The 144,179-nt window shown below is 42.6% G+C and overlaps 2 protein-coding genes and 2 pseudogenes across 6 annotated transcripts; 2 read left to right on the top strand and 2 right to left on the bottom strand.

Moving 5' to 3' along the window:
- Positions 1–34,079: 34,079 nt before the first annotated feature.
- tmem263 (transmembrane protein 263) lies at positions 34,080–41,248 on the bottom strand. 4 transcript variants are annotated; one of them, XM_020481014.2, is made up of 3 exons: positions 40,483–41,248; positions 37,271–37,338; positions 34,080–36,652 (listed from the first exon to the last, which is right to left on the bottom strand). In XM_020481014.2, exons 1-3 carry the CDS (start codon positions 40,506–40,508, stop codon positions 36,354–36,356), a joined length of 393 nt encoding a protein of 130 aa, XP_020336603.1. In that variant the 5' UTR covers positions 40,509–41,248; the 3' UTR covers positions 34,080–36,353. The 4 variants fall into 4 exon arrangements, with proteins under 4 accessions (XP_020336603.1, XP_020336604.1, XP_031678802.1 ...); XM_020481015.2 differs by lacking the exon at positions 40,483–41,248 and adding an exon at positions 39,433–39,708; XM_031822942.1 differs by lacking the exon at positions 40,483–41,248 and adding an exon at positions 39,433–39,668 and having other exon boundaries at positions 37,271–37,426.
- Positions 41,249–41,473: 225 nt separating this feature from the next.
- LOC109888889 (tubulin alpha-8 chain-like) lies at positions 41,474–44,177 on the bottom strand (annotated as a pseudogene).
- A 15,396-nt stretch (positions 44,178–59,573) lies between these two features.
- LOC109888887 (DNA-directed RNA polymerase III subunit RPC2-like) lies at positions 59,574–97,414 on the top strand (annotated as a pseudogene).
- A 5,277-nt stretch (positions 97,415–102,691) lies between these two features.
- Positions 102,692–140,641, top strand: LOC109889528 (transcription factor RFX4). 2 transcript variants are annotated; one of them, XM_031822939.1, is made up of 18 exons: positions 102,692–102,997; positions 105,309–105,395; positions 105,930–105,990; positions 109,675–109,798; positions 112,552–112,613; positions 113,032–113,245; positions 115,372–115,449; positions 120,401–120,564; positions 121,145–121,245; positions 121,418–121,476; positions 121,606–121,750; positions 122,590–122,684; positions 123,311–123,428; positions 126,072–126,191; positions 132,975–133,136; positions 133,521–133,647; positions 133,971–134,109; positions 138,905–140,641. In XM_031822939.1, the coding sequence occupies exons 1-18, from the start codon at positions 102,955–102,957 to the stop codon at positions 139,175–139,177; spliced, it is 2,172 nt and encodes a 723-aa protein (XP_031678799.1). In that variant the 5' UTR covers positions 102,692–102,954; the 3' UTR covers positions 139,178–140,641. The 2 variants fall into 2 exon arrangements, with proteins under 2 accessions (XP_031678799.1, XP_020336602.2); XM_020481013.2 differs by having other exon boundaries at positions 102,778–102,997; positions 133,482–133,647.
- Positions 140,642–144,179: the final 3,538 nt, after the last annotated feature.

Here is a 144,179-nt window from a genome sequence, read left to right as displayed (position 1 = left end):
TGTTTCCAGTGGTTATGTCAAGGTTTTGTGTGTGGTGGTGCTTCGTGCCTGCAGATTTCCCCTTCAACACTGATTCAAGATCTATGACCCAGCTCTACCTCACGTCACCACTCCTGCACGGCTGGGCTCCACTGCTAGTGCGCATGTACTAATGGACTCCTGAAACTCGAACGAGCAAAATGTTAACAAGCCTTAGAAAGTTGGTTGCAATTTCAGTTTAATCCACCTGAAAAGACAGAACAAATAAATACAACAAATATTGTGGTTAAACTCAAATATACTAATTGATTTTTTTTTAAACATATTTTTCGAATACATTTTTAAAAAAGGTATAATTTTAGTGAATGATATCATAAATAGGACTGGTGGAGTTATGTCAAACATACAGCTAACACAGACATATGGAAATGTCTGCTCAACCCAACATTACAACCAATTAATTGCAGCATTACCACAAAAATTGAAGAGGAAAGTAGAAGGGGAAAAGGTAAGGAACTTGTATGTCGGCCCTGTATTAAAGAACATACATGGTTAAAGAAAATTGCAAAATATTTGGGAAGAGATTTTCGATGTACCCATTCCATGGCACATGGTATATAAATTGATACGCAAAACAACGCCGGATTCAAAACATAGAATTGTTCAATTTAAATTACTATACAAAATTCTTGCAACCAATATAATGTATATATGTTATATATATATATATATATATATATATATATATATATATAGAATAACGCTGCAGATAGCAATACTGTGTGATTTGAAAAGCCATAGTCAATCAATCAATAATATAATAATTATTTTAGCTAAATGTTCATATTGAATTTACAATCTGTAGAAGCTATGAGAATAGAAAGGTACAATACTTTTGTGAAGCATCACTGCACAGTCGAAAATATACAAATAGAAATCCAAAATGGATGATGTTGAGAGATAGATGGGAGGGGTTGAATGGAGCTGAAGGGTGGGACTAATTACAAAACCAATGTAAAACATACGGGGTCTGTAAAATGTATATAGGTTCAGAACGTTTGTGAAATAGCACAGTTACAAATAGAAATCAAACTGGATGGACATCAGAAATAGAGGAAGGACTAAAAACAAACAAAATATAACTATTGTAAAATAGATTGTGCCTGTAAAATGCATATAAGATGTATAAACTGAAGGTAGAAGCCTAAGTGTTTATTAGTTTACCCCAATTGGGGGAAAGGTGGTAGGGTTTGCAGGGAATAATAAAGGTATATTCAAAAAAAAGTATGTATGTCTATATAGGTATGTGTATGTATATATGTGTATGGTATGCATGCAAAAAAAGATATGGGGGATTGGAAATGATGCAGACAAATACATTGATGGAAGCAACATTCTTTCCGCAATATTAAGATGATCCACCCCTTACATTTTTTTTTTAATACAAAAAAAAATACCCCCTAAAATTCAGACCCCACAAATCATTGAAAACAACGGTCGGCCATCTTGGAGGCTGTCTCTAATTCGTATTATAGCTCAGTGAAATATACTCTTGCCCTTAAAAACAAATGCAGCATGTCAGTCCAACAGGAAGACAAAAGGACATGATTGGACATCAAGAAGTATTTATTTATTCCTCCTTTATTGCTTTTTCAACCTTATTATGAGCTTTGGATAACAGTGGTGCTTTGAGGATGATCTCTTTGCCTAGTTCTCGCTCTCTCTTTGATAAAGACAGAAGGAGGAGTGTATCTTCAAGGGATGTTTTCGAGTTTACCATTGTGCAGTACTCCGTTCCTCAGAAGTATGTTTTAATTGGAATATTTGCGTAGAGCCGATACAATAACACTGATGCTCAACTCAATGTTAGTGATACAGAGTAACCAGGGACACAATTGATGATTTGTTATCAATTTCCTGTGGGAAACGAAGTGTATCACTCTCAGAGTGATCCTTTGGCAAAAATCGTCATATGCCCTTTCCAAGATCAAAGCCAAGTGCATCCTTTGATTGTTTTACAGTTCCCTCTATCGAATATAGCAATAATTAAAAAGGAAGGAAATCAATTCAGTGCAGCTCATTGTTTTGGAGTGCATTAATCAAAGTGTATGCACACTCTCTAAATAAATTATGCTCCCCCCCAATTTCCTGGCAAGTATTCCTCCCCGCTGTGTGATTTGTCTTATGAAACCAAACATGTTCAGATGCAAACTGAAATCTCTGATCTGGAACCCAGAAGGGGAATATGCCATTGTATATTCAGGGGTATTTTTTTCTTCATTTTATGCCTTCTTACTTTAAGCGTTTCAAACGTTTTTTTCATTAAAAATTATTATAGCATCAAGTGACTTTCTTCACTGGGTTCCTCTATCATTTCAAGTGATGGAGTTTAATCAAACCCACGTTGTGCCAAACCACGGCTTGTGCCATGACATTGATCCTACATTGTGAGGATGTAGGTAGGCCTGTTGTCTTCTCTACTGCACTAGGTCTACCTGTTCTCCAAAGTCATCTCAATGTCAGTATGATGCTCTTTGTCTCAGCCTGGAATACAATGAGTTTGTCATGTCTCTGTGAAGTCACAGTCTGCCAGAGCAATTAGAATGAGCCATGTAACTCATGGCAGAGCGGCAGCAGGACACAGAGTGAGAGTCTAATGCTATTTGAGGTGATCTGATTATCATAGGCCTGTCAATTAATCCCAGAGATGGAGAGGCACTTGGCACTTCACCTGTATGGTCAGGAGTACGAGTGCTGATCTAGGCTCAGTTTAGCCTTTTAGACCATAATGAATAAGATCATATGGACAGATCCTAGATTAGGATTTATACTCTGAGATGCTATGTGGATACAGGCCCACATTTCACTGAAGCTTCAGACTCATTGGTAAGTAGTGGGTTGACTTGGCTCTGTGAAATACTTATGACATTTAATGTCAAATACAAGTGCAGGATCCTCTGTCACCAAACATTTAATTCTGGCTTTACTGAACAACCACTTTGGAGAAGTGTTATTCCTTGAACCACATCTGTGTCTAGGGAATTGAATAGCCTTATGGCATAGATCTCCCCTATTCTCTAGCTAGTTCTTTACTGAATTATATTCATGCTGTGGTATCTGTGGTAAAAGACAACTAAAAAATATATTTTTTTAAATATATTAAAAAAAGACCACTTCATCATCTATTATTCTTGGGCCGAAACAAGCTTCCAAGTCTGGTCAATTAAAAATAATACGGCATTGTCTTGGACTCAGAGCATATCTTAATCACACATAAATAATCAACCGCTAGTTACAGTGATCCATATAGGCCTACTTAGATTCGGTTTATATGATTGGCATCGCTAATACCTGTTGACCGTGTCAAGCTGAGCAGTGAAGTAAAAAGACCAAGTGATTTATTTCTGCTCCAATCTCTGGGTACAGTCACCTCAGCCTTGCTCTCAACAGCCAGGCTGCCCACTACTTAAATTGGGTCTTTGAAGTGCAAAATCTCCGGCTCCTGGACTTGGCACCAATGGGCCTCATTATTGATTCCTCCAAAAGGTTGCCTGAATCACAACCTTGTTAGCAGCTGAGGAAAAGGCTGGGGCATTTCATCTCCTTTATCTGCCGAGTGTGAAAGGTTACACTCCCTGTGTGAAGCCGCCACACGTCAATTCCTTCCAGGCACTGATAGGCAGTAGACACACAGGCCATCTATAAGAAGAACAGCCCCCAGTTACACATTGATCGAGGTGGGGGAATTCTAGACTGTCTAGAGGAAGATCAACTCTGAGTTTCCACAACCTCTTTATAATCACTTGTAATAAGTGAGAAACAGAGACAATCATTTTTAAGACATTAAAGGTTGATTGAGAACATTAATTTGGAGATTCTATGAGAAATCTAGTGCTATTTCACAGTTGTACTTTCCTACCATAATACATGTTTCGTCAATTAAAAAAACAGCTCAACCTGAAGTCTTTTGACTGTTCATTCTCCCGGAGTCATTTGTTTGTCTTTGAATGATGATCAGGGTTGGGGAGTAACGGATTACATGTAATCTGTAATCTGTTACGCTACCAGCTAAAATATTGTAATCAGATACTTTTGAAATCTAGATGATTACTTCGAGGATTAATTTTAAATTCAGAAATAATGTTTGTGAAAAGTATATATAAAGTATATCTCTGTTTTTCCAATGACATTCAAATCAGCATTGAAAAAAGGCGCAATTTTTATTTTTATATTTTACCCCTTTTTTCTCCCCAATTTCGTGGTATCCAATTGTTTTTAGTAGCTACTATCTTGTCTCATCGCTACAACTTGAGTATGGGCTCGGGAGAGACGAAGGTCGAAAGCCATGCATCCTCCAAAACACAACCAAGCTGCTTCTTAACACAGCGCGCCTCCAACCCGGAAGCCAGCCGCACCAATGTGTCGGAGGAAACACTGTCCCCCTTGGCTAGCGAGCACTGCACCCGGCACGCCACAGGAGTCGCTGGTGCGTGATGAGACAAGGATATCCCTACCGGCCAAACCCTCGCTAACCCGGGCGATGCTAGGCCATTTGTGCGTCACCCCACGGACTTCCCGGTCGCGGCCGGCTGCGACAGAGCCTGGGCGCGAACCCAGAGACTCTGGTGGCACAGCTAGCGCAGCGATGCAGTGCCCTAGACCACTGCGCCATCTGGGAGGCCCTCAAAAGGCGCAAATGTAAGTTTGTCCCACCTGAGTGAGTCCGACCACAAGTCAGAGACCACTATGATGACACACCAAATGTGTTTGATTGTTCGTGGGAAAAGAGCAGGAATAGGCTTTTGTAGGCTACAGTCCATGTCTTGCAATGGTGTGACTGCTGTCGGCATCCAAAGATTATCCAATTTTAATAAATGCTTGGAGGTAAGGATCACAGCAGTGGTGTAGTCTACGGTGATACGAATATCACTTATTATTGACAATTCAACCAATCAATTCAAGAAGTTCAAGAAGTTTAAGCTGCCAATCAATGTTTTTGAAACCAGTGGACAGCCAGTGAAAAATGTGCTCTTACAACAGCTGCATAGTGCGGATCCCAGCCTATGGAATAAAAGTGGGGCTTTTATTGCTCAATCTAATTCATGCTGACACATGCTCAAACTTGCACACTTTTGATAGACTTAAAAGGAGCAATCTGTAGTTGCTACATCCATTTTTAGACTTACAGTATAAATTATACATATATCCATTGATTCTTGAAGAATAGAACTTATAAATTACTCATGAGCTTAGTTCAACTGTCACACTCCATGAGAACCCAAAATATTAGCTTGTTTTACTCCAATGTTTGTAAACATTGTAAATGTAAACAAACGTTTTATAGCGTCATAATATGGTTAAAACAATCATTTGTATATCGTGGATGGTCAGTCCTTGCATCCATAGCTCTGTCTATTAAAAATGTCTTATGGCTTAGATCCCGCTAACGGGATCGATATGACAACAGCCAGTGAAAGTGCAGCGCGCCAAATTCAAAACAACAGAAATAATTAAAATTCCTCAAACATACAAGTATTTTACACCATTTTAATGATAAACTTGTTGTTAATCCCACCACAGTGTCCGATTTCAAAAAGGCTTTACGACGAAAGCACACCAAACGATTATGATAGGTCTGCACCTAGTCACAGAAAAACACAGCCATTTTTCCAGCCAAAGAGAGGAGTCACAAAAAGCAGAAATACAGATAAAATTAATCACTAACCTTTGATGATCTTTATCAGATGCCACTCATAGGACTTTATGGTACACAATACATGTATGTTTTGTTCGATTAAGTTCATATTTGTATCCAAAAATCTCAGTTTACATTGGAGCGTTACGTTCAGTAATGTTTTGCTTCCAAAACATCCAGTGATTTTGCAGAGAGCCACATCAATTTACAGAAATACTCATCATAAATGTTGATGAAAATACAAGTTTTATGCATGGGACTTTAGATAAACTCCTCCTTAATGCACACCATGCAATAATCTGAGTGTAGCGCTCAGACAACAAAACAAGCCATACAGATATCCGCCATGTTGTCCTATTCTTGAAGATCAAGGGGTATAACATTTATTGGAATGACTGGAATTCTGATAGACTTTGTTTTTTAATGTAAAGATACAATTAAATTATATTATTATATGTAGTAGAAAGCGATGGGTTAGAAGAAGCCTACATAACCAACCCATAAAGTAAAATGTAATATCCATATATGGCCAGCTATGTAAACTTTAACATTGATTTATCCTGCAATAGGTGTCGTTCAATTGGCAACATACATTTTTATCTTCTTCTAATGCCTCGTAAGGGGAAAGTAATCTAAAAGTAACAGAGTGTAATCAGATTACGTTACCGAGTTAAGGTAATCCAAAAGTTACATGACTGATTAAACATTTTGGACAGGTAACTAGTAACTGTAACAGATTACATTTAGAAAGTAACTTACCCAACCATGCATATGATACAGTATATCAAACACTACAGTAAATACAACTGCTTTGGAAAGGTGCAAAAGGTCTGTATTACCACAACTGTTTTCCTATGTCTATGTAGCGGGGTGACAAATTAGTTCATTCCAGAGTGTGACAGCCTGAGACACTGGCTTTGCCTCTTCCTGACAGTAGACTCTAGCAGACAGTAGACTGATATTACAGCTGGCCTCAGGAACGGTGCTGCAAGTTAAGGAGTCAACACACTCATTTACTACTCTGTTGCTGAAACACCTCAAGATGAAACGCCTCACCAGTTTGTCTCTGAAAGTACCAAATACTACTATCGGTCATTGTTATCATCATAGAACCAATGCCATTTCGGACCCTACCCACTGGGCAGACGCTGGTTGAATCAATGTTGTTTCAAAGTCATTTGTCAACCTATTGTGACGTGGAATTTATACTACCTGCCGGTCAAAAGTTTTAGAACACCTACTCATTCAAGGGTTTTTGTTCATTTTTATATTTTCTACATTGTAGAATAATAATGAATACATCATAATGATGAAATAACACATATGGAATCAGGCAGTAACCAAAAAAGTGTTAAACAAATCAAAATATATTTTATATTTGAGATTCTTCAAATAGCCACCCTTCGCCTTGATGACAGCTTTGCACACTCTTGGCAATGTATGTACTGTAACAGTATTGCTTCCGTCCCTCTCCTTGCCCCAACTTGGGCTGGAACCAGGGACCCTCTGAACATATTGAAAATTGTCACCCACGAAGCATAATTACCTATCGCTCTGCAAAACTACTACTTCTAAGTTTCAGAGCGGGTGAAGTGGGTGAAGTCACTGATTGAACACGTGTCTTCGCTCGTGACGGTTTGTGAGCTTATTTGTGTGTAAAATGTAGATTCAGGCATTGTGTGTGTGCGTGTGCGTGTGCCCGTGCATTGCTGTGTGTGTCCACCAGTGGAGGCTCCTGGTCCACCAGTGGAGGCTCCTCAGAGGAGGAAGGGGAAGACCATCCACCCCAGTGAATTTCATAAAAATATACATTCTAAATATATATTTTAAAACATTAAAAAAGTTCTATTTTTTTTTTGAAAACTATACTAAATATATTCACATCACCAAATAATTGATTAAACACACTATTTTGCAATGAAGGTCTAAAGTAGCCTCAACAGCACTCTGTAGGGTGGTGTAGCCGGAGGACAGCTAGCTTCCGTCCTCCTCTGGGTACATTGACATCAATATGAAACCTAGGAGGCGCATGGTTCTCACCCCCTTCCATAGACTTACACAGTAATAATGACAACTTCAGGAGGACATCCTACAACCCATCGCAGGATGAACTGACAAGTTGTTCACCCAATCAAAGGATCAGCTAATTCATATAGCACTGAAAGCCTAAGATACAGCTAGCACATACATTTATTAATTTTTTATTAACCTTCATTTAATTAGGCAAGTCAGTTAAGAACAAATTCTTATTTACAATGACTGACTACACCGACCAAACTCAGACGACACTGGGCCAATTGTGCACCGCCCTATGGGACACCCAATCACGGCCGGTTGTGATACAGCCTGGATTCAAACCAGGTTGTCTGTAGTGACACCTCTAGCACTGAGATGCAGTGTCTTAGACCACTGCGCAACTTTGGAGGCCAATAGTTGAACAGTTTTGAACAAAAATGTGGGGAGTTGTTGACTCAGAGAGAAAAACAATATCTGAACATTTTATATATATATATATATATAGATATATATATTTACTTTTCACCCCTTTTCATGATATCCAATTGGTAGTTACAGTCTTGCTCCATCGCTGCAACTCCCGTACGGACTCAGTAGAGGCGAAGGTCAAGAGCCATGTGTCCTCTGAAACGCGACCCTGCCAAGCCGCACTGCTTCTTGGCACACTGCTCGCTTAACCCGGAAGCCAGGAAACAATATATCAACTGGTGACTGCGTGCATGCGCCCAGCCCACCACAAGGAGTCGCTAGAGTGTGATGGGACAAGGAAATCCCGGCGGGCCAAACCCTCCCCTAACTTGACGACACTGGGCCAATTGTGTGCCGTCTCATGGGTCTGCCGGTCATGGCCGGCTGCAACACAGCCTTGAATCAAACCCGGGTCTGTAGTGATGCCCCTAGCACTGTTATAAAGTGCTTAGATCGCAGCGCCACTTGGGAGGCCAATAGTTGAAGAGTTTTGAACAAATTAATTTATTCATAAATGAAGGAGAAGCAGAGAGAGAGATTTCTTCATTTTTTTCACTTACAGTTTCACTCACTAAGCTAGCAAATGCAGCTAGCTAGTTTAGCCTACTCAAACACCCTGCTCAACCGGGGGATGTCATGTTAGCAAGCTGGCTATGACTATCCAACACAACACTAGAACTCTTCCAAGTCAAGGTAAGCTTTATTAATTTATTGCTCATGGCGGTGTAACTGCTAAACTGCTTACTGACTGACTGTACACTGTAACGTTACTGCATGATACATGTTAGTTCTATTAGCTATATTGACTATGACGTTACTTTAGCTAATATATTGACAACGATGTAGGCTGTGTGTAGCTGCTATGATATGGTTTGGCTTGGAAAGGTTTTTTCACCTGGTCTCCTACAGCTGATGTTTTGTGCATTTATGTCCACAAGTGAAGGAAGGGGTGAGAGGAGAAAAGCGCATAGATGTGAGAAGGAATACAACGGGGCTGCTATGAAAGTGAATTGTGTTTACGCGTGGTCAGGGGTATATTTATTCTGCAGATTCTGTTGAAATACATTTCTTAAATGGAAGCAAATGGAACGAAACGGGGATAAACATACCTGTCCAATAGAAACTCTCACTTGGAACTGTTGGACTAAGGATTTACACCCTAGATCAGCTAGATGCAGGCAAGAGTGTGTGAGGCGGTATTGAATGTGTCACTGTCTGTCACCTCAATTTTTCTCTCAACCTGTGTGCACCTACGTTGTAAAGTTCAATACATAGATTGGTTGTAGTATCATGTAGTAGCCTAAACCTATCTATGTTATATTGAACTGGGTGAATGGAATATGAATGACAATCATGCAATATGCTGTAATAGAAATCATCTTAAACGGCACCGAAAGCCACGGATGTCCACAGTACAGCACAGCACAAACATGGTTCTCTCATTTATATACAGTGGGGAGAACAAGTATTTGATACACTGCCAATTTTGCAGGTTTTCCTACTTACAAAGCATGTAGAGGTCTTTAAATAATTCATGCAAATTAATTACTTAAAAATACGATTTTCTGGATTTGTGTTTTAGATTCCGTCTCTCACAGTTGAAGTGTACCTATGATAAAAATTACAGACCTCTACATGCTTTGTAAGTAGGAAATCCTGCAAAATCGGCAGTGTATCAAATACTTGTTCTCCCCACTGTATCTGACTGATTATGTGTTCCAGTGTGGAGATGCAGGGACATCCAGAGCTATCATTATAGTTATTAAAGACAAACAAGTTTGAGCTGTGCAGAAAGATCAGCTTACACTCGCTCACCCTTCCACAGTCCAACATCACAGGCTGGCTGCACAAGGCTCTGCAGACGGACAAGACTAACGGACAGGAAGATAAGGAGACAGGCTGATTAAGATGGGTACCACCAGACCACCGTCACAGCCATAGTCTTCCAGGTATCATATAGATCAGGGATGGGCCATCATGAGGGGCCGCAGTTGCTTGTGGGTCTGCGTACACACGTGCGTACCCCTCCCCCACCTTGCGAGCAAAACAAATGTGCAGCCCCCATCTGGACAGCGGAGATTAAAAAATATATACATTTTAGAGTTAATTTTCATGCAATTCTACACATTTTGCCATGGGTTGTGGAGAAAATGTTGAAGTTTTAAAGCAAGTTTGCTGGAATTCTATACATTCTGCCATGGGACGGAGAGGAACATTTGCTGTTTTACAGCTAATTTCCTGCAATTCTACACATTTTGTCACAGGGTGGAGAGAAATGTTTGCAGTTTGATATCTGAGTGAGACTGACTAACAAAATCAATGGGGGCCCCCCGGCAGGTAATTTGACCAAGATTACTAAGTTAAAATAGCTGGCCGCTAGACTAATTCACCAATCAAATTTTTTTTTGCTGACATGGGCTAATTGAGTGACAATCAGTGACTGACATAAGAGAAAAACTGATGATGCACAACCACATTTTGTAATTGCACCTTGTGCATTCTACTATTCTAACTTGCTACATTAAGTCGAGACCCTGAATGAGTTTTGCAAAAAAATTACATTGTTCCGAGGGCCTTCAAAAGGTGGGCCGCCAGTTGCCCATCCCTGATATAGATATACCGTATCACTGTATGTTGCATCAGTCTGAAATTCTTTCATTTTTGATGGCCTGAGATAGAGATTGAAAAACAGCTTCTCTGTCCCCGCTTTGATGCACCAGTACCGACTTCGCCTTCTGGATGGAAGCAGGGTGAACAGGCAGTGGCTCAGGTGGTTATTGTCCTTGTTTATCTTTTTTGCCTTCCTGTGACATCGGGTGTTTTAGGTGTCCTGGAGGGCAGGTAGTTTGCCCCCGGTGATGCGTTGGGCAGACCGCACCACCCTCTGGAGAGCCCTGCAGTTGTGGGAGGTGCAGTTGCCGTACCAGGCGGTGATACAGCCCGACAGGATGCTCTCAATTGTACACCTGTAAACGTTAGTGAGGGTTTTCGGGGACAAGCCACATTTTGTCAGCCTCCTGAGGTTGAAGAAGAGCAGTTGAGCCTTCTTCACCACACTGTCTGTGTGCGTGGACCATGCATATACTGTATTTTATACCATCTATTGCATCTTGCCTATGCCACTCGGTCATCCATTTATTTATATATTCTTATTCCATCTGTTTACTTAGATTTGTATGTATTAGGTAGTTGCTGTGGAAGTGTTAGATTACTTGTTTGATATTACTGCACTGTCGGAACTAGAAGCACACGCATTTCGCTACACTCGCAATAACATCTGCTAACCATGTGTATGTGACCAATAAAATTTGATGTAAAGATAGCTGCCCGTTTCTACTGGATTAAGCCTTTCTGGATATTGTGTGACAGTCATTTGTTGTATCTTGTATTTATCTAATGTGTTTATGAGATGACCAGCAAGGCCCATCGCAGATAATTGGTTGAGTGTGTCAAAGCCGTGATGTAGAAAAGAGACTTCTTTGAAAAACTCAAACGAGAGAAAAGAGGGAGTGCTTGCTCTTCAGGAAACTCAGTGCTGTAATTTGAATACATACAGTGCCTTTAGAAAGTCTACACCTCCCTTGTTGTTACAAAGTGGGATTCAAATGGACCTGCCATTTTTTGTCAACGATCTACACAAAATACTCTTTAATGTCAAAGTGGAAGAAAAAAATGGACATATTTTTTTTTATTAAAGCCCTTTAGAACAGCGGCCTTTATTTAAATTACTATAGCGATCAGCCTTTTTTCCCAAACAATAATATCTGTGTCAATGCAAAATTAACTTGGTAACCTGTTGTCCTATTTGCGTGGCTGTTGTCATCAACCAGAAACAGGGTATGCTGTCATTTGACATTACTCAAAATGACAGCTTTTAAGCAGACATTACTTTTCACTGTAAAAGAGTCTGTATCTATGTTGGCTGGTGATACGGATTTGCACACGTCCTTGCACTCTGAAAAGTGATGATGTCGAGGTGAGGGAAATAAGTAAACAGCAGTTATATGTTTGGTGTTGTATATGTTTGATGCTGTGAAATGGCTCACAGATTAGCAAACTCTGTCATGTCATGATAACTTGGTTGGTACAGGCGAGCACATTCGCAGTGGAGCTCAAATGATTGCTTTCTGTCTCATGGAAATAGTGGCAGTGTTTGTCTGTATATAGTCACCCAACTAGTTGGTTGTTAACTCTTTAGACCCCAATATAATTATAGAATGCTGCTGTAGATTACTGAGAATTTTCAAGTTAAAGCTAATTTTCTCACACATTTCAAACATGCATGGCTCAAAAACCAAGGACACTCTCCTCTCCCCCTCCACTCTACTCTCACTCCACATCTCTATCCCTCCAATCATCTGTAACTCCTCTTACTCGCTGCCTTTTGTTGCTGAGCTCTGATTCTCCATATCACTTCCCTCACTTTCACTGACCTAGAGGAACAGAGTAACAGAGGGAGAAGATACAATTGTGGTACATAATCAGGTACATAATCTCTCTCACACAACTTTATTAAATAGTACACGCAAAACACCAGTCTCAAAGTCAACAGTGAAGCGGCAACTCCGGGATGCTGGCCTTCTAGGCAGAGTTGCAAAGAAAAAGCCATATCTCAGACTCGTCAATAAAAAGAAAGGATTAAGACAAGCAAAATAACATAGACACTAGAAGGCCAGCATCCCAGAATTGCCTCTTCACTGTTGACGTTGAGACTGGTGTTCTGCGGGTACTATTTACTGAAGCTGCCAGTTGCGGACTTGAGAGGCGTGTTTCTCAAACTAGACACTCTAATGTACTTGTCCTCTTGCTCAGTTGTGCACTGGGGCCTCCCACACCTCTTTCTATTCTGGTTAGAGCCAGTTTGAGCTGTTCTGTGAAGGGAGTAGTACATAGCGTTGTATGAGATCTTCAGTTTCTTGGTCATTTCTCGCATGGAATAGCCTCCATTTCTCAGAACAAGAATAGACTGACGAGTTTCAGAAGAAAGTGCTTTGCTTCTGGCCATTTTGAGCTTGTAATCAAACCCACAAATGCTGATGCTCCAGATACTCAACTAGTCTAAAGAAGGCCAGTTTTATTGCTTCTTTAATCAGAACTACAGTTTCCAGTTGTGCTAACATAATTGCAAAAGGCTTTTCTAATGATCAATTAGCCTTTTAAAATGATAAACTTGGATTAGCTAACACAACGTGCCATTGGAACACAGGAGTGATGGTTGCTGATAATGGGCCTATGTACGCCTATATAGATATTCATTTTATATCATCCGTTTCCAGCTACAATAGTAATTTACAACATTAACAATGTCTACACTGTATTTCTGATCAATTTGATGTTATTTTAATGGACAAAAAAGGTGCTTTTCTTTTCAAAACAAGGACATTTCTAAGTGACCCCAAACTTTGGAATGGTAGTATATATCTGCTGTTTACTTATTTCACTCACCTCGACATCATTGCTTTTTCAAAGTGCAAGGACGTTGCCGAATACGTAGATACAGCCTCTTTCACAGTGAAAAGTAATGTCCGTTTCGGCTCTGTCATTTTTAGTAATGAAGCAAAAAAAAACTTTGAAAAGTCAAATGACAGCATACCCTGTTTCTGGTTTCTGGTTGATGACAACAACCATGTGAATACGACTACAGGTTGTTAGTAAGTTCATTTTGCGATTTTGACACAGATATTATTGTTAGAAAAACAAGGCCGTTCGCAGTCGCTATAGTAATTTAAAGAAAGGCCGTCGATGGCCGCTATGGGTACTAAAGGTTTAATGGAAAATAAAACATGAAGGAAATGAATGTTATTCATAACAAGGCTTACATGGAGAGAATCAGACCTCTCTGAAATGAAAATAGATGGCATCCCCTTCATTGAAATATATTTTACATGAACCCAACCTGAACAGAAAAACAAGAAGTGACCCTCCCCTGTACCCAAAATAATAATTAAACATAAAGTGGATAGCAGAGAACATCCTTATCATTTGCTCTAACTTCTTGGACAGACCAAAGTGATGTGTGTTTATTACATGGCAATGCATACATTTAACATTTTGATAGCGCACAGGGCTGCAGGCCAAAAGGTTGTGTGTTCACAGACCACTGTGGACAAGAGTAGGGGTGGAAAGATCTCCTTTATAGTAAAAGCATTGAATGAACCGACTGCATCATCGTATTTGCAGGTCCGAGAAAAAATGTTGTGTTTTATATTTCATGCAATTCTACTTCATTTGACATATTAGTGGAATATTCTTTAATACCACAAAAATTACCAAAATTACAGGCTAAGAATGAACAGAGAGATATGCCTGTGTTCATCTTATCACATTTCTCCAATGCCAAATCTGTGTGTCTTGTTCGCAAAGAAACTGTCCATTTTTTGCAAATAATTAAATCTGAGACATCATTAGAAATCTGATCATGGTACTTTCAAAGATTTGCCCTATTTTTCCACCCCAGATAGTAGGCCTACCCACGCAGAAAAATGTAAGCTTTAACTGCTGGCTACCCTTCCACAGTGGCCACAAGTGTTTCCCTAAAAGCTGTCTGGGTTTAAACACCTTCTATTGTACAGAAAGTGAATAGCTTAATCAATTGATATTGACAGAATTAGATTACATGTTTTGTGTCCTTGGTATAGAAGGTTGTAGCTCAGCCTCTGAATGTCAAAGAAAGTAAACAATGATATCTCTATATGCATCAGTCACATCTTTCCCGGGTATTTCACAGCTTGTTTATACCATAAAGCATCACGGACCAATCAGATGAGGGAAGGCATCGGGCACACATTGATATATAACCCAATAAGCAACTAATTCGAAAACACTGAGAAATATTGAAATGTCATCAATTACATGACCCCCCCCCACACACACACATTTTCCTCCAGGGGCCTGTTGCACAAAACTAGGATAAGGGATTAAGCCAGGATATCTTGGTGATCCTGGCTCAATTGATCCGTAATCCGGTTGCACTAAAGATGGATAGGGGGCAGGAGGATATGTTATGGTATAAATTACCATGGAGATTTATTCTGTGGAGCTAGCCTGCTCCAGACCAGGCTAAATTCCAGGATCTATTTAATCTCATCCCTAATGTCAGTCAGCAGTCACCACAAATGGAAACCAATAGTTATTTCACTGCTCACTATACATTGTTATCACATATAACTAGACCCACTTATTAAACGTTTGTGATCATTAATTTCAATGATTTTGGATAAAAAATGATTTTTAGATGATGTTGCTATCATTAGATAATTTACAGTTTCCCATAGACTATAAGGCTATATATAAAATGAGGGGAAAAAAAACACAAGTCATAATATTGTAACCAGTTGTTTTAAAGGAGGACAGTTGTTAAAATGACAGATGTGGGGCATTTCGTGAAATTGTACTTCAGTATGGTTTCATAAACAAAGACATGCTGATGTGCCAGAATATTAAGTATCACATTGTCATAAGTATTAAAACTGTAAAAACAATATGTAGCTTTTCTGCAGAAAGAACCAGCCTCATAAATTTATGACTTTATCCTTTTTCTTCAGTGTGGCCCTAGTACTCTGTCATATAAACAAATACACATTCCATATGAATATAAAAACACAATGTGTAACATTATGTTCCTTTATTGAATAAGGACAAAACAAAGCAGGTAAACCATCAGCTCCTTTCGAAACTGAAGTCACAGTGACTCTACAAGATGGAAAGCACAGAATCCAAGCATATTACACAAAATGATACATACACATTCAAAGGTCTGTATATAACACACCCTGCATGTCTGCACACTAAAATAAATGCAGGACAAATCCACACATCAACTGAACAGACAAATGAATGGAGGCAGTAGCCTCCCTGCAGCCTTGTATTACACACAGTATACCGCACAAACATCATAAGAGGCCAAATTCGTCAAAAAACGAACCCAAAAAAACCCAAATTCCTCTGCCACCGCAGGACATATTTAACCAAAATTGAAAGCACACATACTAACTAAAATAATTCAACACATATTGGTCCCTCAGCAGCCGACCACTGTCGTCATCAGGGAAGATTGCCGGATTGTCCCAGTCCATGGCTGGTGGCACTCTGGGGGCCCTCTCCTTCCTCAGGCAGGCCACATTGTGGAGGACAGCACAAGCCACAGTAATATCACATGCCCTAACAGGGCTGACCCTTAATTTGTGAAGGCAGTGAAAGCGTGCCTTCAGGAGGCCAAAGGTCATTTCAACTCTGGCCCTGGTCCTGGCATGGGCATGGTTGTAGGCCTGCTGTGCTTCCTGGGGGTCTGTGAAAGGTGTCAGGAGAAAAGGCTGGCAGCCATACCCCCTGTCTCCCAGCAACACACCAGAGAATTCACCTGTCAACACAAAATATCATCATTACTACCTCATAAACACAGTGATATTCTTGACACAGCCATGATGGTTATAAATAGGGGTTGTGTGGCTTACCTTGTGATAGGCACTGATAGATTTCAGAGGCCCGAAAGATTCTGGAGTCATGGACTGAGCCAGGCCATTTTGCCACAACATTGCTGATCACACAGTCAGCATTGCAGACCATCTGAAATCATAAGATGAGGAATATTACACCAATCAATGCACATCACTGGCAATGCAGAGTGTTCGTCAATATCAAAAAGTTATGTTCACCTGAACATTAATGCTGTGAAAGGATTTCCTATTCACAAAATCGGCCTCATGGGCACCTGAGGGGGCTTTTATCCTTATGTGTGTGCAGTCCACTGCACCAATGACATTGGGGAAACCTGTCACACAAAGTAATGAGTATCCTACTATGTGTCAACAGTTGTCCTGTAATTTGTAGATCCTCTTACCTGCAATCCTATAGAACTCCTCTTTGATGTCACAGAGTCTTCTGTGGCCAGGGAAGGAGATGAAGACATCTGCTAATGCTTTGATAGCCAGACACACACTCCTTATTGTGCGGCAAATTGTGGCCTTGTTCAGCTGTTCTGCATCCCCCACTGAGTACAGGAAGGCTCCACTAGCAAAAATGCGCAAGGCCACACAAACCATTTGCTCCACACTCAGTGCATGGCTCCGTGCAGTGCGGTGCTTAATCCTGGGACCCAGTAGTCTGCATAGATACCTGATGCCATCTGCAGAAAACCTGTATCTTTCATATAGATGGTCATCAGGGAAGGCCAGTGGGTCCAACCGGTCCCTGAAGACCCTTTCTCGCCTGAAGGCTCTCCTCAGCACAAGTGCTTCTTCATCCACCACATCTCGCACGAATGGGCATGCCATTGTCAGAGCAGAAAGGAACACACAATTTTGGGCCTTCATATAGGCTAGTGGCCACACCTGGTGCTGGGGGGGTGGGCAAAAGAGGGCGATGCCTTATAACGATGACTTGGTTGTACTGATTGCTGGGAAAATAAATAAAAAACTTAGAAAGATGCCACCGTCCTGTGTGCTCACAATAAGAGCTCATATGTCATGGCTCACTTGACTTTACGAGAATATACCTAATTTTTATTTTGAGCTGTGTCATCTTCTTGGAGCTGGGGGAGGAAAGAAAAATAATGATTAATACATTTGTGTTACAGTTAGCATACAGTGTACATTGAAGGCATATCTCACCTCCCTCTCAAGTTTTTTTATTTCAAGGTCCAGTTTCCTAATTGTCCTCTTTTTTATTTCGAACTCCAGTGCAAGATTTTCCATCTTTTTCTTCTTGTACTGAATGTCTATGTCTGCCAGTTCTATTTGGCGCCGGAGGTGGTTGCCATACAACTTTCTGATAGCTTGTGAGCTCTGTGAACACAATACAATTAGCGCAGCTGGAATTTGGCAGGATGTGGTGTCCTTTTATTAATACGCACTATGTTGCCAGGCTGGTTTTCCCACTGTATAGCATCTGGGTCCTGTAAAAGAAATTAGATTTTTTGATTTTGATGAGGACTCCTCACCATTGTAGAGTAAATAGTACTTTCACAGTCTTAACATGATACCTCATGCCTTCTGGAATCCAGAGAGATGGTCTCCTCCTCATCATCGTCTCCATCATGTGCTGTTGCTGCTGCACTGGGGCCTTCACCCTATCACATTTAATCGGATTCATATTGAAGCTAGTAGACAAGACATGCCAGGCCTACAGTATGCCTTTGATGGAGTACTCACTGGATCAGCATCGTCTGGTGCTTGTGCTGGTGGCTCTAACAGGAACACAGTGCTGCCAGACACTGCAAGGCAATAGGTAAACCAAAGTCAGACAGTCCAAATTGATGTTCTTGTATTTGATTTTGACCTGCTGCCATGTCCGTTTTGGCCCGTTCATGTTTAATCTACACACACACACACACACACACACACACTTAATGGAGTCACACTGCAAAAAATTACTTGGTATTTTTGTCTTGTTTTCAGTAAAAATATCAAAAAATTTATCATAGCTTTATACAGTGTGATGGAGTTACTTTACACAATTTCACTCATATCTGCAGTGCATTTCAATAAAAAATTTAACCGTTTCATAATTACAGTACAACTGCATTTTTGGAGATGTGAATTAAATATTTGAATTGTAATTGTGATGTTTCAGCGGAGCGGTGAGTGTGTAATTGTGCACTACTTACGCATTCAGGCGGTCTGCAATACTTTGCCACGCTTTTTCTCTTTGCTTTATCACTGTGGCGGTGTTGCCTTTCTTCTTAATTATATCTTTTACCTCCTCGTATGCCTCCATGAGGATTTGTGCTTCCGACGGGGAAAAGTACGCGGCTCTAGTTGCCATGGTAAATCAGTTAACCTGTGATCTGTGGCGGGGTCTATTTGAGTGAGCCGTGAGCGCGCACCTATCCAGGATTGGTTTCACCTGGCTTAATGAATCCGTGTCTGCTCATCCTGGCTTGGTCTTTGTGCAACCAATTAAGCCTGGACGCACATGTTTTGGCTTCATTGAGCTCAGCTGAGTCATTTATCCCGGATGTCTTAATTCTACTTTTGTGCAACAGGCCCCAGGTAAGCATTCTGTATATGTTGATCCATCACTAATAACTTGATTAGATAAGTATTCACCCCCCTGAGAAACACCTTTGCAGTGATTACAGCTGTGAGTCTTCTTGGGTAAGTCTCATAAGAGCTTTGCACACCTGTATTGTGCAACATTTGCCCATTATTTTCTAAATTATTCAAGCTAGACAGCAATTTTAAAGTCTTGCCATAGATTTTCAAGCAGATTTACAGTAAGTCAAAACTGTAACTTGGCCACTCAGGAACATTCACTGTTTTCTTGGTAAGCAACTCAAGTGTAGATTTGGCTTTGTGTTGTAGATTATTGTCCTGCTGGAAGGTGAATTCCTCTCTTAGTGCCTGGTGTAAAGCAGACTGAAGCAGATTTTCCTCTAGGATTTTGCCTCTGCTTAGCTCCATCCTGTATATTTTCATCCTGACAAACTCCCAAGTCTTTGCCGATGTCAAGCATACCCTTAGCATGATGCAGCCAGCACCATGCTTGAAAATAAGAAGGCAGTTACTCAGTGATGTGTTCCAACATTCACTTGTAACTAATCTTCATTGACACCTGCTGTATACCATGAGAATTTGACCATTTTGACCCTTTCGCTTGAGAAGTATTTTTTCTTTTCCTTTATTTAACCAGGTAGGCTAGTTGAGAACAAGTTCTCATTTGCAACTGCGACCTGGCCAAGATAAAGCAAAGCAGTTTGACACAACACAGAGTTACACATGGAATAAACATACATACAATCAATAATACAGTAAAAAAAATCTATATACATCATGTGCAAATGAGGTAGGATAAGAGAAGTAAGGCAATAAATAGGCCATGGTGGTGAAGTAATTACAATATAGCAATTAAACACTGGAATGGTAGAATGTGCAGAAGATGAATGTGCAAATAGAGATACTGGGGTGCAAAGGAGCAAGATAAATAAATAAATAAATACAGTATGGGGATGAGATAGATTGGATGGGCTATTTACAGATGAGCTATGTACAGGTGCAGTGATCTGTGAGCTGCTCTGACAGCTGGAGCTTAAAGCTAGTGAGGGAGGTATGGGTCTCCAGCTTTAGTGATTTTTTTCAGTTCGTTCCAGTCACGTTAGGTGTGCTGTCATTATAATAAGCTTAAAATGGGTTCATTACTATCTTTGGGTGAAGATTGGAATTGGTGAGTCGAACATGAAATCTAAACACTAATCCTAACCTGAGCTCTGTGTAATTGCTCTGTTTCAAGCCATTTGTCTATGGGTTTTCGTACCATAATGTTTGAAAAGTGCACCTTCCTACCATCAGGGTGCAGGACACAGTCTTTGCCCGTGAGAACCAAGAGGGGCCTAGCTTGGTTCCTGTCTCCAGAAGGCTACTTAGAGAGAAGGGCTGCATTCTGTTCTACTAGGCCCTCTGTACCACCAACTCCCCTGAAGTACTACCACCATATCCTACACCCAACTCAGTAGTGGTCTTCACTGAGGTGAACGGCTGCCAATTTTGTCCTGCATGACTGGGAAAGGCCCAGATCATCCTACATCAGGTCCCAGAGTTGAGTCCTAGGACCTTGCCTCAGGACTACCTGGCCTGATGACTCATGGCTGTCCCCATCCCCATTCCACCTGGTCGTGCTGTTGATCAAGTACCTGCTGTTTTGCCTGTGGCTATGGCAACCCTGACCAGTTCACCAGACATGCTACCTTGTAGTGCTGCTGCTCCAGTTTCAACTGTTCTGCCTGTGGCTATGGAACACTGACCTGTTCACCAGACATGCTACCTTGTCCCGGACCTGCAGTTTTCAATCCTCTCCCTCGACCTCTGAATGCTCGGCTATGAAAAGCCAACTGACATTTACTCCCGCGGTCCTGACCTGTTGCACCGTCTACAACCAGTGATTATTATTTGACCCTGCTGGTCATCTATGAATGTTTGAACATCTTGAAGAACATTCAGGCCTTAATGGCCATGTACTCTTATAATCTCTACCTGGCACAGCCAGAAGAGGACTGGCCACCCCTCAGCGCCTGGTTCCTCTAGATTTTTTCCTAGGTTCCGGCCTTTCTAGGGAATTTTTCCTAGCCACCGTGCTTCTACTTCGCTTGCTGTTTGGGATTTTAAGCTAGGTTTCTGTATAGCACTTTGTGACATCTGCTGATGTAAAAAGGTCTTTATAAATACATTTGGTTGATGCACCTGGCTTGCATCTCAATATTGTGTGCATTGTTTTCACAGCCCTTTAAGTAATGAGACTTAGACCGTGACGATACAATTAGGAGTAAAAGGACTATGCATGTGTGGGCTATTATGCTATCTGGACTAGAGGTCGACCGATTATGATTTTTCAACGCCGATACCGATTATTGGTGGACCAAAATGCCCGATACCAATTTTATTTTTTTTACATTTGTAATAATGACAATTACAACAATACTGAATTAACACTTATTTTAACTTAATATAAAACATCAATAAAATCAATTTACCCTCAAATAAATAATGAAACATGTTCAATTTGGTTTAAATAATGCTGAAACAAAGTGTTGGAGAAGAAAGTAATATGTGCCATGTAAAAATGTGTGCCATGTAAAATATGTGCCATGTCGTTTAAGTTCCTTGCTCAGAACATGAGACTTCAATATTCCAAGGTAAGAGGTTTTAGGTTGTAGTTAATGTAGTATTTATAGGACTATTTCTCTCTATACCATTTGTATTTCATACACCTTTGACTATTGGATGCTCTTATAGGCACTATAGTATTACCAGTGTAACAGTATAGCTTCCGTACCCCTCCTCGTCCCTACCTGGGCTCGAACCAGGAACACATCGACAACAGCCACACTCAAAGCATCGTTACCCATCGCTCCACAAAAGCCGCGGCCCTTGCAGCGCAAGGGGAATAACTACTCCAAATCTAAAAGCGAGTGACGTTTGAAACAGTATTAGCACACACCCAGCTAACTAGCTAGCCATTTCACATTGGTAACACCAGCCATTAGGCTGATAGGCTTGAAGTCATAAACAGCGCTGTGCTTGCGAAGAGCTGCTGGCAAAACGCACAAAAGTGCTGTTTGAATGAATGATTACGGGCCTGCTGCTGCTCAGTCAGACTGCTCTATCAAATCAGACTTAATTATAACATAATAACACAGATATACGAGCCTTTGGTCATTAATGTGATCGAATCCGGAAACTATAATTTCCAAAACAAAACGTTTATTATTTCAGTGAAATACGGAACCGTTCGGTATTTTATATAACGGGTGGCATCCCTAAGTCTAAATATCCTTGTTACATTGCACAACCTTCAATGTATGTCATAATTACGTAAAATTCTGGCAAATTAGTTCGCAATGAGCCAGGCAGCCCAAACTGTTGCATGTACCCTGACTCTGCGTGCAATGAACGCAAGAGAAATGACACAATTTCACCTGGTTATTATTGCCTGCTAAACTGGATTAGTAGTTATAACTAGTGATTATGATTGTTTTTTATAAGATAAGTTTAATGCTAGCTAGCAATTTACCTTGGCTTCTACTGCATTCGCGTAACAGGCAGGCTACTCGTGGAGTGCAATGGTTAGAGCATTGGACTAGTTAACTGTATGGTTGCAAGATTGGAACCCCTGAGCTGACAAGGTGAAAATCTGTCGTTCTGCCCCTGAACAAGGCAGTTAACCCACAGTTCCTAGGCAGTCATTGAAAATAAGAATGTGTTCTTAACTTACCTGCCTAGTTAAATAAAAGCTATAAAAAAATTAATCGGAAATCGGCGCCCAAAAATACCGATTTCAGATTGTTATGAAAACTTGAAATCGGCCCTAATTAATCGGCCATTTTGATTAATCGGTCGACCTCAAATCTGGACTATGTATGCAAAGACAGACAGTTCTACACATGTGGCTCATTTGGTACAAACAATACAAAGACTTACATGACAACAAAAGCATAATGGGTTCAAATGTTTTATTTGGAGTTACAGTACCAGTTTGGACACACCTACTCATTCATGGGTTTTTCTTTATTTTGACTATTTTATACATTGTATAATAATAGTGAAGATATCAAAACTATGAAATAACACATATGGAATCATGAAGTAAACAAAAAAAGTGTTAAACAAATCAAAATATATTTGATAGTTGAGATTCTTCAAAGTAGTCACCCTTTGCCTTGACAGCTTTGCACACTCTTGGCATTCTCTCAACCAGCTTCATGAGGTAGTCACCCTTCATGTTGGCCCATTCAACCCCTTGCCTTTTATAATGTCAGTGTGCTGCTGTAACTAAAATCGTAGGTTTTCTCCTACTGTGATTTCACCTTCAAACAAGTTGTTTGAGGGTAGCTGCTTAGCGAAACTGTCAACCAAAACACAGGGCCCTAATACATGAGTCACCAAGAGCAGTACAGACATACTTTTGTAAGTATTAATTGAGGACCCAGTTGAGGGACAATACACTAATACAATGTAGCAGTACAGTCTCACATCAAATGCAATGCAAGCCAACAATAATAGTTCCCAACCAAGTGGCATGTAATGGGTGCAGCAGAACATACCTGAAAATATATTCTTCCAAGTTCTCCATGGCTGAGGTTAGCTGACTGTGTTGCATCCCAGCATATTTTACATACTGCAAGTTCAATGGTGTTGATGCCTTGCCTCCAGTCATTGCTGACTTCTGCCAGAGAGTTCTGGATGTCCTTTATGTCCCCCAGGGCATTGTGGAGCTGACAGAGGCCTGAACAGACCCTGTCTAACTGGGAGTGGATTGCAGCCTGGAGAGTGGGGACAGCCAATTGTATAAGGTTTAGATAGAGTTTACAAAAGTCAAACCAAGGTGGCATAGCAGTTCAGACGTCTTTTGTCCTCGTCTTGTCGTGTCCTGTATATATATATATATTTACAACTTTTTCACATTTTATTTTTATTTTCCATCAACTCATCTTCAAAACACTCTCCTGCAACCCGCCTCACCAATGTATATTTATAAAAAAGTATTATTTACCTCAGATCTGTAATCCTCCAAGAAGCTAGCCAGAAACTCCAAGAAGCTAGCCTGAAACTAGCCAGAAGCTAATCCAGAAGCTAGTTCAGAAGCTAGTTAGCTCCTTTACTGGCAAATCGTTAATATTCAGCTAACCACGGTTTGTGGTCATCAGCTATCCTTTAGCTCGAAAATCTATCGCCAGTTCTGTACGGCGCAGCGCGGCTCGGAACGGAACATACCGGACCAATTTTTCTCTCCATGTCCCTGGATTTCGACTGCTCTCTGGACATTCATACCCGGATCTCACAGCTAGCTAGCTGCTCTCCGTGTGACTATCGGCCTTCGTCGATTCCGGAGCAAACATCAATTATTCCGGAGCTAGCAAGCTCCGTCAATCACTCCTGAGTTCCATCAATCACACCTGGGCTGCAGTCACCTATCCGGACCCGTTTTACTGCCTTCGCGGAGCCCCACCGGGCCTTCACAACTGGACTGCCGACGTTATCTACCCGAAGGAGTTATTCGGCTGGCTCCTCCGTCGCGACGTTACCTGAACGCCCATCTGCGGCCTGCTAACCGTTAGCTGTCTTACCGGCTGCTATCTGAATAGACAATCGGACAATTTTTTTATTATTTTTTATTATTATTATTATGTTTTCTTCTTGGGCCTCTATAACTATATCTATTGTTTTTATTTTTGTTGTTGTTGTGTGATTTGGATTAACCCCCTCTACCACACGGAACCCCACTAATCTACTGACGGAACGTAAGGGGTGGCTAACAACAGACCTCCATCCTATGCTAGCTTGCTACCGATGCCCTGGCTAGCTGTCTAAATCACCAACCAACCTCTCCACTCACCGGACCCTTTTGATCACTCGACTAAGCATGCCTATCCTTAATGTCAATATGTCTTGTCCATTTCTGTTCTGGTTAGTGTTTATTGGCTTATTTCACTGTAGAGCCTCTAGTCCTGCTCACTATACCTTATCCAACCTATTAGTTCCACCACCCACACATGCAATGACATCTCCTGGTTTCAACGATGTTTCTAGAGACAATATCTCTCTCTTCATCACTCAATACCTAGGTTTACCTCCACTGTATTCACATCCTACCATACATTTGTCTGTACATTATACCTTGATGCTATTTTATCGCCCCCAGAAACCTCCTTTTACTCTATGTTCCAGACGTTCTAGACGACCAATTCTCATAGCTTTTAGCCGTACCCTTATTCTACTCCTCCTATGTTCCTCTGGCGATGTAGAGGTGAATCCAGGCCCTGCAGTGCCTAGCTCCACTCCTATTCCCCAGGCGCTCTCTTTTGACGACTTCTGTAACCGTAATAGCCTTGGTTTCATGCATGTTAACATTAGAAGCCTCCTCCCTAAGTTTGTTCTATTCACTGCTTTAGCACACTCTGCCAACCCGGATGTTCTAGCTGTGTCTGAATCCTGGCTTAGGAAGACCACCAAAAACTCAGACATTTTAATTCCAAACTACAACATTTTCAGACAAGATAGAACTGCCAAAGGGGGCGGTGTTGCAATCTACTGCAAAGATAGCCTGCAGAGTTCTGTCCTACTATCCAGGTCTGTACCCAAACAATTTGAACTTCTACTTTTAAAAATCCACCTCTCTAAAAACAAGTCTCTCACCGTTGCCGCCTGCTATAGACCACCCTCTGCCCCCAGCTGTGCTCTGGACACCATATGTGAACTGATTGCCCCCCATCTATCTTCAGAGTTCGTGCTGCTAGGCGACCTAAACTGGAACATGCTTAACACCCCAGCCATCCTACAATCTAAACTTGATGCCCTCAATCTCACACAAATAATCAATGAACCTACCAGGTACCTCCCCAAAACCTTAAACACGGGCACCCTCATAGATATCATCCTAACCAACTTCCCCTCTAAATACACCTCTGCTGTCTTCAACCAAGATCTCAGCGATCACTGCCTCATTGCCTGCATCCGTAATGGGTCAGCGGTCAAACGACCTCCACTCATCACTGTAAAACGCTCCCTGAAACACTTCTGCGAGCAGGCCTTTCTAATCGACCTGGCCGGGGTATCCTGGAAGGATATTGATCTCATCCCGTCAGTAGAGGATGCCTGGATATTTTTTTTAAATGCCTTCCTAACCATCTTAAATAAACATGCCCCACTCAAGAAATTTAGAACCAGGAACAGATATAGCCCTTGGTTCTCCCCAGACCTGACTGCCCTTAACCAACACAAAAACATCCTATGGCGTTCTGCATTAGCATCGAACAGCCCCCGTGATATGCAGCTGTTCAGGGAAGCTAGAAATCATTATACACAGGCAGTTAGAAAAGCCAAGGCTAGCTTTTTCAAGCAGAAATTTGCTTCCTGCAACACTAACTCAAAGTTCTGGGACACTGTAAAGTCCATGGAGAATAAGAACACCTCCTCCCAGCTGCCCACTGCACTGAAGATAGGAAACACTGTCACCACTGATAAATCCACCATAATTGAGAATTTCAATAAGCATTTTTCTACGGCTGGCCATGCTTTCCACCTGGCTACTCCTACCCCGGACAACAGCACTGCACCCCCAACAGCAACTCGCCCAAGCCTTCCCCATTTCTCCTTCTCCCAAATCCATTCAGCTGATGTTCTGAAAGAGCTGCAAAATCTGGACCCCTACAAATCAGCCGGGCTAGACAATCTGGACCCTTTCTTTCTAAAATTATCTGCCGAAATTGTTGCCACCCCTATTACTAGCCTGTTCAACCTCTCTTTCGTGTCGTCTGAGATTCCCAAAGATTGGAAAGCAGCTGCGGTCATCCCCCTCTTCAAAGGGGGGGACACTCTTGACCCAAACTGCTACAGACCTATATCTATCCTACCGTGCCTTTCTAAGGTCTTCGAAAGCCAAGTCAACAAACAGATTACCGACCATTTCGAATCTCACCATACCTTCTCTGCTATGCAATCTGGTTTCAGAGCTGGTCATGGGTGCACCTCAGCCACGCTCAAGGTCCTAAACGATATCTTAACCGCCATCGATAAGAAACATTACTGTGCAGCCGTATTCATTGATCTGGCCAAGGCTTTCGACTCTGTCAATCACCATATCCTCATCGGCAGACTCGACAGCCTTGGTTTCTCAAATGATTGCCTCGCCTGGTTCACCAACTACTTCTCTGATAGAGTTCAGTGTGTCAAATCGGAGGGTCTGCTGTCCGGACCTCTGGCAGTCTCTATGGGGGTGCCACAGGGTTCAATTCTTGGACCGACTCTCTTCTCTGTATACATCAATGAGGTCGCTCTTGCTGCTGGTGAGTCCCTGATCCACCTCTACGCAGACGACACCATTCTGTATACTTCCGGCCCTTCTTTGGACACTGTGTTAACAACCCTCCAGGCAAGCTTCAATGCCATACAACTCTCCTTCCGTGGCCTCCAATTGCTCTTAAATACAAGTAAAACTAAATGCATGCTCTTCAACCGATCGCTACCTGCACCTACCCGCCTGTCCAACATCACTACTCTGGACGGCTCTGACTTAGAATACGTGGACAACTACAAATACTTAGGTGTCTGGTTAGACTGTAAACTCTCCTTCCAGACCCATATCAAACATCTCCAATCCAAAGTTAAATCTAGTTTTGTACAGTCACCTTAATAAATACTTTACAATTATATTATGTGAGCTAAACAAAATAATAAAATAAAAAAATACATACAATAAATTGTTTTTATGTACCATTTTGGGAAATTACTAATGTTACTGTCCCCACTACAACAAATACATGTCATTTTGTACTTGCAACATTTAACTGAAATACTGTAGAATACCATTGATTCCTATGAAGGATTGCTTCTACTGGGGATTGGAGTCGCATTTCAATGGCTCAGACATGAGCCATATGTGGCAAGGACTCCAGACAATCATTACAAAGGGAAAAGCCGTCACATTAATTAAGGACACCAACGTCTTGCCATCGGACAAGCTAAACACCTTGTCCCCTTTTGAAGATAACAATGCCGCTCCCGAGAACTGTGGGCTCACATTCTCTGTGGCCAACCTAAAACATTTAAGCGTGTTAACACTCGCTAGGCTGCCGGCCCAGACAGCATCCTTAGCCACATCCTCAGAGCATGCGCAGACCAGCTGGCTGGAGTGTTCACGGACATAAACTCCAAAAGGAAGGAGCTGATCGTGGACTTCAGGAGACGAAAGAGTGAGCACGACCCCATCCACATCGACGGGCCTGCAGTGGAGAAAGTGAAAAGAGATTTTCTTGGCTCCAGCGACACAATCCCTCTATTGACTGGGCTACTGGTGCCATTTTGGGCTGGAGCCCGTCCTGCCACACTCGTTGCCTGAAGTTAGCTCTGCCTGCCCTGGGACGTCTTCCAGGGGGCTTGGAAATTGCCCCGGACCTTTCCAACAGCCCCTGCGGTGTACCAGGACCTCCGGGAGGTGTTCAGTAAGGCCCGGGCCACTTCGCTTCTGCAGCACTGACCGGTATCCAGATGCACTGGCTTGACCTGTCTTACAGCTCTTTTTCTCCTTTTTCCAGAAGGTTCGACCTTGGGGCAGGGGATTCCAGTACCTGGTTGACTGGGAGGGTTGGGTCTTACCTTAAACGTGATAATACCAGGCAGTGTCAGAGGAAGGTCCTAAAAATTGTCAAAGACTCCAGCTACCCTAGTCATAGACCGTCCTCTCTGCTACCACACAGCAACCAGTACCGGAGCGCCAAGTCTAGGTCCAAGAGGCTTCTAAACAGCTTCTACCCCCAAGCCATGAGACTCCTGAACATCTAATCAAATGGCTACCCGGACTATTTGCATTTCCTCCCCACCTTTTACACTGCTACTACTCTGTTATTATCTATGCATAGTCACTTTAATAACTCTACCTACATCAAATCAAACTTTATTTGCGACATGCGCTTAATACAAGTGTAGACTTTACTGTGAAATGCTTACTCACAAGCCCTTAACCAACAGTGTATGTAGTTCAAGAAAAATTTTATATTTACGAAGTAGGCTAAATTTAAAAGTAATAATAAAAAGTAACACAATAAGAATAACGAGGCTATATACAGGGGGCACCAGAACCGAGTCAGTGTGCAGGGGTACAGGCAAGTTTAGGTGATCTGTACATGTAGGTGGGGACGAAGTGACTATGCATAGATAAACAAACAGCGAGTAGCAGCAGTGTACAAGATGCGGTTGCAGAGAAAACAGTCTATAACTTGGGTGACTGGAGTCTCTGACAATTTTATGGGCTTTCCTGACACCACCCATTATATAGGTCCTGGATGGCAGGAAGCTTGGCCACAGTGATGTACTGGGCCGTATGCACTACCCTCTGTAGCGCCTTACGGTCAGATGCCGAGCAGTTGCCATACCAGGCCTGGATGAAACCGGTCAGGATGCTCTCAATGGTGCAGCTGTAGAACCTTTTGAGGATCTGGGGGCCCATACCAAATCTTTTGAGTCTCCTGAGGGGGAAAAAGGTTTTGTTGTGCCCTCTTCACGACTGTCTTGGTATGTTTGGACCATGTTAGTTTGTTGGTGATGTGTAGACCATGTACACCAAGGAACTTGAGACTCTCAACCTGCTCCACTACAGCCCCGTCGATGTTAATGGGGGCCTGTTCGGCCCGCCTTTTCCTGTAGTCCACGATCAGCTCCTTTGTCTTGCTCACATTGAGGGAGAGGTTGTTGTCCTGGCACTACACTGCCAGTTCTCTGACCTCCCTATAGGCCGTCTCATCGTTGTCGGGGTACATATTACCTCGACTAACCGGAGCCCCCTCACATTGACTCTGTACCGGTACTCCCTGTATATAGCCTCACTATTGTTATTTTACTGTTTAATTATTTGTTACTTTTATTTCTTATTTTCTAGTTATTTTTCTTAACTGCATTGTTGGTTTAGGGCTTGAAGGTAAGCATTTCACTGTCAGGTTTACACCTATTGTATTCGGCGCATGTGACAAATCAAATTTGATGATACCGGTATGGTAGACCCCAGTCAGTGAGGTTGACCTATATCTGATATGTTTTTGTAAACTCAACCAAGTTAAGCCAGATGGTACGCTTTTTGGGGAGGTAAGTGCTAGCAACAACATTGAGTGAAGATTTTGAAGAATGCCTATTGAGCCTTCAACCTTTCTAATCTTGGACACCCAGAGGATCTGTCCACAAGAGATTACCAACCTTTTGTGACAGTTAGTACTTAAATCGGATGTAGCTGAGAAGAAACTAAACACTAAATTGGTCAGTTCAGTGGAGACTTTCCCATTTGAAACAAGCATGGTAACAAGCATTTGTTGTTACACCTCTGTAATTACAGACTGCAATTAACACCAGTTACATGTTATTACAGTGTAAATATGAGTCATTACAATTAACTCCAATACTTTACAATGTAATTACACAGTAATAAGGACCCCTTAAAATGAAGTGTTACCCATTTTTATACGTCACCCTTTTGCATCAATTGCAAAGTGTATTTGTAGTCTACTTTGTTTTGAAGTTATAGCCAGTCACAGAGAGGCCCACGGGAGGGCAAAAGAGCATCCAACGACGCACTTAGCTGTTCTACGAGTGGTCTGAGGCAGGCGTTAGATTACGAGCATTTTCAAGTGCAACCTTAATAAATATGGTTTTGGGAAACAGCTCAGAGATTTAACGATGCTCCTACAAAGATCCTTTTGGGAAACTGGGCCCAGTACCGTTTTCATCTCATTTGATGAAACAACCTGTTAGTCAGGTTAAGTCATTGTATTTAAATTGAAGTTTTACACTCATTCCAATGTTTACAACACTGGTGGAAATGAGATAAACAGTACTGATTGATATATCTTTGCAAATCCAAATGTGTTTTCCACATAGATTCCACATCACAATAAGTTGAAAAATTACGTTCAAACAACGCTGATTCACTTAGCCTATACTCATTAGGTGTTTACAGATCAGAGAAGACTAGAATCTCACCAGATACAAAGTAAGTGATAGATATGGTAGAGGGTGGTTCGCCTATTGTGATGCGGAAAACACATTTAGATTTGATAAAAATGTATCAATCAGTACTGTTTCTCATTTCACTCTTACGAAAAAGATTGCATTCAGAGTGCAGTATAGCTGCAGTATGCTGCAAATACTGCATCCAAAATACCATAGTCAAATGCAGTTACTGCACTTTTAATGCAGTTTCAAAACGGCAATCTTTTTTTGTAAGTGCAACCAGTGTTGTAAACACAGAAATTAGCATAAAACTTAAACTATTCCAATCGACCCTTGCCCCAACCCCCTAGGCATTTGTGTAGACCTGAAAGCGTAGACCAGAGTGAATTACACCCTGGCATTTGGGGGGGGGGGGGGGGGGGGGGGGGAGGTCTCTATTGGGTGCATGCACTTGCACAAAAACCTTTTATTGGCCTAATAAGAAATGTCATGTAACGGTAAAAATGAATATCCTTTTAATGTGGCATAAACACAAACAGTCATGTTTTCATCTGATTGTCATACAAATTACTTTAAAAAGTAGGCTACCTGTGTTAATCCACTCCAAAACAATTCCAGCATCCAAACAGTGCACTGCATTTATACTCGTGCCATTTGATGAATGGAAATAGACATCTGTTTACAAAACACCAAACAGTGTGCCTGTTTCAGTGATTGCCATTGATTAGGCCTAGATTAATTGACATCATGTCTGACAAATGTACCTTTTTATTTGCAGCATGAAAAGCCGGGACACGTGAAATGGGTCTGAAACTGTCGTGGGTAAAACGGGATGGTCAGCCTAACACACACAGTCAATTTACTAGGCTAAGCTACAATGTGGTATTACCATGAACTTCCAATAGGCAGTGATGTGGTGGTAAAACAAACAAACAGGTAGGCTACATTGAATATAATAGGCCTACATGAGTTTAATCAAGACACGCTTACACCCTAGTTCATGAGTTGTCCATGATTCATGAGTTAAATACTTGGGAGTCTTCACAGATCATGTGACATAAAACACTACCTTTACTTACATTAATAACATGTATGACAGCGCCATGTCATTATAAAGCGTTTAACAATTGAATTTGAACATTGAACTTAAACCCTGTAGGAATCATGGATATCTCTGGAAGTGCACTGTAAGTGTAACTATGCCTATGTATTCATTATGTCTCGCTGTAGAGGTCAACACAGCCCCCAAAAGGACTATTCTTATCAACTGTATGCAAGTATTCCTTTGTGTTGTCTTCGGAATGCTTAATTATCTTGCCAAACCACATTGTCACATCTCTGCTTCTCAGAGGTTCTGTTGTGATTGCATCAAATAGGTCTGATATCTGATTGGAGGTTAACTTTACAGTAATACTATTGGTCAACAAAGATGCTTATAAAAGTGTCTTAGATGCATTGTTCTTTTTCTCTCTATTGTTCCTCAACTCCTGTGGTGAGATTCTCTCTCCACCACATGGACATCTGGGGCATAGCCTTTCAGGCTATGATATCTCTCTCACTCTCTCTCTGAGTGTCGCAGCGGTGTAAGGCACTGCATCTCAGTGCAAGAGGCGTCACTACAGTCCCTGGTTCGAATCCAGGCTGTATCACATCTGGCTGTGATTTGGACTCCCATAGGGCGGTGCACAATTGGCCCAGCGTTGTCTGGGTTTGGCCGCCATTGTAAATAAGAATTTGTTCTTAACTGGCTTACCTAGTTAAATAAAGAATAATGCTCTGTTAATGTTAGTATTGCCTTGTAACTTAAGCTTTATGCCTTATGTGAATCCATACATTTAACAAAGTAATTAAATACACTTGTATTTGGAATTACATTATCAGATATTTCATCATTGCCTATTACTGTAATGCAACTATAATCTCCTGCATATTGCTATTTATCATTTGGAATCAGATAAACATTTTAATACACTAATTGCTTGGTCTTATTACTGTGAGGTATACTGTATATACACACACACGTCAAAAATTACTACATCGCTGTGAAAACTGTTCTCATGGGCACACAAATGCAAAATAATGTTGGCCTATGCCATTGCAAAAACAAATTCTAACCAAGAGTGAACTATATGCTTACTGTTATTAATGTATACTTGGATCGATTGGATGGGCATTGGTGACTAGCTGTAGGCTAGTGATGGTTGACCATCAGCTGATCCAGGAGAAGAGAAGAAAAACAAAACTACTTCTGGCCACGGACGCAACGGAGAACAGCAATACACCTGAAAAACAATGAGCACTCTAAACAGCTGATTGACAAAAGCGAACAATGATAAATCAATGGGATAAATCTAATGTATTGGAATATTAGGCCATTTTTTATCAAGATGCAAGGCCAACAAATTGTAAAGATGAAGTAAAAAGGAAAATCTATGCGTTTAAAAGCTCAGCTGAGGCTTAAATTCAGCACTACTGAGTGGACAGTGCTGCTATAGAATTCTACAGTACCATTCGTAGACAGCGAGACTTTGTGCAGCCACATAGTAAAATTGTTTAAACCATTATTTTTCATATTTACCACTATAAAAACACATGTACCACTGCATTTTAAACAAAGAATGGTTCAATTAGCGTTATGTAGAACCCCACCCAAAGCGTTACTTTTGTTGCATGTAGGAGAGCTAATGTCTCATTCAAGGAAGTTGAGCACTCCCCCCTCCCTGTAATTTGTAGCCTGCTTGAAAGGATTGGATAGCTGTATCAAGGAAAGTTGGCACTACTTCCAATTTAGGCATGATCTTATTTGCAGGCTAGGTGGGCCCACTGCTGTATTGGCTAAACACACACATTTTAGAGTAGTGAATGGAGGGGTAGGAGCTAGAGGAGGCTACTAAAATTAATCTCTGCAGTGCCGACTAGCCAAATAGGAACCACAATTGAGTAGCTTAGTTCTTATTCATGTCGTCAAAATTGTAATGACAAACGAGCAAACCAATAGATCTGATGAAAAAGGCTGATTTATTATAAAATGATATTGAAATACAAGTTCAATTCCACCTTCAGCACATTGACAGGAAACGCAAGAGGAAATCCCTTAAATTGTAGAAGGATCAGTCTGAAATCCCTCAGCCTTAACTCTTGTATCCAACAGTCAACGCGTGGAATGAATGAAAGGTTCATGAAATATTGAGGTGAAAACTGGAAAGGCGATTTATGATGGAGACAAATCCTGAACAAAATAAATATCCATGTGATGTTAAAGGTGTAGCCTACACACCAATGTTGTGGCACAGTGCACTCCACTTTTAAAGAATCCACTGATTAATAGTGAAATCCTTTGATCGAGCACTATATTAAAAATATGAATACATTGTATTTCTAATAGCTATAACATTAGGCAACGCCTTAAATGTATTCAAAAATGTATAATGCTAAAATAGCCTAGTTATTTTTTTTGCCAGTAGTACAATACACTGTGTAGACAAAACATTAAGGACACCTTCCTAATATTGAGTTGCGCACCCCCCTTTGCCCTAAAAACAACCTCGTAGGGGCATGGACACTACAAGGTGTCGAAAGTGCTCTACAGGGATGCAGGCCCATGTTGACTCTAATGCTTCCCACAGGTGTGTCAAGTTGGCTGGATGTCCTTTGCATTTCTTGACAAACCGGTACACATTGCACCTACTACCATACCCTGTTCAAATGCACTTAAAATAGGTCTTGCCCATTCACCCTCTGAGTGGCACACATACACTATCCAAGTCTCAATTGTCTCAAGGCTTAAAAAAAAAAAAAATACTTCTTTAACCTGTCTCCTCCCCTTCCTCTACATTGATTGAAGTGGATTTAACAGGTGACATCAATAAGGGATCATAGCTTTCACCTGGTCAGGCTATGTCAAGGAAAGGGCAGGTGTCCTTAATGTATTGTACACGCAGTGTATGTGGACTACAATCTGGTAGGATCAAAAAGGAATATGTTACTGTAGTTCAGGCTATCGTGTTGGAATAAGGCACCTTGATCCTACCAGATTGTAGTCCACAAACACTGTGTACAATAGTGAAAGAACAAAAGAAAGCAACAGAAAGGGCAGTGACAGAGCACTGTGATTCAGCGCATCATCAGTGAAAACATGAATTCCATACCTTTAAAGGGTAAACGCATCCTAAAACTACTGTCATTGAAAAACATGAGTACATTACTCGCACCAGAGAGAACTCTCAGAAGAAACATTTTAATGGAACATGTCCCCTTTAGAGAATTTCCCTGGTGGATGAAAAAAATCCCCATCACATCAGGAACGGGGAGTTTGAGATTCAAATCATATACTTAACAGCAGAAGGGAAAAATGAAAACAATTTCCACAAGCATAAACATATAGCCAGGAACATTGACTTCCTGAGCAGAGTGTTTAGTCCCCCATAGCCCTGGCAGGCAGCATTAAAATCCCAGAGTGCCACAGTAATTCTCAGGGAGCAGAGGGAGAGTGATGAGTGTTGTTGTGGGAGAGGGCACCAAAGCTAGGCTGCTGGGCCCCAGAAGCAGTCAGTAATCTCAGAAACAGAATCAATCAGAGAGATGGAGTGGAGCCATCAACTCCCCGCCATTACCGACGCTTTTTGCAACAAGGCGCTGCCTCGGTTGTTGGAACAACCCGTGCTGGCTTCTTCAATCTGAACCCCGCCACAGCCCAGGGATCACGGTGGTAAACCCCCTGTGCAGGCCCAGTACCAACCCCCCCATGAGATCCTCTTTATTTTCTGTCAGAGGTGCCGGGATAGTCATTGATCACGGATTGTCTGACTGCCAGGTGACGTTCAAGTTTTCAACAAACACAGCAATGAACATGAATAGCGCCTAAACATGGTATATGTTCACGGCATGTTTCTTCAACGGTGGCCGAGAGATGGAACAAATATTACGCAATAAAATAGGCTTAATGTTTTCTTGGTTGGCTTCTATCTACAGTAAATACAACATTCCGTCAGTCATTTCATATTTCAGTTTGAGGCACTGGTTTATATTACAGACAAAGATGGGTGGGGTGGCCCCTGCACTGCTGAACAGAAAACCCCTTATTTAATCTCACCCTCAGTGGCCAGGCCATATAATATGGGAGTGGTCCATAGACACTCGCGAATCAGAGTGTCGAGCCCTCCATGAAAAGTGAATACACACGACATTGTTGGATTGCTCCGTAGCCCTCCAGAGTGTAGGCGGATCAGACACGACATGCACGATACCCAAAATGCACCGTCTTCTGCCACTCCTCAATCAGACTTGTCCTTTTTCTTGCCCCCTCCAATAGGAACTTTACTGGCTACTGCTGAGCCTACTGCAGAAACGCCTCCTGCTACAGCACACACCCCTCCTTTCACCAGTCCCACCCCGATGCCGGGTACAGCGGCCACAGAGGTCACAGCGGTCTTGGTCAAGTCGAAGCTCTTCCCTCCTATCCAGGCAACCCCACCCACAGTGGCTCCCACGGCACCTTTAGTGACACTGAAGAGGCCGCCGGTCACTCTGGAGAACATGCCTGGCTGGGGCGCTGGGTGATCCTTGTTGCTGTCTGATGAGAGATATAATAGGGTTTTAGTGTTGAGAGAAGTTAAGCAGAGGAACACCAAGTAACTTCCCAACTTATGGTAAATGTTCTCTGTTCCATACAGCACAGAATGATGAATAGGCTACTACATGAAAGTTTGTGTCAAACCATGACTTCTGCTTAGAATTGGCCATTATGACCACATTATAGAGTAGTAGCCCCAGTATAAAGGCAAAACTAAAAATAGTAATGACGGCCCTCAATAGCCCGCATTGCTTTGAATGACAAAATAATCAGTGTATGGGCTAGACAGAAACTGTAGAACCACTAACAGTGTAGAAAATGGAACGGTAATGCCACCTAGTGGTACACAAATACAAACACTTCAGACACTTCTAATTTGTGAGGAAATTAAAAATCCGACGCTGATGATGTGGACGTCGATTAAGGTAGCCCCCGCACCTCTCTGATTCAGAGGGGTTAGGGTAAATGTGGAAGACACATTTTGGTTGAATGCAATCAGTTGCGCAACTGACTAAGTATCCCCTTTACATTACTGAGTGTCAGTGAATATTTTTTTTTAATCAATGTCCATTTAATGTTCAGCAGCATGTGAGTGGCCACTAAGGAGACTGAACTGACCTGCTGGAGGCTCATCTTTGAGGTATGCTGGGACTTTATCCTGCTGCTCACGTTGACTCATCTTCCCTCTAGGCAGGAGGGAAAACAGGTAAAGTCAACCAATTCCTCAATATTATCTCTTCAGAATACCCAAATGAAGCTCCAGTCTCTGAAGGACTGTAGAGGGAAAAAAAATCCTCTGGCAGTTAGTGGCTAGTTCTTGAAAAACAAGATGGAGAATGATTGCACATAGGCCTAACCATCATGTTTTCCCCCTGGCTGTCTCAGCTATGTTCAACTCAACAAGATAAAAAAAATTAAAGAACATTTAAATAAATTGATAGCAGGTGTGAGACATGGCTTGGAAAATGTACCTCAATCTAGTGATGGGAAATGGGGTGTACTCAGAACTGTCCCATTATCCCAACTTTTACACTGAGAATACTGAACAACTGCTAGTTAAGTAAACTGCCTTTTTCATCTTCATGCTAGCTAGCAGTAGCCATTGGCTGACAATGCCATTCCAAAATTGCTGCTGCAGCTTCTGCTACCTAGCATGAGGACTAAATAGTTTTTTCCCCCAGAAATTAGCAATCTTCTCTGTGTAACAGTTGGGATAATGGGCCAATTCAGAGTACAACGCATTTCTCATCCGTGGATTAAGGTACGCTTTCCGAGCCATATCTCGTGCCGGCTCCACGTTGTCTTGGGGTGCTTTCGTAAATTCACCCTGGCTACTCCAATTTCAGAGCACTTTCATCTGAGTGTACCAGAGTGCAGAATAACTGACGAATTTACGAACCCTCAACACCCATTGAATATGGCTGGTGTCAGTAAACGTCGGCAAATAAAGCGCAAATAAATTGTTGCAAACAGCAGTTAGTCATCAAAACTCTGGATAACATGAAAACAGCCTAACCAGCTCCAATAAGGCGAGTAAAATGGTCAGAGTGAGGTGTTCTCTAATTTGAGTCAGGAAATAGCTAGCCAATGTTAGCTTGGGTGCTTGATTGATGTGAGGTTAGAGCGCTCAGATAGGCCAGAATTGACAAACAGTCTGACAACGCCCTGAATTAATAACGCCTCTCTGGCACTCCAGGTTAAATTTGAGAAGCACTTCACTACACCCGCAATAACATCTGGTAAATGTGTGTATGTGACCCATAAAATTTCATTTAATTTACAAACACTTTTAATCTACACAGGAAGGCTCTACTACCATAGTGCTTGCTTAGCTGTAAGCAAGTGGGTTAAATCTTCTGGTTAACACTACAGTAAACTATGCTAGTCTACCTTAGTCTATAAGCAAACTTTGCTCTCCATGTCCCCGCATTGCACACGCACAGATACATCATTGTGTAAAAGCTTTCATTAGACTATCCTTAGACAAAGTACTAGAATGGAAATTAGAAATGGACATGCTGGCTAAAGTATATTCATTTCACAATAAAAGGGTTTGTCAATTGTATTCAGTAAGCGACAATCGAAAACAGTTTATATGGCCACCCAGTAGGCATATAACGTTAGATAGCCATGCGGTCATTAATCTAGATTCAGTAGACCCAATTTGTGGAAAATCAATTGATATGGCTCTTGAAGTTGAAGGTGTGGAGCTGGAGTTAATTTAGTTATATTAGCTAAATATCAAACTTGTAGTACTCACGTTAGCTAAGTAGTTAAAATGGCTGTGCCCATGAAAAACATACAAAAGTTGTTCAATTTAAAGTTGTTCGAGTTATCTAACGTTTACCGAGTGACGACGTGGCAACAGGCTACCAGTCCAACTGAGTTGACGTTTGGCAACTAGCTGTGTAGCTAGGATAGCACCCACTAGCATAGACTGTTAGCTAAATTAGCTACATGTTTTAGCAAAATATGCTCACTTCGATTTTAAACTCCACTTGCTACGTGAAACACTTTTCTTTATGAGTGCAAGAGCGAAAAACAACAACCAACTTTTAGCTAGCTAAATCACTCATCTTGACTGAAGCTGCATGGCTAGCTAACGTTAGCTAGTTACTAGATCATTAGAACACTAGTAGCTAACTAACGTTAATTTGTTAGTTGATGACTTAATGTAGTGTAGAATGCCTTTCTATTTGAATTGTGCGATAACACAAAATAGTTGGAGTTTACATAAATCGATATAATTGTTTTAGCTAAATAATATAGCTACAACGTACCTTGCTGTTTGTGTGTCTGTTATCTCTGACACCGCAGCTACCCAGCTCCCATCAGCAACTTTTTTTTAGAGTAACGTTAGCTACAGTAGCCAGGCATTAGCCAGTAAACTACAAGCTTTGCTTCCACCCCCAGCCAGAAAAGTCACAATACCTGCATGTATACTGAACAACACCACAAACGCAACATTTTCTAAAATGTTAATGAGTTACAGTTCATAGAAGGAAATTAGTCAATTTAAAATTCATTATGCCCTAATCTATGGATTTCACATGACTGGACAGGGGAGCAGCCATACGCCCACCCACTGGGGAGCCTGGCCCAGCCAATCAGAAGGAGTTTTTTCCACAAAAAAAAAAGGGCTCTATTAGAAACAAAAAAATACTCCTCAGCACCCCTCAGATGATCCCGCAGGTAAAGAAGCCGGATGTGGAGGTCCTGGGGATGGATTCACGAAACCTTCTTAAAAGAATACATTTCTTCTTAACTGCCATTTTTCCTTAACTTTAGAAGTTATTAAGCAAAGTTGCTATTCCTCAATGAAGTTATTGGAAATGTTTTTCCTAAGTTTCTTCCTAAAAAGAAGTTAAGAAGAAATGGGATTCTTGAAAATAATGCGTCAGGGTTACTTATTGGAAATGTAGTTAACTTTAGAATAGCTAAACCCTTGTCTTGAGATGAATGGATACTTTTCTTGCGCCACAGACATGTTGGCTACCGGATATTTAAATACAGCAACAATACAAATTAAACACGCATTATCTAGCTAGCTAGTAACTAGCAATAGTGTAATGAAACAGCGGTGAGCAGGTCTCGAACCCTCGACCTTCTAGCCCGAGGTCCGGCGCGCTAACGACTGTGCTGCAAAGGAATGCTCGTGCGGAAGGTTCGATTGCCGCATTTATAGACCCAGGGTCGTTAGAATATATTACAATATTCTAGAAGTGTTAAATAGCTAGTGCTATCTCAATTTGCAAATAAGAACTTGGCGAATGTTAATGTCATTAGTTATTTTGGCTTTAATGTCTTTACACGTTAGCTAACTAACTTACCGGTCGTGCGGTCCCTCTACCACCATCTTTATGATGGACAACACCTTCTCCTCCAGCTGGTCCACATGAATGGTCTCTCAGCACCCTTCTTAGCAGCCTACTTGATGTCGGACCACTTATTTTTTTACGGCGTCACTGTCCCTTGCCATACCCCCGACGGCAGAGACAGACTCCGCCACTCGCCCATCCTTTCTTTTTGGTCTCTTCAGTGACGCCGCAGTTATCAATTCTCCAACAGCAACCTTTTCCTGGCTGCTATTTCACCCAATCTCTTTTCGTGGTTATCCATTTTTGATTTTGATATAGCTAGTCTGATGGCTATAATGTGTGAAAAATTATGAAATAACCAAAGCCGATCATCCCTGTCACATAGGCTTTTTTGTATTGGTTTCAAGCACGTCACTAATGTCAATGCCTAAGAGAACTACGAATTCCTAAGAACATTGAGGAATTGCATTTACGAACTATCTTATGAACTTCCTATTTTTTTTCGAAACTTCTTGCGTTTTTTCGTAAATAAAGTTAGGTGAATCCGGCCCCTGGGCTGCGGTGGTTAAATGTGGTCTGCGGTTGTGAAGCTGTTTGGATGTTCTGCCAAATTCGCTAAAATTACATTGGAGGCAGTTTATGGTAGAGAAATGAACAATCAGTTGTCTGGCAACAGCTGTGTTGAACATTCCTGCAGTCAGTATGTCAATTGTACGCACTCTCAACACTTGAGACATCTGTGGCATTGTTTGTGTGACAAAACTGCACATTGTAGAGTGGTCTTTTGTCCCCAGCACCTGTGTAATTATCATGCTGTTTAATCAGCTACTTGATATGCCACACCTGTCAGATGGAGGGATTATCTTGGCAAAGGAGAAATGCTCACTAACTGGGATGTAAACAAATTTGTGCACAATTGGAGATGTATTTTTGTGCATATGGAATATTTCTGGGATCTTTTTTCAGCTCATGAAAATTAGGACCAAGACTTTACGTAGAAGGCTGGTGTGACCCAGAATCTGGGTTTACAGGAGACGTTGACTATTGCAATCCTTGATTCAACCCTTTTGAAAACCCATATTCTGGTTGACAGTTTTCTACATTGTGTCATGACAAGCATTTCGCTACACCATCAAGAGCTGCGAAATGCATATGTGACAAAAATTTGACATGCTCAGTCTGGTGGCACAATTTTCCAGCATAGGCCTATTAGTCATAAATTGTATTGGTCTTTGAGAAAGGTTTGCTTATTTATGTAGCTCTACAAAGAACTGGGAAATGTATCAGTTATATACTGACACTTCAGACGGCACATCTCGAATAATGTTAATCAGTCAAATATTGGACAATGTAACGCCTACTCCATGTACAGGTTGTGTTCCCATTGACAACAATGCTAGATTTACACTAGTCAGATATGAAGTTGATCCTCCCCATTTACAGTTTAGATCCACCATTTGTCTTAAATACAGTCAGGTACAGTCTGAATGTTACTTGCAGATGTACCAACAATTCTTGTTGCCATGTCAATTGCTAATCTTCTTTGAGTATGTAAATTAGCCTACCACCCCCAAAGTTGAGACACCATGCTAGGACCTTATTGCAATTATACACAGCCACACCTGCCAAGTTCCAAACCATCATACATGTATCAATAAAAAAAATCATGAATTCAAATGCTTGGAGTTATAATTACACAAGGGGCTGAACAAGTATGAAAATGAATTGGAGGCAAATTTAGTATTCATCTTCCTCCTCACAACCAATACCAGAGTCTGCCCCCACCTCCTCATAGTCCTTCTCCAGAGCAGCCATGTCCTCTCTGGCCTCAGAGAACTCCCCTCCTCCATGCCTTCACCCACATACCAGTGCACAAAGGCCCGCTTGGCATACATCAGGTCAAACTTGTGGTCCAGATGACTCCAAGCCTCTGCAATAGCTGTGGTGTTACTCAGCATGCACACAGCTCTCTGCACCTTGGCCAGATCACCCCCAGGCACAACAGTAGGTGGCTTGTAGTTGATGCCCACCTTGAATCCTGTGGGACACCAATCCACATATTGAATGGATTTGCAGGTCTTGATGAGGGCGATGGATGCGTTGATATCTTTGGGCACCACATCACCACGGTACAGCAAGCAGCAAGCCATGTACTTTCCAAGCCTGGGATCACACTTTACCATCTGGTTAGCCGGCTCAAAGCAGGCATTTGATCTCAGGAGTTGCTCGAGATAGGCACTTTCTGCTGAGATAATGGGAGCATATCTCAGCAGGGGGAAGTGGGGGACCCGGGGGAAGTGGATACAGGGGTAAGGTATCAGGTTGGTCTGAAACTCTGTCAGGTCCACATTGAGTGCACCATCAAAGCACAGGGAGGCAGTGATTGAGGAGACAATCTGGGCAATGAGGCGATTCAGATAGGTATAAGATGGACGCTCCACACAAAGATTACACTTGCATGTCAAAGATGGCCTCATTATCCAACATGAAAGAGCAATCTGAGTGCTCCAGAGTTGTGTGTGTGGTCAGGATGGAGTTGTAGGTCTCCACAACTGCTGTAGACACCTGGGGCACAGGGTAGACAGAGAACTCCAGTTTGGACTTCTTGTCGTAATCTACAGACATATGCTCCATCAACAGCGAAGCCTGAGCCAGTCCCACCCCCAAAACTATGGAAGATTAGGAAGCCTTGTAGTCCAGTGCATTGGTCTGCCTGAGAAAACTCACACATTAAGCCATTTATCCAAATATCACCATACAGGGACTTGCAATTAGACATTCAGAGCCACTCATCATTTTACACATTATGTCCAGTACGGACTCGACAATCTCCTTTCCAAAAGTGTAATGGCCACGTGCATAGTTATTGGCAGCATCCTCTTTGCCACTGATGAGTTGTTCAGGGTGATACAACTGACGGTAGTGTCCGTTCCTTATCTCATCTAGAATAAATTATGTTGACACATGCAGAAAGGCACAAAATAAAACTACACAGCATAAAATTCAAGATATTACATGCCGATGAACACCATGACATTTGATGTTGTGGATCATGCTATTCAAATACATCTTCCATACCCCATAACTGTAGGCTCAAATCTATGAAGACAGCCATGGGAACATGTTTCCCACCTCCAGTCTCACTGAAGAAGGTACCAAATGAGGAGTCAGCCAGGGATGCAGTTCTGGACTCATGTATTTTTCCATCTGGATGGAAACCATGCTCCAGGAAATATAACTCCCAACATGCATTGCCCATCTGGATACCTGCTTGGCCGATGTGTACACAAATGCACTCCCTCTGTCAACAATAAATAATTGGATGCCATGTCCATATCAGTTACTATTTTCAAATTTGATATACTGCGTCTTGTAGCCAAACTATTGAGGTTCAATTACAGGGAAAGTAGGGCTCATAAAACATTTTTCAGGAGATTACTAAATACTAGTGCAAACATAACTCCAGAGAAAAGCTCCAGAGGTACCATTAGAGAAGGCCATTTTATATTTATTTTGTTATGAAACACTTCAGCTTACCATTGTTCAGCAGCTACAAATGGAATGTGATTTCAAGATGGGACACTTGACCAAAAACTGAAACAGTTTAACAGAGTCAACATTTAAACTACAAGTGCAAACAAAACAAATAATACGTTCTCATGTCAACCTGGTAGTACTACACACCTCAGTCTAAAGCATACCACAACAGTACACTCACCTTGCACATTGTTAATGGGCATGGCTTATAAATTATTCAGCAATCAAGTGTGGGGGTGTGGCTTTCAATTGACATTGATTTAAAGAGGTCATTTTATTTTTAGCTACCAAATTATATCCAACAATAGAGTGATATCAGGCTGTACCAAAGATGGTGGATAAATGAAGAAAGTTCACTCAGGCTGTTTACCATTGGAAAAAATGGTCAGTTCCTGTCTACTTAGGTGGGTGGCTCTCCCGTAGACACCAATGCGATAGCAGCTTGGTCTGGCTACTTAGTTAATTGACTTCCATTGAAACAGAAAAATTAGTGAGTGGGATATCTCGCTTCCTCTTCTGTTTCTGGCTGTACTATAGGGTTTTGTCTAGAAGGGATACAGCTTTTGTCAAAATGGACTTTTCGTAACAGGTTTAGGAGAACTTACTTTTGCAACAGTATTTTTATTGGAATTTCACAATTTTCACCCATATTAAGAGATACAACAACAGAGACAAAGCACACAACAAAAAGACACAAAAAAACAGCACTCACTTACACATATCTACGCATATATATATATATACACACATACACACACATACATATACATACACTCATGCATATATACATATATACGCGTACGCACACACATACACACACATACATACATACCACACACACCCATACATACGTACACCATTTTCCTCTTCCCACTCGGTGCTTCTCTCACCCCATCACCATCATTGCGTCTCTCAATACATACATTTTAAACAAACTTACGAACAGAAATTAAACAAAAAAGCTCAGTTTAAACCAAGAGGTTAGGTTCCACACATTGAACGTACAGTGTAGTTCTGAAATACATAGATCCCCGCCATTCTAAGAGAATCCTTGCAGCATAATAGCTGATACCTCATGTTCTAGGTAATTTAGATAAGGTTCCCATACTTTGTAGAACTGGTCTGTTTTAGAATGCAATGTACATGTCAAATATTCCAGAGGCACCCATTCAAATAGTATCTTATGCCAATCTTTAATAGAAGGAACCTTATCACTAATCCACTGTAAAAGGATGTTTTTCCTCGCTGCGAAGGTAAGGATGTTGTAAAGCCTCCTTTTACCCACAGAAGTAACATGCCTACTAGGGAGACCTAACAGTAAAGAAACTGGGTCCAATTCTAGATCAACCCCTAGGATCTTTTCAATTTCTTGCAGAACACCAGACCAGTATCTTTGTATTTTGGTACATGACCATAAACAATGTGTTAGGGTGCCTGTATCAGTTTTGCATTTAAGACACTGAGGGGAAGAGGAAGTGGGGCTAAAAGCATGTCTGCGATTTGGGGATATATGCAATCTGTGTATTATTCTTAATTGGATTGCTCTAGTACGATTACATATAGATATTGTTTTTGCATATCTCCAAATAAACTCCCACATCTCTTCGTCAATAGTAACAGACAATTCTTTCTCCCACACTTGTTTCACCCTCTGTGTGTTGACAGCAGAAAAGGACCTTAAAGTATCATAAAACAGACTTACAGACATTTTCCTTTGTGGGAAAAAAAACATTATTTCAATGACAGACACATCAGGGTTACCAATTAAGGTGGTGCTCTTCAGAATATAATGTCTTACTTGGAGGAAGCGGAAAAAGTCCTGCTTTGGGAGTCAATATTTCTCGACCATCTGCTCAAATGACAATAAAATCTTATCAGCAAATAAGTAATTTAACCTGCGCATGCCCTTATTAAGCCAAAAGTTAAAGCCAGCATCCAGCAATCCTGGACTGAAATCTGGGTTGTTAAGAATTGGGGTAAGAGCAGAGGTTAGTTTGGACCTTCACAGGAAGCGTTGAACTGACCTCCATACTTTGAGTGTGTTAAGTGTAACGGGATTATTGCAGTGATCTTCTACAGACTTGAAACTTCTGAAAAATAAGAGATCCTGTAAGGGGTATTTTGAAAGAGAAGTCTCAATGTCTAACCAAATAGAGGAGTCATCATTTGTGATCCAGTCAGAAATATAACAAAGGTGGGCACACCATTGATAGAACCTGATATTGGGCAGATCCAAGCCACCCATAGAACTTGGCAGCTGCAATATTGCCATCTTAAGTCTTGGCTTGCGTTTACTCCATATAAAGGAACTTAGCCATCCATTTACATCCTTTATTACCTTATTGGAGAGTAATACTGGGATCATTTGGATTGGGTAAAGTAGTCTAGGTTAAATGTTCATTTTCAAGAGGGATATTCTACCCAACCAAGAAATCAGGAGAGAGTTCCAGCGCTCCAGATCCTGTCTTATTGTTTCAAACAAGGGAACAAAATTGGCTTTGTACATTTGCTGGAATTTTGGAGTTACAAATATATCCAGATACATGAAACCTGAGGGAGACCATTTAAAAGGGAAGGGGGGAGAAGTATTAGGTACAGAGTGTAGGCTACCAAGTGGCATAGCCTCTGACTTAGTTAGGTTAATCTTGTAGCCTGAGAATTTGCTGAATAATTCAATAATATTAATAAGAGATGTAATTGAAGTCTCGGGACTAGAGATGAATATCAGGACATCATCAGCATACAAGCTTATTTTATGGTGAACATCACCAATGAGCAGCCCCTGTATAGCAGGCGTTACCCTGATGGCCTCGGCCAGTGGTTCCATAACGAGTGCAAAGAGGAGATGGGATAAAGGACAGCCCTGTCTGGTACCTCTGTGTATAGAGAAGCAATTTGACCGTAGCCCATTAGTAAGGACAGCAGCCTGAGGTTCATCATATAAAACTTTCACCCATTTTATAAAGTTGTCCCCTAGACCAAATTTATTTAGAGCAAATAATAGGTAAGACCACTCCACACGATCAAATGCTTTCTCAGCATCTAGGGAGAGCACAAGACCATCCATAGCACTTTGTTGGTAGGCTTGAATTACATTAAGAAGCCGCCTGACATTGTTGCATGACTTACGGCCCTTAATGAAGCCAGTTTGGTCTCCTTTCACAATTAGTGGCAGTGAGTCCTCTAATCCTGTGGCTAGAATTTTAGAAAGCAATTTTCTATCCACATTCAGAAGGGAAATTGGTCTGTACGAAGAACAAGACTCTGGACATTTTCCCTTTTTGAGAATAAGTGAAATGTTGGCTTCTCTCAGCATTTGAGGGAGCTGGTCATTTGAAAATGATTGGTTAAACATATCACGCAATGGCTCAAGGATCAGTCCATGGAACTCTTTATAGAACTCACTACAAAACCCGTCTGGTCCTGGGGTCTTACCATTTTGCAGATTCTTAATTGCGAACATTATCTCTTCCTTGGTAATAGGGGCAGTAAGGAGAGACCTCTGTTCTTCGGAGATAGTAGGGAGCTCAATCTTACAAAAGAAGTTATCCATTAATTTGGGTGCATCCTTTGGCAGTTCTGAGGCATAAAGGTTTGTATAACATTTCTTAAATGAGTCACTTATCAATTTATTTTCATATAAATGATTACCATCAGAATCAGTAATAGTAGCAATTGACTGAGAGTCAGCTCTCTTTTTAGCTAGGTATGCCAAGTACTTTCCTGGCTTATCGCCATGTTCATATAACTTTTGCCTGACAAATCTCATTTTCTTTTCAGCGTCCTGTGTTAGGAGAGAGTCTAATGTTGATCTAATGACTGATATTTCCTTTAATAGGGCAGGAGTGGGAGTTTTAATGTAGTCCTTCTCTTTAGTTCCTAATTCTTAGGAGAACTTACACAGCAGGTTAGGAGAATTAACCAAGCATGTTTGGATAATGAGCTAAAAGTTTAGGAAAGGGTTAGGACTAGCTAAAAATAAACTACTTTTGACATCAATTAGACAAAAGCTGTTTCCCATCCAGACATGGCTGTACTATAGCCCAGGGGTGTTCAAATCTTACCCTACGAGGTCTGGAGCCTGCTGGTTTTCTGTTCTACCTGATCTTTAATTGCACCCACCTGGTGTCCCAGGTCTAAATCAGTCCCTGATTTAGAGGGGAAGAATGAAAAAAGCAGTGTAAATGGCTTCAAGCGAGGTCTAGATTTGAATTTGTGTGATCTAGCCTATCTATTTAATGATTCATTAATGGAAATGCCCTTCTGATCACAGGAGGCTGCTGAGGGGAGAACGGCTCTACGAGTGCCTTCTGGGTAGTGTATTTATTTCAGCTTGAGCGCATGAAGAGCACATCTATAAAGAGCACATGTTTTACCATCTCAAGTGATTAAATAAAAATAACTATAAAAGTGACAAGGTTGACTGTAACAGGATTGACAATTGCATCTTAAATCAGCCAAACTCTCCTTGTAGCAAGGGGAATGGAAGATTGGGAAGGGTAATTTAATGCAAGCTTAACAATGTTACTTTTTAACAAATGTTTAAACATGAACAGTTTTACCATATTAAAATAAGAGTTCAGTTCATGTTACAAGGTTGACCTTAATGGCGGACTGCAATAGCATCGAATAGTCCCTGTGATATGCAACTGTTCAGGGAAGTCCGGAACCAATACACGCAGTCAGTCAGGAAAGCTAAGGCCAGCTTCATCAGGCAGAAGTTTGCATCCTGTAGCTCCAACTCCAAAAAGTTATTGGACACTGTGAAGTCCATGGAGAACAAGAGCACCTCCTCCCAGCTGCCCACTGCACTGAGGCTAGGTAACACGGTCACCACTGATAAATCCATGATTATCGAAAACTTCAATAAGCATTTCTCAACGGCTGGCCATGCCTTCCGCCTGGCTACTTCAACCTCGGCCAACAGCTCCGCCCCCCCCGCAGCTCCTTGCCCAAGCCTCTCCAGGTTCTCCTTTACCCAAATCCAGATAGCAGATGTTCTGAAAGAGCTGCAAAACCTGAACCCGTACAAATCAGCTGGGCTTGACAATCTGGACCCTCTATTTCTGAAACTATCTGCCACCATTGTCGCAACCCCTATTACCAGCCTGTTCAACCTCTCTTTCATCTCGTCTGAGATCCCCAAGGATTGGAAAGCTGCCGCAGTCATCCCCCTCTTCAAAGGGGGAGACACCCTGGACCCAAACTGTTACAGACCTATATCCATCCTGCCCTGCCTATCTAAGGTCTTCGAAAGCCAAGTTAACAAACAGGTCACTGACCATCTCGAATCCCACCGTACCTTCTCCGCTGTGCAATCCGGTTTCCGAGCCGGCCATGGGTGCACCTCAGCCACACTCAAGGTACTAAACGATATCATAACCGCCATCGATAAAAGACAGTACTGTGCAGCCGTCTTCATCGACCTTGCCAAGGCTTTCGACTCTGTCAATCACCATATTCTTATCGGCAGACTCAGTAGCCTCGGTTTTTCGGATGACTGCCTTGCCTGGTTCACCAATGACTTTGCAGACAGAGTTCAGTGTGTCAAATCGGAGGGCATGCTGTCCGGTCCTCTGGCAGTCTCTATGGGGGTGCCACAGGGTTCAATTCTCGGGCCGACTCTTTTCTCTGTGTATATCAATGATGTTGCTCTTGCTGCGGGCGATTCCCTGATCCACCTCTACGCAGACGACACCATTCTATATACTTTCGGCCCGTCTTTGGACACTGTGCTATCTAACCTCCAAACAAGCTTCAATGCCATACAACACTCCTTCCGTGGCCTCCAACTGCTCTTAAACGCTAGTAAAACCAAATGCATGCTTTTCAACCGGTCGCTGCCTGCCCCCGCATGCCCGACTAGCATCACCACCCTGGATGGTTCCGACCTAGAATATGTGGACGTCTATAAGTACCTAGGTGTCTGGCTAGACTGCAAACTCTCCTTCCAGACTCATATCAAACATCTCCAATCGAAAATCAAATCAAGAGTCGGCTTTCTATTCCGCAACAAAGCCTCCTTCACTCACGCCGCCAAGCTTACCCTAGTAAAACTGACTATCCTACCGATCCTCGACTTCGGCGATGTCATCTGCAAAATGGCTTCCAACACTCTACACAGCAAACTGGATGCAGTCTATCACAGTGCCATCCGTTTTGTCACTAAAGCACCTTATACCACCCACCACTGCGACTTGTATGCTCTAGTCGGCTGGCCCTCGCTACATATTCGTCGCCAGACCCACTGGCTCCAGGTCATCTACAAGTCCATGCTAGGTAAAGCTCCGCCTTATCTCAGCTCACTGGTCACGATGGCAACACCCATCCGTAGCACGCGCTCCAGCAGGTGTATCTCACTGATCATCCCTAAAGCCAACACCTCATTTGGCCGCCTTTCGTTCCAGTACTCTGCTGCCTGTGACTGGAACGAATTGCAAAAATTGCTGTAGTTGGAGACTTTTATCTCCCTCACCAACTTCAAACATCAGCTGAGCTAACCGATCGCTAACCGATCGCTGCAGCTGTACATAGTCTATTGGTAAATAGCCCACCCATTTTCACCTACCTCATCCCCATACTGTTTTTATTTATTTACTTTTCTGCTCTTTTGCACACCAATATCTCTACCTGTACATGACCATCTGATCATTTATCACTCCAGTGTTAATCTGCAAAATTGTAATTATTTGCCTACCTCCTCATGCCTTTTGCACACATTGTATATAGACCCCCCCTTTGTTTTCTACTGTGTTATTGACTTGTTAATTGTTTACTCCATGTGTAACTCTTTGTTGTATGCTCACACTGCTATGCTTTATCTTGGCCAGGTCGCAGTTGCAAATGAGAACTTGTTCTCAACTAGCCTACCTGGTTAAATAAAGGTGAAATAAATAAATAAAAATAAATAAACCGCAGGGACAAGTAAAGTAATCACCAATCACATAGAAACAAGTGGTTTAAAATGCCATTCATTGAGGACAACCCATTTAATTTAATGAAAACACACCACTGATGAACATTTTAATGTGGTTTAGTTTGTACAGTAGATGTGCAGTATTTTATCCAACTGTTGAATTGAGTGTTTTTTCAACAATTGCACACATAAAATGCACTCTATTGGTGGAAAAACCATGCGACTCTCCACTGAAAATAATTTTTAGTTCAGGACAAGGTTTACTCATTGTCTGGGAAACCGGCCCATCATTTTACATAACAGGCCCTTACCTAACCTCCTGTCAATCTGCCAGTAATTCAAGTGGGAAATTCAAACATTGCAGATTGTCAAATTAGTTTTCGGTATAACAGAATACTAATCAGCTAACATTTGATTTTAATTTTTTAAATATACAGCTGTCTTGTATAGGCTACCTAAACCTGGATGACAGGAGCCATCTTGCCGCTCTCTCCCAGCTTGGATAGAAAGTTGTTGATCGCAAAACTAGTCTATTAATGCCAAATAATACAGTCACTCTACCCTCAAACTACTAGGAATTGTTTTATTATGGAGTGTACTATCTATAGCTATACCGTCTTTAGCAGGGAGTTAGGTGTTACCTATAAACTTTTTATACAAATTTGACTACACATCAAATAACCTAACAATGAGGAAAAGGTAATTGGCTTGAAGATAAATTCAGCCTCTATTTATTGTTGAACTCAGCGGGTTTTGTCTGGCTAATAGCCTACACAAATGGGCTGCAATATTCAAGGTAAAATAAATTAGGCCTAAATCAAATTAAGTCTAATTTGAGACACCCTTGGTGTTACAAAAAGCTGTGAAGTATTTGTAGTTAATCATATCAGTAATGTTAGTTCATCATATCAGAGCTGTATCTCCGAACACCGGTGAAGTGGAGCAGAGCATGCTGGGCGATTTCCAGCTCAGAGAAGATCAGCTCGAGAGAAGTAAAGCGAGAGAAAGTTCCAGCCATCCTTGTGCTTTCATTGTGTTGGCCAAGGCCAGTGTGCGTCCGTTGATATGTAAGTACATCTCAAACTGGCTCTAACCAGAATAGAAAGAGGAGTGGGAGTCCCCGGTGCACAACTGAGCAAGAGGACAAGTACATTAGTGTCTAGTTTGAGAAACAGACGCATCACAAGTCCTCAACTGGCAGCTTCATTAAATAGTCCCTGCAAAACACCAGTCTCAACGTCAACAGTGAAGAGGTGACTCCGGGTTGCTGGCCTTCTAGGCAGAGTTACAAAAAAAAAAGCCATATCAGACTGGCCAATAAAAATAAAAGATTAAGATGGGTAAAAGAAAACAGACACTGGACAGAGGAATATACAGTGCCTTGCGAAAGTATTCGGCCCCCTTGAAATTTGCGACCTTTTGCCACATTTCAGGCTTCAACCATAAAGATATAAAACTGTATTTTTTTGTGAAGAATCAACAACAAGTGGGACACAATCATGAAGTGGAACGACATTTATTGGATATTTCTAACTTTTTTAACAAATCAAAAACAGAAAAATTGGGCGTGCAAAATTATTCAGCCCCCTTAAGTTAATACTTTGTAGCGCCACCTTTTGCTGCGATTACAACTGTAAGTCGCTTGGGGTATGTCTCTATCAGTTTTGCACATCGAGAGACTGAATTTTTTCCCCATTCCTCCTTGCAAAACAGCTCGAACTCAGTGAGGTTGGATGGAGAGCATTTGTGAACAGCAGTTTTCAGTTCTTTCCACAGATTCTCGATTGGATTCAGGTCTGGACTTTGACTTGGCCATTCTAACACCTGGATATGTTTATTTTTGAACCATTCCATTGTAGATTTTGCTTTATGTTTTGAATCATTGTCTTGTTGGAAGACAAATCTCTGTCCCAGTCTCAGGTCTTTTGCAGACTCCATCAGGTTTTCTTCCAGAATGGTCCTGTATTTGGCTCCATCCATCTTCCCATCAATTTTAACCATCTTCCCTGTCCCTGCTGAAGAAAAGCAGGCCCAAACCATGATACTGCCACCACCATGTTTGACAGTGGGGATGTTGTGTTCAGGGTGATGAGCTGTGTTGCTTTTACGCCAAACATAACGTTTTGCATTGTTGCCAAAAAGTTCAATTTTGGTTTCATCTGACCAGAGCACCTTCTTCCACATGTTTGGTGTGTCTCCCAGGTGGCTTGTGGCAAAATGGATATCTTTAAGAAATGGCTTTCTTCTTGCCACTCTTCCATAAAGGCCAGATTTGTGCAATATACGACTGATTGTTGTCCTATGGACATAGTCTCCCACCTCAGCTGTAGATCTCTGCAGTTCATCCAGAGTGATCATGGGCCTCTTGGCTGCATCTCTGATCAGTCTTCTCCTTGTATGAGCTGAAAGTTTAGAGGGACGGCCAGGTCTTGGTAGATTTGCAGTGGTCTGATACTCCTTCCATTTCAATATTATCGCTTGCACAGTGCTCCTTGGGATGTTTAAAGCTTGGGAAATCTTTTTGTTTCCAAATCCGGCTTTAAACTTCTTCACAACAGTATCTCGGACCTGCCTGGTGTGTTCCTTGTTCTTCATGATGCTCTCTGTGCTTTTAACGGACCTCTGAGACTATCACAGTGCAGGTGCATTTATACGGAGACTTGATTACACACAGGTGGATTGTATTTATCATCATTAGTCATTTAGGTCAACATTGGATCATTCAGAGATCCTCACTGAACTTCTGGAGAGAGTTTGCTGCACTGAAAGTAAAGGGGCTGAATAATTTTGCACACCCAATTTTTCAGTTTTTGATTTGTTAAAAAAGTTAGAAATATCCAATAAATGTCGTTCCACTTCATGATTGTGTCCCACATGTTGTTGATTCTTCACAAAAAAATACAGTTTTATATCTTTATGTTTGAAGCCTGAAATGTGGCAAAAGGTCGCAAAGTTCAAGGGGGCCGAATACTTTCGCAAGGCACTGTACATGGGCCTCCCGAGAGGCGCTGTAGTCTAAAGCACTGCACCGCAGTGCTACAGTAGCTGTGTCACTAGAGATTCTGGGTTCGAGACCAGGCTCTGTGGCAGCTGGCCACGACCGGGAGACCCATGGTGCGGCGCACAATTGGCCCAGCGTCGTCCGAGTTAGGGGAGGGTTTGGCCGTCAGGGATGTCCTTGTCCCATCGTGCACTAGCGACTCCTGCGGTGGGCCGGGCGCAGTGCACGTTGACACGGTCGCCAAGTGCACTGTGTTTTCTCCGACACATTGGTGCGGTTGGCTTTCAGGTTAAGTGGGCACTGTGTCAAGAAGCAGTGCAGCTTGGTTGGGTTGTGTTTCGGAGGATGCACGGATCTCAACCTTCACCTCTCCCAAGTCCGTACGGGAGTTGCAGGGATGAGACAAGACTGTAACCTCCAATTGGATACCATGAAATTTGGGAGTTAAAGAGTAAAAATTAATTAATTAAAAAATAACAACAACAAACAAAAATATATATATATATGCAGTGCCTTTGGAAAATATTCAGACCCCTTGACTTTTTACACCTTTTGTTTGGTGAGGGTGGATTTGGTGCCTATGAGGAGTACCATTTTATCACTGTTGAGCTTGAGGAAGCTTTGTTGCATCCATGTTTTTATTGCAGAGAGGCAGGATTCAATGTAGGTCATAGGTGTTTTGAGGAGGGATTTTGTGCTGAGTTAGATCTGGGTGTCATCAGCATACCAGTAGATGTCGAAGTAATGGCGGATCTGACCAAGGGGGAGGATGTAGATGATAAAGAATAAGGGACCCATTACAGAGCGCTGGAGGACACCATGTATAACTACAGTTGAGTCTGAGGTGTGGCCATTGAGGGAGATGTAGTCAGTCCGGTTTTTGAGGTATAATTATGGCAAGGAGAGTGTGGTGCCCTTAACACACCCTCAAGCCTGGTGAGGAGGATCTGATGGCTCACTGTGTCAAAAGCCGGCACTCAGCTCAAGGAGAATCAGAATGTTGAGGGCACCAGCATCAGCAGAGGTCAGGAGGTAATCAACAACTTTGAGAAGTTCAGTTTCAGTACTGGGGCTCTAACAGGTATGTAATTGGGAGGCAACAGTACGTTCCATAATCTTGGTTTAAATGAAGATATGGATTTACAAACTACAGGCCACTAAATACCCTGGTTTAAATGAAGATATGGATTTACAAACTACAGGCCACTATATACCCTGGTTTAAATGAAGATATGGATTTACAAACTACAGGCCACTATATACCCTGGTTTAAATGAAGATATGGATTTACAAACTACAGGCCACTCATTTGTTACAGTCTCTCTCTTCTTATAGAATTACCCTGACAAAATTGGCGACGAGGATGGGATGGCTAACTGCGCTTGCTGATTGCTCCCGAGGAGACCAAGGTTACCTACGCACAGGGCTGCGTTAGATGTGACTCGGGAGCCCACACTCCGACTAAAACGGAGCAGAAATGGACCCGCCTCGGACTGACTGTCCCGACCTGGACATAGAGACGCTTTTTATTCTCTATTTTGGTTAGGCCAGGGTGTGACTAGGTTGGGCATTCTAGGTCCTTTTTTCTAAGTTTTGTATTTCTATGTCTTGGCCTGGTATGGTTCTCAATCAGGGACAGCTGTCTATCGTTGTCTCTGATTGAGAACCATACTTAGGTACCCTTTTCCCCCACCTGTTTTGTGGGAAGTTAACTTTGTAGTTGTTCAGGGCACATAGCCCAAAGCTTCACGGTTGGGTTTTTGTTCTTTGTTTTGTTCGGCGTCATTTTTAAATAAAGTAAAAATGTACGCTTACAATGCTGCACCTTGGTCCAGTCCTTCAGCCAGCCGTGACACTGACTGGGAGTGTTAGTGAGTGGATACGCCATTCCAGACAGACGAAATAGATTAAGGGTGAGACTGATTTTCTTTAAAACACCATAGACAATCCTGTTCTGGGACAGGTTGTGCACATGATGTCTTTGTTGTAGCAAAGACACCCATAGTTAGAATCTTTGTAGCAGAGTTATTTCTGAATGGGGGAAGTCCTGGAAGTAATTCTAGGGCAAGCATCCTGTTGAAGCAGGGTGATCTCCAAATTGAATCTTTTTGTTCAAGCAGAAATAGAGACAGGGGTTAGAGACAGGGGTTGTGTTTCTCTGTTGAAGCAGAGTGACAGCCATGGGATGATATGACACGGTAACAAGTTATGTGATCCTAGGGCATAATCCTGAGATAGAAATAAATACATTGTAATAATTCAAATGAATTAGTGTACTGGTAAAACATTTGGTTATGATTGGGAAACCAGCTATACATTTGAAAACCTACATGGGAATTTGCATAGGAGGAACTACCATGTGGGTATAAAATGACATAGACTAATTCTATTTAAAAAAATGTAAAAGGAAGGAAGACGTTCCTAATTAAACACTGTTGTTTGTGTTTGAGTGTGTGTGTGTATAGCGGAGTTTCACAATGGGAGCCATGAGCAGCAAGAGAGAACCTTGCCTGCCCGATCCAGTAGTCAGACCAGTGACGGTCATGGCGGATAAATGGGGCAGGGATATTCTGGAACAGGCACCACTGTGGCACAAAGTAGCAGATTTCACATTGAGTGAAATTGTATTAGCAGAATATAGAAAGAAATTAGAAACGTTTGAGGAAACCAAGAAAGGCATGACATGTCTAATAGACTGAGAGTAAGTTTAGAAAGTGGGAGAGGGAAGCCAAAAGACAGTCAGACAGGAAAGTTAAAGGAATAATAGTGAAAGAAAGTTAGAAGGAGAAACAGGGATGATGATGACTTTCCACTCCCCTATTATACCCCTGTATCCACTGTACCAGCACCAGCCCTGGTTGTCCGAGAGCAGCTCGCTCAGCCGTCTCCCCTACCGCAGCTCTACAAGCAGACCCCTCGGAGGTGGCCCATGAGCAGTGGAAATCCGTTCCATGCACCGCCCACATTGAGTCCCGTCTCTGGTGTTAATGGACTCTGGGAATATAGTCCACCATCGACGTCGACCCCTACCACACAGCTAAGTCCCTCACCCGCAACAGTCACGAGCAGAATAGGTGAAAAAGGGGACCCAAACGCAACCTTTCTCCAGGCACCTCTGGTAATGTTCCCTAATCCACAACCGCAGCCTGCGGACGGTGAGGAGGGCCTTCACGAATGGCACCCACTTGCCAACATCCAGAAAACTTGGAGACAGGACGAAATGAAGGACATTCCTAAAGAACGTCCAGATTCTACAAAGGACGCTGGTGATTTTACCACACAGCTACTTAAAATGGCCCGGCTGAACAAGCCATCTGCAGCTGAGATCGCGCACATTTGCCGTGTCAAGATGAGGCTGCGATGGGCGGACGAGGAGGGAGGCTTTGATGAAAACTATCAATGGGAAGAGGGTAAAGCCTATCAGACCCAACTGGCTATGCTGTGTGATCGCATAAAAGAACATTACCCACCCATGACCGATTGGGCAGCTATCCATAGTTGCATGCAGAAAGCTAAGGAGTCATTGGAAGTCTAAAGACAGACTGGGGACCTGCTACCGTAAACATAGCGGACTCAAACCAATGACTGATGGCTGCCACAATGATGACGACGACAACCTTTTTAAAGCGGCCCTAATGAATGGACTTTTGCCAGCCCTTGATAAACAGTTTAAAAATGACTTGCATTAGCTGGTCATTAGCAGTCTACAAGCGGTTAATGAACACTGTGAACATGCTGAGAGGCAGCAATTATCTCAAGAAGACAAGACAAAACAGAGAATAGAAAAAGGAGTGAAGTTACAAGCTGCACAGCTGGCTTTTATCAAGGACAGGGCCAGCATCGGCAGGCTCAGGAAAGATCTCAAAATGATGGACAGAGGGGAAGAGGTAGAGGATGAGGAGGGGGAGCCAGTGCTGAAGGGTGGGCCAGACAGCAGCAACAACAGGACAGGAACTTTGTTTGTTATATCTGTGGAAAATAAGATTTTTCTAGAAAGTGTCGAAACACAAGTGGGCAGGGAGCAGCAGGGGGTGGTTGGAAAACCGGACCTCTATCGAACACCTTCCTCACCTATGCCATGAAATCCTCCAGATGATGACAAATGGTGGATTGTTGCTCCCAAACTGCCGTAGCCCAGGAGAGCGCCCTTCCTGAAAATTAGCATAATAATATACACTATCTTTGATCGGTCCGAAGGAAACGAAGATGGCTGTAGCTCAAAAATAAGGGAGCATTGAGAAAGAACCCCAGCAGGTACCAGGATCCCCAGAGTATCGCTCCAGAGGAGGTAAGTGGGATTCTTGGAGAGCCGGGGTAGCCTGTACAAACTCACCACTCATAGGGAAAAAGTTACTGGGTGGTTGGGGCTTCTCAGAGGTGGCAGGCTGCCTATAAACTCCCTGATTTGCTCCAAAATAGCCTTAAACCCTTGGTCATGGCGTTCAGTCAGGGAACGAAGCCCTTACAGAAGGTCCTGTAGTAGCTCCTCATGTCTCTCAATGGTGGTTCTCTGCAGGGAGACCGCGTGGCTGAGCTGGTCCAGGTCTGCTGGGTCTGTTATAGCCAGTTCGTACTATAAGGATACACGACCAGACCCAGATGCAGACACGGGAGGCAGGTGGTTTGAGTCTTTGATATTTATTGTATTCCAAAAGGGTAGGCAAGGGAATGGTTGTGGACAGGCAAAAGGTCAAAACCAATTCAGAGTCCAGGAGGTAGTGTGGGAGGCAGGCTCGAGTTCAGGCCATCAGAATGGTCAGGCAGGTGGGTACAGAGTCCAGAACCATGCAATGGTCAAAACCAGGAGGACTAGACAAGACGAACTGGCACAGAGAAACAGGAACTGGGAAAACTGGGAAAATAAGCGACACCTGGAGGCGGTGGAGACAATCACAAGAAAAGGTGAAACAGATCAAGGCATGACATAAATAGGGTTCTGAGGCGTCTCCTTCGGGGGACAGTAATGGCATGGCAAGAATAGTCTCAATGTCTTTGCTGTACAATTTCTTAACACAAGTTATAATAAACACTATAGTAAAAAAAAAGAAAATGCCATAAATCAACCAATGAAATATATTGTAGCTCCCATAACACCAAATAATGACAATCCAATCATTGTCTAGTTGGTGTTTGTTTGCAAGATCACCACTGAGCTCTTTCAGATGTTCCACTACCATAGTCAAGTTACCCTCACCCCTGGGTGTGAATGTATAGCAATGGTCACCTATCATTTTGCACGCTTCCCCCCTCCCGTGCTAGCAACATGTCAAGCGCTACCCTAATCTGTATGGCCGTGTGGCTTGCTATTCTGTTTTATTATCGAAAATCCTCAAGTGGTTAAATTTACCAGTGATTCTAAATGATATCCTAATCGATCTAAACCATGGGCATTTTCCGATGCTCCATACCAAGGAATTAATATGCGGGTATCTGGAAACCACAGTGAGTCAATTCAGCTCCTCCTCATTAAGTCCTCCCACATACCTGATGTTTTGGGTTTTTCTTGGCTCCAAAAACACGACCCAGATATTGACTGGACTACAGGTTCCATTCTGGGTTGGAGCTCATTTTGCCATTCACACTGCCTAAAGGCGGCACAGCCATCTCCGAAACGTCTATCTCCAGGATTAAGTATGGCCTCGGATCTCTATGCCGTGCCCGCAGAGTATCATGACCTCCTGGAGGTTTTCAGCAATACTCGTGCTACCTCCCTTCCTCCACACCGTCCTTACGATTGTGCTACTGATCACCACACCGCCTCGAGGCCGGCTATATTCCCTGTCCGGTCCTGAGACCAAGGCCATGGAGGAGTACATCGAGGACTCACTGGCTGTTGGGAGCATTTGCCCCTTTGCCGGCGCAGGATTCATCTTTGTGGGGAAGAAGGACAAGACCCTGCGTCCATGTATTGATTACCGGGTCCTCAATGATATTACAATTAAAAATCGGTACCCTCTACCACTCCTCTCCTCAGCTTTTGAACCTCTCCAGGGGGCTACTATCTTTTCAAAATTGGACCTTCGGAATGCCTACCACCTTGTGCAGATACGGGAAGGAGACAAGTGGATGACAGCTTTCAACACTGCCAGTGGACACAATGAGTACCTGGTTATGCCATTTGGACTCACGCGCCTGTTGTCTTCCAGGCACTGGTCAACGATGTACTCCGGGACATGTTGAATTGTTATGTTTTTGTCTACCTCGACGACATTCTTAATTTTCTCTCGTTCTGCCCAGGAACACGTTCTCCATGTTCGACAGGTCATTCAGCGCCTCTTGGAGAGGCTGCGAAGTGCGAGTTCCACCACTCAACTATCTCCTTTCTGGGATACATTATTGCTGAGGGGAATGTACAGATGGATTCGGAGAAGGAGTGGTGGTGGATTGGCCCCAGCCCACGTCCAAGGTGCAGCTCCAATGGTTTCTGGGTTTTGCAAACTTCTACTGCTGTTTCATTCAGGGATCAGCAACCTGGCGGCTCCCCTCTCTGCACTCACCTCTCCCAAGGTACTGTTCACATGGTCCCCAGCAGAGGACAAGGCTTTTGGGGATCCAAAGCAGAGATTTACTACTGCTCCCATCCTAATCCATCCGGACCCAACTCGTCAGTTTGTGGTGGAGGTTGATGCTTCCGACGTGGGAGTAGGGTAACCAGCTGTTCGTTCCTGATTCGGTCCGGCCTCAGGTCCTGGAATTGGCTCACTCTTCCAGGCTTACCTCTCATCCTGGCACTCGTCGAACTCTCTGGCTTTCCTTCGTCAATGCTTCTGGTGGCCCACCATGGTTCCTGACATCTCGGCCTTCGTCGCAGCATGCATGGTGTGCGCACAAAGCAAGACTCCGCGGCAAGCTCCGTCTGGCCTCCTACAGCCACTCCCTGTCCCTCATCGCCCCTGGTCCCATATTTCCCTGGATTCTGTCACTGGGCTTCCTCCGTCAGATGGCAACACCACCATCCTGACGGTGGTAGATCGGTTCACCAGGCCGCCCATTTCATCCCTCTTCTGAAGTTACCTTCAGCCAAGGAGAAGGCCCAGCTTATGGGGCAGCACGTCTTCCGAATCCATGGACTCCCGGTTGACATTGTCTTGGATCGGGGTCCTCCAGTTCTCGTCCCAATTCTGGAAGACTTTCTGCACTCTTATCGGGTGATCAGCCAGCCTGTCATCTGGGTTTCATCCCCAATTTAACTGCCAGTTGGTGCAAGCCAATCAAGATATGGAGACGGCACTCCGGTGTCTTGTTGCTAGTAACCCCAACACCTGGAGTCAGCAACTGGTCTGGGTGGAATATGCCAGGAACACTCTCCCCTGCTCAGCTACTGAACTATCCCCCTTTGAATGCTCCATCAGCCCCCACACTTCCCAGAGCAAGAAGTTGAGGTCAACATACCTTCAATCCAGATGTTTGTCCGCCGCTGTCGGCATAACTGGAAAATAGTGTCTACTCTTTCTGAGATTGTCCTACTAACGGTGCGTTGAACTGTATTCGACCCAGGATGCCCACGATGCTGCACAGCTCTGTGTCCTCACAGGGAAGATGGTCATGGAGTACTCCAAACCCAATGAGTGCCCTCTGGACCCTGGTAGACAAAACCTAGCTGAACACCTTACATGGTGGCCACTCTGCTCCTGGAGGTCTGCCTGCAGTATGTGCTGCCTGCAGGTAGGCTAGAACAAAAAACATGCACACACGGTGGCCCATCCCTAGTACCCTAGAACGACTGCAGTAATGCCTAGCATCAGAATGCATGTGTGTGTGTGTGTGTGTGTGTGAACTTGCGTCCTTCTCTCTACATCCACAGGGGGCCACTTCATTGTCAAAGGTCAGGAGAAGGTCATTCTGGTCCAGGAGCAGCTGTCAAAGAACCACATCATCGTGGGGCAGGACAGGAAGGGAGCAGTGGGAGCCTCACTCATATCTAGAATGACTCGACCAGAATGTGAGTCTCCCTAGTTAGACTCTAGCTGCAGTTTGGTGTAGATGATTTGCTCCTATTGATATTTCCATACCTACTTTCTTTCATGATTGATTCATTATATGAATGTTTTCTGATTTGTTGCTTACTTTAGTGCTTTATTGCTGTAAGACTGTATTGGCATGTTTGTTTATCAAAACGTCAGTTCACTTGCCACCACACTCAACTCAAACTGCTGTGTAATGTGGTTACACCTGAGTCCACATGAGGGCGCTGTCTGACTAAAATATGCCAACAGAATACAGATAATGCCAAGCTCTTCCACCTCTCTACCCTGTTCAGCCTTGTTGTTCAATGCGTTGGTAGTGGAACCCACTTGTGCTACTCATTAAGACCTCATTTGATTATGTAATATAAAAATGAGCTAATCTAATGTTTTAGCTAATTTCAGTATGTGAACATGCTGCATCTATTACCATTATATAACAATTGCTACTAATTTTTGAGCTGAAAATTTGATTGGATTCATTCAAGCAACAGCAGAACACATTTTTTTTTAAATCCCTACTTTCAGTGAGTTGTCTTCGCTTTCAGTCATCCTCTTCTGTTAAACATTTGGGCATCTTTATCACTCAATAAGGTTCATATCCGTGACACCTAGATTAAAATAGCTCTATTAACCTGTTGGCAGCAGTAACATCGTTGATTTCCTCTTGGCCAGCCCTCTCCAAACATGTCCAATGTGGCTAGTAGAAAGAGGAGGAAGGGAAGCGCTACTAAGGTACACAATAGTACATTTTGGTAGATAGAAGGTGCTCTTTGGTAAAAGGGGTAAATTGGTCATCAAAAAGAAAGAAGGACCAAGGCACTCTTCATATAATTGATTAAAATGCCTTTATTAGTATGGCATGTTCAATAGAAACAACGTTTTTTTTAAACCGGCTGCATGGTCTTCATCAGGGAGTACAAAAAAAGGAATACAAGTTCTCTCTTTTTAACAGCTTTACAATTAGCCCTAATTGGAAGAAGGAGTGGTTACACAATTGATTGGACACACCTAGTAAGCAATACTATACACATTAAAAGGTGAAATAATGTAGCTAAGTTATCCTAAAAATACAACTCCAAGCTAGAAGTATCAGAAGACTAAAAGGTAGTTCTAACCTTAAATATGGCTGGGAGAGGTGTCAAGAATAAGAAAGCAATATATTCCATAGTACACTAGAACACAGCAAAACATTAACAACAACAGTCTAACCGTAGCTGAGGGCATATTAAGCAAAATGTCCACTGGATGACAACAAATGGACCCATGACGACCCTACAGGAAGGGTGAGAAATCCATATCTTCATTTAAACCAGGGTATTTAGTGGCCTGTAGTTTGTAAATCCATATCTTCATTTAAACCAGGGTATTTAGTGGCCTGTAGTTTGTAAATCCATATCTTCATTTAAACCAGGGTATTTAGTGGCCTGTAGTTTGTAAATCCATATCTTCATTTAAACCAGGGTACTTAGTGGCCTGTAGTTTGTAAATCCCATATCTTCATTTAAACCAGGGTACTTAGTGGCCTGTAGTTTGTAAATCCCATATCTTCATTTAAACCAGGGTACTTAGTGGCCTGTAGTTTGTAAATCCCATATCTTCATTTAAACCAGGGTACTTAGTGGCCTGTAGTTTGTAAATCCATTCCTTCATTTAAACCAGGGTACTTAGTGGCCTGTAGTTTGTAAATCGATTCCTTCATTTAAACCAGGGTATATAGTGGCCTGTAGTTTGTAAATCCATTCCTTCATTTAAACCAGGGTATTTAGTGGCCTGTAGTTTGTAAATCCAAAAACGGGTTGCCATGGTGTAGGGACTTGTAGTGCCTTGCCATGGGGTAGTCTTCATTGCCTACCCGTATGGCGTATTTGTGTTCCGCTAAGCGGTCTTGAAGGCGTCTCTTTGTCCGTCCAATGTAGAACACCTTGGACTGTGGACATTCCAATCTATTGATGACATGAGTGGTTTTACAGTTAATGAAATGCTTGACGTAATACTCCATTTTGGAAGCTGTTTCAACAAAATACTTCTTCTGTGCAATATTACTGCAATAGTTGCAATGGTTCCATTTAAAGGAGCCCTTGGGATTGTGGTCAAGCCAAGTTTTTTGAGAGTCACCCGGAAGATAACTGTGTCCAATGTGGCCTTGTAACATTTAGAGTAATCACCAGTGTGGAGTGTTGGCCTGCCTGGTTTGTTTGCTCTGCCTTCATGCATCCTGGGTGAATTCCTCCTGGCCCTCGCCGCACTCTGCAATGCTGCCAAGCAGCACGGCCCCAGATGCATTGTGGGCCAGCCAGCCCTGTTCCCACAGCTTCGCAATAGCATAAGCAAATGTCAGAGATCCTGCCTCACCTCTCCCTGACTTCTCTTGTCTGTACCTCTCCCTTTATCTTTTTTCTACCTTTCACTCTGTGTACACCCACACTGCCCCTTCCTCCACCCACTTCCTCACTTCTCCATCTCCTGCCAACCTCTCTTTTCTTCCGCCATCCACCTCTCCCATCCTCTTTGTCACATCACATCCTTTATACCTCTTTCTCCTCCACTTCATCATCATCCATTCACTTATACATCTCCACCATATGTCCTCACCCCTCCAAACTTCCCTGATACCTCTGTCATCCACCTCAATCCCTGCCCTTAACCTCCTCCACGTTTCTCCTCTATTTTGCCCTTATACCTTCCCTCCATCCCTCACACTCACGCGTAATCTCGTTCATACCGCACCCTCTAATAATGTCTTCCTGAGGACTAGGACTTTGACTGAAGAATAGAATGTATTCTAGCAAGAGGAGATGAGTCTTGCGTTTGGGACACAGCCTTTGTCTTGCCTAGTAATTAAAGAATAATCCTCCTCAAGTCATTTCTCAATAGGCCAACATGTCCTTTTTTGATATGTGTTGATGAATGCAATGCCCCAATTTGTCTGAATAAAGACCCTTATTCAGTAGGAGGAACCAGCAATGCATTGACGAGGGCCATATTAGCATCCTAGCAACAGCCGTTGGATCAGATTTGAATGCATGTTGTTGATGCCTTTTCAGTGTTGTTCTCATTATACCTTTGATGTTTGATACGTCAAACTATGCCTCAGTAGACATAAAGCCTTAAATAGATATTAGACCAGGGGTGGGCTCCTGGGTGGCGCAGCCGTCTATGGCACTGCATCTCAGAGCTAGAGGTGTCACTACAGACCAATAGAGAGTCGCACAATTGGCCCAGCGCCGTCCAGGTTAGGGTTTGGCCAGGGTAGACCGTCATTGTAAATAAGAATTTGTTCTTAATTGACTTAACAGATAGCGGACGGCCGCACAGATTTTTTTGGGACTAATTTGTTGGGCCAGGAAAAGGGCATTTATTAAAACATACATAGGTCCATTAGAATTGGTACATAGTGCATTCAGAAAGTATTTACACCCCTTGACATTTGTTGTGACAAAATAGGATTAAAATGTATTTAATTGTCATTTTCTTGTCTACGAGCTACACAAAATACTCTAATGTTGAAGTGGAAGATTTTTGTTTGTTTACATCCCTGTTAGTGAGCATTTCTGCTGTGCAAAGATAATCCATCCACCTGACAGGTGTGACATATCAAGAAACTGATTAAACAGCATGGACATTACACAGGTGCACCTTGTGCTGGGGACAGTTAAAGGCCATTGTGCAGTTTTGTCACACAACACTGCCACAGATGTCTCAAGTTTTGAGGGAGCATGCAATTGGCATGCTGAGTGCAGGAATGTCCACCAAAGCTGTTGCCAGAGAATTGAATGTTAATTTCTCTACCATAAGCTGCCTCATCGTTGTTTTAGAGAATTTGGCAGTACGTTCAACTGGCCTCACAACTGCAAAGCGCAGACCTACTGCAGCGCAAGCTACGAACAGCGAACACAGTTGCATTTTATCGATGGAAATGTGAATGCACAAAGATACTATGACAAGATCCTGAGGCCCATTGTCATGCCATTCATCCGCCTCCATCTGCCATCCATCATCTTTCAGCATGATAATGCCGCAAGGGTCTGTACACAATTCCTGGAAGCTGAAAATGTCCCAGTTCTTCAATGGCCTGCATACTCATCAGCCATGTCACCCATTGAGCCCGTTTGGAATGCTCTGGATCGACGTGTACAACCGCATCCAGCAACTTCGCACAGAAATTCAAGAGGAGTGGGACAACATTCCACAGGCCACAATCAACAGCCTGATCAACTCTATGCGACGGAAATGTGTCGTGCTGCACGAGGAAAATAATATGAAATCCATAGATTAGGGCCCAATGAATTTAGTTAAATTGACTGATTTGAACAATAACTCATTAAAATCTTAGGAATTGTTGCATGTTGCGTTTATATTTTTTGTTTAGTTTCTGAAAAATAAAACCCTAATATATCTTGATTAGATAAATATTCAACCTGCTGAGTCAATACATGTTAGAATCATCTTTGGCAGCGATTACAGCTGTGAGCTTTCAGGGTAAGTCTATGGATTGTGCAACATTTGCCCATTATTCTTTAAAAAATTATTCAAGCTCTGTCAAATTGGTAGTTGATCATTGCTAGACAACTATTTTCAGGTCTTGCCATAGATATTCAAGCAGATATAATTCAAAACTGTAACCTAGCCACCACTTTCTTCTTGGTAATTTTTTAATTTAACCTTTATTTAACTAGGCAAGTCAGTTAAGAACAAATTCTTATTGACAATGACGGCCTACCGGGGAACAGTGGGCAAACTGCTTTTTTCCGGGGCAGGACAATAGATTTTTAACCTTGTAAGCTCAGGGATTCAATCTGGCAAACCTTTCGGTTACTGACCTAACGCTCTAACCACTACGCTACCTGCCGCCCCAAAGTAAGCAACTCCAGTGTAGATTTGGAGTTGTGTTTAAGGTTATTGTGCTGCTGAAAGGTAAATTAATCCTCCAGTCTCTGGTGGAAAGCAAACTGAACCAGGTATTTTGCTTCCATTCAGTTTGTTTCTTTATCCTGAAAAACTCCCCAGTCCTTAATGATTACAAGAATATCCATAACGTGATGCAGCCACCACAATGCTTGAAAATATGGAGAGTGGTAGTCCGTAATCAAACCAAATCCAGCTTTATTTATACAGCACATTTCAGACATGGAATGCAACGAAATGTGCTTCACAGGAGAAAACAAATAAACAATGAAAATAAAAGCTGAAATATTTACTACACAACAGACATACGACAAAAAAACTAAAGAATGACCAAAACTTAACGACATAATACATAAGTAATGTGTTGTATTGGATTTGTCCCAAACATAACACTTTGTATTCAGGACAAAAAGTTAATTGCTTTGCCACATTTTTTGCAGTATTACTTTAGTACTGTGTTGCAAACAGAATGCATGTTTTGGAATAGTTTTTATTCTGTTCAAGCTTACTACTTTTTACTCTGTCAATTAGGTTAGTATTGTGGAGTAACAATATGCTTTTTGATCCATCCTCAGTTTTCTCCTGTCACAGCCATTAACTCTGTAACTGTTTCAAAGTCACCATTGGCCTCATGGTGAATTCCCTGAGTGGTTTCCTTCCTCTACGGCAACTGAGTTAGGAAGGACGCCTGCATCTCTGTAGTGTCTGGGCGTATTGATACACCATCCAAAGGGTAATTAATAACTTGATATTCAATGTCTTTTTGTTGTTGTTACCATCTACCAATAGGTGCCCTTCATTGCGAGGCATTGGAAAACTTCCCTGGTTTTTGTGGTTGAATCTGTGTTTGAAATACACTGCTCACAAAGTTGAGTCATTGTAAAATCATGTAAAACACTATTATTGTACACAGAGTGAGTCCATACAACTTATGTGACTTGTTAAGCACATTTTTACTCCTGAACTTATTTGGACTTGCCATAATAAAAGAGTTGAATACTTATTGACTCTAGCTTTTCATCTTTTATTATTTTGTAAAAAAAAACGTAATTCCACTTTGACATTACGGGATATTGTGTGTGACAAAACATCTCTCAATGCAATCATTTTCAATTCAGGCTGTAACAACAAAATGTGGAAAAAGTCGAGGGGTGTTAATACTTTCTGAAGTATGAAGAACATTGACTAAACAAAACATTATGAACACCTGCTCTTTCCATGACAGACTGACCAGGTGAATCCAGTTGGAAGCTATGATCCCTTATTGATGTCACTTGTTAAATCCACTTCAATCAGTGTAGGTGAAGGGGAGGAGACAGGTTAAAGAAGGATTATTAAGCTTAGAGACAATTGAGACATGGATAGTATATGCGTGCCATTCAGAAGGTGAATGGGAAAGAGAAAAGATTTAACTGCCTTTTGAACAGGGTATGGTAGTAGGTACCAGGTGCACCGGTTTATGTCAAGAACTGCAACGCTGCTGGGTTTTTCACACTCAACAGTTTCCCGTGTGTATCAAGAATGGTCCACCACCCAACGTACATTCAGCCAACTTGAAACAACGATGGGAAGCATTGGAGTCAACATGGGCCAGCATCCCTGTGGAACGCATTTGACACCTTGCAGAGTCCATGCCCTGATGAATTGAGGCTGTTCCGAGGGCAAAAAAAGGGGGGTGCAACTCAATATTAGAAATGTGTTCCTAATGTTTGGTATACTCCGTGTATATCGAAGGCTACTCACGTAACCTTGGGTCTATGAACCAAGCGGCGCATTTAGTTAACTACAATTTGTTTTGATTAAATTGTTTATGCTAAATCCACTGCAGGCCGCTTTTAATCGGCCGTAGTTTGCCCCCCCCCCCCTACTATATACTGTAAGTATGTCTATTTAAATGGCAAAGATGTTGTTTGTTGAAGCAAATAAGCTTTAGAAATGCCCATGTTCCATTGTACATGCATTTCATAAAGCTTACAAATGGACTTCACATTTACTGTTTTTACATTTGCCATTATTGTAGTGTAAAACACAGGACAGGACGTAGTTGAATAGGCTGGCATGGTTGACTGGTCGTCCTCAGTAGCCAATGGTTATAGCCTGCAGGGTGGGTGGTCTGAGAGGACATGCTCAGTCTCACTGGCCATCTCTCTAGAGCTCGACACAGACTATTGCTGACTCAGTGTGACGGTGGTGTGTTTGTGTAGTGTGGGTGTCGGTCGGGGGGGGGGGCATAAGGGCTGACACATCTCTGGTCGTGGCTTTTGTGAGTCACTTGACCTGCTGCAACTTTGATCCCTCAGAATGTTAACTTGTGTCCTTCTTTTCTTATCGTGATAGTAAACGTGCATCTCACATTTTCATTACTTTAGAATTACGCCTCCGGTTCTTTCTTTTAAAGTTTGTCACTTTGTGATCTGAGATACAGCTTGCCTGTTTTATATTGCTGGGCAGTTTCAGAGTTCGTACTCATATCCCTCTGCATGTGCGTGTTACCTAGGCTCTGAAATCCATTGGGAATAAAGTGCGGTGACAGCGCGTGTGAGGAGGGCCCAAGAAGACCAAGATGGAGGACGCTAGAGAGCTTCCCTCATCCTCCCTCATGTACCTGTAAGTGCTATCAGATTGACCACACCAACAACAGCTTTATACACACCTGCCCTGCCCAGTGTGGCATGGGATTTACTATGGACTATCAGCAGTATCAATGAGAGAGGTGTTGGTTAAAGCACTGTGCTCACCACACCATCATATGATTTGGTTTTGTCACCTGTACCCTTACCTATTCTTTATTAATATGGCTATAAGTGTGTTAACATAGAACCGATTCCATATCATTTAGCTAGCTGGATCAACCCTCATTATTTTGTATATTGCAGTCAAAAACGTTCCTCATTGGTCCACTTAGGTTTGATCGAGTGACTCCCTACTACTACCAGGGTTGGGGTCAATTCCATGCCAATTCAGGAAGTAAACTGAAGTACAAATTCCAATTTTCCCCATTGCTTATCTGAGAAATTGTCATTTCAGTTTACTTGCTGAATTGAATTTGAAATGGAATCCCCCCCCCCCCCCAAACCTGTCTTTTATTCCACTTCCAGGGGAAGGAGTTTAAATTCCGGGCCAAGTATATTTAGATGGCGGTGATGGTGTGCAGGGTGATCCTGGCCCAAGGAGAGAACAAGGTAGACAACAGAGACTACTATGGCAACAAGTGTCAGTTGCCAACCCAGACAGGAAGATCACGTCAGTGACTCAACCCACTCAAGTGACGCACCCCTCCTAGGGACGGCATGAAAGAGCACCAGTAAGCCAGTGACTCAGCCCCTGTAATAGGGTTAGAGGCAGAGAATCCCAGTGGAAAGAGGGGAACCGGCCAGGCAGAGACAGCAAGGGAGGTTCGTTGCTCCAGAGCCTTTCCGTTCACCTTCACACTCCTGGGCCAGACTACACTCAATCATATGACCCACTGAAGAGATGAGTCTTCAGTAAAGACTTAAGGGTTGAGACCGAGTCTGCGTCTCTCACATGGGTAGGCAGACCATTCCATAAAAATGGAGGTCTATAGGAGAAAGCCCTGCCTACAGCTGTTTGCTTAGAAATTCTAGGGACAATTAGGAGGCCTGCGTCTTGTGACCGTAGCGTACATGTAGGTATGGACGGCAGGACCAAATCAGAAAGATAGGTAGGAGCAAGCCCATGTAATGCTTTGTAGGTTAGCAGTAAAACCTTGAAATCAGCCCTTGCCTTAACAGGAAGCCAGTGTAGGGAGGCTAGCAGTAATATGATCACATGTTTTGGTTCTAGTCAGGATTCTAGCAGCCGTATTTAGCACTAACTGAAGTTTATTTAGTGCTTTATCCGGGTAGGCGGAAAGTAAAGCATTGCAGTAGTCTAACCTAGAAGGGGCCACAGTGTCTCCTGACCCCTCCTGTCTCAGCCTCCAGTATTTATGCTGCAGTAGTTTGTGTCGGGGGGCTAGGGTCAGTTTGTTATATCTGGAGTACTTCTCCTGTCTTATCCGGTGTCCTGTGTGAATTTAAGTATGCTCTCTCTAATTTTCTCTTTCTTTCTCTCTCTTGGAGGACCTGAGCCCTAGGACCATGCCTCAGGACTACCTGACATGATGACTCCTTGCTGCCCCCAGTCCACCTGGCCATGCTGCTGCTCCAGTTTCAACTGTTCTGCCTGCGGCTATGGAACCCTGACCTGTTCACCGGCCGTGCTACCTGTCCCAGACCTGCTGTTTTCAACTCTCTAGAGATAGCAGGAGTGGTAGAGATACTCTTAATGATCGGCTATGAAAAGCCAACTGACATTTACTCCTGAGGTGCTGACTTGCTGCACCCTCGATAACCACTGTGATTATCATTATTTGACCATTTATGAACATTTGAACATCTTGGCCGTGTTCTGCTATAATCTCCACCTGGCACAGCCAGAAGAGGACTGGCCACCCCTCATAGCCTGGTTGCTCTCTAGGTTTCTTCCTAGGTTTTGGCCTTTCTACTGAGTTTTTCCTAGCCACCGTGCTTCTACACCTTCATTGCTTGCTGTTTGGGGTTTTAGGCAGGGTTTCTGTACAGCACTTTGAGATATCAGCTGATGTAAGAAGGGCTATATATACAGTGGGGCAAAAAAGTATTTAGTCAGCCACCAATTGTGCAAGCTCTCCCACTTAAAAAGATGAGAGAGGCCTGTAATTTTCATCATTGGTACACTTCAACTATGACAGACAAAATTAGAAAAAAAATACAGAATCACATTGTAGGATTTTTTATGAATTTATTTGCAAATTTATGGTGGAAAATAAGTATTTGGTCACCTACAAACAAGCAAGATTTCTGGCTCTCACAGACCTGTAACTTCTTCTTTAAGAGGCTCCTCTGTCCTCCACTCGTTACCTGTATTAATGGCTCCTGTTTATCAGTATAAAAGACACCTGTCCACAACCTCAAACAGTCACACTCCAAACTCCACTATGGCCAAGACCAAAGAGCTGTCAAAGGACACCAGAAACAATATTGTAGACCTGCACCAGGCTGGGAAGACAGAATCTGCAATAGGTAAGCAGCTTGGTTTGAAGAAATCAACTGTGGGAGCAATTATTAGGAAATGGAAGACATACAGGACCACTGATAATCTCCCTCGATCTGGGGCTCCACGCAAGATCTCACCCCGTGGGGTCAAAATGATCACAAGAACGGTGAGCAAAAATCTCAGAACCACACGGGGGGACCTAGTGAATGACCTGCAGAGAGCTGGGACCAAAGTAACAAAGCCTACCATTATTAACACACTATGCCGCCAGGGACTCAAATCCTGCAGTGCCAGATGTGTCCCCCTGCTTAAGTACATGTCCAGGCCCATCTGAAGTTTGCTAGAGAGCATTTGGATGATCCAGAAGTAGATTGGGAGAATGTCATATGGTCAGATGAAACCAAAATAGAACATTTTGGTAAAAACTCAACTCGTCGTGTTTGGAGGACAAAGAATGCTGAGTTGCATCCAAAGAACACCATACCTACTGTGAAGCATGGGGGTGGACACATCATGCTTTGGGGCTGTTTCTCTGCAAGGGGACCAGGACGACTGTAAAGGAAAGAATGAATGGGGCCATGTATCGTGAGATTTTGAGTGAAAACCTCCTTCCATCAGCAAGGACATTGAAGATGAAATGTGCCTGGGTCTTTCAGCATGACAATGATCCCAAACACACCGCCCGAGCAACGAAGGATTGGCTTCGTAAGAACAACCCCATAGAAAATCTTTGGAGGGAGTTGAAAGTCCGTGTTGCCCAGCAACAGCCCCAAAACATCACTGCTCTAGAGGAGATCTGCATGGAGGAATGGGCCAAAATACCAGCAACAGTGTGTGAAAACCTTGTGAAGACGTACAGAAAACATTTGACCTCTGTCATTGCCAACAAAGGGTATATAACAAAGTATTGAGAAACTTTTGTTATTGACCAAATACTTATTTTCCACCATAATTTGCAAATAAATTCATAAAAAATCCTACAATGTGATTTTCTGGATTTTTTTTCTCATTTTGTTCTGTCATAGTTGAAGTGTACCTATAATAAAAAATTACAGGCCTCTCTCATCTTTTTAAGTGGGAGAACTTGCACAATTGGTGGCTGACTAAATACTTTTTTGCCCCACTGTATAAATACATTTGATTTGAAGTGTCTGGAGTTGGCTGGACAGGTAGCTCCATCTATGGAATCAGGGTCTGTTTTTCTCTATCCTAACATAACCTCTCTATCCTAATATAACTTATCTATAAAATATTACTCTTGTGAACCTCCTCTGTGTATGTTTAGTTTACCCCCTCAGTTAGTAGACTCCAGCACATTGTATATGCAGACTGCACATTGGCCTATAGAGATGCACTTTAACACATTGGGATGCACAGACGTACACTATATATACACCCCTTCAAATGAGTGGATTTGGCTATTTCAGCCACACCTGTTGCTGACAGGTGCATACAATCGAGCACACCACCATGCAATCTCCATAGACAAACATTAGCAGTATAATGGCCTTACTGAAGAGTTTAGTGACATTCAACGTGGCACCCATCATAGGATGCCACCTTTCCAACAAGTCAGTTCGTCAAATTTCTGCCCTGTCAACTTTAAGTGCTGTTTATTGTGAAGTGGAAACAACTAGGAGCAACAACGGCTCAGCCGCGAAGTGGTAGGCCACACAAGCTCACAGAATGGGACCTGCGAGTGCTGAAGCGCTCAGTGTGTAACAATCTTCTGTCAGTTGCAACACTCATTACCAAGTTCCAACCTGCCTCTGGAAGCAACGTCAGCACAATAACTGTTGGTCAGGAGCTTCATGAAATGGGTTTCCATGGCCAAGCAGCCACACACAAGCCTAAGATCACCATGTGCAATGCCAAGCGTCGGTTGGAGGGGTGTAAAACTTGCCGCCATTGGACTCTGGAGCAGTGGAAACGCGTTCTCTGTAGTGATGAATCAAACTACACAATCTGGGTTTGGCAGATGCCAGGAGAACGCTACCTGCCCAAAAAGCATAGTGCCAACTGTAAAGTTTGGTGGAGAAGGAATAATGGTTTGGGCTGTTTTTTATGGTTCGGGCAGGACCAATTAGTTCCAGTGAAGGGAAATCTTAATGCTACAGCATATAAATACATGCCCGACCTCCCTAATACCCTTGCGGCTGAATGGAAGCAAGTCCCCACAGCAGTGTTCCAACATCTAGTGGAAAGCGTTCCCAGAAGAGTGGAGTAGCAAAGGTGGGACCAGCTCCATATTAATGCGCATGATTTTGGAATGAGATGTTCGACTAGCAGGTGTCCACATACTTTTGGTCATGTAGTGTACCAGAGTACATTGGGCAGTGCAAACTTCCTTTTACACATTTCAATCAATCAATTAATCAAATGTATATATAACGCCCTTTTTACATCAGCCGATGTCACAAAGTCCAAAACAGAAACCCACCCTAAAACCCCAAACAGCAAGCAATGCAGATGTAGAGCACGGTGCCTAGGAAAAACTCCCTAGAAAGGCAGGAACCTAGGAAGAAACCTAAAGAGGAACAAGGCTCTGAGGGGTGGCCAGTCCTCTTCTAACGGTGTATGGTGAAGATTATAACAGTACATGGCCAAGATGTTCAAACATTCATAGATGACCAGCAGGGTCAAATAATACAAATCACACTGGTTGTAGAGGGTGCAACAGGTCAGCACCTCAGGAGTAAATGTAAATGTCAGGGTTAGAGACAGCAGGTGCGGTGGAAAGAGAGTTCTAAACAGCAGGTCTGGGACAGGTAGCACGTTTGGTGAACAGGTCAGGGTTCCATAGCAGCAGGCAGAACAGTTGAAGCTGGAGCAGCAGCACGAGCAGGTGGACTGGGCACAGCAAGGAGTCATCAGGTCATGTAGTCCTGAGGCATGGTCCCAGGGCTCAGGTCCTCTGGGAGGGGAGGGAGAGGGTGAGAGAAAGAATTAGAGGGAGCATACTTAAATTTGCCTGTACAGACTTCCTTTAACACATTTTCCTGTACAGCCTTCCTCCAGCACAGTGGCCTATAGTGTGCTGCTCCACAGTGTAGATAAGCAGAGCCTGCATGCTCTGGGTCTATCTGCGCAGCATGACTCACTCACTCTGTATTTCAATTAAGATGACTGTCAGCATTTAATGCTAATGTTTTAAAGGGGCTGGTTGTGTGACAGTGCTGTACAGGCTCACTGCTGGTGCCCATGGGATGAATGGGTTTAAACTCCCAGGTAGAAGTTGCCTGTATTCACAGATCTTGGTTATTTTACCATCCTCTAATCCCAACCTTAATCTTTAGCGGTGAAACCCCAAATTGACTTTAGATCATGACTTTTAATCCGCTCCTCCTCCCCAGTCAAAACGATGGTCTCTATACGCAGTGCTAAATCTCTACGTACTTTGTACTTATCTAAGAACTGATCCCAGGCCGCTGGTAGTTGAGACAGACTCTACACCTGCCTCCCCATGCCCTGATCCCAGGCCTGCGCTAGTGGATGCAGACTTTACACCAGCCTCCCCATGCCCTGATCCCAGGCCTGCGCTAGTGGATACAGACTCTACACCAGCCTCCCCATGCCCTGATCCTAGGCCTGAGCTAGTGGATACAGACTCTACACCAGCCTCCCCATGCCCTGATCCCAGGCCTGCGCTAGTGGATACAGACTCTACACCAGCCTCCCCATGCCCTGATCCCAGGCCTGTGCTAGTGGATACAGACTCTACACCAGCCTCCCCATGCCCTGATCCTAGGCCTGCGCTAGTGGATACAGACTCTACACCAGCCTCCCCATGCCCTGATCCCAGGCCTGCGCTAGTGGATACAGACTCTACACCAGCCTCCCCATGCCCTGATCCCAGGCCTGCGCTAGTGGATACAGACTCTACACCAGCCTCCCCATGCCCTCACCTGCGTCTTTATTCTCTCCCTCCTTTATTAATACCTTCATTATTTTCCTCCCGCTTTGTTGTTGCTGTTTTGTTTTCCTCATCCTCCCCCCACCCTCATCCCTCCTTCCCCGCCTCGCTCCGTATTCCCGCCTTGACTGGCTTTGTCAGGGGGAGAGATACGCAGCAGCCGCACCAAAATCCCAGGGCCGGGGAAGCGGAGGGATTTTTTCCACGCTATGACAAAAGAATGGCCGCCTTGACTGGAGCGATTGAGCTAATCCTGCAGGCCCCAGGTCTGATAATGTAATTATGGCTGTCTTAAGGCCTTTAATTTCCCCCCATCCCGACCTGCTCTGGCTGAGGAGTGGGGGCGAGGTGGGGGTGGAGGGGGGTACAGGGCCTCCTTTCAATAGGGGGCTTATGCACTTAGAACGCCCAGCAATCTCCTCTCTCTCCAATTATGATTCCCTGACATTCAACTAATTGGCCCGGCTGTGCAACGGAAGCTTAATTTCTTTATTATTAATTTTGCCGGTGCTGCTTGTTTGTTTTGATGTATGCAAATGTGTCGGGAGGGTTGGTGGGGGGTTGAGCGAAAGAGAAAGAGAAGAGAGAGGTTCCCCAGTGAAAGCCTTACTGGGTAGAGGAAAGGAGAGAAGAGAGACCTGGGAGAGAGGCCAGGTCAGGCTTATCTCAGGGTTGGCACACCTGGTTATTAAATCTGTCTCTTTGGTCATTTTCTCTGAGCTGATAACGGAGAGGAACAGAACAACTGGCAGCAGAAGCCAAGAGAACTGGGAGAACAGAGGGTTTGATATGACTATCTCTTGGAGTATTGTTGTTTCACATCTAGTTCGTTGCATCAGATACTCGGTCTGTAACTTCCAGTATTGAGTTTTGATGTTTCCAATGTGTCAGTTTGCTTTTTAGATCATAATTAATCGGATTGTTATGGACAGGGAGGACCTGATCCTAGATCAGCACTCTTTCTCGGAGACACTTAATACATTTGGGCCCATAGGTTCTGACTGTACTAAGAGCTCAGACACAACAATAGCGTTTGCTGGCCGAGAGTATATAGTAACTTTGAGTGTAATTTGCGAACCAAGCATGCACCGATTTTACATGTAGAATCACATGAAAAATGTTGCCAGTCAGACATCGACAGTGGGTGGTCCCTGAAACATCGTGCTGAATGATCGGCAGACAAACGCTTGAACTACATTTGGTGCAAGCCTTAACACTCTCTCTCCCCCTCTGTTCATTTCAGAGCTGAAGAAGATATCAGACCAGATCATCCCCAAGCAGCCCAGTTCGACATAGTCAAATGCATGCGGAAGGACCAGATCACCAACGGCATGGTCAATGCCATCTCCGCCGTGAGTGCTGCCCCTGTATCAAGATCTGGTCCCTTATACCAGACAGAGGATGTGGTATCCAATTGGTTTGACATATGGCAAAAGGGGATTTGAACTGTCCCTCTCTCTGTGCCCCCATGGGAACTGGTCCCTGAAGAGGTTTAAGATGGACCATCAGGGTGTGACACAGGTGTTGTCCAGTCTCTCCTTCATCTCAGCTCTGGGCATGATGACCAGGACCTCCTCCCAGTTTAGAGAAGATCAGTAAGGTCAGGGGACCCCACTCCCTGCAGCCCTCCCAGTGGAGCATTCTGTGCCCCTCCGACACCCCTGAGGGAGAGGTCAGTCAGTCAGCGAGAGAGGGAGACACACATGGACGGACAGATAGACAGGCACATATATACTGTCCTTCAAGGTTATCTTTGGTCTCTTTGTTGCCTCTCTGATTAATGCCCTCCTTGCCTGGTCTGTGAGTTTTGGTGGTCAGCCCTCCCTTGGTAGGTTTGTTATGGTGCCAAATTCTTTCCATTTTTTAATAATGAATTTAATGGTGCTCAGTGGGATGTTCAAAGTTTCAGGTATTTTTTTATAACCCAACCCTGATCTGTACTTCTCCACAACGTTGTCCCTGACATGTTTGGAGAGCTACTTGGTCTTCATGGTGCCGCTTGCTTGGTGGTGCCCCTTGTTTAGTGGTGTTGCAGACTCTGGGGCCTTTCAGAACAGGTGTATACAGTTGAAGTCGGACGTTTACATACACCTTAGCCAAATACATTTAAACTCAGTTTTTCACAATTACTGACATTTAATCCTAGTAAAAATGTCTTAGGTCAGTTAGAATCAAATCAAATCAAAGTTTATTTGTCACGTGCACCGAATACAACAGGTGTAGACCTTACAGCGAAATGCTTACTTACAGGCTCTAACCAATAGTGCGGGAAAAAAAAGGTGTGTGTGTGTGTCACCACTGTATTTTAAGAATGTGAAACGTCAGAATAATAGGAGAGAATGATTTATTTCAGCTATTATTTCTTTCATCACATTCCCAGTGGGTCAGAAGTTTACATACTAATTGAGTGTATTTGGTAACATTGCCTTTAAATTGTTTAACTTCGGTCAAATGTTTCGGGTGGCTTCCCACAATTAGTCGGGTGAATTTTGGCCCATTCCTCCTGACAGAGCTGGTGTAACTGAGTCAGGTTTGTAAGCCTCCTTGCTCGCCCATGGTTTTTCAGTTCTGCCCACAAATTCTCTATAGGATTGAGGTCAGGGCGATGGCCACTCCAATACCTTGACTTAAGCCATTTTGCCACAACTTTGGAAGTATGCTTGGGGTATTTGTCCATTTGGAAGACCCATTTGCGACCAAACTTTAACTTCCTGACTGATGTCTTGAGATGTTGCTTCAATATATCCACATCATTTTCCATCCTCATGATGCCATCTATTTTGTGAAGTGCACCAGTCCCTCCTGCAGCAAAGCACCCCCACAACACGGTGCTGCCACCCCCGTGCTTCACGGTTGGGATGGTGTTTTTCGGCTTGCAAGCCTCCCCCTTTTTCCTCCAAACATAATGACGTTCATAAGGGCCAAACAGTTCTATTTTTGTTTCATAAGACCAGAGGACATTTCTCCAAAAAGTACAATCTTTGTCCCATTGCGCAGTTGCAAACCGTAGTCTGGCTTTTTTTATGGTGGTTTTGGAGCAGTGGCTTCTTCCTTGCTGAGCAGCCTTTCAGGTTATGTCGATATAGGACTCGTTTTACTGTGGATATAGATACTTTTGTACACGTTTCCTCCAGCATCTTCACAAGGTCCTTTGCTGTTATTCTGGGATTGATTTGCACTTTTCGCACCAAAGTACGTTCATCTCTAGGAGACAGAACGTGTATCCTTCCTGAGTGGTATGATGGCTGCATGGTCCCATGGTGTTTATACTTGTTTATACTCGTACTATTGTTTGTACAGATGAACGTGGTACCTTCAGGCATTTGGAAATTGCTCCCAAGGATGAACCAGACTTGAGGAGGTCAACAATTTTTGAGGCTGATTTCTTTTGATTTTCCCATGATGTCAAGTAAAGAGGCTTTGAAATACATCCACAGGTACACCTCTAATTGACTGAAATTATGTCAATTATCCTATCAGAAGCTTCTAAAGCCATGACATCATTTTCTGGAATTTTCCAAGTTGTTTAAAGGCACACTCAACTTAGTGTATGTAAACTTCTGACCCACTGGAATTGTGATACAGTGAATTATAAGTGAAATAATCTGTCTGTAAACAATTGTTGGAAACATTACTTGTGTCATGCACAAAGTAGACATCCTAACCGACTTGCCAAAACTATAGTTTGTTAACAAGAAATTTGTGGAGTGGTTGAAAAACGAGTTCTAATGACTCCAACCTAAGTGTATGTAAACTTCCGACTTCAACTGTATTTACTGAGATCATGTGACAGATCATGCAACACTTTGATTGCACACTTTATATAATAAATGATGTGACTTCTGAAGGTAATTGGTTGCACCAGATCTTATTTAGGGGATTCATAGCAAAAGGGTGAATACATATGCATGCACCACTTTTCTGTATTTTAATATTTTAGAATTTTTTGAAATTAGTTATTTTTCTCATTTCACTTCACCAATTTGGACTATTTTCTGTATGTCCATTGTACGAAATCCAAATAAAAATCAATTTAAATTACAGGTTGTAAGCCACAAAATAGGAAAAACGCCAACGGGGATGAATACTTTTGCAAGGCACTGTATGTGTGAATATTGAACTGCTCAAACAAGTGCTATTTGTTTTTTGTCCTGGACAACCCAACCCTAATTCCAGTTCTAGATGGTGTTGCCTTGGCCTGTGTATATCAGCTTCTGATCAGTGGTTTTGTCCTGTCGTGTCCTAGACCTGTGGTCTGGTGAAGACCCTGGCCCTGATGACCCACATCACCACAGACATGGAGGACGGCCCCATCGTCAAGTTGGCCTTCAACCTGGGAGTGGTGACCACACACAGGCACACAGACACACAGGCACACAGGCACACAGGAACACACCCACACATGCACGTCCAGACATCCAGAGGCATACGCATAAGCACTTGATACACACAACCAGCAGTAGGCTCTCAAGCCAGGATTGTTGCTGGTGGCTCTTCCCTTGTGTTTGATTACTTACAAACTGCTTCTCTTCTTAAAAGCCTTCCTCTGCTTTTCAATACAATGCCACAAACATGAAGGGAAAGAACATGGAATGTCCAGTTTACAGAAACAATATGTTGTGCTTCATACAGTGTGTCTGATAAGCTATTAATTTAGTGCTACTAATGTGCCATGAAAAAGTCTGGACTGGGTTCATTAATTAGTCTATATTTTTCAAGCCACTGATAACTGTCAAATTATGTTGACTGTCTGCCACCAGGCTTAATTAATTAGTAACAGCAGGTGTCAAAGCGCCACAGAGAGCGTGCAAATCCTCCCCCACACACAGAACCATTTCACTGTGGCTCCTCCATTTCCTCAAGTTCAATATGCACAGAACCCCTGCTGGAGTCTGTGGCTCTGCAAACTGTGTGATAGATACAGTAGCCAGTTGGACGTTATGTTCTATGCATTATTTCTGTGCACATTGATCAAACAACCCCTAATATAGTCACGACAGTAAGAATTGAGAGTAAGGAACTCTGCCTTATAGTCGGCCTCTCTGGGTGTGTCCATCCTGTCCACAGGTAACATCCTGGGTGTGATCTGGGACCACCAAAGGCTGGTGTACACCTTCAGACTGATGCGCAGGGCCGGCTTCATCAACGAGTTTGTGTCCATCTCCACCTTCCTGACCGACTGCTGTGTCTACATCTCCTTATGACTCAGTCCGGGTTCTGCACCAAAACGGTTTGAACACATGTTTTTATACTAGTTCACTCCTTCATCTCTCGCTAGCACCCACCTTTTTTAAAAATGGTGCTATTTCTCCTGGCAGACCGTACATCATTGTGAAGGTAGAGCAGCCAATGGTCAAGAACAAGCACATCAAGGAGTTGATCCAGGAGTTGACCCAGGTGGGCTCCAGATCATCAGCTCATACAGCTAACGTTATTCAACACAAAGAAACTAGCGTCATCTACCGCCAATGAATTTAGCTCTGATATGAGCTATGAACTCAGCCAAGTGTACTTTTTTAAAGGGGGTAAAATGTTAACATTAGTGGTGGAAGTTGTGGATTTTTTAAATGTTTACGTGATGATGATCTTTTATTTCATTGCTGTCAGAACCTTTGAGGAGCCTGGTGGAATACCTGGATGTGAACGAGGAGAACGACTGTCAGATCGCCCTCTATGAGCACATGATTAATATGTGAGTAAGCCATGGCTCACTACCATGTCTACCATGGGTCTCTACCAATGGCTCTCTACCATGGCTCTCTTCCATGGCTCACTACCATGGCTCTCTACCATGGCTCTTTGCCATGGCTTTCTACCATGGCTCACTACCATGTCTACCATGGCTCTCTACCATGGCTCTCTACCATGGCTCACTACCATGTCTACCATGGCTGTCTACCATGGCTCTCTACCAATGGCTCTCTACCATGGCTCTCTACCATGTCTCTCTACCATGGCTCACTACCATGTCTACCGTGGCTCTCTGCCATGGCTCTCTGCCATGGCTTTCTACCATGGCTCACTACCATGTCTACCATGTCTCTCTACCATGGCTCTCTACCATGTCTACCATGGCTCTCTACCATGTCTACCATGGCACACTACCATGTCTACCATGGCTGTCTACCATGGCTCACTACCATGTCTACCATGGCTCTCTACCATGGCTCACTACCATGTCTACCATGGCTCTCTACCATGGCTCACTACCATGTCTACCATGGCTCTCTACCATGGCTCGCTACCATGTCTACCATGGCTCTCTACCATGGCTCACTACCATGTCTACCATGGCTCTCTGCCATGACTCTCTGCCATGGCTCTACTGTCTGAAACATTGGGCCTCTTTTGTCTTGCTGCGTAGTTTTTTTCTGTACTCAATATTCTCTGCTGATGGATATGATTCTTATCAGTCCTAATGCTCTTCTTTACAAGCATTTCGGTACACTCGCATTAACATCTGCTAACCGTGTGTATGTGACCAATAAAACTTTGTCTGTGCTGGCCTGATCCCCTACCTCCATCACAACCAGTCCCTCAGGAATACATACCTGTGTGCTATGGGCAAGCAGGCCATGGGTGATACACCTCTCCAGTCCTGTGCTACTGTCTGTAAAGGGTGTCTGTTTTAAGCTGCACCTTTGAAGATCAGGCAACAGTACTCATCAAACATCCTCCACAGGAGCACTGTGTACCGCTGTGAACACACACACACATTTCTTGTCAGACTCCATTTTGTGTGTGTGATGGAGTGTTTGTGTGTGTCAGTGTGTGTACGCGCATGGACATCAAACATGGGGTGCTTGCGTAGGCCCTCCTTTGTGCCCTGTGTGTGTGGAGGCCCTTTCCCTGCCAGTCACCCAGAGTGTCATTAGCAATTCATTGTGTCTGCTGGTCGCTGTGCTCAGGGGGTCAGTGTGCTCAGCTGCTAGGGAGAGACCAGAGTGCACACCCAGGAGCTCCCTGGTAACCAAAAGTTCTCCAAAAGACACCACTAACATTCGCAAAGACCTAGTCAACCCCATCCCCCTCCCTGTCTCCATCCACCCCCTCCTCCCTTCCCCCATCTTTACACAAAAACACTGCTAGTGGCACTATATTTGGCCCAATATCCTCTGCCGTGTCTGTTTTGTGTGGCCATGCCTATACATGTGCAAATGTGGCTCTATGGGCGGGGGCCTATTATCACAGGGCTCTGTTTCTTGTAGCCTGATTGTGAAGTAATAGCATCTGACAAATGTCAAGGCCTCCAGGGAGGGCAGTCATTATGCCATAACTTGCCCTGCCCAGCTCCTCTCCCCTGTCTGTAGCACAGAGCTGTCCCTGTTGGCCCTGGCTCAACCCCAGCCCATGGAGATGCAAGATTAAAACAACTCAGCCACCCTAGGATATTCTCTGAGACACTGCTTGGTTAAGTGGCTCAAACATTGACATTGAGAACATTTGGTGTTTCTTGGTGAAAATGTGTTCTTATTTTTGCTTTGTCTTTGCTCTGAACTGAATGAGTTTTGAAAGATTTCTCAGACAATTGATTAATCAAATACTTTGGAAAGTTTTAAAGACTTGAATAGGTATGTCCATTCTAATTGTATTTCTATGGTTTCTCTTGTCAGGTACAATTGGCTACAACCAGAGGAAGCGTACAGACACTGATATACAGTTGAAGTTGGAAGTTTACATATACCTGAGCCAAATATATTTAAACTCAGTTTTTCACAATTCCTGACATTTAATCTGAGTAAAAAATCCCTGTTTTAGGTCAGTTGGGATCCCCACTTTATTTTAAGAATGTGAAATGTCAGAATAATAGTAGAGAGAATTATTTATTTCAGCTATTATTTCTTTCATTACATTCCCAGTGGGTTAGAAGTTTACATACACTGAATTAGTATTTGGTAACATTGCCTTCAAATTGTTTAACTTGGGTCAAACATTTTGGGTAGCCTTCCACAAGCTTCCCACAATAAGTTGGGTGAATTTTGGCCCATTCCTCCTGACAGACATGGTGTAACTGAGTCAGGTTTGTAGGCCTCCTTGCTCACACGTTTTTCAGTTCTGCCCACAAATCCTCTATAGGATTGAGGTCAGGGCTTTGTGATGGCCACTCCAATACCTTAACTTTGTTGTCCTTAAGCCATTTTGCCACGACATTGGAAGCATGCTTGGGGTCATTGTCCATTTGGAAGACCCATTTGCGACCAAGCCCAAGTCCATCCTCATGATACCATCAATTTTGTGAAGTGCAGCAGTCCCTCCTGCAGCAAAGCACCCCCAAAACATGATGCTGCCACCCCTGTGCTTCACGGTTGGGATGGTGATCTTCAGCTTGCAAGCATCCCCCTTTTTCCTCCAAACATAACAATGGTCATTATGGCCAAACAGGCAGAGAGCCATGGTAGTGAGCCATGGAAGAGAGCCATGGTAGAGAGCCATTGGTAGAGACCCATGGTAGACATGGTAGTGAGCCATGGCTTACTCACATATTAATCATCAGACCAGAGGACATTTCTCCAAAATGTACAATCTTTGTCCCCATGTGCAGTTGCAAACCGTAGTCTGGCTTTTTAATGGCGGTTCTTGAGTAGTGACTTCTTCCTTGCTGAGCGGCATTTCAGGTTATGTCGATATAGGACTCGTTTTCCTGTGGATATAGATACTTTTGTACCTGTTCCCTCCAGCATCTTCACAAGGTCCTTTGCTGTTGTTCTAGGATTGATTTGAACTTTTCGTACCAAAGTACGTTCATCTCTAGGAGACAGAATGCGTCTCCATTCTGAGCGGTATGACGGCTGCGTTGTCCCATGGTGTTTATACTTGCGTACTATTGTTTGCACAGATGAACGTGGTACCTTCAGGCATTTGGAAATTGCTCCCAAGGATGAACCAGAGTGGTTGAATAAAGAGTTTTAATGACTCCAACCTAAGTGTATGTGAACTTCTGACTTCAACTGTATCTGCTGGGTTAACTCCTGAAACCCATGGTCAAGACTAAGACCATAGAGCTGATAGACTTTGAGAAGCTGCCTGCAGGACAGAACGCCACAGTGGCTGTGATGAGATACAGTGCTTATGACATAGAGGATGCTCTTATCCTCAACAAGGCCTCTCTAGACAGAGGTGAATTACTGATCTACGTTAATGTATGTCTATGAGCTGAGCAGGTAAATTGTATTGTATTCTGCAGGGGTTAAAGTCTCAATTCTGTTTGTACACTTGTTTACATGGATATGCTTCTTAATAAACACATATTTGAAATGAGCCATTACGTTTCGTTATTATCTTGTAATTTCCTTATTATTATTCAGTTTATTACTTCTCCATATTAATCAACAAATTAAGAAATGGCAGGTTGGAGAGGATCTGTCTGTTTGTGATGACACAACATTAACAGAGTCAAAATAAAGATATGCCTAAATTGGCTTTGTCTGTTGGCTTTTCTGCATATAATTGATCCTATTTCGACGCAAAAAAACATTCAAACAAAGTTCAATGGGTTTTCTGCCCCTTTCCCCGAAATATATGCATATAGTCACAAACCCTGCTGCGGTCATTTGATCGTTCTTTAAAGAGAGGACGCAGTAATGAGAGAAATAATGTAGCCTAAACTATTGAAAATTGTCCTTTTACAAGATTAAGTAGTGGCAGGAGGGATCGATTCTTATTAAAGAGATGGCGTCCAGATAGCTTCCTAAAGTAGCCTTTCTCGATGGACATAATATAGGCCTACTGAGAGAATCAACAAACTCACACACGCACACCCCCATAAAAGCACCTGCCAATCAAACACATTAGCATATGTCGGACACAAGGAAATATTTCTCCTTTCCTTAAAACGTATGAAAAAACCTAACCTACGTTAGGCTTTGCGAAAGTAGGCTATAAAGATAGTGAATTGACAAGGAAATTATGAAGGGGACAGCTATGCTATAGTATGAAGATGAAATTGACAATCATTAAAATAGAAACAAATAAATAGCCTATTTATCAGCAACGCTGATTATCGATGGGGGGGAGTGTTGGAAAGATATTTCAAATACTGTGACGAACTATTATAATTAGAATGATGTATGTAAAAAAAACTGACTTCATTGACTTACTGTGTGAGGTGAAGAAAAAATTACTAAGAAACCCAGCTGGGCACTTTCCTACATTTTACATTTGCGAGAATCAAGCCAGGAGAGCGTGAATGATGGTATGAAACCATTTTCTTACTGAAGTGGCATAGCCTATAGCGCTCTACAGCCCGCATATATTCAGTTGGAAAGGGAAGAAGATGTAGAACCTTTAATAGACAGACTAAGTTAGCAAAACAATTCCTGATTATCATTAGTAAACACTCCCGCTAATAGTTGAAGTTTATATACATGAAAACAAAATCTAACAAAAACTAAATGATATCCTAAAAGGTTTTTTAGACAGTAATTTTATTTTCATGACCATCAGTTACACGGTTATTCACAGCCCTACTCACCGACTTCTGAACATAATCACTCATTCATTTCAGATGTAGTGTTCTTGTTACTCTATTTAAATACAGAGTTCACTCTTCTGGTTCACTTTTTAGTGGCAGTCTAATGCCATCAGAATGATACTTATTTGCAATACTGAACTCTGTCCCTCTTCTTCCATTCATTCCTCCCCAGGGTTCGGGAAGGTGCCTGGTCTACAAAAAAGCCAAGTGCACATTGAGGCAATCAGACCTTTGACAAGGTGATGTGTCTCGTGCTGGAAGCGGCCACACACAAGCCCATCTGGAGGCACAGTATCCTGGACACTGACAGCATCTTCTGCCCAGGTGAGTAACCAACAAACTCTATTACTAGAACCTCACTGTCTCCCATTTTATTGTTACAACCTGTTGGTTACATCCATCTCCCTATAGAAACACGTTGAAGGATGTGTTTGTGTTTTATGCAACCTAAAATGTGTGTAATATATCTGAGATTTGACATTCATACATAAAGAACTAGCAAATATGGAAATAATGGGAGAGATACGTAAGTAATTGTGTGTGTCCCAGGTGAGAAGGTGGAGAACAAGCAGGTGCTGGTGAACAAGTCCATGTCCACCGTCACCCAGACACCACTGGAGGGCAGTGCCCAGCCAGGACAGCCCCAGTACAGACACATGCCCATCAGGTGGGTCAGCCAGCCTCCTCCCTTCACCACTCATACACCCCTGCCTGCCCCCACACAGAACTATTATTATAAACTGGGTGGTTCGAGCCCTGAATGCTGATTGGCTGACGGCCGTGGTATATTGGAAATATACCACACCTCCACTGGCCATATTGCTTAAATATAACGTTCGTTCCTCATCTACTATCTCTTCTGACCTTTGAGCAATATACTTAGTGTCCACTATATGACGTCAAACAACCCAGTCCTTTCAGGTCTCTTTCAGCGATTCAGCCTTGTCAGATCAGGTCAGGTGTTTATCTTCTCCAATGCAGACGTTGCTTTCCTCATCAAGATCCTGCTGAGACAGACCAGGAGACCAGAGATAGGAGAGTTCAGCAGTCGGCACTGAGAGAAAGGTACTACTGACCCTCCCTTATCTGCCCTCTCAGGGCCATATGATGCTTATGATCGGGAAAGCAACTGATCTGTCGCAGGCCTGAAGTGTCTGCATGAACTGCAGAGTCTCAGTGCCCCATGTCAACATTTAGTGAAGGGAGAATATACAGATGTAATCTAACGCAGTGTTGACCAACTGAAATGATAGATTCCTTTGCAAGACTTTGCGTGTGTGTGTGTGAGAGCATGTGCGCGCATTAGTGTGTGTGCACGTGTGCATTTGTGTGTGTTGAGTCAGGCCCCAGTGTTGCCAGTAGTTCCAGTGAGGGCCTCTCTCCTCGTCTTTCGAGGGGCTCTGCTTTTCAATTAATTGGCTCTTTGTCCTGCGCCAGACTATGCAAATGTATTACACCCCAGCAGTACACTGCCGCTCCTGGGAAAAGTGTTTACAACCGCCATTGTTTTGCTGCTGCACCTCCCTCTAGAAGAGAGGGCCTGTATGATGTTTTAATCGGAAAGCTAACTGGCGCCATGCATAATTTACTCACTTCATTAAACGGGGTCGCTGCTGGGGCTGGCCGGTCAGTATAGTCATGGGACAATATCCTCTGTCTCTTACAGGAGTGAGGGGTCACCAAGGGGTTAGGCATAGCAGGAGAGGGGGAATACTAGAACTGGGGAAAGGCCCGGGATGGAGCTACAAGTGACCAACCTGAGAGTAGTGATGTACTGTAGCAATGCTGGAGTGTGTTCTTGGGTTGTTTTATGTTGGTGCACTAAAGACTTGTCTGGATTTTCGTCCCACTGCCATCCTCACAAGGATTTTGTACAGAGTGACGGACTGTTAGTACTGTTGAATATACTGTAGAAGCGGTATAAGTGTTACAAATGACTTCGTTTTTTGTATAGCAGGCTATATATTTGTTATATGAAATGCAGAGAATCCACTTTCAAAAAGCAATTCTGTATTAGTTAAAGAAATGTGTTTAGCTGAGTCTTAGCAAATGTATTCAATTCTACGTCTAGCTGGTCATAAGTAGTCTCATAAGTTATTGTAATCAGAGCAGAATAAGTTTGGGCAGTAGGTAGCCTAGTGGTTAGAGCATTGGGCCAGTATTTTGGTTACTGGCCCAAATCCCTGAGCTGACAAGGTAAAAATCTGTCGTTCTGCCCCTGAACAAGGCAGTTAACCCACTGTTCCCCGGTAGACCGTCATTGTAAATAAGAATTTGTTCTTAACTGACTTGCCTAGTAAAATCAAATCAAATAAGTAAATGATTTAGCGTATACGCACGCACACACACACACACACAGCTGCAGGCCAGGGGTGGTGGTGGGGGTTGGTGTGTGTGGTTGTGAGGGCTGGGGGCCCATTGTCCATGGCGTCAGTATGGAGCTGTATAGGGCGTGATGGAGGGCTCTGGACCCTCGCTGTTGTCTTGGCTTTCTCTGCCGATTTCATGCCTCTTTTATCATGCACTTTCACACAAAACAAACAACACAGAGGACGCCTGCTATGGGAACTAGTCTCTCTCTCTCTCTCTCTCTATCCCTCTCTCTCTTGCCTGCTCCTTCTCTCTCTCCATTTTCCCTCTCTCATTTTATGCCTCTCTCTCCTTTGCCCTCTGGTCTATTTTTTCCTGTTGCTCTGCCCTTTCCCTCCCTCACACTTCCCTCCACTCCTGTTTTTCCCTCCAATATCCTCTATCTCTCGGTCTCTCTCTCTTTCTCCCTCTGTATAGCCTATTAGACGTTTGCCCTTTCTTGGTTTTCGCTCTTCCTGTCCTCTCCTTCCTGCTGTTGGATGGGGCTCACTCTCAATCAGGCATGGACCTCCTTAGTCCTTAGAAAAGCACTGTTCTTGTTCCCAATCAAAACATTTTACATTTACATTTTAGTCATTTAGTCATTTTAGTCATTTATCCCAGTCATAGTAAGTCAATTCTTCCTCAATAAAGTAGCTATCAGCAAAGTCAGTGCTAGTAGAAGGGAATAGTCAAGTGCGAGTGTTAGTTCACGAAAGGCGTGCTTTTTTATTTTTTATAAAAGTGTACTTTTTTTTACCTTACCCATTTTTAGATAATTGATGTTATGTTGTACATTAGCTTGGACATGACATAATCTGACTTTTTTGTGTTGCGCTCGCCATCGGTTGAGAGACACCATGCTCCACAGGGTGGGTGTCATTTCAATCATAGAAACACAATTTACAGAATGGATCTATCCCTTCAGACCACTGCAATGTAGCAAGTACACAATGTTTTCTTCTACTTACCACCACCTAGATGGCTGCTGGTCCACCCACCATTGGGATGGGAAATGATGTAAATATATCACTAGCCACTTTAAACAATGCTACCTTATATAATGTTACTTACCCTACATTATTCATCTCATATGCATACGTATATACTGTACTCTATATCATCGACTGCATCCTTATGTAATACATGTATCACTAGCCACTTTAACTATGCCACTTTGTTTACATACTCATCTCATATGTATATACTGTACTCGATACCATCTACTGTATCTTGCCTATGCTGCTCTGTACCATCACTCATTCATATATCCTTATGTACATATTCTTTATCCCCTTACACTGTGTATAAGACAGTAGTTTTGGAATTGTTAGTTAGATTACTTGTTGGTTATTATTGCATTGTCGGAACTAGAAGCACAAGCATTTCGCTACACTCGCATTAACATCTGCTAACCATGTGTATGTGACAAATAAAATTTGATTTGATTTGAATGTCAACTTAAATGGTCATGTCTATTCTGTTATCTATATTTCTATGATTTCAATAGGTTTCCTATGGAAGGTCGACATTATTATTTAGAACAGATATTCCCATTCAAGTCAACATTCTCTGATGTCTGGACCTCCAACCATCTTTGTGGTACCATTTGTAAGTTGACCTTTAAATTTGATTCCCATTTTGGACCATTTGATTTAGTACATTTATCAGCCAAAACATCCACCTTTTATTCAAGAGCATGTTGTGTCTCAGCCGATGGCGAGCACAACACAAAAACCTCAGATAGTGATGATATGGTGGGGTATGCAAGATAGGTCAACTTTGAGCACCTATATCTCTTGAATGCTTTGTCATTCAGGTCTAAAAAGTTACTTTTTGAGCGCTTCCAATATGGACAAATATGAATGAAAGGTTCTGTTCAAATCAAAGGGGTGGTGTCAAAAAAGTTATTGAATTCAAATGGATTTACCTTGAAGGCATTTCTATTATGTCAAATTGGAACTTTATTTTATTATCCTCACATACAGTATACACAAAACTACATGAACATTTGTTTGGGTGATGTTAGGCACAGCTTATTTAGGGTGTATCGTTTAGCGTTCCCCATCTAGTGGCCAACAGGTCCTACAGTTACAGTGCATTGTTTGACAGAATTTTCCCACATGCACTGATTTGATTTCCCCTCTCGAGTTGAGTTGATCCCCCTTCACTTCCTCTCTGGGCTGGACTGACTGAAAGTCATGTGTGTGTAATCCTGTTCTCACTGTCAGGCTAAGCACCTCTCTCCACTTCCTGCTCCCTTTCTTTTCACTTCTCTCCCTCTCTTTTTTGGTTTGCAAATGGGCCTACAATCTGTTTGCTCTAGCCAGGGATGGAAGAGTGCCTCAGCCCCTGGGCAAACATTTGCCCTCACACTTAAGGCCTCCAGTCCCAGGCAGCTACCGGAGGCCCGGGTCCCTTGCCTCTCACATCATCTAAAGACCACGCCAGACAACAGCAGCATGGCAGTGTATGCTGCACTGGGGGTAACTTAGTGTGGAACATGCAAGCGTCACGTTTTCCTTCAGTTAGTGTTGTGTTTTAGCATGCTCCACCAGAAGCAGCAAACTGAGGCAGAAATCAAAAGGTCAAGCTACTATCAATTGATAACGCTTCAGAGACGTGCATAGAAACTCTTGAAATAAACTTGAAAGGTATAAAGACTTCACTCACTCGCAGCTGTAGCATGACTCATTGATTACAGTGGGTCCTTTTCATCCCCATGTCCAGTATATAATTTGTATCTGCACTTGGACCACTTTAACTCAATCTCCCTCTCTGTGGTGTGTGACAGGTGTGTGTGGCCTGATCGTTCCTCAGGAGGACATGCCTTTCTGTGACTCGGGCATCTGCCATGTTATCATCAAGAACCCTCACGACTACCACGCCAGAATGACGATACAGTACCTCCACACAATTCAACATGACCTTTTCTTTGCTTTGGGGGGTACAAAGTCACACTCAAGGGAACTGGTAGCTAGCAGATTTTAACAGGCTAATGTGGACGAAGATAGTGTCGGCAAGCTAAGGTTGGTCGAAAATTCTCTGCTACTCCATACAGTACCTATCCTGTAACGGCTAACGGAGCATCACATCCACCCGTCACAATCTGCTAGCTAGGGAACTGGATGTGGAAGATCAGACTTATCAAAGTATCCCAAGCTTCACGTGGCTTCTTCTAACTCACGGGGAAAATAAATTAACTTTTGTTTTGATACAGTTTGAAACCTAGCCCCCTGAAACACTTATGGAGAAAATGAATCAGCTTTAGTTTTGTTTCGAGGTTGATAATTTGATACCTACCCTCCTAATCCTTCGACAATTCTCCCTCACTTTCTCCATTTTGCTCTCTCTGATATCCAACAGAAGCAGAAGCCCAACAAGACTGCTGTGTTGACCCTCACTCTTCACAGGTTTGAATTAGCCCTTCTGAGACAAAGCGCTCATTATCCCCCCTACTCCATTGGTTGGGTTATCATGGGCTTCCAGAACACACGTCCATTGACAACACTAAGCAGTCAATGTTATTGTTCACGAACAGATATCTGTTGCTGTGGAAACCGCTGTTAAGGAAGTCGCTAGCTTCGTAGCTACTGGTATTCCCACTTTTTTCTTTCTGAGTTTAGAATAGAAAACTAGATTTTACAATGGACCTAAAATGCTGAATGACACACAATGAAACCTTTGTCATATGTTGCAATGGTATTTATTTGATATAAAGGTGTGAACTGTTCAGCAGCATTACACATGTCCCAGCCTTTGATCTGTCAGTGTACTCACAGTCTCTGTTACACATAGGTTGTTTTAGATACAGTTCAATTTGATTCGTCTTTTTGAGAGAGTGGTTCCTTATTATTGGCTAGTGTTGTCTGAGGTTGTCATGGACAGGACACAGCAATGTTTGGCCAGAGAGGATGATCATGTGTGCTAAAGTCAGAGGTCTTCCTTCCTGTGACCTTAGTGATGGCTACTGCTTTTCAGTGGAATGGTCTGGAGTAGGGGTTGCACCGTACATTACCCTCAACAGCAATCACACATCAATCACTGTTATTGATTATCTAGAAAATGCACACTGGTTAGCCTGTTATAAATTTGTCTCATTAATACAAGGGCATAAACCACTGAACCAGTAGGCCTGTTGACTGTTTAGCGAGTTGTGTTATAGAGCAGTTAACATTACCACCACTGATTGTAATTGCTGCTGTACTTTCATCTCATCTTAAACATCAATGTTTAGTTCATTATCATCCCATTTTGTACACAGCATGTACAGTACCAGTCAAAAGTTTGGACACACCTACTCATTCCAGGGGTTTTCTTTATTTGTACTATTTTCTACATTGTAGAATAGTAGTGAAGACATCAAAACTATGAAATAACACATATGGAATCATGTAGTAACCAACAAAGTGTTAAACAAATCAAAATATATTTTATATTTGAGATTCTTGCTTAGTCAAATAAAAAAATAAAAAGTAAAACAAATTCAAAGTAGCCACCCTTTGCCTTGATCTTCCTGTCCGGGTTAGTGCCCCCCCTTGTGTTGTGCCGTGGCGGAGATCTTTGTAGGCTATACTCGGCATTGGATGGTAAGTTGGTGGTTGAAGATATCCCTTTAGTGGTTGGGGGCTGTGCTTTGGCAAAGTGAATGGGGTTATATTCTACCTGTATGGCCCTGGCCGGTGGTATCGTCGAACGGGGCCATAGTGTCTCCCGACCCCTCCTGTCTCAGCCCCCAGTATTTATTCTCCAGTAGTTTATGTGTCGGGGGGCTAGGGTCAGTTTGTTAGATCTGGAGTACTTATCCTGTCTTATCCGGTGTCCTGTGTGAATTTAAGTATGCTCTCTCTAATTCTCTCTCTCTTTCTCTCTCTCGGAGGGCCTGAGCCGTAGGACCATGCCTCAGGACTACCTGGCCTGATAACTCCTTGCTGTCCCCAGTCCATCTGGCCACGCTGCTGCTCCAGTTTAATCTGTTCTGCCTGTGGCTATGGAACCCTGACCTGTTCACCGGATGTGCTGCCTGTCCCAGACCTGCTGTTTTCAACTCTCTAGAGACAGCAGGAGTGGTAGAGATACTCTGAATGATCGGCTATGAAAAGCCAACTGACATTTACTCCTGAGGTGCTGACCTGTTGCACCCTCAACAACCACTGTGATTATTCTTATTTGACCCTGCTGGTCATCTATGAACGTTTTAACATCTTGGCCATGTTCTGTTATAATCTCCACCCGGCACAGCCAGAAGAGGACTGGCCGCCCCTCATAGCCTGGTTCCTCTCTAGGTTTCTTCCTAGGTTTTGGCCTTTCTAGGGAGTTTTTCCTAGCCACCATGCTTCTACACCTGCATTGCTTGCTGTTTGGGGTTTTAGGCTAGGTTTCTGTACAGCACTTAGTGACATCAGCTGACGTAAGAAGGGCTTTATAAATAAATGTGATTTATTGATTAATGACAGCTTTGCACACTTTTGTTATTCTCTCAACCAGCTTCATGAGCTAGTCACCTGGAATGCATTTCAATTAACAGGTATGCCTTGTTAAAAGTTCATTTGTGGAATTTCTTTCTTTCTTATTGCGTTCGAACCAATCAGTTGTGTTGTGACAAGATAGGGGTGGTACACAGAGCCCTATTTGGTAAAAGACCAAGTCCATATTATGGAAATAACAGCTCAAATAAGCAAAGAGAAACGACAATCCATCATTACTTTAAAACATGAAGGTCAGTCAATGCGGAACATTTCTTGAAGTACAGTCGCAAAAAACATCAAATGTCATGATAAAACTGGCTCTCATGAGGACCGCCACAGGAAAGGCAGACCCAGAGTTACCTCTGCTGCAGAGGATAAGTTCAGTAGAGTTACCAGCCTCAGAAACTGCAGCCAAATAAATGTTTCACGGAGTTCAAGTAACAGACACATCTCAACATCAACTGTTCAGAGGAGACTGCATGAATCAGGCCTTCATGGTCGAAATTGAAAGAAGAAGCCACTACTAAAGGACAACAATAATAAGAAGAGATTTGCTTGGGCCAAGAAACACAAGCAATGGACATCAGACCGGTGGAAATCTGTCTTTTGGTCTGATGAGTCCAAATTTGAGATTTTTGGTTCCAACCGCCGTGTTTGTGAGACGCAGAGTAGGTGATGAACTGATGATCTCTGCATGTGTGGTTTCCACTATGAAGCATGAAGGAGGAGGTGTGATGGTGTGGAGGTGTTTTGATGGTGACACTGTCAGTGATTTATTTAGAATTAAAGGCACACTTAACCAGCATGGCTACCACAGCATTCTGCAGCGATACGCCAACCCATCTGGTTTGTGCATAGTGGGACTATCATTTGTTTTTCATCAGGACAATGACCCAACACACCTTCTGGCTGTGTAAGGGCTATTTGACTAAGAAGGAGAGTGATGGAGTGCTGCATCAGATGACCTGGCCTCCACAATCACCCAACCTCAACCCAATTGAGATGGTTTGGGATGAGTTGGACCGCAGAGTGAAAGAAAGGCAGGCAACAAGTGCTCAGCATGTGTGGGAACTCCTTCAAGACTGTTGGAAAAGCATTCCAGGTGAAGCTGGTTGAGAATTCCAAGAGTGTGCAAAGCTGTCATCAAGGCAACGGGTGGCTACATTGAAGAAAAACCCTAGAATAAGTAGGTGTGTCAACTTTTGACTGGTTTTGTATGTATTGTTTTGAAATGGATTGTGATGAGTTGAAGGATGGCATGACCTGTCTCCTGGGAGATATTCATTAGGACACACTATTGCAAAACATTTTGCAAACAACAATTTATTGATGGATTTTATTCAGGTTGTCCCTCCCTATTTCAGTCAGTGTTTTGTCCAGTTTGGTGCCTATTGAATGGCATGTCTCCTCCACCACGTGGGGAAGCTGATCAAGCTGCTGGCTGGGAAAGCAGGGGTGCTGGATGGAAGGTTCCACTACCGCACCGCCTTCGGTGGCATCAAGGTGAAGGCTGTGTGTGAGGACCTGATACGCTAAGGGGTACAACTACCAGGGCAAGGACTACATCACCTCGAGCATCACTTTGTAAACACATTTTGAATTAAAGACATGGAATGGAGGAGTGTTGTATGTCAGCCTGGTTAAACCAGACTGTTTGATAAGTGAAACATTGGTGAGCACATTGTTCAGTCCGATTGAACCTGCTAGTTGTATTTAAGAATGTATATGTCACGTATGAGCATTACACTATGGCTACGGACATGACTTCTGTGGCCACTAATTTAACAGTATTATACAGTATTATAGCCATTCTCTAGCTCAGTGTTTCTCAGTTCTGGTCCTGGGGACCCAAAGGGGTGTACATTTTAGTTTTTGCCCCAGAACTAACACAGTTGATTCAAGTAATCAACTCAACATCAGGCCTTTAATTTGAATCAGGTGAGTTCTAGGGCAAAAATATATATATATTTACCCCTTTGTGTCCCCAGTTCCAGCATTGACAAACATTGATCTAGCTGTAAGCCCTAGAATTTGATGGTCTTGTGTTCTCTCCTTCAGAGAGCCAATTGAGGCCTATATTTGGACCAGTGTATTATCAGAAGTTGAAGCACATGCATGCCAGATGCATGCCAGATGCATGCCATAGCCTGCAGCCCCAGAGCTGTGATCACCAGGTCAGATAAACCCAGGAATGTTATGTGCAGAACCATATACAGAGTTTGGCCAACTTTTACACAGAACGCCATGTTAGCACCTTTTCTCAAGCTGTTGGTGATGTAAAAATACTAGAGCTCCTTAAAGGTCTACATGGCTGTGGTTGTATGATACCTCCCCTATCCAATATTACAGTATTGTACTCCATTGAGTCATATTGACACTTCAATTTAATATTTTTCCGTTAAGTACAGAAAGTCATCCTCAAGCCATACCTGACCTGACCCCCCCCCCATCTTACCTGCCTGCTGCTGTCCTGTTCGTGTCGGCGCCCCATCCCAGGCAGCCCACGGAGGGGCGCTCTAGAGACAGAGGGGGGAGATTGAGCGCGACTGTCTGATTGGCTACGGGGCCAGCATGCTGCCGCTGGAGTGCCTCATGATCTCCAGTGATGCCTTCGAGGTGGATGTGTGCGGCCAGTGTGGCCTGTTGGGATATTCTGGGTGGTGAGTGTCCTTTTTAGTCCATCTGTAATACCGGAGAATGGTAGTTAGAATCGAACTTGATACCCAAGGTTCAGTTTCCTGGTATTGCAGCTGCAGATTTTTACTGTGCTTACAACCAACAAAGTATGTGATGTGTGTGTGTCTGGTCTGAATGTGATTAGCATAACCAGTTGACTTAAATGAATACTTTGGGATTTTGGCAACATTTTTATGTATCTGTGTCTAGTAGGAAGGAAGTTAGAGGTAGTTTTGTGAGCCAATGCTAACTAGCATTAGCGCAATGACTGGAAGTCTATTGGTATCTGCTAGCGTTCTAGTAGATACCCATAGACTTCCAGTCATTGCGCTAATGCTAGTTAGCATTGGCTCACAAAACTACCTTCATCCTGGACACAGAGACATAAAAATGGTATCCATGAGTTCATCTGACTCTGGGGAAGTATATAAAGGGCCTCAATGCCAAAATCCTGATGTTTCCCTTTAATCAGATGTAAAGGTTGTTTATGCAAAGACCAGTAGACTGAACTAAGCACCTTTTCTATCCTCTGTTAAACAGTATTATAGAGGCCCCTCACTCCCCTGTCTCTCTCCCTCTCTCTATTCCAGGTGCCACTACTGTAAGTCCTCTTGTCACATGTTCTCGTTGCGGATCCCCTACGCCTGCAAACAGCCCAGGAGCTGCAGTCCATGAACATTGCCCCCCGCCTTAAACTAGCATGATACGAGTAACCTCATGTAGCTCATGTAGCTAATCGCTACCACATATAGGGTTCGACTGAGAGGGAAAGCCGGCTGGTGGACAAGAGTATATAAAGGGTGAGATGGAGATGAACTGACAGAGGGTGGAGCTAGAAATGTGAGAAGGACAACAAGCAACATTGAATATTCAAATTGATAACTGTCAATATAATGTTTTAGGAAATACTATAGCACTGTTACAATAATGGAATAGCTATAGTTTATCAGAAAATTATACAAGGCTCCCAATTTTCAGACAGGTTTCTAATCACGCCTTCCTCTGCGAGAGAGTGGAATCATGAATGATTGATTCATGTATGCTCGTTATGTTCGCCTGCTCCCCGGATTTGCCTTGTTAGCAGCGCATTCATTCACCACTCTGTCCAGCAGGAAACTAGAAGGATGAAGTTAGAAGCTAACGTTGAATGGAGCCTGACCTCAGCAGGAGCAGATGACTGAAATTAAGCTAGCTATAATCAAAAGATGGGCTTATAAATTCTCATAACAAAATATATTTTCTTTTTAGAGAGTAGTGAGACAGACAATGGTGAGTCAGGCTGCAATGAAGGAGGCAAAGGAGCTACACATAGAGAGGAAGCATTGAAGCAAGCAGGGAGAGAGGGTAGTAGTACAGTGGTTCCCGAACTTGGGGTCCGCAACCCATGTGGGGTCCCCTAAAATGTTCATATGGTCCCCTGACAGAGCCTAATCTTTTCAAACACATTAATAATGTGTTGGGACAGTCTGTGGGACCTAAAATTTTGTGAAATGTAAAGACAATTTTAGTATAAAGACAATTTAATATTATGTAAACTGAACAAAACTATAAATGCAACATGCAACAATTTCAAAGTTTTTACATAGTTTCAGTTCATATATGTAGTTACAGTTCATGTATGGGAATCAGTCAACATCTGCCCTGACTTACCAGTCATGTATGTAGTAAATAAGTAGTGAAACGTGTATTATTGAGTAGAACTTGAATAGTAAGTTGTTGTTTTTTTCATGAGGTTGTGACTGCCATCTGTTGGCGACTAGAAACAATTGCATAATAGGAACTATTACCAATATATGGTCTTTGAAAATAAATATTAGTGCTGGAAAAGGTACTTGAAAGTCCTTGAATTTGACTTGCCACTCTATGTACGAACCCTGATGATAATGAGTTAAATGCCAAAGCATACAAAAAGCAGTTGTTTGCAAAAATAGCCAAATGAAGGCTACTGCAAGTGGGATACTGGTATACAATTTTTTGTTGGCTTTTGTTAAAAAAAATATATATTATTTTTATATTTCTAAAACATTTCAAGAGTTTTGAATGTATGTTTAGCTACATTTGTGCTTTTCACCCTTTTTGTGTACATAATAAACAACACATATCATTTAATGTTTATTTATTTTTTCATTTTAAATTTTTGTTGTGGACCTGAGAACGACTTGTCAAATAGTTGATCAAGACATTGTTGAAAAATACATCAACAAAACTAATCTTGAATGTATATTGGAAATTACATTTGAAGTGTTTTTGTAATTTGAACACTAAAATATGGCCATGATTCATCAATAAAAGCTACAGTAGAAATGAGAATTGGATAATGTCATTTAGCAGTCTTTTTTTTTTACTGATGTTAACAGAACAGTGAAGACAAATCCATTTACATTTCAGAGACACATGATGACCCAACATGTGTGGGTAGATAAGTTGGACACTTCACATTGAATACCAAACACTGCTGAAGACGTGTTCAGTGTATGAACGCTAAAGAAAGGTATTATCCTTCTCTGATTGTGTTACCGCAACACAGTAATACATTGACAGCAGAAAAAAGGCTATTTTGTGTCATCCTCTTTCCCCTTTCACTCCAAAGCTTTAACACCACCAATACACAGCTCAAAGCATGCCCCCACCCACAAAGCTGAATTGGAGCTCTTTGATTGGACAAAAGCAGCGCACATCAGTAGGACGACGTGGAGGGTAGAGTGGGCTCTTTTGGGGCGGCTGCACCTGTCCTAGCTAATGAGGCTCTAATGAGCCAGTGACGGGCAGGATGGGAAAAGGATGTCTGCGGAGGGAGAGACAAGACCCCTCATCCTCGTTTCTTTTTTAAACTAAAATTAATTAGATCCTCATTTGGGGCCGTAGCTTCCCGGGACCCATTCTCTGGGCCCGTTTGATGTGGATGTGTTAGGCTGTCCTAGGATGTTCTGACAATGCTGCAGCCTTGTACGGGCTCTTGTAGACACCTTAATTAGGAGTTACTTATTGCTAATGGGTTATTTACGATTTATTGGGGATCCAGTTCCTATTCTCACATCAGAACAGACTGCTGACCGAGCAGAAATTCACTCAATGGCTGTGATTGAATGCAGACTATAAGTACATACATTGATTAGACAATGGGTTTCTATAGTCCTTATACTGTCATGTGGATTACTTGGAGATCTGTGATCCCATAGATTGTCTGTACATACATAGCGGTTTTGCTTCATATACTATTGTGTTGTAACTCACGTATAGAGTGTCTGGGATCTATACACATCCTGAGCTGTGTGTTCTGTAGAGCTATTTGTACAGTGCATTCGGAAAGTATTCAGACCCCTTGACTTTTTCCACATTTTGTTACGTTACAGCCTTATTAAATATTTATTTATTTATTATTTATTATTAAATAAATAAATAAATATCCTCATCAATCTGCACACAATACCCCATAATGACAAAGCAAAAATAGGGTTTGAGGATTTTTTTACAAATGTACACAAATTAAAAACATAAATAACTTATTTACATACATATTCAAACCCTTTGCTATGAGACTCGAAATTGAGCTCAGGTTTCCATTGATCATCCTTGAGATGTTTCTACAACTTGATTGGAGTTCACCTGTGCTAAATTCAATTGATTGGATATGATTTGGAAAGGCAAACACCTGTCTACTGTATATAAGGTCTCACAGTTGACAGTGCATGTCAGAGCAAAAACCAAGCCATGAGGTTGAAGGAATTGTCCATAGAGCTCCGAGATAGGATTGTGTCGAGACACAGATCTGGGGAAGGTACCAAAAAGATTCTGCAGCATTGAAGGTCCCCAAGAACACAGTGTCCTCCATCATTCTTAAATGGAAGAAGTTTGGAACCACCGAGACTCTTCCTAGAGCTGGCCGCCCAACCAAACTGAGCAATTGGGGGAGAAGGGCCTTGGTCAGGGAGGTGATCAAGAACCCGATGGACACTCTGACAGAGCTCCAGAGTTCCACTGTGGAGATGGGGGAACCGTCCAGAAGGACAACCATCTCTGCAGCACTCCACCAATCAGGCCTTTCTGGTAGAGTGGCCAGACGGAAGCCACTCCTCTGTAAAAGGCACATGACAGAGTTTACCAAAAGGCAAGATTCTGTGGGATATGTGTCCTTAAGAAATTCCTGATTTTGAGGTATGTGTTGCTGCCATGTTAAACCTACCCTGTAATTGTTGAAATGAAGCTAAATGACCATCCATGTATAAGTTACTGATTGTTGTGAGCCCCTCTCCCTCCACTGTGAAAACACCACATCATCCAATGCAGGGTGGAAAGCATGATTCAGGCAAATTGGGCTGTCAATGTAAACACTGGGTGTGTTAAGAAAATACATAATCTGTTTACAGATCCTAATAATGTGACAAGTTACTGGGTTAGAGTCATAAGTGTCTTTCTTCGTGGGGATGTTTTTCCAGTGACAGGGACTGTGAGACTAGTCAGGATTGAGAGAAAGATGAACGGAGCAAAGTGCAGAGACCCTTGATGAAAACCTGCTCCAGACAGCTCAGGACCCCCTTCCAACAGAACAATGACCCTAAGTACACAGCCAAGACAAACCAGGAGTGGCTTCGGGACAAGTCTCCTTGAGTGGCCCAGCCAGAGCCTGGACTTGAACCCGATTGAACATCTCTGGAGAGACCTGAAAGTAGCTGTCTAACGACGCTCCCCTTCCAAACGGACAGAGCTTGAGAGGATCTACAGAGAAGAATGGGAGAAACTCCACAAATACAGGTGTGCCAAGCTTGTAGCGTCATACCCAAGAAGACTCAAGGCTGTAATTGCTGCCAAAGGTCCTTCAACAAAGTACTGAGTAAAGGGTCTGAATAGTTATGTAAATGAGATATTTCCATAATTTTGGTTGTTTGTAAATTAGCAAAACTTTCAAAAACTGTTTTTGCTTTGTCATTATGGGGTATTGTGTGCAGATGAATTGATTTTAGAATAAGGCTGTAACATAACAAAGTGTGGAAAAAGTTGAGGGGTCTGAATACTTTCCGAATGCACTGTATAGTGTTGTGCTGCATGTCAGTCAGTGTCTCATGTATGACCTGTACTCTCATGGACACCACATGTTCTTTCCCAACTGTCCTGGACGCATGGTAAGAGCACCAACATCGACAGTGTCCCTACGCCTGTGCACTGGCAACTCTGAAGAAGAGCAGTGTGGTGGGGAGTAATTCAGCCATAATCCCCCTTTCTCCTCACTCCCCCTCTCCCCCTTCTCCTGTGGTTCTATTCATATTCTAATCACAGCTTTCCCTTCTCCAGCTCACAGGCACTCCATCAGAGCCCTCCCAACTTCCTCCCTTTGTGGCCAGTGCTCTCCTCCGAGGCACACTAAAATAAGGTTGCCTCAAGGAGAGGGGGAGATGGGGGAAATTACCCCCCCCTACAAAGTTCGCACTTGTGTCATTTTAGACTAGGCAACATTGTGATTTTTTTTTTTATAAAGGCATCATAGTAAAGTGGGTGTTTTGAAATAAGAAAGTGATTGGAATGTGTGGAAAAATATATATATAGTAGCACTCTCTGTAAGTAGTTTCCTAAAAACTTGCTCCAATGGTCATGTTGCAGTTCCCATGGCCAATGGAGGAAGACAGACATCAAAAAAGTTCTGAAACGGGCCAACAAGTGTTCATGGGATCTCGGACTTTAAATAAGAGGGGTGGAGGAGGCGGTGGGTTTGTGTGTGTGTGTAGGACCGGGGTGGGGGGGTATAAAAACGTATTAAATGCTATAATGGAAGACGGGGAGGCCACAGTGCTAGGATTGCATAGATCTAAGCCTCTTTTTTTCTTGGGGAGGGAGCCTTTCTTATTCAAAGCAGCCCCACAAAAGACTTCCAGTGAGCCTTGCCACATCCCCATCTGACTTGAGGCCATTCATCAGCCTTCTGAGCCTATCAATGACATGTCCCCATCAGGGCTCCTATAAAATCAGACCCTTTCCCATGAAACATCAGCAAACATTTTGACGGGTCTGGCTTTCCCCCCACTGGATTTCTGGAGTCTCTACCCCCCCCCCTCCCTCCCCCCACCACCACCTCCCCTCACCACCAACACCACCCCTCTCTCGGCAGAGCCCAGAGCCTCACCATCTCCTGCCACGGATAGGCAGTGGTCACGGAGACACGGAGCTAGACAAGAGGAAACCTACTGAGGAGGGGGAGACGTGCACAGAGCCATTTTCTTGGAGGAGCCAGTGTGCCGTTGATGGGAAGAGGATGCATTGTGGGCTGCTGGAGGAGCCTGATATGGATTCCACAGGTTGGTCATCCTGTCCTGCAACACTGCAGACTTGCCTTATCAGGATGCATGAGGAACCACTTTCTGTTGTGGATCACTATAGCCACTGGGCTCCTGGGAATTTGTGACTTTCTAAACAGCCAGTTTAGAGCCATGTGTTAGATTTTATTATTTTATTTTATAAGATCAATTGTGGTTTTGTGCCATTAACTCATGACAAATATATACCAACAAAAAGCAGGTTTTAGGGGTGGTTTGATTATGGAATGACATTAGGCCATTTATTTTGTGCCTAAACGTTGATTAAGGAGCATGAATGAAACGTCAACTATTAGACTACATTCAGCAATTTACAGCAGGATTCCTAAAAGTTTTCAATTTCTTTGGGAAAAAAGTATCTTCCAAGCCTTCGAGGCGCTTGTAGCCTGTGATGCACCTGCTCTTGTAAACAACTTCTGAAATAAGCGGCCGGTCGCCCGCAGCAGGATAAAGCCGCACGGCATGACCCAAGAAGCAGCCTAAAGTCAATTCGATGTAATATCAAAAACGAAATATTTATGGTAAACGTATTGTATCGCAAAAGTAACATAAATATCCTTCTTCTGAAAAGTGGGCTCTTAAAATGTTAAAATAAGGCGATTATAAGTAACAGCCATAATATGCAGATGTAGGCTATAATTAGTTAGAATGAATGTTGCGGCTTTAGCTATGCGTTCTTTCTAATTGTGCTCTTAATCTAACGTCATCCTTAATTTTATTCGACTCGTTTATTTACTTTACTTTATAATCGTCGGGGAGTTTTTCCCCCTGCTGTTTATGGTAATTCGCTGTCTGGTGGGGAGTTGGTTAACATGAAAGAGTGTGCCTATAAAATTATCAGAGATCCGTTTAGCCCGTTGATCGAATTTAATCCAATTATTTAGAGCTCTACTTTATCTGTGCTCATGGCAAATGATTCAATTACAACCCAAGGATCAGTGCTACAATGGAGAATTATTTTCACCTCAGTGGACTAACTTCATCAATGATTGGGGAAACATTTTAAAGTATCAGCTAGTCTAGTGCACAATACATGTAAATAAGTTACACGTCAGTCTAATAATGTACTGGTATTAATTGTAATGATGTAATGTAATGTGATGTAATGATGGTGATATTATTATAAATAATTATGATGATGACAATAATGATTATTTTTGTTTATTAATTTGATAATTCCTTTAAACTTGATGGACCTGATGACAGCACGTGTTCTCGTTGTAAACAATGTCAGGCAGCCTTATCATACTGTTCTGTTCTTACAATTATAAACGAATGCCTGGCCTAAGGCTATAGAATATGAGGGCATTGCAAAGATCAAAGATAAATTAGGCATAGCCTACACGTTTGATTTTATTCATGAGATAAACCATTCTAGCTCATGTCTTAGGCTATTTATTGTAACAGCGCGTGCCACTCATCAACAAAATGTTAATTTATCCTTTTAGTTCGGAGTCTCTAACTTTTCTATTTCCATGACCTCTTCTCCAACCCCTTCTGATGGGATGGAACAGGTTGCCTTGCCAACAGTCAAACCTGGCAACCGCTACTATGGTGATTGTTGTCATGCGGGCAACAGGATCTACAGGACTACGAGAAATATTAGAAGTGTTTCTGTCCCAAGAAAGGACACCAGTTGAGCTATTTCTAAGTAGAAATTAGAATGGGACAAAGGCCTCTGTGTCGCGAGGCTGCTCTAGCAATGAGCGCGGACTCAATTGGGCAAGTGTGCGCGCTTGTAGTCCCATCAAGAACAATGAATGATTCCTGCAGTGTGGGTGAAAACATTTCAAATAGAAGCACAACTGCGCTAGGCCCCAACAATAGTTTGTAGTCGAATTGCTCTGTCGCATTAGGTTACCAAATGAGTGTGTGTAGGCAGTGATATGCAACTGGTTGTGCACTGTTTAGACGTGAGCTAGACTGAGTCTTTGGCCTTATTTTGCATTTGGCAAAATTTGACTTAAAATTAAGGTATAAAAAGGCCACCTGTTGCAGCTGCAGCTTTAAGCAAAGTCAACTTTTGATAAACAAACCTGATTGTTAGATTGTGATTTATTGAGATAACTCTTTGTGAACCACATTTTGAAATAGGCCCGATATTGATTAGGGACAATAGAGTAGGCTAACAAAATATTGGACAAATCTGACCACCCAATTGTTGCCACATTTTGTTGGGCCATAGCGCAAATTAATAAATAATTCATCCTCACGTGGGCTACTGAAAGAAACCTACAATTGTACATTTCTGTAGGCTTTCCCCTGATCTGTGGGCCATCTTGCCTTTTTCTAGAGAGCTGGATTGAAAGATGCCTCAACGAGAACGAGAGCAAGCGGTGTTCCAGCCACACGTCCCTGGGGAATACGTCCAATGACGAAAGTAAGCAGTGACTGTATAACGCTTTAATGTTGTATTTATTACTCCAACTCATAAAGCAATGGATAAATATCTCTTGAAATAATCTATTGTCATGGGGCTAAATTAAGAGTGCTATTGATTAAATTGATATTTGCTATAAAAAGGTGCGCAATAATAAGATGCGCAAAATATGGCAAAAGTCAGTGCACTTGTAGGATTGGAATTTGTTCAAATAAAGCACACAAATTTATTCCCAAAACGTGTCAATAACAAATGTCCGTGATAATCCACTGATTATCATAATCATAATATTGGTGATTGTTGCAGAGTAGAATAGTTGGATAAAAAGAGAAACTCGCTTTTTTAGTTGTGTACTGCATCAAGCATCAACCTTTTGTCTGGCCTTGATCAGTTTAGATTTCATTTGAAATTTTACCATTTTTAATCACAGCAACTGGTTATTTATTAAAATGTTATATTGCGCTGGCTAGGTACTTCATTGAAGAGGTGTGATGGTTGAAAATAGTTGACACATTCCTTTTTTGTCTGTGAAAGATGAGGAGAAAGAAAACAACAGGGCATCTAAACCACATTCAACACCAGCTACCCTACAATGGTAAGTGTTCGTATATTTACCTCTTTCCTGACCTGTTTATTTCATTATCTACTTTTTGGTGAAAGTATGGAACTTGGTCCAACAAAATCCAATCAGATTTGCATAATGTTGTTTTGTCCTAAAGCTGTAATTCTAGAGATGTAATGTTAATTCAATGTTCTCCACGCATGAACTATTCTGCACATTTATTTTGTATTATTTGATGCATTTGCAATTTAGCTTTTTGTTTGTTGATCAAATTAACAAGTGCATTTCCCTATTTTGTTCTTATATTGTTTGCAAAAATATGTTTGAGGATATATACAGTATACAGTCTTCTCATGTAGTGGCCTATAAAATGTAATCATGTAAAGATGAAGGACATAATTGTAACATTAAACAGCACCTTTTAAGAAGCGAACTATCAATTTATCAGCATTGTAAGGGTGCTTACAGTTTACATTTACAATATGACATGGATGCAGCTGTTGGGCTGGAAGGATGGGTTAATTAGTATAATGGCTTTTTCACAAAAATATAAATATTTTCATGCAATTCATAGGACCAGAGACCTGTGTAGTTGCACCTTTTATGATCAGAAGGGAATAGTATTCATTAGACACAACTAAAACAGTAAGATGGCTATGTCAAGACATTCTCCTTCGTTTAATTATTTGTTGTCTGTACCTGATATTTCATTCCTTCTGGTGAAAACACAATGGTGAAAACACTTGATCGGTCTGTTTGTTGGAGATGTCATTTTTTGAAGGGTGGTGAATATGTGTTTATCAGTCATTTTCAGGCCACTGTAGTTGAAGCGGGTTGGTTTGTGTAGTGTTCAATCAATCAATCAAATGTATTTATAAAGCCCTTTTTACATCAGCAAATGTCATAAGGTGCCATACAGAAACCCAGCCTAAAACCCCAAACAGCAAGCAATGCAGATGTAGAAGCACGGTGGCTAGGACAAACGCTCTAGAAAGGCAGAACCCTAGGAAGAAACCTAGAGAGGAACCAGGCTCTGAGAGGTGGCCAGTCCTCTTCTTGCTGTGCCAGATGGAGATTATAAGAGTACATGGCCAATAAGGCCAGATTGTTCTTCAAGATGTTCAAACGTTCATAGTGTTGTTGTCATACACATAGATTCCTATTTAGATAGATATACCTGGTCTATGGGAATATAGAGTAGCGTTGTAAATCCCCAGGGATTACACAGTCATTCACATTTCAACAGCAGTGAGGGAATTTCCCATTTTCATCTCACTCCTGAAATTGTCCTTTTTGTTTTGGTTTATCGCTTGAGGGAGGTGTTCATGAGTCATAATATTGAGTATTCCTGTGAAATGTTCTTATTTAACACTGCTCTGTAATAGGACAGATAAAATAATAGTTGTTGCTTTCTTTTGCACTTAAAATATAGGTGTACATAGCCTCTTGATACCTATGAGTAATAGCAGACATCACAGTTTATTTTATGTTCATGAGAAGTTCAAAATAACTTCTTTTATCATCCTGAATTGTATTACATGTATGCTACTAAGAGTGATTGATCACAACCGATAAGTGTATTATAGCACTTTGAAGCTATTCACGCATGTTTTAATGCTTAGTTTTGTTAAGTATTTATGCTATACAGTAGAGATATTATGCTATACAGTAGAGATATTATGCTATACAGTAGAGTATTTATGCTATACAGTAGAGATATTATGCTATACAGTAGAGTATTTATGCTATACAGTAGATATATTATGCTATACAGTAGAGATATTATGCTATACAGTAGATATATTATGCTATACAGTAGAGATATTATGCTATACAGTAGATTATTTATGCTATACAGTAGATATATTATGCTATACAGTAGAGATATTATGCTATACAGTAGAGTATTTATGCTATACAGTAGAGATATTATGCTATACAGTAGAGTATTTATGCTATACAGTAGAGATATTATGTTATACAGTAGAGATATTATGCTATACAGTAGAGTATTTATGCTATACAGTAGATATATTATGTTATACAGTAGAGATATTATGCTATACAGTAGAGTATTTATGCTATACAGTAGAGATATTATGCTATACAGTAGAGTATTTATGCTATACAGTAGAGATATTATGCTATACAGTAGAGTATTTATGCTATACAGTAGAGATATTATGCTATACAGTAGAGTATATATGCTGTAGAGTAGATATATTATGCTATACAGTGGAGATATTATGCTATACAGTAGAGATATTAGGCTATACAGTGGAGATATTATGCTATACACTATAGATATTATGCTATACTTTATAGATATTATGCTATACAGTAGAGATATTATGCTATACTTTATAGATATTATGCTATACAGTAGAGATATTATGCTATACAGTGGAGATATTATGTTATACAGTAGAGTATTTATGCTATACAGTAGAGATAATATGTTATACAGTAGAGATGTTATGCTATACAGTAGAGTATTTATGCTATACAGTAGAGATATTATGCTATACAGTAGAGATATTATGCTATACAGTAGAGTATTTATGCTATACAGTAGAGTATATATGCTGTAGAGTAGATATATTATGCTATACAGTGGAGATATTATGCTATACAGTAGAGATATTATGTTATACAGTAGAGATATTATGCTATACAGTGGAGATATTGTTATACAGTAGAGATATTATGTTATACAGTAGAGATATTATGTTATACAGTAGAGATATTATGCTATACAGTAGAGATATTATGCTATACAGTGGAGATATTATGCTATACAGTAGAGTATATATGCTGTACAGTAGATATATTATGCTATACAGTAGAGTATTTATGTTATACAGTAGAGATATTATGTTATACAGTAGAGATATTATGTTATACAGTAGAGTATTTATGTTATACAGTAGAGATATTATGTTATACAGTAGAGATATTATGTTATACAGTAGAGATATTATGTTATACAGCAGAGTATTTATGCTATACAGTAGAGATATTATGTTATACAGTAGAGATATTATGCTATACAGTAGAGATATTATGTTATACAGTAGAGATATTATGTTATACAGTAGAGATATTATGTTATACAGTGGAGATATTATGTTATACAGTAGAGATATTATGTTATACAGTAGAGATATTATGTTATACAGTGGAGATATTATGTTATACAGTAGAGATATTATGCTATACAGTAGAGATATTATGTTATACAGTAGAGATATTATGTTATACAGTAGAGATATTATGTTATACAGTGGAGATATTATGTTATACAGTAGAGATATTATGTTATACAGTAGAGATATTATGTTATACAGTAGAGATATTATGTTATACAGTAGAGATATTATGTTATACAGTAGAGATATTATGTTATACAGTAGAGATATTATGTTATACAGTAGAGATATTATGCTTTGAAATGATGGTTGTAGTTCCGTCTTTCCCAGATGTAAAAAAATAAATCCACATGTAATTTCGCAAAGTTGCTCCTAATTTAGGTTAGATTATTCATCTAATATGGTCCACTAGAAAATAACATTCCCTTGACTGAAGAGTAAACTGGGTAACACTTTATTTGGATGCCGGTAAGTACAGTAGATGCCAGACTAAAGATGTCTTTGAGGTCGGTAAGAAGTCCATGGTATTAGGGGGGGATTGACTGACAGGTCTGCTTTTCACCTACAGGCTGGAGGAGAACTATGAGATTGCAGAAGGGGTTTGTATCCCCCGCAGTGCTCTCTACATGCACTACCTGGACTTCTGTGAGAAGCACGACACACAGCCTGTCAACGCCGCCAGCTTTGGGAAGGTAGGACACAACACTCTGACCCATCACTGACCAGTTTAACAATAAACTTAGGAGGGCCTGCTTGGTTTAGCCCAAACTAATGTTGTAAACATAATACTTCACAGAAAGAGAAAGTGAAATAGCCCCATTGGTGCAGTAGGCTATACCTGCGTAGGAAGGTTACCATCTTTCAGAACTATCTTCTTCATAGACAATAGTAAAACATGAAAGGGGAAATAAATAGCATTGAATAGCATGCTTACTGATTGTGTATGTAAATCAGTCTCATGGCTTGTAATGGTATATTTGCAAAGTAATATCGACATGTACAGTGCCTTCGGGAAGTATTCAGACCCCTTTACTTTTTCCACATTTTGTTACATTACAGTCTTATTCTAAAATAGATTCAATAAATAAAAATCCTCAAAAATCTACACACAATATCCCATAATGACAAAACAAAAACAAGTTTTTTAGACATTGTTGCTAATTTATTAAAAACTAAAAACTAAAATACCACATTTACATACGTTTTCAGACCTTTTGCTATGAGACTGAAAATTGAGCTCAGATGCATCCTGTTTCCATTGGTCATCCTTGAGATGTTTCTACAACTTGAATGGAGTTCACCTGTGCTAAATTCAATTGATTGGACATGATTTGGAAAGGCAAACACCTGTATATATAAGGTCCCACAGTTGACGGTGCATGTCAGAGCAAAAACCAAGCCATGAGGTCAAAGGAATTGTCCCTAGAGCTCCGAGATAGGATTGTGTCGAGGCACAGATCTGGGGAAGGGCACCAAAAAATGTCTGCAGCATTGAAGGTCCCCCAAAACACAGTGGCTTCCAACATTCTTAAATGGAAGAAGTTTGGAAATACCAAGACTCTTCCTAGAGCTGGCCGCCTGGCCAAACGGACCAATCAGGGGAGAAGGGCCTTGGTCAGGGAGGTGACCAAGAACCCGATGGTCACTCTGACAGAGCACCAGAGTTCCTCTGTGGAGATGGGAGAACATTCCAGAAGGACAGCCATCTCTGCAGCACTCCACCAATCAGGCCTTTATGGTATAGTGGCCAGATGGAAGCCACGCCTTAGTAAAAGGCACATGACAGCCCACTTGGAGTTTGCCAAAAGGCACCTAAAGACTCTCAGAACATGTGAAACAAGATTATGTTGTCTGATGAAACCAAGATTGAACTCTTTAGCCTGTATGCCAAGCGTCACATCTGGAAGAAACCTTCCAACAGGACAATGACCCTAAGCACACAGCCAAGACAACGCAGGAGTGGCTTCAGGACAAGTCTCTGAGTGGCCCTGCCAGAGCCCGGACTTAAACTTGATCAAACATCTCTGGAGAGATCTGAAAATAGCTGTGCAGCAACGCTCCCCATCCACCCTGACAGAGCTTGAGAGGATCTGCAGAGAAGAATGGGAGAAACTCCCCAAATACACACACGTGTGCCAAGCTTGTAGCGTCATACCCAAGAAGACTCGAGGCTGTAATCGCTGCCAAAGGTGCTTCAACAAAGTACTGAGTAAAGGGTCAGAATACTTTTGTAAATTTAATATTTCAGTTTTTTTTATATATATAATTTAGTAACAATTTCTTAAAACCTGTTTTTGCTTTGTTGTTATTAGGTATTGTGTGTAGATGTTGAGGTGGGAAAAACAATTTAATGAATTTTATAATAACAACCTAACCTAACAAACTGTGGAAAAAGTCAAGGGGTCTGAATACTTTCCGAAAGTACTGTAGTTATTGAGAGCCAACGGAACAGCCCACTGATGGTTCCTCTGAAAACTACTGGACTGATTACACAGCTAGAGTAAACATGCTCCCGAAACCCAGAGACGCCCGTTTACCTACCTACTCCCAGCCACCCCGAACACCCGGACCCTGACCCCCAGCCCCATCCTCATCCCACTCCCCCACCCCATCCCTCCCCAGCTCCTGTCGGAGGATATTGAAAAAGAGAAGGGGCCTGGATTAATGTGTAATTAAAGGAAATCTGGAAGGGTGAGATGTTGCGGAATGTTAGATCAGTGGCTGGAGCAGTGTGGGGTGTCCTTTAGGAAGGCTTCATTGATTCGGGACAAAAAAACGAGCAAGGGCCTGGGCTGCCTCCCTGTCTGCTCATTTATCAAGCGGGGCCTGACAGAAACTTCACAGCTTGGCCTCTTTTTTCACCCCACACAATGGAAAGCTCCACTGTTTGCTAAAGTTTCTGCACCAGGAGCTGAACCAAGGAGCCAATCTCATGGACAAAAAGAAAGAGGGGGAGGGGAGAGATTTTGTAGAGGTTTTTAATATATATATATATAAAAATAATACCCCTGAACATGTAAAAAAAAAAGCCTTTTTCTCCAATACAGACCTCCCTGGGGTTTAAGGCTCTGGGAACTTCACAGCTCTTCACATCTAGAACAGACCTCATTAAACAGATACTAACCCAAAACATTTGAGATACTTTCACTTGATTCATTGATATGTTCAATATGGATTTTCCTGTCATTCTTTGAGCTGTACAAGAATATCAATAATTCTGGATGGGGTTGTTACTTCAGCCGCTAGCTGAGGAAATTGTGGACTTTTTTCTTGAGTTGTCCTTTTAGTGTATCTCTTCCTTTACATCTACAGTGTGATGTCCTGTCAAGAGTGATAATGCATTTTTAATAGGTGCTTTACATGGAGGATATACACATCAAAAAGCATGAAGAATCTCACAGAGGAAAAATAATTGATACACTTCAAAATTCTCTGATTCTGACAGATTATTAGACAACAGTTTCCACAACTAACCACAAGAAGACTGGGGACCAGGGGACAGTCAAAGTAAGTCAACGTTGTTTTCTACTTTTATGATCAAAATTCCTCAATGCATGAGCTGTCATGTCCTTCTTTGTGCACATTGGTTTTCGTATTTTTTTCATTAATTCAAGAGAAACACCATTGTTTTGTATGATGAAAGTTAAAAGCTCAACCTTTCAATGAAAAAATACTCAGTATCGGAGAATGATAGTTGGATGGAGATAGTGAAGAGTGAGAGCCTGCTTTTAAGGATTCTTCAAGCCAGTACTCTTCACTATTGAGGATGCAACCCCTCAAAATCCTATGATGACCTGCCACACCCTCACACCCAGATTAAGGCTCTTTAGTGGAAATGTTGGTCAAATAAATCCACAGCAAGAAAAGATGACTGTGAAAAAGTTTTTTTCCATTTATACACATCTCTAACAACTATTCCCTCAAGGTACCACTACTATGGCATCGCTGTGAAGGAGAGTTCCCAGTACTACGATGTGATGTATTCCAAGAAGGGGGCAGCGTGGGTGAACGAGACTGGCAAGAAGGAGGTCACCAAGCAAACAGTGGCGTATTCACCACGCTCCAAACTGGGGACGCTCCTGCCAGACTTTCCAAATGTCAAAGACCTAAATCTGCCCGCCAGTCTGTCAGAAGAGAAGGTAAACAGGACTCTAAAACGTCCCACAACCCCCTCCTCTTTCGTCCCTCTCGCACCCTCTGGCTCTCTCCTTTTATCTGCCCCGGACCTTCACTGAGTCTGGGTTAAGAGAAGAAGGACCTTGAGGATTTATATGTTTCTGGCTTCTCACTAACTCTTAATCTTGTGGGGAGATAATAAGATCCAATGCGGGACAAAGGACAAGCTCTAGCTGTCCTGCTTTTAAAAGAGGGGGTCATCATTTTCAATGGTTTGTGAGTTGCTGATCTCTAAAGCTGGTTTTATGTAACATAGTTTTGGCGTGGGACCTGTTACAGGTATTTATTGCTGCTGAGGCTCTTGGAAGGGATTTATTGTCTTGTTTTTTGTATCAATCCCTTCGTGTATTATATCACTTGAAAACACTAGCTGCCGTATAAATATTGTAGTTGAATCCAGTTCCCCGATTAGAATATATCCTAACTGAAGCAGCATCCTGGTCATTCACTAAGAAAGTCACTAAGAAACAGTATGTCCCTTTGATAAGTAGAATTGTGTTACCGACTTGGACCACGTTATTGCCATGCATTTAGAGTACATTAAGAAAGCAGTCAAGCCTCCTGACCTTTTCACATTTTATTACGTTACTGACTTATTCTAAAATGTATTAAATAATTTCCCCCCCCAATCTACACACAATACCTCATAATGACAAAGCAAAAACATTTAGACAACATTTTTAAAAGAAATACCTTATTTACATAAGTATTCAGACCCTTTGCTATGTGTCTCGAAATTGAGCTCAGGTGCATCCTGTAACTATTGATCATCCTTGAGATGCTTCTACAACTTGATTGGAGTCCTCCTGGGGTAAATTCAATTGCTTGGACATGATTTGGAAATGCACACACCTGTCTGTATATGGTCCCACAGTTGACAATGCATGTCAGAGCAAAAACCAAGCCATGAGGTTCAAAGGAATTGTCCGTAGAGCTCCGACACAGATCTGGGGAAGGGTATCAAAACATTTCTGTGGCATTGAAGGTCCCCAAGAACACAGTGGCCTCCATCATTGTTAAATGGAAGAAATTTGAAACCACCAAGACTCTTCTGAGAGCAGGCCCACCGGCCAAACTGAGCAATCAGTTTGGCCTTGGTCAGGGAGGTGACGAAGAACACAATGGTCACTCTAACAGAGCTGGGAGATGGGAGAACCTTCCAGAAAGACAACCATCTCGGCAGCACTCCACCACTCAGGCCTTTATGGTAGAGTGGCCAGACGGAAGGCATATGAAAGCCCGCTTAGAGTTTGCCAAAAGGCACCTAAAGCACTCTCAGACCATGAGAAACAAAACTCTCTGGAGTGACGAAACCAAGATTGAACTCTTTGGCCTGAATGCCAAATGTTACGTCTGGAGGAAACTTGGCACCATCCCTACGGTGAAGCATGGTGGTGGCAGCATCATGCTGTGGGGATGTGTTTCAGCGGCAGGGACTGGGATACTAGTCAGGATCAAGGGAAAGATGACTGGAGAAAAGTACAGAGAGATCCTTGATGAAAATCTGCTCCAGAGTGTTCAGAACCTCAGACTGAGGCGAAGGTTCACCTTCAAACAGGGCAACGACCCTAAGCACACAGCCAAGACAACACAGGAGTGGCTTCAGGACAAGTCTCTGAATGTCCTTGAGTGGCCCTGCCTGAGCCCGGACTTGAACCTGATTGAACATCTCTGGATAAACCTGAAAATAGCTGTGCATCGATGCTCCCCATACAACCTGATAGAGCTTGAGAGAATCTGTAGAAAAGAATGGGGGAAACTCCCCAAATACAGGTGTGCCAAGCCTGTAGCATCATACCCAAGAAGACTCAAGGCTGTAATCGCTGCCAAAAGTGCTTCAACAAAGTACTGAGTAAAGGGTCTGAATACTTATGTATATGTAATTTCAGTTAAAAAAATGTTTATACATTTGCAAACATTTCTAAAAACCTGTTTTTTCTTTGTCATTATGAGGTATTGTGTGTAGATTGATGAGGGAAAAAACAATTTAATACATTTTTGAATAAGGTTGTTACGTAACAAAATGTGGAAAAAGTCAAGGGGTCTGAATACTTTCCGAATGCACTGTGTTCTCTGCATTTTCCTACAGGTGTCAACGTTCATCATGATGTACAGAACTCACTGCCAGAGGATACTGGATACAGTAATACGTGCAAACTTTGACGAGGCAAGCCACTTTTCATATCTGTCCACCTCAATAACTCTCTCATCGTCACTCAATGCATAGTTTTACCTCAACTGTATTCACATCCTGTATTCACAGCATACCTTTGTCTGTACATTATGCCTTGAATCTATTCTATCACGCCCAGAAACCTGCTCCTTCTACTCTCTGTTCCAAACGTACTAGACGGCCAGTTCTTATAACCTTTAGCCGTACCCTTATCCTACTCCTCCTCTGTTCCTCTGTTGCCCTAGACACCATATGTGTATTGATTGCCCCCCATCTATCTTCAGAGCTCGTGCTGTTAGGTGACCTAAACTGGGACATGCTTAACAACCCGGCCATCCTACAATCTAAGCTTGATGCTCTCAATTTCACACAAATGATCAATGAACCTACCAGGTACAAACCCAAATCTGTAAACACGGGCAACCTCATAGATATCATCCTAACCAACCTGCCCTCCAAATAAACCTCTGCTGTCTTCAATGAGGATCTCAGCGATCACTGCCTCATTGCCTGTGTCCGTAATGGGTCTGCAGTCAAACGACCACCCCTCATCACTGTCAAACGCTCCCTAAAACACTTCAGCTAGCATGCCTTTCTAATCAACCTGGCCTGGGTATCCTGGAAGGATATTGACCTCATTCCGTCAGTAGAGGATGCCTTCCTCACCATCTTAAATAAGCACGCCCCATTAAAAAAATGTAGAACCAGGAACAGATATACAGTGGGGCAAAAAAGTATATAGTCAGCCACCAATTGTGCAAGTTCTCCCACTTAAAAAGATGAGAGAGGCCTGTAATTTTAATCAAAGGTACACTTCAACTATGACAGACAAAATTAGAGAGAAATAAATTCAGAAAATCACATTGTAGGATGTTTCATGAATTTATTTGCAAATTATGGTGGAAAATAAGTATTTGGTCAATAACAAAAGTTTATCTCAATACTTTGTTACATACCCTTTGTTGGCAATAAAAGAGGTCAAACATTTTCTGTAAGTCTTCACAAGGTTTTCACACACTGTTGCTGGTATTTTGGCCCATTCCTCCATGCAGATCTCCTCTAGAGCAGTGATGTTTTGGGGCTGTTGCTGGGCAACACAGACTTTCAACTCCCTCCAAAGATTTTCTATGGGGTTGAGATCTGGAGACTGGCTAGGCCACACTTCATTGCCCGGGCGGTGTGTTTGGGATCATTGTCATGCTGAAAGACCCAGCCACGTTTAATCTTCAATGCCCTTGCTGATGGAAGGAGGTTTTCACTCAAAATCTCACGATACATGGCCCCATTCATTCTTTCCTTTACACGGATCAGTCGTCCTGGTCCCTTTGCAGAAAAACAGCCCCAAAGCATGATGTTTCCACCCCCATGCTTCACAGTAGGTATGGTGTTCTTTGGATGCAACTCATTTCTTTGTCCTCCAAACAGGATGAGTTGAGTTTTTACCAAAAAGTAATATTTTGGTTTCATCTGACCATATGACATTCTCCCAATCTTCTTCTGGATCATCCAAATGCTCTCTAGCAAACTTCAGACGGGCCTGGACATGTACTGGCTTAAGCAGGGGGACACGTCTGGCACTGCAGGATTTGAGTCCCTGGCGGCGTAGTGTGTTACTGATGGTAGGCTTTGTTACTTTGGTCCCAGCTCTCTGCAGGTCATTCACAAGGTCCCCCCGTGTGGTTCTGGGATTTTTGCTCACCGTTCTTGTGATCATTTTGACCCCACAGGGTGAGATCTTGCGTGGAGCCCCAGATCGAGGGAGATTATCAGTGGTCTTGTATGTCTTCTATTTCCTAATAATTGCTCCCACAGTTGATTTCTTCAAACCAAGCTGCTTACCTATTGCAGATTCAGTCTTCCCAGCCTGGTGCAGGTCTACAATTTTGTTTCTGGTGTCCTTTGACAGCGCTTTGGTCTTGGCCATAGTGGAGTTTGGAGTGTGACTGTTTGAGGTTGTGGACAGGTGTCTTTTATACTGATAACAAGTTCAAACAGGTGCCATTAATACAGGTAACGAGTGGAGGACAGAGGAGCCTCTTAAAGAAGAAGTTACAGGTCTGTGAGAGCCAGAAATCTTGCTTGTTTGTAGGTGACCAAATACTTATTTTCCACCATAATTTGCAAATAAATTCATTAAAAATCCTACAATGTGATTTTCTGGATTTTTTTCCTCATTTTGTCTGTCATAGTTGAAGTGTACCTATGATGAAAATTACAGGCCTCTCTCATCTTGTTAAGTGGGAGAACTTGCACAATTGGTGGCTGACTAAATACTTTTTGCCCCACTGTAGCCCTTGGTTCACTCCAGACTTGACTGCCCTTGACCAGCACAAAAACATCCTGTGACGTACTACATTAGCATCAAATAGTCCCCGCGATATGCAACTTTTCAGGGAAGTTAGGAACCAATATACACAGGCAGTTAGGAAAGCAAAGGCTAGCTTTTTCAAACAGAAATGTGCATCCTGTAGCACAAACTCCAAAAGGTTCTGGGACCCTGTAAAGTCCATGGAGAATAAGAGCACCTCCTCCCAGCTGCCCACTGCACTGAGGCTAGGAAACACTGTCACCACCAATAAATCTGCGCTAATTGAGAATTTCAATAAGCATTTTTCTACGCCTGGCCATGCTTTTCACCTGGCTACCCCGACCCCGGTCAACAGCCATGCGATCCCCACAGCAACTTGCCCAAGCCTCCCCATTTCTCCTTCTCTCAAATCCAGATAGCTGGTGTTCTGAAAGATCTGCAAAATCTGGACCCCTACAAATCAACCGGGCTAGACAATCTGGACCCTCTCTTTCTAAAATTATCAGCCGAAATTGTTGCAACCCCTATTACTAGCCTGTTCAACCTCTCTTTCATATCGTCTGATATCCTCAAAGATTGGAAAGCTGCCATGGTCATCACCCTCTTCAAAGGGGGAGACATTCTAGACCCAAACTGCTACAGACCTATATCTATCATACCCTGCCTTTCTAAGGTCTTCGAAAGCCAAGTTAACACACAGATCACCGACCATTTCGAATCCCACCGTACCTTCTCCGCTATGCAAACTGGTTTCCGAGCTGGTCATGGGTGCACCTCAGCCACGCTCAAGGTCCTTAATGATATCATAACCACCATCGATAAGAGACAATACTGTGCAGCTGTATTCATCGACCTGGCCAAGGCTTTCGACTCTGTCAATTACCACATTCTTATCGGCAGACTCAACAGCCTTGGTTTCTCAAATGACTGCCTCGCCTGGTTCACCAACTACTTCTCAGACAGAGTTCAGTGTGTCAAATCGGAGGGCCTGTTGTGCGGACCTCTGGCAGTCTCTATGGCGGTGCCAAAGGGTTCAATCCTCGGGCAGACTCTTTTCTCTGTATACATCAATGATGTCCCTCTTGCTGCTGTTGATTCTCTGATCCACCTCTACGCAGATGACACCATTCTGTTTACTGCTGGCCCTTCTTTGGACACTGTGTTAACTAACCTCCAGAAGAGATTCAATGCTATACAACTCTCCTTCCTTGGCCTCCAACTGCTCTTAAATGCAAGTAAAACTAAATGCATGTTCTTCAACTGATCGCTGCCCACACCTGCCCGCCCATCCAGCATCACTACTCTGGACGGTTCTGACTTAGAATATGTGGACAACTACAAATACCTAGGTGTCTGGTTAGACTGTAATCTCTCCTTCCAGACTCACATTAAACATCTCCAATCCAAAGTTAAATCTAGAATCGGCTTCCTATTTCACAACAAAGCCTCCTTCACTCATGCTGCCAAACATACCCTCGTAAAACTGACTATCCTACCGATCCTTGACTTCGGCGATGTCATTTACAAAATAGCCTCCAACACTCTACTCAATAAATTGGATGCAGTCTATCACAGTGTCATCCGTTTTGTCACCAAAGCCCCATACTGTATACTACCCATCACTGATCTGTATGCTCTCGTTGGCTGGCCCTCGCTTCATATTCGTCGTCAAACCCACTGGCTCCAAGTCATCTATAAGTCTTTGCTAGGTAATGCTCCGCCTTATCTCAGCTCACTGGTCACCATAGCAGCACCCACCCGTAGCACACGCCCCAGCAGGTATATTTCACTGGTCACCCCCAAAGCCAATTCCTCTATCGGCTGGCTTTCCTTCCAGTTCTCTGCAGCCAATGACTGGAAAGAACTGCAAAAATCACTGAAGCTGGAGACTCATATCTCCCTCACCAGCTGTAAGAGCAGCTCACAGATCACTGCACCTGTACATAGCTCATCTGTAAATAGCCCATCCAACTACCTCATCCCCATACTGTTATTTTCTGTTATCTCTACTTGCACACTCATCTTCTGCACATCTATCACTCCAGTGTTTAATTGCTATATTGTAATTATTTTGCCACTATGGCCTATTTATTGCCTTACCTCCCTTATCCTACCTCATTTGCACACACTGTATATAGACTTTTTCAATTGTATTATTGACTGTATGTTTGTTTACTCCATGTGTAACTCTGTGTTGTTGTTTGTGTTGCACTGGTTTGCTTTATCTTGGCCAGGTCACAGTTGTAAATGAGAACTTGTTCTCAACTAGCCTTACCTGGTTAAATAAAGGTGAAATAAATAAATAAAATAAATGATGCTTTATTTACCAGTCCCACTAAATGGAACAGGCCTTTGTGTTTCTTTTTTTTGTGGACTTTTTTATTCTCTTTTTGAAATTGGTTCAAAAAAAGAAAAGATTATGAGCTTCCAAATTAAAACCTCCCATTTTCATGATCTAATCTCATAACCCTTAATCAAATGTTTATGCTACAAGTCTATCACAAGAAACTGCTTCTAACTTGAATTCACAATATTGTTCATCAATATTGTTTGAGTCTCTCTAGTCTCTTTAGTTGTATTGTATGTGATGTTAAGACAATAACCCTCCTATAACCCTCCTCTCTTGGGTGTCTCCAGGTCCAGAGCTTCCTGCTGCACTTTTGGCAGGGCATGCCCCCACACATGCTCCCTGTCCTGGGCTCCTCCACTGTGGTCAACATTGTGGGCGTCTGTGACTCCATCCTCTATAAGGCAATCTCTGGGGTTCTCATGCCCACAGTTCTTCAAGCACTGCCTGATAGGTGAATGAGTGTGCACTGTCGCTCCTATCCACTCCCCAGGGATGAGTAATACTACAATCCTGTGTTTCAGCCCAACATTTAAAATTCATAGACAGATCTATGAATGCAAAGACTGACAGTCCATGAGATCCACACAGTTTTAAACATACTTTGACCTGTATATTGTTTGTTTAAAAGACTGGCTTGGCAAACTTGCCAATTTGAGAGCTTCCCACTGGGCACACACTGGTTGAATCAATGTTGTTTCCACGTTATACAATTACGTTGACCCAATGTGGAATAGATGTTGAAATGACATCTGTGCCCAGTGGGTTGGGACTATAAGGTTCTATCTGCCTAAATGTGATTCTGAGACAATTGGCTTTAAAGTTCTGAACCCTCATTGGTTTGAATGGTGTCAGCAATTTTTATCTTCTTTTTAATTTAACAACATGAATTGGGGTATTTAGAGTATATGGGTAAAGAACATTGAACAGAACAAGGCTATGTCAATGCCAATTTGTTTGGCAAAACTGCAGATAGAGCCTATAGTCCCAAGCTCTCGTTTTGCCTCGTTATTTATCTATGTGTGTTGATCCAGTTTGACCCAGGTTATCCGGAAGTTTGCCAAACAGCTGGATGAGTGGCTTAAAGTAGCACTTCACGACCTGCCTGAAAACCTGAGGAATATCAAGTTCGAATGTAGGTGTCTGCATTGAAAAATAACATTGTTACTCTTACTCCTATTATGACAACAATGATAATATACTTAGAATAAGAAGAAAGCGCCGATTTTAGAATACTGGTTCCGAAAGCTAAATGGTATTCTGTATAAAGCACAACAGTTCATATTTCCTCTCCATTTCATCCACAGTATCTAGAAGATTTTCTCAGGTTCTCAAGCGGCAGACATCTTTGAACCATCTATGTCAGGTAGCTATATTCCTGTATCAATGTAATGAAATCCACATGATGATATGACTGATAAAGATATATGCAGTGTGTATCACCATCTAATAATGCACTATCTAATAATGTGTGTTTTGATGCGTCTCTGGGAAGGCGTCGCGGACGGTGATCCACAGTGCAGACATCACCTTTCAGATGATGGAGGACTGGAGGAACGTGGACCTGAACAGCATCACCAAGCAGACACTTTACACCATGGAGGACACACGGGAGGAGCAACGGCGGCTCATCATCCACTGTAAGGGCAAGACAAGCCCACACGTAGGGACGCAGACACAGACTTATGTGCACAAACACACACACACACACACACACACACACACACACACACACACACACACACACACACACACACACACACACACACACACACACACACACACACACACACACACACACACACACACACACACACACACACACACACACACACACACACACACACACACACACACACATACACACAATCCCTGTAACAGCATTCACATGAAGTTACGTTTAGTCCCAAAGTCTAGAAGCCACATTCTAAACAACCCTCTTGAGCTCCAATACACTTTACTTAAATTGCTTGCTCTCCTTCATGCATTGTAGGAGAGAAATGCACTTCATTCCCACACACCCACAACTGCCAATAACACACAGTAGATGTCACCCATTGGACATTCATTCCCACGGCCAGGAAAGTCAAGCCGTAATGATGGAGGCTGAAAGGTTAAGCAAGTTGACTCTGCTCTGAAACACCCCGTGGAGCATCTCAAATTCATTTCAGCAGTATCCCTCTGAAATGGCCGTGATAGGGTCACAGGTCACAGATTGGCTGGTGTCGCATAAAAAACTCTCATTCTGTTCTATTAGACAGAGAGAAATGATGCACAATAGCAACAAATAAGATACATAGCCACATACAAGACATACTGTATATGCTGCTGGTTTTGGTAGTTTGATTGATTTAAGTAATGGTTATTTAGGTCCGCACACTACAATTTTTCCACTTCTTCATTTGATCCAAATTGTTATCTGTTGCTATGTGTTGACAAACTGTGGCTAGATGCAGCTCTCGTCTCCTTCCACTCTCAGTGTACCAGGAGTTTGACCGTCTTTTGGAGGAGCAGTCTCCTATAGAGGGCTACATAGAGTGGCTGGACTCCATGGTGGACCGCTGTGTTGTCAAGGTCAGTTAAAGTACTCATGACTTCATATGTCCACAAAAACATATATTTTATGCCCTGTTAAGATCTAGGATATATCATCAGAAACATCCAGACATCTTCTAGAGGCATGTGCTTTCTACTATTGCTACAGCATGGCGTATGCTGTTTGTAAGTGGAAAGTATAGAAATAACCTCTTCAATTGTCCCCCTAAAAATTTCCACAGTGACGTATGTGTTACATTTACCAAGGCCATTCTGGGCGACGATATGTTATTTTATTGTTGAAGTATATTTATACAGCAAATCAGTAAGGATTATGGCCCTTTAAAAATAAACTATGCATTTGAATGACATCCGTTTCTCCATGCTGATGCAGAGCCACTCTCCTAGTTAATGATGTCTTCATGGCTCCCATTTGTGGCCATTATGCTCCAGATATGGGCTTGTAAAATTTTGTTGCCATGGCAACGTCCTGGACTCCCCAGACAATGGTTCAATGGGAAGGCCTGTCCCCAGGGGCAAATTAAATAGTTAACTTGTTGACATGTTTTTCGTTCCTGAGGGTTAAGCCCCAATACGATCCCAGGGGTTAATTCTCTCCCTCCCCAACCCTTCCCCTTCTTTTCTCATGGAAATGTCCCCTTTAGGTGGCAGGGAAGAGGCCTGGGTGCCTGAAGAAGGTGGCCCAGCAGTTCCTGCTCATGTGGTCGTGCTTCGGGACACGAGTCATCCGGGATATGACCCTCCACAGTGCGCCTAGCTTTGGTGAGTGGTTGGATCTAGCATTGGGCTGGGGCATGTATTAGCCGACACAGGAAAAACGTTTGTTATAGGGGGGTTATGTAATGTTATTGGAGCATGTTGCTGGTGTCACTAGTGTCAGACAGTAGTTGACTAGAAAAGACTTTGAAGAACACAAACAGATTACCCAGGGCATTGTCCCAAAACGTGCTGAACTGAGATATGAATATGCTACTGTGCACATAGGTCCAAAAGTAGTTTAAGCCCCTCACCCCATTTTTGGGAAATGATAATAAGAAAAGTTGTGCCCAGACTCAGCAGAGAATCCCCTTCAATTGTTCTCCCAATCCAAAACAGGGGGAAAGCGTGGTCGTAAGATGGCTGCCTTGTTGGCATGGCACCCCTAGCCTTTACTTTACTAGCTAGCGGTGCATGACCAAGGCACTGAAATATATAGGGGCTGTAAAATGTTTAAAAAATGACTCCCCTTCCCTCTCCTCTCCCCTTCAGGCCTGTCTGTTAATATCAAAGCCACAGCTGGTTGCAGTGTTTTGATAAAACAGCTCTCTGTGCAAAAACAGTTAATTAACAATGGCTACTCCCCCCCCCCCCCCAATGGGTTTGCCTATCTTTTCAATTTTATGACCAAGCAGTATTGCATTACTCCATTCCGTGAATAGCTGCTGGTGTTTATTATGCGCACGATGGCTGGAGTGACCAGCACAATGTCACAATTGTGTCACGCGCCTTTCCTTCCCCAGGGACAGTCTCAGTCATTTCCCATACCAGACCCAGGGGTCAGCTGTCACATTTGGGGCAGTGACTTTGTACCAGGAAACAAGAAACAGCCCCCCGTCTCTTTTGATGACAATGACTGCCCAGTTGTTCTGCTCCCTCACATGCTATAATAATCAATGGTGTACCGCAGTTTTGCGAACCCTGCCCGAAAGGTCAGAGCAAAGGTGTGTTCAGCAGTAGTTATATAGGATGAACCATGACTAGAATACAGTATACACATATAAAGTGGGTAAAACAGTATTCAAGTGACCAGTGTTCAATGACTCTATATACAGTTGAAGTCGGAAGTTTACATACACTTAGGTTGGAGTCATTAAATCAAGTTTTTCAACCACTCCACATATTTCTTGTTAACAAACTATAGCTTTGGCAAGTCATTTTTCCAAGAATTGTTTACAGACAGATTATTTCACTTATAATTCTCTGTATCACAATTCCAGTGGGTCAGAAGTTCACATACGCTAAGTTGACTGTACCTTTAAACAGCTTGGAAAATTCCAGTAAAATTAAGTAGTTCTGTCTCCTAGAGATGAACGTACTTTGGTGCAAAAAGTGCAAATCAATCCCAGAACAACAGCAAAGGACCTTATGAAGATGCTGGAGGAAACCGGTACAAAAGTATCTATATCCACAGTAAAATGAGTCCTATATCGACATAACCTGAAAGGCCAATCAGCAAGGAAGAAGCCACTGCTCCAAAACCGCCATAAAAAAAGCCAGACTATGGTTTGCAACTGCACATGGGGACAAAGATCGTAAATTTTGGAGAAATATCCTCTGGTCTGATGAAACAAAAATATAACTGTTTGGCCATAATGATCATCGTTATGTTTGGAGGAAAAAGGGGGAGGCTTGCAAGCCAAAGAATACCATCCCAACCACGGGGGTGAAGCACGGGGGTGGCAGCATCATGTTGTGGGGGTGGTTTGTTGCAGAAGGGACTGGTGCACTTCACAAAATAGATGGAATCATTAGGTAGGAAAATTATGTGGATATATTGAAGCAACATCTCAAGACATCAGTCAGGAATTTAAAGCTTGGTCGCAAATGGGTCTTCCAAATGGACAATGACCCCGAGCATACTTTCAAAGTTGTGGCAAAATGGATTAAGGACAACAAAGTCAAAGCCCTGATCTCAATCCCATAGAGAATTTGTGGGCAGAACCGAAAACGTGTGTGTAAGCAAGGAGGCCTACAAACCTGACTCAGTTACACCAGCTCTGTCTGGAGGAATGGGCCAAAATTCACCCAACTTATTGTGGAAGCTTGTGGAAGGCAACCCGAAACGTTTGACCCAAGTTAAACAATTTAAAGGCAATGCTACCAAATACTAATTGAGTGTATGTAAACTTCTGACCCACTGGGAATGTAATGAAATAAATAAAAGCTGAAATAAATCATTCTCTCTACTATTATTCAGACATTTCACATTCTTAAAATAAAGTGGTGAACCTAACTGACCTAAGACAGGGAATTTTTACTAGGATTAAATATCAGGAATTTGAAAAACTGAGTTTAAATGTATTTGGCTCAGGTGTATGTAAACCTCCGTACTGTACATAGGGCAAAGCAGTCTCTAAGGTACAGGGTAGAGTACCAGGTGGTAGCTGGCTAGTAACAGTAACGAAAGTTCACGATAGTGTACTTGGCGGAGGCTGGCCAGTGGCGACTGTTACAGCCTGATGGCCTGGAGATAGAAGCTGTTAATCAGTCTCTCGGTCCCAGCTTTGATGCATCTGTACTGTCTCCGCCTTCTAGATGATAAAAGCGAATAATTTAAATGTGCCCTTGAAACTAGCTTTGTTAACGTGCATATGTCAATATAAATAAACTTTAATCTCACCTCTCTCTCTGTCTGTCTGTGTGTAGGCTCGTTCCACCTGATCCACCTGATGTTTGATGACTATGTGCTGTACCTACTGGAGTCCCTGCACTGCCAGGAGAGGGCTAACGAGCTCATGAGGTCCATGAAGGCAGAGGGCAGCACAGGTCAGACCCCCACTCTGTCAACAACTACTACGGGAACTGCTTCCAATACTACTACTACTACAGCACTGCATTGCCACTGCAACTATTAGTATTACTACAATCACAATTACTAGTACTACAATTTCTACTACTTTTACATTTTACTCCTACTATTACTAATAATAATAATAATATTACTAATACTTCTGTATAGGACTTGGGAATGACCTGTCATACTATCATCAGTATTGTTGCTGCTACAAAAACAACGAGAAATGCATTTGAACAACAACAAAACACGACATGTACAGTGCCTTGCGAAAGTATTCGGCCCCCTTGAACTTTGCGACCTTTTGCCACAATTCAGGCTTCAAACATAAAGATATAAAACTGTATTTTTTTATGAAGAATCAACAACAAGTGGGACACAGTCATGAAGTGGAACGACATTTATTGGATATTTCAAACTTTTTTAACAAATCAAAAACAGAAAAATTGGGCGTGCAAAATTTTTCAGCCCCCTTAAGTTAATACTTTGTAGCGCCACCTTTTGCTGCGATTACAGCTGTAAGTCGCTTGGGGTATGTCTCTATCAGTTTTGCACATCGAGAGACTGACATTTTTTCCCATTCCTCCTTGCAAAACAGCTCGAGCTCAGTGAGGTTGGATGGAGAGCATTTGTGAACAGCAGTTTTCAGTTCTTTCCACAGATTCTCGATTGGATTCAGGTCTGGACTTTGACTTGGCCATTCTAACACCTGGATATGTTTATTTTTGAACCATTCCATTGTAGATTTTGCTTTATGTTTTGGATCATTGTCTTGTTGGAAGACAAATCTCCGTCCCAGTCTCAGGTCTTTTGCAGACTCCATCAGGTTTTCTTCCAGAATGGTCCTGTATTTGGCTCCATCCATCTTCCCATCAATTTGAACCATCTTCCCTGTCCCTGCTGAAGAAAAGCAGTCCCAAACCATGATGCTGCCACCACCATGTTTGACAGTGGGGATGTTGTGTTCAGGGTGATGAGCTGTGTTGCTGTTACGCCAAACATAACATTTTGCATTGTTGCCAAAAAGTTCCATTTTGGTTTCATCTGACCAGAGCACCTTCTTCCACATGTTTGGTGTGTCTCCCAGGTGGCTTGTGGCAAACTTTAAACAACACTTTTTATGGATATCTTTAAGAAATGGCTTTCTTCTTGCCACTCTTCCATAAAGGCCAGATTTGTGCAATATACGACTGATTGGTGTCCTATGGACAGAGTCTCCCACCTCAGCTGTAGATCTCTGCAGTTCATCCAGAGTGATCATGGGCCTCTTGGCTGCATCTCTGATCAGTCTTCTCCTTGTATGAGCTGAAAGTTTAGAGGGACGGCCTGGTCTTGGTAGATTTGCAGTGGTCTGATACTCCATCCATTTCAATATTATTGCTTGCACAGTGCTCCTTCGGATGTTTAAAGCTTGGGAAATCTTTTTGTATCCAAATCCGGCTTTAAACTTCTTCACAACAGTATCTCGGACCTGCCTGGTGTGTTCCTTGTTCTTCATGATGCTCTCTGCGCTTTTTAATTTTTTTTAAATTTATTTTACCTTTATTTAACCAGGTAGGCAAGTTGAGAACAAGTTCTCATTTACAATTGCGACCTGGCCAAGATAAAGCAAAGCAGTTCGACAGATAAAACGACACAGAGTTACACATGGAGTAAAAACAAACATACAGTCAATAATGCAGTATAAACAAGTCTATATACAATGTGAGCAAATGAGGTGAGAAGGGAGGTAAAGGCAAAAAAGGCCATGATGGCAAAGTAAATACAATATAGCAAGTAAAATACTGGAATGGTAGTTTTGCAATGGAAGAATGTGCAAAGTAGAAATAAAAAATAATGGGGTGCAAAGGAGCAAAATAAATACATTAATTAAAATTAAATACAGTTGGGAAAGAGGTAGTTGTTTGGGCTAAATTATAGGTGGGCTATGTACAGGTGCAGTAATCTGTGAGCTGCTCTGACAGTTGGTGCTTAAAGCTAGTGAGGGAGATAAGTGTTTCCAGTTTCAGAGATTTTTGTAGTTCGTTCCAGTCATTGGCAGCAGAGAACTGGAAGGAGAGGCGGCCAAAGAAAGAATTGGTTTTGGGGGTGACTAGAGAGATATACCTGCTGGAGCGTGTGCTACAGGTGGGAGATGCTATGGTGACCAGCGAGCTGAGATAAGGGGGGACTTTACCTAGCAGGGTCTTGTAGATGACATGGAGCCAGTGGGTTTGGCGACGAGTATGAAGCGAGGGCCAGCCAACGAGAGCGTACAGGTCGCAATGGTGGGTAGTATATGGGGCTTTGGTGATAAAACGGATTGCACTGTGATAGACTGCATCCAATTTGTTGAGTAGGGTATTTGAGGCTATTTTGTAAATGACATCGCCAAAGTCGAGGATTGGTAGGATGGTCAGTTTTACAAGGGTATGTTTGGCAGCATGAGTGAAGGATGCTTTGTTGCGAAATAGGAAGCCAATTCTAGATTTAACTTTGGATTGGAGATGTTTGATATGGGTCTGGAAGGAGAGTTTACAGTCTAACCAGACACCAAAGTATTTGTAGTTGTCCACGTATTCTAAGTCAGAGCCGTCCAGAGTAGTGATGTTGGACAGGCGGGTAGGTGCAGGTAGCGATCGGTTGAAGAGCATGCACTTAGTTTTACTTGTATTTAAGAGCAATTGGAGGCCACGGAAGGAGAGTTGTATGGCATTGAAGCTTGCCTGGAGGGTTGTTAACACAGTGTCCAAAGAAGGGCCGGAAGTATACAGAATGGTGTCGTCTGCGTAGAGGTGGATCAGGGACTCACCAGCAGCAAGAGCGACCTCATTGATGTATACAGAGAAGAGAGTCGGTCCAAGAATTGAACCCTGTGGCACCCCCATAGAGACTGCCAGAGGTCCGGACAGCAGACCCTCCGATTTGACACACTGAACTCTATCAGAGAAGTAGTTGGTGAACCAGGCGAGGCAATCATTTGAGAAACCAAGGCTGTCGAGTCTGCCGATGAGGATATGGTGATTGACAGAGTCGAAAGCCTTGGCCAGATCAATGAATACGGCTGCACAGTAATGTTTCTTATCGATGGCGGTTAAGATATCGTTTAGGACCTTGAGCGTGGCTGAGGTGCACCCATGACCAGCTCTGAAACCGGATTGCATAGCAGAGAAGGTATGGTGAGATTCGAAATGGTCGGTAATCTGTTTGTTGACTTGGCTTTCGAAGACCTTAGAAAGGCACGGTAGGATAGATATAGGTCTGTAGCAGTTTGGGTCAAGAGTGTCCCCCCCTTTGAAGAGGGGGATGACCGCAGCTGCTTTCCAATCTTTGGGAATCTCAGACGACACGAAAGAGAGGTTGAACAGGCTAGTAATAGGGGTGGCAACAATTTCGGCAGATCATTTTAGAAAGAAAGGGTCCAGATTGTCTAGCCCGGCTGATTTGTAGGGGTCCAGATTTTGCAGCTCTTTCAGAACATCAGCTGAATGGATTTGGGAGAAGGAGAAATGGGGAAGGCTTGGGCGAGTTGCTGTTGGGGGTGCAGTGCTGTTGTCCGGGGTAGGAGTAGCCAGGTGGAAAGCATGGCCAGCCGTAGAAAAATGCTTATTGAAATTCTCAATTATGGTGGATTTATCAGTGGTGACAGTGTTTCCTATCTTCAGTGCAGTGGGCAGCTGGGAGGAGGTGTTCTTATTCTCCATGGACTTTACAGTGTCCCAGAACTTTTTTGAGTTAGTGTTGCAGGAAGCAAATTTCTGCTTGAAAAAGCTAGCCTTGGCTTTTCTAACTGCCTGTGTATAATGATTTCTAGCTTCCCTGAACAGCTGCATATCACGGGGGCTGTTCGATGCTAATGCAGAACGCCATAGGATGTTTTTGTGTTGGTTAAGGGCAGTCAGGTCTGGGGAGAACCAAGGGCTATATCTGTTCCTGGTTCTAAATTTCTTAAATGGGGCATGTTTATTTAAGATGGTTAGGAAGGCATTTAAAAAAAATATCCAGGCATCCTCTACTGACGGGATGAGATCAATATCCTTCCAGGATACCCCGGCCAGGTCGATTAGAAAGGCCTGCTCGCAGAAGTGTTTCAGGGAGCGTTTTACAGTGATGAGTGGAGGTCGTTTGACCGCTGACCCATTACGGATGCAGGCAATGAGGCAGTGATCGCTGAGATCTTGGTTGAAGACAGCAGAGGTGTATTTAGAGGGGAAGTTGGTTAGGATGATATCTATGAGGGTGCCCGTGTTTAAGGTTTTGGGGAGGTACCTGGTAGGTTCATTGATTATTTGTGTGAGATTGAGGGCATCAAGTTTAGATTGTAGGATGGCTGGGGTGTTAAGCATGTTCCAGTTTAGGTCGCCTAGCAGCACGAACTCTGAAGATAGATGGGGGGCAATCAGTTCACATATGGTGTCCAGAGCACAGCTGGGGGCAGAGGGTGGTCTATAGCAGGCGGCAACGGTGAGAGACTTGTTTTTAGAGAGGTGGATTTTTAAAAGTAGAAGTTCAAATTGTTTGGGTACAGACCTGGATAGTAGGACAGAACTCTGCAGGCTATCTTTGCAGTAGATTGCAACACCGCCCCCTTTGGCAGTTCTATCTTGTCTGAAAATGTTGTAGTTTGGAATTAAAATGTCTGAGTTTTTGGTGGTCTTCCTAAGCCAGGATTCAGACACAGCTAGAACATCCGGGTTGGCAGAGTGTGCTAAAGCAGTGAATAGAACAAACTTAGGGAGGAGGCTTCTAATGTTAACATGCATGAAACCAAGGCTATTACGGTTACAGAAGTCGTCAAAAGAGAGCGCCTGGGGAATAGGAGTGGAGCTAGGCACTGCAGGGCCTGGATTCACCTCTACATCGCCAGAGGAACATAGGAGGAGTAGAATAAGGGTACGGCTAAAAGCTATGAGAATTGGTCGTCTAGAACGTCTGGAACATAGAGTAAAAGGAGGTTTCTGGGGGCGATAAAATAGCATCAAGGTATAATGTACAGACAAATGTATGGTAGGATGTGAATACAGTGGAGGTAAACCTAGGTATTGAGTGATGAAGAGAGAGATATTGTCTCTAGAAACATCGTTGAAACCAGGAGATGTCATTGCATGTGTGGGTGGTGGAACTAATAGGTTGGATAAGGTATAGTGAGCAGGACTAGAGACTCTACAGTGAAATAAGCCAATAAACACTAACCAGAACAGAAATGGACAAGACATATTGACATTAAGGAGAGGCATGCTTAGTCGAGTGATCAAAAGGGTCCGGTGAGTGGAGAGGTTGGTTGGTGATTTAGACAGCTAGCCAGGGCATCGGTAGCAAGCTAGCATAGGATGGAGGTCTGTTGTTAGCCACCTCCTGCGCTCCGTCAGTAGATTAGTGGGGTTCCGTGTGGTAGAGGGGATCAATCCAAATCACACAACAACAACAAAAATAAAAACAATAGATATAGTTATAGAGGCCCAAGAAGAAAACATAATAATAATAATAAAAAAAAAAATTAAAAAAATTGTCCGATTGTCTATTCAGATAGCAGCCGGTAAGACAGCTAACGGTTAGCAGGCCGCAGATGGGCGTTCAGGTAACGTCGCGACGGAGGAGCCAGCCGAATAACTCCTTCGGGTAGATAACGTCGGCAGTCCAGTTGTGAAGGCCCGGTGGGGCTCCGCGAAGGCAGCAAAACGGGTCCGGATAGGCGACTGCAGCCCAGGTGCGATTGATGGAACTCAGGAGTGATTGACGGAGCTTGCTAGCTCCGGAACAATTGATGTTTGCTCCGGAATCGACGAAGGCCGATAGTCACACGGATAGCAGCTAGCTAGCTGTGAGATCCGGGCATGAATGTCCAGAGAGCAGTCGAAATCCAGGGACATGGAGAGGAAAATTGGTCCGGTATGCTCCGCTCCGAGTCGCGCTGCGCCGTACAGAACTGGCGATAGACTTTCGAGCCAAAGGATAGCCGATGACCACAAACCGTGGTTAGCTGAACACCAACGACTTGCCAGTAAAGGAGCCAACTAGCTTCTGAACTAGCTTCTGGATTAGCTACTGGCTAGTTTCAGGCCAGCCTCCTGGAGTTTCTGGCTAGCTTCTTGGAGGATTACAGATCTGAGGTAAATAATACTTTTTTATAAATATACATTGGTGAGGCGGGTTGCAGGAGAGTGTTTTGAAGATGAGTTGATGGAAAATAAAAATAAAATGTATGTGAAAAAGTTGTAAATATATATATATACAGGACACGACAAGACGAGGACAAAAGACGTCTGAACTGCTATGCCACCTTGGAGAAGTTTTAACGGACCTCTGAGACTATCACAGTGCAGGTGCATTTATACGGAGACTTGATTACACACAGGTGGATTGTATTTATCATCATTAGTCATTTAGGTCAACATTGGATCATTCAGAGATCCTCACTGAACTTCCGGAGAGAGTTTGCTGCACTGAAAGTAAAGGGGCTGAATCATTTTGCACGCCCAATTTTTCAGGTTTTGATTTGTTAAAAAAGTTTGAAATATCCAATAAATGTCGTTCCACTTCATGATTGTGTCCCACTTGTTGTTGATTCTTCACAAAAAAATACAGTTTTAGATCTTTATGTTTGAAGCCTGAAATGTGGCAAAAGGTCAGAAAGTTCAAGGGGGCCGAATACTTTCGCAAGGCACTGTATTTTGACAGTACTGATATTAAATGCTGTATGAAGTACACTGACTCTTGAGGACATAAGAACCTGCTGTCTCTCGAATAGTTTATTGACCTCTGACCCCTTCTTATAGCTGAGCAAGAGGAAGAGATGATGCTGACGGAGACCACGCCCACATCCACATCCCCAGGGCCTTTCTCCCCGGCCAAGTCTGTCACCTCAGTGGGGGTCCCAGCCGCCAGCTCCCCCGCTGCTGCCCAGTCCCCAGAGTACACAGGGGCCACAGCCACCACAGGTGAGAGAGACAGACAGCAACACTGGGGTACTGGGGAGGGAATCTGTTAGTGGGGAGTGTTGCTTGGATATTGAGCTAATACTAGACTGGAGCTACAATACTATAGAAGCAATCCCACATGTCTGTGGTCATGTTCTGTAGGTAATGTTACGATTATGTCCAACAAAGTACATAATGTCAGATTAATTCATTAATACATAGCAGTTGAATTAAATGATTTATTAGAATGGGCATATCCTGCCTGTGCTCATGCATTGGGTTGGTTTCTAAGGGTCACGGCAAGGTAGATTCCTCTGTGCCAATCCCTTTGTCTCTGTGTGTGTATGTGTTACGTGTGTGTGCCAGGAGCTGTTCAGTCATATACCTGGTCCCTTACGTACACAGTGACAACGTCAAGCGGCACCCCTTCTGAGGGCGGACAGCAGCAGCCTTGCATGCGCAGTGGTGCCCCAGTGCCCCCTCCCTCCTCCGCCCATCGACTGCCAGTCTACGCACACCGGGATGAGCACGGGTGAGCTGTCATAGAGGGATTATGAGCTCTCATAGATGGCTGTTATGAGCTGTCATAGAGGGGTTATGAGTTGTCATAGAGGGGTAGTGAGCTCTCATAGGGGGGTTATGAGCTGCCATAGAGGGGTTATGAGCTCTCATAGGGTGGTTATGAGCTCTCATAGGGTGGTTATAAGGTCTTATAGGGGCATTATAAGCTCTCATAGAGGGGTTTTGAGCTCTCATAGAGGGGTTATCTGATTTCTTACAAACAAATGTATGGAAAACATTTAAAGTACTACATTGAATATATGATGTTGACCTGTTTTTGTGCGCACTCTCCAGGTTCACTGGGAGCTATAACTACGGAAGCTACTCCAACCAGCACCCCCACTCCATCCAGAGCCAGTACCCCAGTCTGGCCCATGAACCAGGCATTCCTGCCCCCCTCCATTATCCCGCCTACCACCGCACTTCTGCACAGGTCAGTCCAAACTTGGACTCCCAAATTACAAATCAGACCATATCACCTACATTCACCTGAGAATCTGCTAACGGTGTATACTGGATGGAATCACAGTGGAGAAAATTCTGTAACTTTATACTGGACTACGCACATCCAGTCGAAAAGCATTAGCTTACATTAGCTTAATATTAGCCTCTCAGAGCGCACACAACATTTGGTTCTGGTTGCCGAGATTGACTTTATATTTGCTTTTTTGTCATTGAACATATATGTTTCTGGCCTGTTTTATAATACTGAAATTTAGCCACAGAGTCAACAATTCCAACTTTTCACACAGTTCACCACACCTGCAAGACTTTGTTGTTGACAATAGTTGTTCTTGGCTTGGGTCCTGGAGTAGACTCCATTGTATTTCATTGACGTCAGAGCAGAGAGGGAAGAAAGCCAGTGAAACACTGTATCAAATCCATTACAAAGAGAAAAATTAGACAGTCTGCTGGGTTATTTGACAGAGAAAAGCTGTGGAATCACCTAATAACCATAGTACATCATTACAGAGGCGCTAGACCCACTGACATATGTGACATTGAATCAGGCAGAATGACGCAGAAGGCATACTTGTTTATTTTTCTTCAACGTGCCACTAAAGACCTCCCTCTGATATCTATTCACATCCCTATGTAATATAGATGTGATATTCCTGGTTAGGTTGTAGGCGAGGCGTCAATTCTATCCTAGCTTTTGTAAGGTTGAATTTTACACAAGGCGGTAAATCAGAGAGGAATGTTAATATGAACAGGATGTGTAAATGACAACGGGGCTCGTTAGTATGCAAAACACACTCTATAGCATGGCATGCCGGGGGGTATACAAGAGTGAGTGTGAAAGGAGAGAGAGAGAAGAATCCAACAAGAACAAGAGCAGGCGAGAGGAGGAGGGTGCAGCAGCCTTGTGGTGGTGTCGGTGTCGGTGGAGCTCATTCACTGTTATGGCGTCTGCATGCTTCCCAGCTGAAACAGTTTGTGCATATATTATAATGACAGTTTGTGAGTTTTTGTTCATTTTGGACTTCAGTGAGGGTTTTTTCGGATGTTCGTGCACACACATTCTTTTCTAGAAGTAAACCGAAATCGTTAGCCGAAGTCTACACCCCTTCATCGGTGATTGGTCAACAGTAGGGTTTCTTCAATAAAGTCTTTGTAGTCCTTCAATGAGAGACGACTCATTTTCATGCACATTGTTTCTTTGAGAAATACTGCACCAAACCTCTTAGTTAGATGTAAAACTGTGCGACTAAGAACTCCTCTGCAAAAAAACGTAAAAATGTTGGTCCATTTTCTTGAGTTATTTTAGATTAATTCTGACTATTTTGAGGAAGTGGTTATGGCATCTCAATATGGACAAACAGTACTATTGCCACTTTTTTCTCATATTTCCAGCTAATGTCTTTTAAGGGATTATGAGAGCACGCTTGCTCAGTTCTGCTAGCCGATTTCAGCTAGGCACCAGCCGAACTGAAGCATACTGATGCCTTTAGCCATAGCAGCGAGTGGTGTGAGTTGACCCTTCTGATGGTAATTTCCTGTCAAGGGTCCTCCAGCCCCCCCCGTCTTTGTAGTGGGAGGAGATCAGATGGTCGTCAGTAGTCTGAATCCCCCTCTCCTCTCTTATCCAGAGAGACTTAAGGCGTCCGCATGCTTCTAAGCCCAAACAGTTCGGAAGAGTTCATGCATATATTATGAAAACATTTTGTGACATTTCTGTTAGTTTTGGACATAGGTAACGTTTTTTTTGGCTGTTCAGGCACACAAGAAGTGGTAGCCGAAGTCTACGCCCCTTCGTTAGTGACTGGTCAACAATAGGGATTCTTCAATAAAGTCTTTGTTGTCATTCAACAAGCGACGACTCGTTTTCATGCACATTTTTTCATTGAGAAATACTGCACCAAACATCTTACTTAGATGTAAAATTGCGTGACTAAGATCTCCTCTGCAGAAACGTCATAATTAATGACAGATTTCTTGAGTTATCTTAGATTAATTTGGACTATTTCGAAGAAGTGTATAGTGGCTACGGTGTCTCAAAATAGACAAACAGTACTATTGCCGCTTTTTTTCTTGTTTTCCAATGGTCTTTTAAGGGATTATGCAAGCACACTTGTTTGGTTCGGCATGGCAAACTGAAGAATGCTGACACCTTTACAGAAGCAATTGGGGTTAAGTGCCTTGCTCGAAGGCACATCGACAGATTTTTCACCAAGTCGGCTTGGCGATTCGAACCTGCCGCCCCTGCCCTCTCCTCTCCTCTCCTCTACTCCACACCAGCGGAAGCAGCAGACAGTGAAAGGTGGTCTAGCCAATGGCCCGGGTCCCTGTTCTCTGCCTCCCCCTCCCACCACTCAATAGTCACTTCACCTCTCTGAGCCAGTGGCGATAGACCCCATAGACCAGGCCAGGGGGGTATTTATTAAAATATTGTTATTCAATGGTCTCTTTTCAGCATGAACAAGAGGTCGCTGAGCCACCCTGACCCGTGATGACAGCCTTTTTCCGTTCCACCATCCCTCATAATCAAACCGACTGTTGCCTGTGTGTTTATATTTAGTGGGATAAAGAGGAAAGACTTTTACTTCCACTTTTGTCCGCCCTGCTCTGAACTTAAATCGGGCACAATGTGTGCGCTTTGTCTGAGTGTGTCTGAGAGGATCTCTCAAGAGGAAGGGAAGGAGAAGACACAAATGGGACACTTTGTTGGATTTCTTGACCAGTCCCAAATATTTTGTAAGAGGAGCTGATTCTGTCCGCGCTGTTAGTCGTCAGTCACCCTGGGCAACGAAAATACTACCGGCTGACCACTTATCCTAGTCCAACGCTCATCTCAGTTTCAGGAAGTGACTTATTTATGTCCATCATTTACAACGTTTTGGTGTGCATAGGGGTTCTACTGTTGATGTTCATTATGAATTATAAACCTCATAGTGTTACAGAGAAATCAAAGATTTGTGTTATGTTACATATCATTTATTACATAAGGGCCAGTAGTTTTGCCCAGTAATATTACATGACCAGGAAAAACTCTGGAGTCCAGCTATAGCCTCATTAGGGGCAGGGGGTTTCTTCGGTCAGGTCATGTGTTCAGGGAAAAACCCAGCCCTAGATATGATACATACATATGCTGATTTTGTACGTTTGCCCACTGACAAAGAAATGATCGGTCTATAATTTTAATGGTAGGTTTATTTGAATAGTGAGAGACAGAATAACAACAACAAAAATCTACAAAAACGCATGTCAAAAATGTTATCAATTGATTTGCATTTTAATGAGGGAAATAAGTATTTGACCCCTCTGCAAAACATGACTTAGTACTTGGTGGCAAAACCCTTGTTGGCAATCACAGAGGTCAGACGTTTCTTGTAGTTGGACCCCAGGTTTGCACACATCTCAGGAGGGATTTTGTCCCTCTCCTCTTTGCAGATCTTCTCCAAGTCATTAAGGTTTCGAGGCTGACATTTGGCAACTCGAACCTTCAGCTCCCTCCACAGATTTTCTATGGGATTAAGGTCTGGAGACTGGCTAGGCCACTCCAGGACCTTAATGTGCTTCTTCTTGAGCCACTCCTTTGTTGCCTTGGCCGTGTGTTTTGGGTCATTGTCATGCTGGAATACCAATCCACGACCCATTTTCAATGCCCTGGCTGAGGGAAGGAGGTTCTCACCCAAGATTTGACGGTACATGGCCCCGTCCATCGTCCCTTTGATGCGGTGAAGTTGTCCTGTCCCCTTAGCAGAAAAACACCCCCAAAGCATAATGTTTCCACCTCCATGTTTGACGGTGGGGATGGTGTTCTTCGGGTCATAGGCAGCATTCCTCCTCCTCCAAACACGGCGAGTTGAGTTGATGCCAAAGAGCTCCATTTTGGTCTCATCTGACCACAACACTTTCACCCAGTTGTCCTCTGAATCATTCAGATGTTCATTGGCAAACTTCAGACGGGCATGTATATGTGCTTTCTTGAGCAGGGGGACCTTGTGGGCGCTGCAGGATTTCAGTCCTTCATGGCGTAGTGTGTTACCAATTATTTTCTTGGTGACTATGGTCCCAGCTACCTTGCGATCATTGACAAGATCCTCCCGTGTAGTTCTGGGCTGATTCCTCACCGTTCTCATGATCATTGCAACTCCACGAGGTGAGATCTTGCATGGAGCCCCAGGCCGAGGGAGATTGACAGTTATTTTGTGTTTCTTCCATTTGCGAATAATCACACCAACTGTTGTCACCTTCTCACCAAGCTGCTTGGCGATGGTCTTGTAGCCCATTCCAGCCTTGTGTAGGTCTACAATCGTGTCCCTGACATCCTTGGAGAGCTCTTTGGTCTTGGCCATGGTGGAGAGTTTGGAATCTGATTGATTGATTGCTTCTGTGGACAGGTGTCTTTTATACAGGTAACAAACTGAGATTAGGAGCACTCCCTTTAAGAGTGTGCTCCTAATCTCAGCTCGTTACCTGTATAAAAGACACCTGGAAGCCAGAAATCTTTCTGATTAAGAGGGGGTAAAATACTTATTTCCCTCATTAAAATGCAAATCAATTTATAACATTTTTGACATGCGTTTTTCTGGTATTTTGTTTTGTTATTCTGTCTCTCACTGTTCAAATAAACCTACCATTAAAATGATAGACCGATCATTTCTTTGTCAGTGGGCAAACATTCAAAATCAGCAGGGGATCAAATACTTTTCCCCCTCACTGTACATGTTACATACAGTATAATACCATAAACCTAACACCCAAGATTCTCTTCTGTTTGGCAGTACCCACTCAACAGCCAGATGTCACGGATGGAGCCCTGCTTGATGGGAGGTACTCCTCGGCTGCACCCTACGCCTGTGACCCCCCGGTGGGCTGATGTCTCACCGGCCAACAGCTGTTACACCAGTCCCCCTATACACTCCTCCCGCTACGCCGCCTCTGGAGACATGTACTCCCCCCTGGCCCCTCGCAGGAACTCTGAGTATGAACACTCTCAACACTTTCCCGGTTTCGCCTACATCAACGGAGAGGCCACTACAGGCTGGGCCAAGTAGGCTTTCAATTCAGCCCTCAGAGAGAGGAGCTCCCCTGGGCACAGTCATCCCCATGCAGCCTGCCTGCCAAGCCTATGGATGCAAATGTCCCACTGCCTTTCCCCAACACGACCCAGAGGCACCTAATCAGGAGTATCAGTGTAATGGTAGGGGAGTGAGGCTGCAGAGTAGCAACACTGGGTTACCTGAGCCACAGGCCACAGCACAGAGAACCAAGCTAAGATTCAGGACTTCTTCTCACATTACACAATCAGAATATTGTGGTGTAGGCCTAGTCTGTTCAGGGCAGCAATCATCTCAATGGTGGAGCTGTTTGCAGAAAATGGCAGTGCAAACGGCGGCAGTCGGAATAATCTCACATATGGAAGTGTGCAGTGTGGCCTACACAGCTGTGCCTTTGCAATCGATGAACACCCATCCCTGCAGTCGACCAACAGATGTAGGATCTTAGTTTTATCACCTTGTTGTTGCAGGAAATATCCTGCACAGTAGTAAATGCAAATTTGTAGTGTATTAAAAGGTTTTAAAAGGCTTCTAGAATTTGTCATTTCCACTTCAAAATGATTTGCCTTAACAAAAAAAATTCAAACCCTACAAAAATGCTGGAGGATTATTTTTCTGCAGTGAGAAATTTATCAAATTAAGATCCTACATCTGTAGAGTCAAAAAACACTCATCACCCCTCCCTCCCTGTACTCAGCCACTAATGTACGCAACCAATGTAACTCTGTTAACGTTGTCCACTGTGGCTGACGTCAGTATGGCCTCTTAACGACGTACGCTGTTTTCACTTGGTCAGCACCACCGCATTGCCTGTGTGGGCTCAGAGCAGGCCTCTCAGATGCTGTTCAGAAGACAAGCTTCAGCCTGCTGCAGAACCAGGGTCGTATTCATTACGGCACAACAGAGCAATACATTTTGCAACGGAAAATTAATATAGTATTTCTTATTGGGTTCAGGTTATCATTCCCTATTTCAGTCTGTTTTCTTCAGTTTGGTGACTAATGAATACAACCCAGGATGGATTGCCTTATTGTTTCACCGCTGGAGTGCTGTGCCTCAGCCAGATTATTTGTGTGCTTTGTCACAAGCTCTGTTGCTGTATTTGTGAGAGGAGGAGGAGATACTATAGATGTATTTTCTGTAACTTTGTAACATGGTGTTCTTTTTTTGTTTGGTTTTCTGTGTTACGGTTGGTATTTTGTTCATTTTTGTATGGATAGTGACGGAAACATTAACCTAGGTTTGTGTGTTTCATAATGCACTCAAAGCTACTGTGGACCTATTACCCTATGGGTAGGAATAAAAAGGAACAAATATCAAAGTGTAACATATATGAACTCTAGTCACTTTTTTTCTGTAAATAAAAGCACTCGACAACTTCTGTGGTGACAACTGTTCCAGTTTAAACTGATATGTATGTGGAATTATTTGCTGCCACATAAATCATTTTGAAAACCCCAATCAAAATGTGGACCGTGTTCTTATTTCTTCATTCTTCTCTTCTCTCAAACACATACCATTGGTAATAAACATGTCACTGTTCTGCAGTCTGTTTGTGTATAGCCTAGAAACCTTGTTCCATCTCATTGTTTTGGCCAGGCTAGTTTCTTTCCACTGGAGTTCTCCAAACTAACTTGTCTGACTGACAAAAATGTTGCTATTATTTCTTGATATTGAAGATACACTGATCGTGCTTTGGAAATGTTGATCAATACATTTTCAGAGGAGTGTTCAGTATTACAATGCAATGACACCACACATCTTAATTTACTTGCAGTTTGGCTTGCGTGAAAGTATCACCACATAGTAGCTCTTGGTTCAATATTTGGTGTAGCATGTCATTGCACAACTGCCCCTGCCTTAAAGTGGAAATCAGCAGTTGAAACAATAACAAAGCGTTCTCCACGCCCATGTTTCGGTATAAAGCTGAGGGATGGGGCTGGACAAATGTAACTACTCTCAAATTCATAAACACATCTATGGATGCAAAGACTGACCATGCATGATATTACAATTATAGTTTTAACCATGTTTTGAGGCTATTTAGTGTTGGTTTATATTTACTTTAACTTTGGAGTAAAACAAGATTATATTTTGTGTTCTAATGATGTATGACAGTTAAACTGAGATAATGACGCATTTATAAGTTATATTCTTCAAAAATCAAGGGGTACATATCATTCATTTATAAGTCCAAAATTGGATGTAGAAATGCAGATTGTCCCTTTAAACCTCCATTTTGAGTTTGATGTCAACAAAGGAGCCCAAATCTTTTCAAATCCTCAGAGCTGATTTTTACTCCAATCACTTGCTAGCAGTGGGAAGACTGGGAACACAGTGGGGGCTGGGCGAGAAGTGAGAGGGACACTGCGGAAATAATTACATTTCTATAGAGAGCAGATCCTGCTGGGGTCATCGCACCTCTGTCCCTTAACCTTTGACCTCTAACCCTTTCAAGTTTTCTTTTATTTATTTGAACGCAGATCCCCTGTGCTGTGAGCCCATTTTCCAGCACACCATAAAAGTTCACAACCAAGGCTTTGCATGCTGTAGGCTCGTTTGATACAAAGGATACAAATGCAAAGAACACGGGAAAACCACACAGTCCTGAAAGACTATAAGCCTGATCAAAAACACTTGATACCAGCTTAGACCATTTGGGAAGTGTCAGAATGCAGAGGAGCATCAGAAGTATAATATCATACCCCCTTGGCCTATGCCCACCATATCTAATATCCCTTCCCCTTTTGTCCCGTCAGGGATTAGTTCATTTTGAAAATTGTAATTCCAAATTCAAGATTTAATGTAGACATTAGAGCTGTGAGAATCTATATTGCCAGTTCCAGAATGGGGATTGAATTCAGTTTCCAGTGCTTGGAATGATTCATGGCTGAATATACAGCTTGCCAATAGACCGCAAGGAAAGGATTAAGGCATCACTTAACTTGAGCCAGAGGTGGCACCACAGGTCCCAGAGTGGTGTGGCGAAAACAACATTCTGGGGCCTGTAGTTTTTCCTGATCTGGTAACCTAACCAGGTAAAACTCTGGAACTTATAGGGTTTGACGTGATTCATATTTTGTAAAAAGGTTTATTATGGGCTATGATGGGACCAGGGTTTTTCTAGTCAGGTCACATGGTTTTACAAAAACTCATAGAAAAACTCCTGGCCTTGGGGAGGATGAAAACCCTGTCAAACTGCACCAACCTTGTATTTGTTCATATGAATTATATTTTTAAGTACTAGGGGGGTTTCCTATACACAGACACATAGAAAGCAACATGATTGGACAATAAAACACAGGGCTGAGCTTGCTTTATGCAGGTTTGCATTGTGTAGTCCACTCCTGCCCTATGCAACTGTAGGTCTAATGAAAAAATAACTCACAGTCTATGTATGCTATTTTGTTTATTGCTAAATTCCAGTTAATCACTTTGGATTGAAAAAGTCTAGGTACTCTAGTCAGCCCAAGTTTGAATATAAATCACATTTTCTCACAAACAAATTGGCTACAAATTAGGGCTCCGAGTGGCGCAGCCAGACCCTGGTTCAAATCCAGGCTGTATCACATCCGTCTGTGATCGGGAGTCCCATAGGGCGACGCACAATTGGTCCAATGTCGTCCGGGTTTGGTCGGGGTAGGCCGTCAATGTAAATAAGAACATGTTCTTAACTGACTTGCCTAGATAAATAAAGTTAAATAAATAAATAAACACATTACTGAGAACCACTCGCCATGTTATCAAGCATAGTGGTGGCTGCATCATGTTATGGGTGTTTTCATAATCATTAGAAACTGATTAGGTTTTCAGGATAAGAAAGAAATGGAATGTAGCTAAGCACAGGCAAAATCCTAGAGGAAAACCTGGTTCAGTATGCTTTCCACCAGACACTGGAAGACAAATTCATCTTTCAGCAGGACAATAACCTAAAACACAAGGCCAAATCTACACTCGAGTTGTTTACCAAGAAGACAGTGAATGTTTCTGAGTTAAAGTTTTGACATAAAGCTGCTTTAAAATCTATGTCAAGACCTGAAAATGGTTGTCTAGCAATGATCAACAAGTAATTTGACAGAGCTTGAAGAATTTTGAAAATAATAAATGGGCAAATGTTGCACAATCCAGGTGTGGAATGCTCTTAGAGACTTACCCAGAAAGACTCACAGCTGGAATCGCTGCCGAAGGTGATTCTAACATGTATTGACTCAGGGGGTTGAATACTTATGTAACCAATATATTAGGGGTTTATTTCCATGATTTATTTTTAATTTTTACAAATGTTAGAATTTGTCTTCCACTTTGAGTATTTTCTGTAGAAAACACAACAAAATGTGGAAAAAGTCAAGGGGTGTGAATACTTTCTGAAGGCTCTGTAGCTAGCTACCTAGCTAATGTTGGACACTACCATTAGCTAGCAGACGATCGTTAGCTTTGTTAATTCAGGAATTTGTCCATTTTGAAGAACCACTCTGTTTTAATATCCTGAATTGGTGATCTGGCTAGCCAGGTAATGAGAAGTGTTGCAAATCATATTTTTCTATCTGTTTTCTTTCAGGCACTAAACAAAGCAATTAATGCTTTGGCAGGACAGAGCACTCTTTCCCAACTGGTGTGGCGTAAGAAATTGTAACCTTATCTTATTGAAAATGTTAGAAATTCAGCTAGCTGTTTTCTGTTCCATTGCTAGCTAGACAAGTCATTTGTTGTGAATCCTTAGCTACATTTGTTTCCTAGTCAATGCATGCATTCCGTGTATGATTACTGTCAGTTCCCTCCCTCTCTCTGTATTGTGTTGCACCATTAGGTTGACGGGCTGGGCAATGTTACCAGTTAAAAAAAGGGCAAAGTTATACTATAAAGATCATTAATCTGACTATAATAACATGAGCGTTTAATTGTGTAATAGTGCACAGGTCATGTTATGATGATGTTTCAAGATAATCTGATCATTATTATGAAGAAAATGTTTTAAAGTATGAAAGTAAACCTGTGACAA

This window comes from Oncorhynchus kisutch, linkage group LG4 (genome assembly GCF_002021735.2).
Source record: "Oncorhynchus kisutch isolate 150728-3 linkage group LG4, Okis_V2, whole genome shotgun sequence".
Classification (NCBI taxonomy): domain Eukaryota; kingdom Metazoa; phylum Chordata; class Actinopteri; order Salmoniformes; family Salmonidae; genus Oncorhynchus; species Oncorhynchus kisutch.
This window is presented reverse-complemented; position numbering and strand designations above follow the sequence as displayed.

Coding starts and splice junctions, on each gene's coding strand:
- LOC109889528 (XM_020481013.2), top strand. CDS start 102,955: ATGCATTGTGGGCTGCTGGAGGAGCCTGATATGGATTCCACAG. Junction 105,396..105,929: donor GAATACGTCCAATGACGAAA/GTAAGCAGTGAC, acceptor TGTCTGTGAAAG/ATGAGGAGAAAGAAAACAAC. Junction 134,110..138,904: donor ACCACCGCACTTCTGCACAG/GTCAGTCCAAAC, acceptor TCTGTTTGGCAG/TACCCACTCAACAGCCAGAT.
- tmem263 (XM_020481014.2), bottom strand. CDS start 40,508: ATGGTGGTAGAGGGACCGCACGACCG. Junction 37,339..40,482: donor GTAGAGGGACCGCACGACCG/GTAAGTTAGTTA, acceptor CCTCCTGCCTAG/AGGGAAGATGAGTCAACGTG. Junction 36,653..37,270: donor CAAAGATGAGCCTCCAGCAG/GTCAGTTCAGTC, acceptor ATCTCTCATCAG/ACAGCAACAAGGATCACCCA.